This window comes from Melospiza melodia, chromosome 19 (genome assembly GCF_035770615.1).
Source record: "Melospiza melodia melodia isolate bMelMel2 chromosome 19, bMelMel2.pri, whole genome shotgun sequence".
NCBI lineage: Eukaryota > Metazoa > Chordata > Aves > Passeriformes > Passerellidae > Melospiza > Melospiza melodia.
The window spans coordinates 13,312,143-13,423,434 of NC_086212.1; the positions used below are offsets into that span (position 1 = coordinate 13,312,143).

Genomic DNA, 111,292 nt, shown 5'->3' on the forward strand with positions numbered 1-111,292 from the left:
GAGCTTCATGAGGAGCCCAATGGCAATGTACCAGGGAGGAAAATTGTCTGACAGTGTCACCTAAACTAAGAGATCCTTTATGCAATCATGCCCTGGTTCTTTTCTCTGCATCAGAGGCAGTTTCATATTGAGTATTATTTCCCCCCTTTATTTTTTCGTTCAGAAATCTTGGCTAAAAAAAAAAAAAGAAAAAGCCAACTTAGGTCATGCTTCATCCTTCAGATGCTGAGGATTAATCTTTAACATTGATTTTTCTAATTATAAGTGGGGAGGAACAGTTACATTAGGTTTTTTCTCTGTGGGGTAACCACACAGACAAATCAATTTTTTTTTATTTGGCAGTTTATTTTGTTTTTTTCAACCTTATATTCATGTAATTTCCTAGACCTGCCCATTATTAATATATATTGCTACATAGCTGTGTGAGCCACTTATATACCACAGAACATAGTGCAGTTTGATTTTTCCTGTGGCTACGGGAGCAATCCCTTCCAACAGCATTCTTCCACACAGATTTCTACTTTAGTTCTTAGCTTAAAGTTACAAAGATTAAAATTTTGAGTAGTTACCTAAATTAATCTTTGTCCTCCCTGAGAGACACAAGCACTTCTAATTAAATATATCATTGATTCTATTAATTCTGTTTTTCTTGCAAGGAACTGATTGTTGTATTCTTTACTCAAAAAATGGGAGAATGACACTACACTTCAGTCCATTGTGAATGCCTGTAAAATTCAGTTTAAAAATCCTCTTATAAAGCCTGGTACTTTTCTATTTTTCCCAATTTTAGCAAACATAAATTCCCCCCCATGTTGCCCTCTCCCTCCCCTGGGTAATGTTGCTTTATATCTGGGCAGAAGTAATTTGTGCAAGACACATTACTTATAGGACAGTGCCTAAAAATACATGCAAAGGTCAGCGCACAGCAGACAGAAGGCAGCACTTGTTCCAGCCCCTCACACTGGGATCCACAGCTCTTTGTTAATATTAGTTGTGCATATTTTAAACAGTGCCTGCTTTAAAAATGCATTGCACAAACAGGCAGCAGTGAGCACTTTGTGGGCCCTGGGACTGGGTAACGGGGGTCAGCTCTTCACTTTGGTGGTTTTAGACACAAGTGTCTGAAATTTACTGCTCTTATTGGCTCCCAGGTTTGTGAATTGTGCATCTGCTTCCAGGTTTGTGAACTGCGCATCTGCTTCCAGGAAAGTGGGGTGTATTTCCAAAAATACAAGTGAAATCGAGAATAGGAGCAAAGATATATTTGTGTCTGAGGAGGCAGGCAGCCTCAGTATAAAGTACCAAGACCTCAGTACAGATACCATGATACCTCCTCAGTTTAAAGTATGCATTAACCAGAATGATTTTACTAAAATTGCAGATTCTGAGTCTCTGGAGAAGAGGCTGCAGTGTTTGCAAGGCTCTGTCAACATCTAACACAGAAACCCTGGCACCTGGACACTGCTCCCATCAAGGCCTCTCACTCGAGCACCCTCGGTTTGTTTTGTAATTCATCCTTAATAAGAAAATGTTGAAAAGATCCAATTCTGGCTGGGCATCAAAGGCAGTGGAGCTGTACATGGACAGCCTTGTTTACAATGTGACTGTGCTGTGTGGCAATTTACAACCCAAATTTATGTTGCTATTGAGTATGGCCTTTTTTTTCTCTTGAAAACTGGTATATATGTGTGTTTACAATGGTAATTGTTCACACAGAGAAGCAAAAAAAGAATGCAAGTGTGGGGAAAGCAGCTCAAGGAAGGTGATGCTGTGCAGGTAAAGTAATTTCAGAACTTCCTCAAATGTTAAGCTGATGAAGAGGAACATTAATTCTCTTTTGGAAGGAAGATTGAGGTAGAACAGATGGGTTGGTTGCCAAGAAAATGGTTTGAAAGCAAGTAATGTGCATGTTGACATTTCCTGCTTTTACATAATTATTTTTTAAATAACTTATGTAATTGCCTTGAGTGGAATGATTTTGTTCATTAGTGGGATATGACAAGAAGCATTTCCAGCATCTCAGAAGGGCTGTACCTCTGTTCTGTGCATTTACCCATCCCAACACTTGCATTTAGTTTGTTTCTGACAAAGCAATGTGCCATGACTTGAACAAAAATCCAGCAGCGCCTTTTTCATGCTGTGTGTGCAACTTGTTCCCCCTGGAGGGGTAAATGTGAGCAGGATTTTGTTCACATTCCCATGGGTGCCCATTTGGGGTGGAAAATCATGGGCCTTGCCCACCCAGGGCACGAGGTTCATCTCCCTCTGAGCACAATTACAATTTGTTGGCCAATCCTGAGAATCGAATCCACGAGGCATCCCTGGAGCAGAGGATGGTGGTGGGTTGAAGGCCAAGGAATATTTTCCTTCAGGCCCCTCTCAGTATCTGTCCATGCCCTGTGTGCTGGGTATCTTCTCTCTGCTCCCAGATTTTCCCTGTGAAATCCCAGTTTCCTGCCTGAGCACACCCCATCCAAGCATCCTCTGTGAACAAGGTTCTGCTGCTTTGTTTTGGACTCCACCTGAACATTTGCTGAGTGTGGGCCTTGATTTAGGGGTTGGTTACTGCCAGCTGTGCCCTGTACACACTCTCTGCTCCTGTCAGGTCCTCACCTTCCCCACCTGCCCATTTGGGGGTGATAATTAAATCTCCCCTGCACCAGGCAGGTCTGGGCAGTGCAGAAGAGCCCTCCTTGTCCCTGGTAATGATGCTGTGATCACCTGCCAGCTCCACAACGCCTGGCACCACCTATTTGCTCCCTTTCAGCAGCTGTCAGATGCTAATGAAATGCTTCAGCTGCTGAAACAACCTGTGCCCTGTGCAAACCAGGGGGCACAGCCTGGAAATGGGCATAAATATTCACAACTATTCATAATGGCACTAAAAAACCCCAAAGTGTGAGCGTGGTTATCAGAGCTCCTGTGTGGATGTGCTGTGATGGGTTCAGAGTGAGGAATGCAGTGTGGATGTTTTGGAATAATGCTGTTATTTTTGCAGTTGTGAGGAAAAAACTCCACTAAAGGAAGCGGGATGGCAGGGGCAGGTGGGTAAGAGCAGGGTTTGGGTTTGCACCCCTGGATGATGTAGGCACTTTGGAACTGGGCAGAGCTGTCTCTTGTGGGTGATGCACTGAAACTTGTTCCTGACAGAAAGGAGTTGCTGCTTGCTCATTCTGTTTGCATCTCTGTTCTGAACCTGCTCGTGAAGAATTGAAAGTTTCTCTCCAGATCTCTGCTAGATGCTTATAGAACACAAATCCCACAGGCTGAGTTCAGTGTTCTACTTTCTAAAACAATTAATGTCAAGAATAGCAATATGTCTGATTTGGTCAGGAGTGGATAATTTCCCACCTTTCAGCACCCCAAAGCCCCAAATCTTTGACATCAGAATACAAATATGAGTCTATAGACAGAGTGCTTTGCAAATTAATTGTCAATGTGTCTGCATTGGGTTTTTTTAAAAAATAATTTTGTTTGTAATGTGCTTTTACTTTTTTCTTCAGAAATAGCCCTGCTGAGAGGGGACAAGGATGATGTTCCTCTTGGAACCCTTTGTTGTAAATCCCCTCAAGGTAATCAGAAGCCAGTGATCCCTCTTTGCTCATGTTTCTCTGACATATCAATAAGTTGCACTAACTTTCAAAATCTGTTGATTTTGGGGAGTCTAATGCTGTGTCTTTATACATCCCTTACCTCTTCTGCCCAGAGTGAAATTTACCATTAAAATTCACTGAAAAGCTGCTTTTTTAGGATTGCATAAACAGGTGCAGAGCTGGGCAGGGATGAAAAAAATCAGTCCTGAAAACTGTTGGAATGCAACTGATTTTCCTTATGAGAGCTTCAATGGGAAAAATTCTCACTGTGGTCTGGTTCTTATGTGCAGTGACTCTACTAAATACTGCTATAAACAGATAGGATTCAATCTTGAGTGAGTTTGGTCATTTGAGAAATATTTATTGGGTGTGTGGGAACAGGACAGGCATCCAGCTGATAAAGTTCATCTGAATCTGAAAACAATCATAAATTGGTTGTGGTACCTTCATTGCCTTGAACTATTATCCATATAGCCTGGGTTTATTTTTCTGGGGAAGAAGTCTTGTGAAAATTAAGGTAATTCATTGTCTCAGATAAAGACTGACATTTTAGTTGGAAATTGTTGTCATAATAGTTGCACAAAAGGATTCAAATATTCTGCAGCTTGGTACAAATACAATGTTCAAAGATACAGGTGTTGTTCCTGAGCCATCAAAGAGTTTTCCACTGGCACCACAGTGTTTTATTAAAATGAAAAGAAGAGAAAAGATAAAAACCAAAGCCCTGTGCTAATCTTTTGCTTTGTTGCTTAAGGGACATTTCAGTATAAAGTAGCAATTTCCATATCATTTGAATAGCAGTTGCAACCCATTGATGTTTAAAGTGAAATGTGCAGCTCCTGTAATCAGCAGAGCAGATGCAAATGTCCTGTCTGTCTGCAAGTGCAGCTCCCTGCTTGCTGCTTAGTTGGATTTGGAGTGGAAAGCACCATCAGATAATGAAAATTATGGGAGCTCCTCTTTCATCTCCTGGCTGCAATGGTTTGCAGCTCAAAAGCCAGCTGGAGTGAGCCTGGCTGGGGCTGTGAGGGGCCCTGCAGCATCCCCGCCCTGGGAGCTGCAGAAATCCCACAGAGGTGGGAAAGGGACACATCTCCCACCCTGTCCCTGCCCCCAGGGACAGGAATGGCCTTTGGGCTCTGTTAGTGCCCGGTGCCATCCCAGTGCAAGCCTCTGCACTCCTCTGTAAATCAGCAATCGCAAAAATAAATTACATTTGGTGTTCAGATCGCGCCCAGTGGTTTTGGCTGCGCAGGGCAGCAGGTTGGGTGTAAAACCCCACAGAGCTCCTGAGCTCTGCCAGGCCAGGCTTGAGGTGGCTGGAGCTGCTCCTCAGAGGGATTTTGAACTCTAAAAATAACCTGCAGTGGAATGAGGGAAGAGTTTACTTTATCCTGCACATTTCCAAATGTGACAGTGAACACTTCCATGGTGCTTTCTGTGCCTGCTGTGCCTGAGCTGCTGGCCCAGATCAGAGAGGGGTTCCATCAGAATGATTCCTGAGTGGAGCTGCCCTCCTAGGAAAGGGAAAACTTCCCAGGAAAACTTGGCTTTGATCAAATTAAAATCGATGAAGCCTCCAAAAGAAGTTGCTGGGGGGATGAGAATCCTCCTTTGCTTCCTCTAAAACATTTTCCTGGAAAGAGAAATTTCTCATTAGTACTTTTCCTAATCAGGAGACATCTTGTGGAAAAGGATTTCCATCTTGTGGTCAGCTGTGGTAGTAAAATGCTCCAGCTGGACTTTTTTTCATAGCACACCAAACTGGTTTCAATCAGAAATAATGCAAATCTGTTGTAGTTCCTTGTGAAGGGAAATGCTGGAGACCTCACAGAGTCTGTTTGTACAGAAGGTAAAACTATTTCAGGACTATCCCCCTTCATCTTTAGAACTAAAATACTCGGGAAAGGTATAATATAAATGATTAATGATGGAATATTTAATTTTGACACGTTATGCAGCATGCATGTTGGCCTCAGGAGCCATGCACGGGAGCCCAGGCAGAATTACTTGGAACTTTAACAGAAAGGAGGCGATTACTCCTGAACTTCTGGGAAAATTTCTATCCAGAGCCAAATATTGTTGCCTGGATTGTTTTCTATTCCAGGATGGCTCTGAGTCTCAGTGCAACGTCATCAGAACCTCATGCAGATATTTGTTGTACAGGACAAATTTTGAAACCCGTCCTCTAATCTTGAAATAGCAAAATGCTGCAGGGTTAAGTGCTGGAGTTCACTGGAAAATCCACCCACTTCAGTGGGAAAGACTTTTTAATGTATTTAAAACAAAACAGATTTGGAAAGGTCCTTCTAAATACTGAGGACTGTGGCTGAAGGGCAGGGCTGTGTGTGCTGGGGAGGTTTTGAGCTCACATCTTGTGGGGTGCTCTGTAAATGACCCCAGTTGTACAACCCTGCAAGGAAAGGTGAGGCTGGTAAAAGGAATAATTAATTTCTTAATTTTAATCACTACCTTATCCAGTTGTGTGCTGTGATGCTCATGCAGATGGCACTGAAAATCTTCTGACTTCAGCAAGAGCTGGGCCAGCCCTGAATATTTACAAGGAGAGTTAAATAACATCTCAGATAAAATTCTTAGAGATAAATGTAAGAACTTGATAAGTATTTTTTATTTTGAGGGCTTGTAGCTAAAGGAGATGTTCAGTGTGTTCCTTAGTGGGTGCCAAAAAGCTTATTTTCAGAAGTGTCTGAATTTCAGGGAAAGTCAATAACTGCTATATTTAATCTGAAGTCGCTGCAACTGCTGCTGAAATTCATCTATATTCTTTTTGTAGGAATAATAAGGAAAAAAATACAGCAAATTTTGGTTCCCACACCCTCAGCTCTTCAAACTGTGGGGAGGAAGGTGAGTACAGGTGCTTTGGGCAGAGCTGGGTGGGTTTTTTTTTCTTTTATTTTTATTACCAGTTGCTAAGAAATGTCTGCAGAAAGCTGCCAGGCACACTCTGGTGGGGTTGCTTTCCATACAAATGACTGCCAGGGTCACCCAGGTGTGGCCTCAGAGAGTGGAGAAGGTGAGGAGCAGCAGGGAGGAGTTTCAGTGGCAGGAGCCTCTCCTGGGCATGGCCTGTGCTGGGCACATCCTGGAGAATTTCCCTTGGAATGTCCCATGGAATGTCCCTTGTCCCATGGCCACCCCACCTGGTCCCACCTGGACGGGAGAGGTCCCAGGTTTTGCCATCCCAGTGGGTGGTGGAAGTGAGGGATGTGGATGAGAGATGGAGCTCAGGGTGCCTCAGAGCAGGCCCTGAAATCTGGCAGTTCCAGAGTTCCAAAAACTATGAAGTTTTGAAGTTCCAAAGTTCCAAACTATGGCCCACATCCAGTATGGTTTTATCTTTGGTTTTGTTTTTTCTTTGGTTTTGTTTTTTCTTTGGTTTTGTTTTTCCTTTGGTTTTGTTTTTTCCTTTGGTTTTGGTTTTTCCTTTGGTTTTGTTTTTTTTCTTTGGTTTTGGTTTTTCCTTTGGTTTTGTTTTTTTTTTCTTTGGTTTTGGTTTCTCTGCAGCTCCCAAGCCCTGGGCCAGTGCTGTGACACCAGGCTGCAGCCTTCAGCAGCAGCCCAGAAATGCTGGTTAATCACTGGTTTATTAGCTCGTGGCCTTAGGCAAACCTGAAATCATTAGCAGCCCATTTGTTGGGCTAATGACTCTTTTTTACTAGATGTATAATTTAATATATGGTAGCTTTCATGCTTAATTATGATCTTCAAAGTTTCTTTTGAAGGAATTAATTTTTCTGTGTGCATGTATGTGAGAGGGTTGGGAGCTGGCTGGCTTTGCTTGCTTGCTGCTGTGTTAAAATCTGGATAGTTTATGTAAGAAGATTTTAATTTAGATATGGGTATTTCCCCTGTTGCTTGCTCTTTCAATATTTTTGTCTTTGAGGTCTTGAAAAATAAATAATGATGAATTACCAACAGGTTTAAAATAGCATCATTTCATGCCCCACTGTAGGTTGCTGCATTGTTTTGGACAAGACCAAAACCCAAAGTCCTGATCAATAGGGCCATTGTGGCAGCAGCTTCCAAATGAATGCAAGTCTTGATCTCAGTGTCCTGGCTGGTTTCCAGCCTGGTTCACATTTTACTCAGCAGCAAGTCCCACTTGTGTTCCCTGTAACCCCAGTGGGAACAGAGGCAGAGTGCTGCTAATCCCACGTGCCATTTGCATGCGGCGCTTGTAAAGCACCCTGGGATCACTCGGGATGGAAAAGGCAGGGCATGTGAGATGCTTTTCACTGGCATCCCAAATCTGCTGCCCTGTCACTGAAGGGAGGTGATGACTTTGTCCATCAGGAATTTTTAAAATTTTTTTTAATTTTTTTTTTTTTAGCGAGGCAGCTGATTGAGAAGGATAATAAAGATGAATTTGATTTTCTTTCTGTGAGCTCTAGTGTCCCCTTCATGGAGATTAACAATTTCCCAGTGCTGTTTTCAGCTCCGCAGAGCAAGCAAAAGCTGACCTGGCTGTACCCACAGCCCTGCCACCCTCTGACAGGATCACCATACAGCTGTGACTTAGCAGGCACCCGGACAGCATAATCCTGTTTATTTGCCCTTCCAAAGCACCGATGAGCTGAGATAATCGGGGCTGGAGCAGGGGAGGAGTAGGGATGGGTTTGCTGTGCCCTGTGGTTGGTCTGGCAGTCACAGAGTGCCAGGGAAGGGCTCAGTCCTGTCACAGAGCAGGGAGGGACCAGAAACACCCCCAGTGCAGAGCCAGCCTGTGAAACAGCAGCCTTGGCAGGGTCTGATCCAGATGTCGTGCTCAACAATTCTAAATTGTTCCTTTTGTGGCTGATTTAATCTAGAAATCCTCAGTCTGGGTGGCCACGTGAGGCACTCTGTGCACCATGCTTTGGCTGCCAGGTGGCAGAGACTGTGAGTGAGTGCCTCACTCATCTCCCCATGCTCCCTCTCATTTGGAACCCTACACCTACCTTGTACTTGCATCTAAATTTGCTAAAATTACAACTATTATTGCAGTTTTGCTGGGCATGAGGCACAGCTTTTCATAGGATGCTGAACATTTGTAAGCAGCCCCTGGTCTGCGGGGATGTAGGAGCACATTCTGCAGAGCCCCTCCCAAAAATATAAATATACTCTGGGAGGATTTCCCCAGTGACCTAGAGCCCTGAGACTGGGCTGTACAAAATCTCTGGAGACAGCACAGTAGTGAGCATTCAAATGACTTTATTTTCTTGTTCTTGTGATCATTAGAGTTCTCACACTTCATATTCTATCCCATTAATGCATTGGCTGGGTTTCAGTGAAAGGCCCCATCTTCACTTGGATTTTATCTCAGTGTTTAGCAGTCAATACTTTCCTGTTCCAGTGTTTGTAACCTCAACTTTTACAGCTGGCATGAGCCATGGATTAACTTCAAACAGGGATGCTGATTTTGAAGCCTCATTTAATGTTCTCTGAGCTGTCCTAGTGCAGATGACAGTTTTGTAGCTTGGGAAGCCAGTAGCAATGGCTGAGCTCTTTATAACTACAGCACTGTGTTAGGTGCAGCTCCTCACCATGGTGACACTGCAAATATTGAACACAAAGTGATTCATAGGACCCAATATAATGCTCACTTTGATTAATATTTTACAATGTAACTGGCTTTATTTAACTTTTCAAACGTGAGTGGCTTGGGAAGGACAGAGTGTTGCTATGTATAATTTATGGGCGCTCATATTTGCGTGCTTGTTTTAAAAATTAAATTTAAAAAGTATTGTTTGTTTTCTCCTCTCCCTGCTGGCGGATGTTCAGGCCCTTGCAGGGCTCCAGGGGATTTTCTGAGTGTGAGTGTTGAATGATGGGCTCTGAAATGTGATGTTCTGGCTCTCCTCCCTTCGTATTCCATGCAGGGCTGTGTCCTTGCTGGAAGTGCTTTGGGATACCCTGAGCAGAGAGCCCATGGTGCACCCTGGCCATCAGACCCCTCAGACCTGAGGTTCAGCCTTATTTCCCTGCAGAAATGATGGTTTGGGTAAGTAACTCCAGATTCCTCGCTAGAGCTGGCAGGAAGTAAAGGAGCGTGGCAGTTGCAGAGCTCTGGGGCAATGCAGGAAATGAGTAATTAGGAAATTAGCCCCAGGGCTGTAACTTCTAAAGTGGAATGCTGTAATATGAGCATATTCCAGGTTTCCATGCATTTTGACTGGAATTTATTGCACCTAAAAATGAATCTATAGACTAAGACAGAGGATGCAGCAACCCATCTACTTAAGAGGTGGCCACACCACCCTCAGAAATGAAGATGTACAGGGTCCTTCCCTCTGGGTGTGTCCTAATAATCTGAGAAATCAGATTTTTGTGAGACAACTCTCTGAAAAGAAACTTTCTCAATGCTTAGGTTTTTCTATGAATTTCCCTCTTACAACTAAGAGTTCCTCTTGTCATTTTTACAACCATAACTGTAAATAAGCAAACATTATAAAATGTGTTAAATTCACCAGCATTCTTCTGCTAGCAGGGAAAAGAATGCCCATTATTAACTCCTGTTTGCCACATAGAAGTGCCCATTAGTGTGTGTCCAACCCCTTTATGTAGAACTGAGAGCAATGAAGTCACTGACAGGGCTTTTATTTGTCTATGTTGAGTCCTGCAGAGATGGCAGAGGAAAAAAAATCCTGCATTAATAAAAGAATAAATTCCTCTTCATGTTAACATAAAATGCTTCTGCAGTGATGAAAAGATTTGGGTTTGCTCCAGTGTGGTTTTCCCCGTGTGGTTGGGTTTTGCATTTCTTTCAACTTGATCTTTGGAATCCATTTCCAGTTGGGTTTTTTCCCCCCTTTCCAACCTGACATATAACATGATCTTACAAATTCTGACCTGTGGCAGCTTGAGGAATATTCATGTGTTTGGACAAAATATCTTCCCTTCCAAGTCAATTTTAAGTGCCATGGAAACGTTTTGCTCCTGAGGTTTTGTTTGTCATTGTTGGTTATTAAAATCCTCTGCCCGAGATCAGCAGTGACACACAATCCTTTGCAGGAGGCATTTTCAGGGATTTTGCATGGATAACTTCAGGAGGGCGTGATGGAGAAAAGAGGAACATTGAAATAGGAATTTTTTCTATACTATTTCAAAGGTTTTTTTTTCTTTGCAGCCAGAAGTAGCCATGAGCTGGATCTGGAGCTGCTCTCAAGCCTGGCCCAGCCTGATGTCAGGGCACAACCTCTGTGAGTTTGTTTTCCTTCCCTGTCCTCGCAGCTGGGAATATGCCATGATTTAAAACCAGTGTGCCATTAATGCCCCATTACACACAGCAGAAAGCTGGGGGACTGACCTCATCTGCCAGAACAAGTGTTTTAGTGCTGCCCCAAGTTCAAACCAATCAAAAGGTCAAACTTGTTTGAGGCAGGGAGTGATAAGAGGGGCAATGGGAGCTCATTCCCACTTGTTGGAATTAAGCCAGGCTGGCCTCAGGAAAATCTCCAGCTAGGATGGACCCTGGGGAACAGTGACAGATGGGAAATCAGGGCTGAGCCTCCCTTGCTGGAGACAGAGAACTGCCACTAAATGCAAGAGAAGAAAAGCAGATCCTGGAGAATGGGAGAGAATGGGACTTTGGGTCATTCTCCTGGTGAAGCCTGCTCAGAGACAGCTCCCAGTGCCTCGGTGTTGGTGGAGGTTTTGGTCAGCTGATGGAATGGACTGGGAGGGGAAAGGGGATTGTCAGCCTGGAAGGTTTGTCCCTGTGAAGGAGGAAAGACTGAGGTTATTTTGTAGTGCAGAGGGCTCAGAGCAGCTCTCTGGCCCTGGGGGCATCTCTGGGCAGGTGGATGTGCAAAACCTCTGGTCAACTTTGAGGGAAGTGGCATCTTCAGTTTATCCCCTTTGAGGAGGAAGATGGAGCTCACACCTGCTCAGCTGAGACTGGAACAGAACTTTTTCCCTTTCCAAAGGCAGAGCTTTTCCCTCTCAGTGTTTTTTTCAGTGCAGGGGAGAACATGGAAAACTTCTCAGTGGAAAACCCTCCTCTGGTTCTGTGGGGGGCTGCTCATCACCCTCAGTTGCTGTTTGGAAAACTCTTTCCACACTTTGTAATGGCTGCTTTTTCAAGGGTCTAATGGCTTTATTTAAAACCAACAAGAAAAAAAAAAAAAAAAGAGAGAGTGAGGAACTTTTTAGAGTCTGCTGCTGCCATTTGAATTATGGTGGGGGACATTGCTGGGGAGCCCATTAGCCTCTGTGGCCTCTGTGGCACATGGCCATGCTTTCATAAGCTTGCAAGAGATGGAGTTTTTCTATATAGTTTTCCTTTTTTTTTTTTTTTTTTGTCAAAGAAAGCATTCTCCAAGGGCTGACTACAGACAGAATCCCTGGTCTTTTTGGCAGAATTCCCTGGTGCTTACACAGCCAGATTTTCTGTGCTCCAGCTCTGGTGTGTGACCCATGCTTTCAACACATCCAGGGCCAAACGAGGATCTTTTGGCTCGGGGCTGAATCTGACCATTTTCCTTCTGCAGGAAAGATGTCAACAATTCTATGGGTGGCAGAAGAAAGGTGACATTCAGGGTGAGGAGAGGTGGCCAGGACTGCTGAGCTGGCTCTAGGAGGAAGGATGAGGAGCAAGGCACAGAAATCCAGCTCAGGAGGGCACTGCCCATCCTGCCCCTGGGTCAGGGCTCTGCTGCTTTTCACTGCTGCCCAAACCAGCAGCACTGACACTGACAATGGGGATTTTTCCGAGCTCTTGCTCATCACACCAGATGTGCCTTGTGCTTTTTTTTTTTCAAGCTCATTTGACTGTATGTAATGGACTTCTGGCTTTGAAAAAATCATCAGTTACCAGATGTCTTTTAAATTGTCTACCTTGCAAGATTGTCCGTTACCAGATGTCTTTTAAATTGTAAACCCCTGCAGTCAGAGGTTAAAGCTGTGTCAAAACAGTCACTGATATGAATTCATATTACATTTTAAATGCATGATGATTTCCTCCAGCTCTTTCCCCTTTAAAAGCCTCTCATGGAAATGTTATGGCTCACCCAAGATTTGTCACCCGCCCATCGCTAGAGATTCAGTGATAAATGCTTTTAATAATTAACAGTGGCAGGAGCTTTGTACCTCTGTCTCGTGGATATCTCACCTCTCAGACAGCAGAAATAAAAGCCTGTTGTAACAGGAAGAGTAATGATCTGGTGGAAGGCTCCTGCAGCTGCACCACCAGTGCAGATCTTCTACAAGTGGAGCTGTTTGCCAGCAGGATTTTGTCCTGGGCCCAGCTGGGAGCTCAAGGCAGCTGGAGAAGCAGAGATGCTTGCAGAGTTCTTGAGGTAAAGGAGGTTTGGGGTTGTGTGGGGCTGGGAAGGGCTGAGCAAGTCAAAAGGACAAGAGGGTTTGGTGTGGGTTTCCTTCTGAATCCGTCTCTCCAGGGTCTCATCCAGGCTTTGTGCTGGCTGCCAAGAACCCAGACTGAGAGGCTATTTTGGGATGCAGCAACACCAAGTGTTACTTCAGAGATGTTTGGAGAGAGATTTAATAAAATCAACTAATAAGGTTTGACGTGCTGAAGATTAGGAAAAGTCATCCCGAGCATCCGAGCTGAGCTCAGGGCTGGGAGGCTCGGGGAGTCATGTGTTATCCTGGGCATGGGAGCCCTCCTGGCATGGCTGGGGGACAGCAGCAGCTCCCCTCTTTGTGAGACCACCTCTGAGCTGTGGGGGCAAGCCTGGCACTGGATATTTGCCTTAAAATTAAAAAAAAAATTAAAATAAGGGAGGGAAGAGGCAGCTGGGAGCTGCAGTGTGCCCTGGGGCCAGGCAGCTGGGGTGAGTGCAGCAGCTGTCCCCCTGTAAATCACCCTGTCCCCCTGTAAATCACACTGTCCCCCTGTAAATCACCCTGTCCCCAGCCCAGGGCTGGGCACTGAGGTCCCTGCTCACAGCCAGGCACTGCCCTCACCCCGGTGCCAATGCTCGGGGCTGTCAGCTTCTGCTTTTGGTTTCATGGTTTTGGGTATTTTTCTCCCTTTTTTTGTCACAGGAGCAGCCCAGAATAGGATCACGAGGTCAGCGTTTGTGACTTCCCCAATAATCTATAGCCTGGTTTTGGTGCTGACACTGTTTGGAAGGCAGTGTCACTGCTGCCCTCATGTTTCCATGTGACACCACTGCTCGCTGGGTTTTCCCATTTCATAACTGATGAGTGAAGTGAGCTTGATAGCCTTGGTTTCAGCTTCAGCCTGTTGGTTCCCATGTCACAGACAGGCTCTGTTAGCAGCAAATTCTTGTCAGGAGAAGAGAATTACAGCTGGAGCTTGAAATGTGCTGGTGTTCAGTGCAAAGCTTTAAATTCTTGACCAAAGTTAGATAAAGGCAGCTGAAAGTGTGACGTTTGAAATGCACTATCTATTTGTCTTTTCATCCTCACCAAAAATACCTAGAGTGGAAGTATGTGTGTTTGCATCCAAGCTGAGAACAGTTGAGCTCCTCTAAAACAAAAAGGATAAACACAGCATTTAAAATATTCTGGGTTTTAAAATCTGTGCAATTTTCCCTTGCCCTAGATATGTGTAGATTATCTGTATTGAAAGAAAGAGGTATGTATGGACATGTCTTTAAAGAAAAAGGAATGGTTAGTTCTCAAGGTGTGGGAAGATTATTTAACTGGTAATAGGAAAAAAATGTTAGTTCTCCCCCAGCAGTCATTAATAGCTCTGAGCTCCAGCCTGAGTGCAGATGGAGCTTTGATATGATCACACTTTTGCAGGGAGAATGTGCTGTATATCCTGCTGCTAATCCTGGGCTGGAAATCAGCTCCTCCCCACACCTGCTGCCAGGACCTGACACAACTGATCTCAGCGCAGCATTTGCAGCCCCCTGGGCTGGAGTTTGGGTTTGGGCACATCCCAGCTGGGTCAGTCAGTGTGGGGCACTTTCTCTGCCTGCTATCGTCCTGTAAAACCTCCCTCAGAGCCACCATTCCCTGCTGCCCTCCTGGGTCCCTGCAGCCCACTTCTCCCTGGGGCTGGGGCTGCTCCTCCCTCTGGGCACTGCAGGGTTTGTGTTCACCCTCTGCTCTCAGTTCTGGCTCCCAGCAGGACGGGCCAGCCCTGATCCCAGCCTGGAACCGCTGGGAAATGCAGCAGCTCCTGGGCTCAGTGAGGAACAAGTGTCTGTGGAGCTGGGAGCCCTCGGGCAGCTCTGGGCTGCTTTGGGGAATGCCCTTCCAGAGCCCTCCTGGCTGCCACAAAAACTGGAGTCAAACGTGGACCCCGATGGTTTTGCCTTCTTTGTTAACATTTGGCAATCACATCTTGTTATTGAAAAGTTTTCCCAATGCTGAGTGGAAGACTGGAGGGGGTTTTGGAGGGGCTTTTTTGGTAATGTTTGCAGAATGTCTGGTTTGGATCTGAAGGGACCCTCAGCCTGACTTCTGGTGTAGAACAGAGAGCATTGAATTTCCTGCACTTAACTCTCAGAGTCTGTCCAAGAGCTGCCTAACCACAGTGCCTTCCTAGAGAAAAAAATGCTCTTAAATGCACTCATTTCAGCATGGTAGAAATGTTTCTTATTCCTGATAGGGAGGAATGGGATTTTCCAGAAGGGTCTGGGATGAGGAACTTCTGACCTGGGCTCTCCATGCCTTCCCCCGACCTCATCCCTGTCCCCAGACAGCACCCTGAGATCTGTTTGTGTCCTCTCCTGGTTGTGCTGGAGGCTGGAGAGACATTAAATCAGCTAAAGGGGCATGGAGGGAAAGAGGTATCCATTGGGGAATAAAGAGGGGGCAGGCATGTAACCCAACTCAGCAGGGATAGGGTTAATGTGACCCTGCCCCACATTTGGGTGGGATATTTTCATCTCAAACCAGGTATTTATTATTCCACACAGATGTTTGCAATGACATATGAGCCACCAGTGCTGCTCTTTTGCCCAAACCCTGCTGGGCCAGGCACAGAGCAGCAAGGTGTCCCTGTCCTGAAGAGGTCTCAGACTCACAAGGAAATTGCTTCTCTTTGTCCACTAATTTCCTCTCCCAGAGTTAAAGTGCAATGAAAAATAAATGATTTGAAGTGACCTCTTGAGATGGATTTGCTGCCAGCAGGCACTGACCTGCCTTGGGTAATGGAAGGCTGGGGGTTCGCAGATTTGGAAAGCTGCAGTGTAGCTTTGCTAAAATGACACAGATTAAGATATTCTAGAGATTATCTTCCAAAAACATGGTGGTCAAGGGCTTAATGACTTAAATTGTGGTCAAATGTCTGCTTGTTATCAATTGTCTATTGCCAGTTAAACTGCATTAATGAAAGTCTCTTGATAAAAGCTGCCTTATCACCCGGAACTGAGATACCCAGCCTAATGTGCTCCAGCAGGGCTGGAGGAAATTCTCTTTTCAGCAGCAGAGGAGACGAGGTGTCGCTTTCCTGAATTAGGCTGACTCAAATGGATGGTCAGGCCCTCTAGAAATAAGCCATTTCTTTCACCTTTTGTGCAAAGGGCTGCTTTATTCATGTGTCAGAAAGGGTTCTGGCTGTCTTGCAGGAGCTGGGGGGCCAAGCAAACACACCTTGCTGGCCATTTGCAGGGGCTGGAGGCAGCATCCCTGCACCCTGAGGGGATCCACAGCACAACCCTCTGCCCTAACCACTTACTTCCTTGGAGAAAATGGGCAGAAAATGGTATTTAACATTGTTGGTGACAATTTTTACAGATTTATTACCTGTTTTTTGTTCACTGTTTGGCTGCCTGCTCCCCTTCCATCTGCCAGCCCTGTAATCCACCTCCTCTTATCTCAGCACAGCTCTCTCCACCTCTTGCTCATTTTCATTTTATTGCCTAGCTAATCTCATCCTCCTGCTTTTCCTGACACTGCTCCCTCCTCCCCATCTGTGGAGATTAAATCACTGCTCCTTTTGTCTGGTGCCACTCAACATTCCCCCATTTCACTCGGGCTTTGGGACGCTTCCAGGCACTTTTGCTGTTGCTGCACACATCCGTTTTCCTGGCACAAAAAGGCCCAGCAGCATCTGATGGGAGTGTTAGGGAGTCCTCTTTCAACCAGTTCTCAGAGGCGTCCTGAATCTGAAATGGAGCCCAGCTCAGCCTGCCCAGCGCAGCACAGCCAGGTGAGTGTCTGCAGCACCAGGACCATCAGCAGGATGCTCAAGGCAGCTCTGCAGTGCTGACAGGGCTGGCACCTGAACATCTGAGAAAATTCTAGACCAAAGCTGTGGCTAGGAAATCTCCAAGCTCTCAAAATGTGAAGTTTTGGAAGTGGTTTCTTGTTTTGTTGGTGATGTATCAGTGTAGTCAACCATCTTCCCCTATCGACAGCCTGTCAGTGTTCATGGCCTCAACACTTTTATTCTAATAACTGCTGAGGGTTTTGAGTCAAGCTTGAACAGTTCAAGGGTGTTTAGTTCATCCTGGGATAACAACCCCAGGTAGGGACACTGGATTTTCATGCCACGTGTTTCTGGCACCCTTCCACCTTCCTGCAATGCTGGAGACTCTCAGCAGCACCTGCTCCACCTGTGGGATTGTGCAAGGCCTCTGAAGGCACTGCTGCTCATGTGGGCTCAGGACAAACCAGCAGGGCCTTTAACTCCCCAGAATATTCAAACTGTGTTTCAGGGACACATTCCCTCACAGGGCTCCTCACAGCTGCCCCTCGCTGTGCTGTGAGCACCTCAGTGTGTTTGCCGCCAGAACAGATCCTGAAGTCTTGGTTCAAATAGATTGGTTCAAATTTGGAGTGATTCCCACTCCGAATACATGGGAGATGGTCCCCTTAGCAAGGACTCCTGCTGTCTGACCCTAATCACTGAGTTTAGACGTTATTTTAATTCGGTTTAAGTTGTACCTTTTGCCTTAATCTCAAGTTACAGTACCAACCATGGTGCATTTGCTGTATCTCCCCTCACCACCTTTACTTGCCACCATGTTTTAAATTACTTTAAAGAGTATGGGAGCTAAAAAAAAAAAAAAAAAAAAAAAACAAAAAAAAAACCAACCAGAAAAACCCCAGCAGCTTCAGCTGAAAGGCAGCAGCATGCCTTTAAAAATAGAGCAGCCGCCCTGTGCGAGGTGCCGAGCGAGTGGGAGCGCGGCGGGGAGAGCAGAGGCTCTGTCTAAACAGAAGGTAAATAAGTGGCCGGGGGAGCTGCAGTTCATCTTGTTCCCTTACGTGGTGCCCAGATAATGCAGCAGATCCTCGGGCAGGCTGGTTCTAAAAACGGCCACAGCTCTTGGGTTTCAGGGGTGACACTGGGCCGCCCGTGGGAGCAGCGCCATGGGATCGTGCCAGGGAAATGGCATTTGGTGCTCCTCGGCCAGCAGCAGTGCTCGGCTCTTGCCACTCTTGTTGCTTTATGAGGAGGACTTCTGCAGTGAAGATTTTATGATTTCATACCCTGGTGCCTAATGCAAAACTTGCTGCTTGTAAATCCCTGGGGTCAGGCAGGGTTTTGTTAAAATTCCCTTTCCTGCTGTGGTTGACCTGTGAAAGCAGCAATCATCTGACAGTGACAGCAGCACTTAATTATTAATTCAGGATTAAAGTGGGCTGTCCAGTGAGTGATTTCACAGGAGCAGAGTTTAGGATTGAAGCTAGTTTAATATAACAATTGTCTTGAAAGCCTCCTTGGCATTTTAATGGTGTTTTTCTTTGGTCTAAATATATATGAGAAGTTGAGAGGATGTTTAAATCTGAGCAGGGTATAAAAGGGACCAAGAGAAAGACTGAAAGGTCCTGTCCAAGCTCCACCCAGTTGTGTGAGCCCCTGGCTTCCCCAGGACAGGGCATCATCCCAGGAGCTGCAGCAATCACCATTCCTCCCACTGCTCCAGATGAGCATTAATATCTTTACCTTCCTTGTCACCCTCCTCTCTCCTGCCTAGCTGAGCTCAGCTCAGTGCAAAGGACAATGTTTGTTACCCTTCAGTGGCTGCAGCAATGGCCACCCAGCCCTTCCCTGCTCCAAGGAGACTGTGTTTGCATTGAGCATATGTTGCTCACTGGAATGGAGAATTCTCCATTTTTTCTAAATGAGTTTTCTCAGGCTGTCCCCGTTCAGCAAATTCAGGAGAGAAAGGGCAGCAGTGCCCCTTGGCCAGACCATGGCAGCACTTCTGTTCTCCTGCAGGAGAAAGCAGAGTGCAGCCTCCCCATGGCAATAGAGTGATCCTCTGTTGGGTGAATTGTTGCTTACAAGGTTAATTAGCTGTAGAAAATGAGCTAGAATACTTGGGACTAATGAATCATAATGAGTCATTATATTTGAGGAGTGACAAATTAAATTCATGCATGTTTTGGACTACTTGTTTCAGTCAGAATGGAAAATAGTGCTATGCTTTCTTCTGCTGTTCTGCTGTTGTGTCAAGATGTCAGGAGATAAATCAATATGGCCAGAGCTTGTAAAGTCTGGCACTGCCTGATTTCATGGTGTTTAATCTCTCTCCTGGGTCCTTGAGCTGGGCTAGGAGCGGGAGCTCCTCTGGAATCAATACTTTTGCTTCCACCTTCAACAGGAGGGATTTTGATCTGTTACTGAGAAAACATGAAGCTTCTCCTAAGCTAAAAGAGAGAAAAAAAAAAATTGTGATGTCCTAATACCATGAGGGGTAGTGTCCTCTGGCAGCTCTGGTTGAGGTGTAGCACCCTCATCTAGGGAAGTACATGAAATTACAGCTCCACCTCAACACCAAGGTGAGTCAAGGGACCTCTTGGAACCAAGATTCGTGAGATCCTTCAGCTCCTGCTGCCCCCAGAGGAATCTCTGGAGTTTCTCTGTGGAATTAGACCAAGCAACATAGCCAGCCAAGGAGCAGTCAGACATTGTGACCTCTGAAATACGTGGGAAGCAAGGATAAGCAAGCTGCACCTACCTGGAAGATAACTGCTGGAATCTCAATGTGAGATGAAGGACACAGGGAAAAAGAGAAGCTTGATGAGAAGGATTCATTCTTAGCCCCCTTCAAGCATTATAATATGTCCCTGGTGAGCTGAAGCCTGGCACAAGCTGCTGTGCTTGGTTTGGGGTTTTTTTGGTGTTGGTACCAAGGTTCAGCTGGTTCAGGGGTGGAGGAGCTGAGAGCAGTGGGAGGGTTTGAATTCACAGCCTTCCTTTTAAATATATCAGCGGTTGCAGCAGGGCAAGTGGGACTGCTGCTGACTCAGTTCTTTGCTGGATTGATGCTTCTGGAAGTGTTTGGAGAGATTTGACAAATCTTTCTGTCTGTTGAAGGTTCTATGGCATTATTAGCTGTTTGTCACCACTGGGAGAAAATATCTTTCACACCATCTCAGAGCAAAGAGCACTTTGGGGCCCAAAGACAGAAGGTACCAACTGGCACTTAGTTTTGCTACTAATTATGTGCCAGAACCTAATCTGTTAGGCCCAAATTAGTGCATTTCTCCAGATGTTTTCACAGTTGCCCTGCCTGCAGCCCTGTGGGTTGTGTTCTGAGTTTTTAAGCACTCATTTTGGTCCTTTCCACTCCACTGTTGTGGTTGGTCCTGGCATGGTCAGGTGCAAACTCCCACTTACTCAACACTGTAAGGCATCAATGACACGAAGTGGAAAATTCTCCTTGGGGTGCAGAGCTCCTTCAGGAGGCAGCCAGTGGGGTGAGTGCTTACAGACCTGTCCCTGTGCTTGGACATGTGGGCTCATGTACAATATCTTCTGTGAAAGCAGCTATTCTTGCTCCTGCCAGGCTGCTCTGAAGACCCATACAATGATGTTAATTGTAAGCCACAAGCTGGCTCTTATCTTCAAATTGTTTTGCCCTGACAATTTTAAGAAGAGCTCAGCATGTTCTCAGTAGGAGCTGATAGATGCTAAGCACTTCTGAAATCCTGCCAGCTTCATTTAGGTTCCTAAACAGGAACTGAGTGCTCTTGAACATATGATCCTAAGGGTGCATTTCATAACTCTACAGCTCTGTCCATATAATTCCTTTCCTCTCTGCCTGTCCCCAGAATGCTCCTGGCAGCAGCAGCAACACCAGGAGCACCAGGCTAGTCAAGGCTTGAGTGATGTCTCAGTTAGGATGTCAGCTCAAGCCACACTGAGCAGAATTAAGTGACAGCAGTTAAAAGGTGCCTGTCTGCATCCTGTGTGCAGTGATGTCCTCATCATCACTGTCAGCACTGTGGATATATTAGAGATAGCTGTAATGGATTTTATTTATGGACATGAAAACAATAATCCAGAGCAAATCCTGCCTTGTTTTTCAGAGTATTTCATTCCATGTTTCAGGCCATGTATTCTGTACTTGACAATGCTCTGACTCTCAATTTAAGAATTCAAATTTTCTCCTCAGCAGATTCTTGGGGCAGATGTAATGAATATTTTGCAGTGTTCATGGGGCAGGGTAGGAGGGCAGACAGGCCTTTATCTGAAGCTTTTCCAGCAGAGTGAGTGCATGGACAGCATCTGTGTTGGAGCTGTGGGGCTGACATCCTCTCCAGCACACTTGGCAGCGAGCGCAAGGACCACATGTCAAAAATCTGGGGGGCCCAAAGGCTGCGGACAAAAGTACGGCAAAGAATTTAAACATCAGTGAGCGGAGAGCTGCTGGAGGGCTGGGGGGAGCGATTAGCGCAGTGCTCTGGAATGCGGCGCTTCAATAGCGCTCCAGAGGGCTCTGCCGCCCCATTGACTCGTGCAGCGTCAGGACGGGACCGTGCGGGGCTTCCCTTCCCTTCCCTTCCCTTCCCTTCCCTTCCCTTCCCTTCCCTTCCCTTCCCTTCCCTTCCCTTCCCTTCCCTTCCCTTCCCTTCCCTTCCCTTCCCTTCCCTTCCCTTCCCTTCCCTTCCCTTCCCTTCCCTTCCCTTCCCTTCCCTTCCCTTCCCTTCCCTTCCCTTCCCTTCCCTTCCCTTCCCTTCCCTTCCCTTCCCTTCCTTTCCTTTTCCCCTTTTTTTCCTTTTCCTTTTTTTTTTTTCCTTTTTTCCTCTTTCCTTTTCCCTTTTTTCCTCCCCATCAGCCAGGTGCACACAAGGTGCTCTGCCAGAACCCCCTTGGCAGCCTGCAGCAGTGTCAGCTGTTTCCTTACCCTAGGCTAATGTGCTAAAAGCCACCTGATCCAGCTGTTGCCAGCTGTGCACTGGGGTGAGGTTTGCATGTTTTTCTCACGTTTGTCAGTGTGGGGTTTTGGTTTATTCCACTGGTTTTGGTTTCTTTGGGAATGGACCCAGCAGGACTAAGCATGTGTCTGTGGTTGCATTCACTTGTTTTGTTTTGTTTTCTTTAAATTTTCCTTTCCCCCCTTCAGATTTCTAGGTAAATAAATCCAAGCGCGGAATGAATTAAAAACAAAGCTGGGTGGAAGCCTGGCTGATGTGAACACATGCTTTTTTGGTGGAGGTGGGAGAAGAGCACACTCATTCAAGCCCTCATGTAGGGCAGGGAATTCCCTGGCTTTTGTCTAAATATGGCATGAGAGCAGAGCACAGGCAGGGCAATGCTTCACTGAGGATTGTTTAAAAGGGAGCTTGGCACCAGCCAGCAAGTAGGATTCTTGTGAAAACATGGCACAAGGAGTTGTTTGACAGATTCTGACATAGCAAAGTATTTACAAGAGAAAAAAAAAAAAAAAAAAAAAAAAAAAAAGAAGAAGGAAAAGAAAAACTGCAGAATGCATGAATCCAAAAGCATATTGTCTGCCTAGGAAGATTGCAGAATAAAAGGTGCTTAGCACTGAGTCATACCCTGCATGCTCTGTGGGCCTGATCCTATCAGTGATTCATGGCACTGAGTTAAAAATCCACTCCTAAATGATTGCCTCTTTCATGCAGGAGAGGACATGAAGAGCAGTGAGAGCTGGGGAAGAGGCAGCCACTCAAGCACTGGCCAGAGTCTCTACCCAGACCTGCCAGGTTGGATGGATCCCTCCTCTGCCATCCACCCTGCAGGCTGTGGCGTTTCACCAGCACATCTCTGGGTGCAGCACTCAGGCCCCAGCAATCCTCTGCTCTGTGTAGGTGTCTCCTTTCTGCAGAGCTTATGCTGAGCTGTGGTTTTGAATCCCTGTTGCAGCAGCAGTCCCTGCCTGGAGGAAACCCTTCTCCCCCTCTCTCTGCTGCATCTGGAGACATTGTGAGAACCTTGGAGCATGCAGGCCTTTGGACATCTCAGCAATGGAGAATTTTGTCTCCAAAATTCCTGGTCTATTTTTGAAATATGGCCATGATGTGAGTGTGATTTGAGGGACGGAGAACTTATCCAGAACTCAGCACTTCTGGAGGTCTCAGATGAGAACACATCCCTCAATGAATCTGCTACAGACAACAGCTACTGGGCAATCTGTGAGCTCATCCAGAGCAAGACTTGGCTCAGCCTTCCCTACATTTGCCTTGAATGCAACATCCCAGCTTGATCATAGTTGAAGCTTCCCCTCATCAAAGGTAAGTCACTCTTGCTCTGCTTGGTTGGTGCCTTGCAATGTAAACTGCAATGATAGAGCAGTCTGTAATTAGCACATGCCCTCAGGCAGTTCTGTTGCTCCTGAAATGCAAGGCCTAAACTGTTCTGCTGCTACAGGATTGGTTTGGTGAGTGCTTTAAGTGCATTTGTACTTGGGTTAGTGAAAGCTGCTCCCCAAGAGTGGTCTGGTATGGATCAGAAACCAGGAGTCCAGATCCACTCCTTCATCCAAGTGGGCATCTCCCACTGAAAGCAGGGGTTAATCCATCACATGTGCTGCCCGTGAGGTGCACTCCGTGACAAAGCAACACAGCCCAGGGGTTTCTGTGCCATCTTAGCAAAGGCACAGGAGCACTCTCCCACCCTTTTTGAGCATTTCAGTTGATGTTGTTAATTGTTGTGGAGCTGCTCCAAATATTTCAGAAAGCAAATATTTGGTGTCCCCATCCAGCAGAAAATAAGCAGAAGAACCAACCACCTGCCACTCACTTGGTCACCTCAACAAAGCCAGGCTGGGGCTGAGAAACAACAGCAACGAAACTGAGCCTTTGTGGTGAGTTCTGTCTGAACTGGGAGAGCAAACAACACCTGGAGGAGCTGGGCATGGGCTGCAAGGGAGAGGGATGGTGGGCAGGGGCTGTTTGTGCTCCAGGGTGGGGCTCTGGCACGGCAGGAGCAGGAGGAAGAGGAGGATGGCTCCATCAGCCCTGGGGAGTGGGTGCCTGCCCTGCCCTGGATGGCAGCAGCTCCTCTGTGCCTGCAGGAGCAGAGCCTGGAGTGGAACTGCCCCAGCCCCTCTGCTCCTGCCTGGGCTGGGCTCAAACAGCACTGGGAAATCACTGGTCTGGCTTAATTTTTAAGATTTAATTTTTAAGATTTAATTTTTAAGATTCATTTTTAAGATTAACCACCACTCACACCTCTGCCCAAGCCGGATTCCCTAATTAAACCAGGGAATTTTGCCTTCACTAGAAAGCAGGAAGATGGCACGGTACCCGCTCTGGCTGGGCCCAAATTCCCAATGTCCAAGTGATCTGCATTTGGGTGCTGGATTTTTTTTAACTTTATCTTTTTTTGTTGTTGTTTTTAGCCTTCTAATAACAAACTTCAGATTCGTCAGCTGGAAGTGACCTCATCGCATTACAGATTTGCTTTCCTGGGAAACTGAACCCTTCTGGTGGAATGATGGGAAAGTCTCACCTTCCCTTCTTTAATATTCCTTTAACCAAGGTTCTATTGAAATTAGCTTGGCAGGGCAGCAGCTCAGAAAGAAAGACACAAAAGAAAATCCTTTGTTACTATTAGGTTTTTTATTCTATTTATTTTTTTACTCATCTCGTGATTTTGGGGAGATGGCAAATGATTTTTGAATCTTTATTGACACATATCCAAATCTCTAGAGAAGGATACATTTTACTAACACAGGAGTCTGTTTGTTTCACTGCCAGCAAAAAAACAGAGGCAAACCCCAATAATTAATTGTTGCCTTTGGTAGTTTTCTTTGAGCTGCAACACTGTCTGCTCACTCCTACTCCTTTTTCTGCCTCTTACAAATTCTTTGCACAAGTGGGAGCCCAGCTCAGCGCACCCAGTGCAGGATCCCTGTCCTCAGTGAGGATGGGCTTGGCTCCTCTTCAAAGGGATCTTTTATCGAGTGCTCAGTGTGATGTGACAAAGCAGGGAAGTGTGCCATGGATGTGGTGCTTCCTAATCCCCTCCTTCTACCTTGATTAAACTCGAGGGCAATTACCCTTGCCAGGGTGGTGAGGGCTGCCAATGTGCATCTTGTTTACAGCTGTGCTCATTTTTAACTTTGTTTTCCCATTTTGCACTAGGGCAAAACTCATCTGCTGTATGCCATGGATAAAATCCATTTTAAGCACCAAGTTTCTCCTGTTTTGCCACAGGAGCTGGGGGATTCAGGACGTTGTGTTTCAGGCTGGCACAGTTGCTGTCATGTGCAAAGTGATGCCCAGGCTCCCAGAGACCTGCAAGGTCTCACTGTCAGTGCAGGGAAGTTTTGGATGGGGCCAGTAGAAACTAAAAAGATTTATTATGGGACTATTTTATAGTGCTAGGAACAAGAATTTACTGTGGTGTGAGTGGGCTTTAGACGCTGCTGTAAATTCCAGATGAAAATTTCACAGCATTTGCCATTCAATTTTGCTCTATTTTATTTTCTGTGTTTTGCTTTCATTTCTAGAATCTGCCATATTCTGAATTCTGATAAATTTAGAAAGTCTTATTTTCAAAAACAAACAACCACACCATATTTTGGCAAAAAATACTAGGGTTAACATTTTTATTTTACCAATTTCCCAATTGCCTACAGCAGTCACTTCAAAAAAAGACTGCATCTAACTAATTTTACTTGAAAATATCCTGTTTCTTTTTTTCTCTCTGTTTTTTTATCCCTTCACAAGAAGCAGGCCAGATTTCAGAGAAACTTTACCAGGAAAAATGCACATCAGCACCCTGAGATATTTCCATGTTTGGCTTTGAATCTGTCAGTTTTACGTGGAGAAAAAAATACATTGTGAATTTTCTAGTTCAGAGATTTGTAGTTTGGTGGTTTGGGCAGAATGCACTGAGGGTGGGAGCTTTTCTCCATGGTCATTCCTGCCTCCATCCTGTGTTTCACGCTTACTCTGTGCCCTGGCAGCCTGCTGGCCTCCTCCTTTTTTCTCTGGATAATCTTCCTTCTTTTTTTTTTGGCTAAAACAACGTGACAGTCTGTTTCAGCTGATTATGACACGACGCTGAACTTTTCTTTGCCAGGGCTCTCTGGTTGCCCCTGCAGCCACCAAACGCTGGTGGGACACCATGCCCAGCCCCTGTTGCTCCTGTCTCTGTGCTGTGATGCCAGGGCCAGCCTGGCATTCCTCTTGGCACCATCCTGGCAGGGGTGGCCGGGCAGGCAGAGCCAGGGCCAGGCTCCCACAGGCTGTTCCCATTCCTGCAGCAGCCTGCCCACCTGTTCTCTGCTGTGCTGGAATACCAGCCAGAGCCCTGGCTCTGCTGCTGCAGGCTGTGAGGGGTGGTTTTTAATCCCTCTATTCAGTGTTTCCAGGAACAGGAGGAGAGGCATACGGCATATGCTCACCTCGGCTCCCAGGAGGGCTGGGGGGTGTCCCAGCAGCTGCTGGGGTGATCCTTGTCTGTCTGTCCTTCCACAGCCATGCCTGAAGGTGTGCTCAGGATGTCGGGCATCACGCCATGAGCAGGTGAGCTCCACGAGCAGGTGCTGTCCCTTCCTCCCCTCCCAGCCTGCAGCATGGACAGGGGTGTCGCAGGCAGAGGGGCTGGAGGAGGGACTCCATCCTCTCCTGCTTTTCCTTCAGCTGGATCAGCTCCACAGCAGGGCTGGGAGCACCTCAAGGGCACAGGCCCTCCCTTCATGGTCACAGTGGTCCTTGAGTGTTTGGAAGTTTGTTGGATTGAGGACTTAGATTTGACCAAAGCAGGTGAGATCTGGATGCAGCTTTGGGCTCAAAACACATGAGATATCTGCAGCAGCAGAGCAGGGGGAGTTTGGAAGTCTGGAAGTTTGGAAGTCTGTTGGATTAAGGACTCTGGTTTGGCCAAAGCAGGTGAGATCTGGTTCCAGCTTTGGGCTCAGAGCACACAAGATATCTGCAGCAGTAGAGCAGGGGGAGCAGGCTGAGTGCTGGGCTCCTGCATCCTGCACTGCCCACATCTGCCCTTGTCACCAAATCTCCAGCACACCCATCCCTGATGTCCTGCATTGCTCGTTGCCTGACCCTCAGCTGACCCTGCTGCAGCCAACAGGAACACTGGCATCACTGGCATCACTGGCACCTCATCTTCCCCCTCCTCCCGTTCCCTCCTGTGTGCCCTGCTGCCCACCCTGCTCTGGCTGCCCACCCTGCCCTGGGCACCATCTGCTGAGCTTGGGGCTGTCTCCTCTCACCAACTGTCGTCTGTCCTGCCTGGGGGGGCAATGTGCTCACGTTCTGCATCAAAGGACCCTCAGCCCCTCTCTTTGTGGGCCAGCCGGGCTGTCGGAGGGGAGCCAAGCACTTGGCACTCAGCAAGCAAGGAGCATTAATGAAAGCATTGCAGTGAGGTTAGAGCCTCATTAAAGCACTGCTAACGAACCGTCTGCCTTCCAGAAACATGAGATTTTCGCTAACACTTCCTCCTTCTAACTTTATGTATATTTAAATCTTTCTGGGCAGGCAATACCCATTTCTCCAGGCTGCTACAGCATAAACAAAGCCCATTTCAGAGGAGCTGCTCTGGAAGTGCCTTTGGGTGCTGTCTCCAGTCCTGCAGCCTGTCTGTGTGGCCATGGCAGTGTCCTGGAGCTCAGGGGACATAAACCCCATCACGGTCTGTGTGGCCATGGCAGTGTCCTGGGGGACATAAACCCCATCACGGTCTGTGTGGCCATGGCAGTGTCCTGGGTGACACAAACCCCATCACTCCCGGGTGCACAGCAGCACTGTGGGATGAAGGCAAGCTCTGAACACACCACTGCCCCTCTCCCAGCCCTGCCACTGCTGCTGGCAGCCTTTGCCAGGTGTGTTTTGGGGGACAGAGATGTACCCCGAGGTCTGTGAGCATCGCCTGAGCTCTGCTGGGCTGGGGTGGCACTGCTGGCTCAGCCAGGTGTCCCCAGGGGTTTGTACAGGGGGCTTTTCTCTGGGTGTCCCCAGGGTTTGTACAGGGGGGGTTCACTCTGGGGCCCCCCAGGCTCCCCAGCACCCTCGGGGCTGGCTGCAGGTGGTGCTCAGACCCCCGGCTGCCCTCGCAGCCCATTGTAAAGCAAATGAATTCTCCCAGGGCTCAGGAATAGCTTGGCAGGGAGCAGAGCAGCTGCTCCGGGACTCAGTGCCCCTGTTTGATTGCATTTGTCTGATTTCAGCAGCCTGTGAGGGGCAGGGGAGCCATGGGGACATCTCACTGCCGTGGGTGAGCTCACAGCTTCTCCTCCTGGACATCCTCCTCTCACCTCAGGATTTTATTCTCCTGCTCCCTTTGAAGCACACCCAGAGGTGTCACTGTCAAAGGACAGTGTTTGATGGATGAATCCATCTCTTTTACCTTACAGGGTAAACACGGTGTTTTTGACAATAAATGCCATTTTCTTGAATGGGAACAAGCAGTCCAAATGGCTTCTGCTGGGTTCCCAAATTGTCTGGAGGGTCTGCCCTGGGGAGAGGGCTGTCAGGAGAGCAAACCTGGTGTTAAACTGATGGTGTGTGTTGCAGAGACTCAGAGCTGGATGCAGCTGCAGGTTGGTGCTGAGTGAGGATGTTCCCTCACTGCTCCCGAATGTTGTGGGGCTGCCCTGGCACCCTTGGGTGTCCTGCCTGGTGCTGGGGGATGGCCACAGCCTGGGGAAGTTAGTGACTCACTGTGAAATTTCCTCTCCCTTTCGGGCATTGCAACACAGATTTTCCTCTTGCACAGGCCCCAGCTCTGCAGACAGGCACTGCCCTCGCTGCAGGGAAATTGGTAGGATGTCTTGGGGCAAAGGTAAAACTAAAGTACATCAGTAAATGCTAGCAGGATCAGGCCCTTATTCAGGCATAAATCAGGTAGCCCCAGCCAACAATAGAATTACCTAAGTATAAAATCCCATGTAAGCCAGTAAGATCAGCTCCAAACCTGCTATGAATTTGCTTTTTGTTTCCATGCCAAGAATATATCACTGCTAACTGCTGCAATCAGGGCTGGTCCTTTCAGGATTTTTTAAGTGCTTTTGAGCACGTTTATTTCCCATCCCCAACAGATCCACACAGAACCTGGCCTTCCTTCCCTGGGGCATGCCCCAGCCTGCTTCACCCACAATAAATTGTCCCTATCAGGGAATATTTTTTTTTTCTTTCCTGGCTGTTTTTGTTACTGCATTCGGTAAACAAAGGGACAGCAGCAGTGACGATCCAAACCCATTCTTTTTTATTTGCCTGGGAACAGAGTCAACTATTTGTTGGTCTTTTGTTGCTGCTTTTGTTCTCTTTTCAGCCAGAGCCCGTTGGAGCAGCTCGTGGTACCTGTGGGCAGCACGTACTGGAGCTGCAGGATTTGTCACCTGCTGCCACCAGCCCAGGGAGGGGCAGCGAGGAGGACAAGGTGGGGTAGGTACCAGGTGCCAGGTCAAGCCAAAGGTGCAGGGCACAATGGTCCCTTCTGTCCCTCCCAGGCAATATGGGAACAGCCTGCAGCAGTGTCCTGTGGCTGTATGTGCCTCAGTTTCCCCAGTTCTCAGTGCACTGTTTGGAGATGGTGCCCAAGATGAGAGGTCTGGCTGCACCTGGCTGAGCCAGGGTGATGCCAGCTCTTGGGGATGAACTTCTCAAAACTCTTGGCAGGAGAAGGGAAGGATGGGAGGGAGGGAAGCTGGAGGCTCTTTTAGCCTGAGGACAAGCTTCTCCTGGCCTCTCCATCTCTGGGGCCTGTGCAGCAGCTCAGGCAGCTCCAGGCTGGTCACTTCTTAGCAGAGACACCAAGAGAAGCACCCTGGCTGCCACTGCCACCCCACCTGTGCCTCCAACCCACACCAGGGCTCTCCAAAAACCCAGCAGAGCTTCCCCATTCCACTGGGACACAGCACAGCCAGGAGCAGGAATGCATTTTCCATGCTTTGGGCACTGGTGTGGGCTGGGGACACCCATCAGAGCCATTTGTCACCCCAGGCCACTCTGGAACAGGGTGGGGAAGCTGCTCTGCTGCCTGTGCCAGGCACAGCTCCTGTGCTGCAAACCAAACCTGCAGGGGAGCATCCCCGGGAGCCATCTGGTGCCTCTGAGGCTTTGATGGAGTGGAACAAACCCAGAGCAGCCCAGCAGGCGGGACTGTGAGCCATGCTGAGCCTGTCCTGCCCTGCTCAGGCTGCCTGCCCGGGTGCTCAGGAGTGTGTTGGTGTCTCCTGCCAGTGCTGCTGAGACTGGGGGGTTTGCAGGTAAAGGAGGATGGTTTGTGGTCAAGAGGTACAAGTGGAGGGAGCAGCATCTCAGAGCAGCATCCCAAACACCAGTCAGGCAGCAGGGGAGCTTGGGGACACGTGGTGTGTGCTCTGAGCCTGTGCCAGGACAGCCAGGACCCAAACCTGCTCCCAGGGCTGAGGGCAGCACAGCCAAAGCACCATGGATGGCTGGAGAGGCTGCCCTGAGCTCTGCTGCTCCTGGGGGTGTCAACAGAGCTGCAGCACACAGGAGGAGGGGTGCACATTTGGATCAAGTCCCAAACACACAGAGGCAAGAAAAATGACTCAGGAGAATTCCTCTGGGATTTTACCTCACACCTCACTTTGTGATGCTCTGAGTTTGCTGTGGAAAGGCACAGCCCAGCTTGGTTGAATCTCATTTCATTAAGCATTTGCTGCCTGGTTTCCAGGAGCTGTGAGCAGCATTTGCCGTGCTGGGAAACAGGCTGGAGGAGGGATGTGTGCCCTCCACCTGCAGCTGTGGGGGCTGCAGTGACTCACTGATATCAGGGGGCTGCCCAGAAGGGACCTGGGGATGTTTATGTTGCAAGGGCTTCTGGAGTTTTGCTCTGTAATTACAGTTACAGGCAGATTTCAGAGTTTACTCTAAATGAAAAAGGGAGGAATGATTGTTTCTGACTGGTCATGGATTCATTTTTTAATTGTGTACCCACAATGTGTTGTCATGCAAGAAAAATCTAACCCTTACAAAAACTCATTTCAAAATGAGTAACTGCAACATTTTTTCAGTCATTGTCTGAGGAGGCTGTTGCAGGACGGCTGGGACTTCCCTTCTCCCCAGAATGAGATTCTGGTGTAATTAATGGGGCGTTTGGACTCTGATAGCATTTGCTTCCATCCAGTTTCTCATGGAAACCCTCCTGATGCCTCTCAGATCTTCATGAAGGTATGTAAGCTTTACTCCTCCACTTTCTGCCTCCCAGAAGGAGAATGGGAACTGGAAAATTCCCCAGGTTCTTGGCAGAGACGCTGAGGTGGTGTGGTTCTGCACAAAGCAGCTCTGGCCATGGACCCTGGCAGCAGTTTTATCTTTTGCTGGGCTGGGAATCGTGACCTCAGCCATTGCAGCAGGTTCTCTGGAGCAGTCTGCAAGGAAATTGGTTTAAATAGCAATAGCATAATTTATCCATCTGAACTAGCAAAGTGTTAATGTGTCTCAGGGGTGAAACAAAAATTCTGTGAAACTTTCAGGGCTTTTCTTGGTTTTTCTGCACCCAAACAGGCTCTCAGAGCCGTGCCTTATGCTTGTCCATCACTGCCTGGAGAATGCCCAGCACAGAGAGGACATTTCTGCTGATAACAGGAAAGTCAGTGTTTGGTCCTGCTGTCAACAGGTTTTAGCTTGGAGACAAACCTCCACTAATCAGCTGCTTTGTGGCATTTTTACAGCAAGATAAAAGACGCCTGGAATTATTTGTTGGTCACCAAGCAAATGTTTTTACTGGTGAAATGTTCCAGAGGCTGTTTAGAGTCTGATTGACAAATGTGCCAAAACTCTGCAACCCTCCCTATGCCCTCCCCTCCTCAGATCCAGGGCTGAGATGGGAGATGGAGATGATGATGATGGAGCTGTAGATGAAGAAGGAGATGGAGCCACCTCAAGCAATTGCTGCAGGGGTAAGCCGGGGTTGAAGTGAGGGGAGAAGCTCATTTGTTATGCAAATATCTGCCTGAGCCTGGCGTAGACAGTGGAAAGCTCAAATTATTTTAAGCAGAGAAGCAAAGTTCTCTCCATCCCCCTATCCTCTTGGATCCTTGGAAAAATAAAACAAACCAGAAACCTCTGTGTGAACCATCTGACAATGATCAGCACTTGGCCTTTCTGGCAAGAGCTGGGTGAGCACAGGCGCATGGAAATAGAACAATTAGGGGGAAAAACAGTATTGGAAGCAGCCAGGCTTTGTGTTGTCGTGATGACAGCACCTAGTGATCATCCTGCAGCCTTATCTCTGGGGCCTGCCAGGCACAGCAGAGCTGCAGGGCTGGGGGTTCTCCCTGGGTGACATGCAGAGGAGCTGTGGCAGCTTCCCTGCTGCCTGCTCAGCTCTCGGGGCAAGGAGAGGAGCAAGGATGGCTGTTTTGGGTGCAGGAAACCCTTTTAGGCCCAAAATCGAGGTGGGAGGCTGGCCCATGCAGGGGAGGCACCCGTGCATGGCAGGGACCTTCCTGCACCGGCGACCAGCCACCCCCCCACAGCTTTGCATGAGCAGATGTGCATTTCATGCTGCTAAGAAAACCCTGTCAGGATTTACATAGCGTCCAGGGGCACCAAGGGGACAAAGCTGAGCCTTTCCCACACGGGCAGTGATGCCAGGCTGCCATTTCCATGGGGAGAGCCAGGCCTGTGCCACGTGCTCCTGCAGCACGGGCTGTGTGAGGCAGTGGTGCTGCCTGTGCTCTGCCCACAGGCAGCTGTGGTAAAACCCCATTTTCCAGGCAGGCTGCATCTCTCCAGAGTGGTTTTCCCCTGAGCTGAGCTCTCCCCTGTTCTCAGCATCCTTATGCCCCTGAGAAGGCCTAGGGGGATGCTGCACTCTGGTGTAGAGGGCTGGGTAGAGCTGGGGATGAATCAGCTTTTCAAAAGGGGCTTCAGACCAGCCCTAGATCTGCACCAGAAAGATTCCCACTGGTTCTGCAGCCCTATGGTCAAATGGAGGGGCAGCCTTTCTGCCTTACTGGGTGCTGGCACAGTCTGGGCCCTGCTGGGGGAACCCCCCTTTTTCCACGCAGTATTTGTCACACTTCCAATAATTCCTGCTGGGATTTCCTCACAGCCCTGCCCCAAACACATCAGGCTTTGAGCTGTGCTGCATGGCTGCTCCCCAGAGCACAGGGTCCCTGGGGCTTTGCTGGTGTCTCTGAGGGAGGGCAGCAAGGCCATGGGGCTGGGGAAAACCCTTAACAGGACTAAACAACCCCCCAAAAACTCCATCCAGCCGGCAGAGTCGAGTCCAAGCCATTGTGGGCTCTGCTGGCTCCTCAGCACCCCAGGATGCTGTGGGCACAGGTGACATCCCTGTGGGCCCAGGACACACCTGGTGGGCCACAACAGTCTGTGCTGTGACTGGCTGAGACAGGGTGGCACTGAGCTGGGTGGCACTGAGCTGGGTGACGCTGAGCTGGGTGACGCTGAGCTGGGTGACGCTGAGCTCGGTGACGCCGAGCTGGGGAGGCCCATGAGCCCCTCCCAGGCACAGGGCAGACAAAATGGAATGATTTTCCTTGGCAGGGCCAGGAGACGCTGGCATGACCTCCCCAGTAACCCCAACATGTCTCTGCAGGGCCACCTGCCCCCAGCCAGGTGTGAGCCAGGTGCAGTGGAAGGAGCTGTGGCTTGTGGTACAGTAGCACCTGGACTATTTCCCCTTTGTGTAAAATGCTTTGTTTCCTTAGAGCACTGCAAAGTCTCCACTGTCATTCTAAAACACTTAAAAGCAGTTGCTCTCATGGGCATTTTTTAAATTGTTTGAAAAATTTGTGTGGGCATTACAGTGTTTGCTTTCTCTGATAACTATTTTTAATCTTGTTTTTTTTCATTAAAAAAAAATAAACTGAGATAGATATGAATTGAAACTGCGCCTTTAAATATGACGTGATGTTGGCTGCCCAAAACTAAACACGGAATAAGGGAGAGCTGGAGCATGTGCCTAAGAGCTGAGAAAGGCTAAAGCTTTGTATGCCACTCGCTTGGCAGCGCTGTGAGGGCAGAGCCCAGGAACCACAGCCAGGGCACGGTGCTGGCCAGCTGGCACCAGAAGGGTTAAAGAAGCAGGTTCACCCTGCAAGGAGAGAGCTGGAAATGGCCTCTCCAGGAGGAGATGCTGGCACCCCACTCTTGCCCTTGGCACCCAGCCTGAGAGCCACCAGGGCCCCCTGAAGGACACAGGGCAGCACCAGGAGTGACAAAGGCAGAGAGGGGACGCTTCCCTTCCACGCCCCGCTGGTTCCCAGCTCTGCAGAGGAGCTGTGCAGGGAGCTGCAGCCTCCCCCAGCTCCCATCCTGGGCTCTCTGCTTTTGTTCCTGTGCTGGGGATTTGGCCAAGTGGGGTTTGGCCAGAGCCAAAGGCTGCGAGAGGGCACGGTGCTCCTGCAGCAGCCAAGGATGGGACGGGGGCCCTGCAGCGGGGCCTGTGCGAGAGGGGCACCCCAAAAGGGCAGAGCCTGCCCTGCAGAGCTGGCAGTGCCATGGCACACTCACTGCAATGTCACACTCACTGCCATGTCACACCCAGTGCCAGTGTGGACTCAGTGCCATGGCACAATGCCATGTCACACTCAGTGCCATGTCACACCCAGTGCCATGCCACACTCAGTGCCATGGCACAATGCCATGTCACACTCAGTGCAATGCCACATTCACTGCCATGTCACACTCAGTGCCATGTCACACTCAGTGCCATGTCACGCTCACTGCCATGTCACACCCAGTGCCATGTCACACTCAGTGCCATGTCACGCTCACTGCATGTCACACTCTGTGCCACGCTGCCTGTAGACCATCGTGCTCCAGGACAGGAGCAGCTCTGTTCTGCCTGTGCTGTTTGCATTTCAGACCCAGCCTTGCTGCAGGGATGGTCCCGGCTGAAGCCAGGCAGGGAGGACAGCAGCACGTGGGAAATGCAGTGGCACAGGCCCTGATGGATGTCATGGTGAGCTATTTTCAGACTTTATCTCGCTAGCCTCTGACAAAAATGTGCTGTGGAGCAGAGCTTATCATGTGCAATTTGGCACATGGGGCCGGTGAGGGGACAGCGGAGCTGGTCCCTGGAGCTGGGGCAGGTGACACTGAGCCAGCAGAGCAGCAGTGGTGGGTGCTGCTGGTGCAGATGTGAGTGTGTGCCACAGGGATGGGCATGGACAGGGTGAAAACAGGTACCTGAGCCTAAATCCCAGCCCAGGTCTGAATCAGGGGAGTGCCAGCTTTGCTGTGCTCCTGTGTTCCTGGTGTCACCCAGAGCACGAGGATGGAGCATGAAGTTGAGACCTTCCTTACCTCCAGTTTCTAAACTTTGGATTTTCTTAAACAGGGTTGATTGAAACCAACAGCAGCACCCTGCACTGCTGGGACCCAGGGGCTCTGGGAGTTATCACCCCCAGCCCTTCGGCTGCTGGGGCTGGAGATTAGGGAGCTGCTCCTTATCAGCCCCAGTCCTGCCCCTGTGGGGCTCCCCTTTCGCTCTTACTCACTGCAGAAATGAGTAAGCCTGTTGTAACCACCGTGCTGGGACCTGTGGGGCAGTGCTGATGGGGTGGAGGTTTGTAAAGCATCTCTGCACAGTGGCCTGCAGCAGCCAGGACACGCTGCAGACACCCACAGAGCTGGGGCTGGGCTGGAGCTCAGGACCCTGCACATCCAGGGCTCGCTGAGGCTGGTGAGGATGGCAAGAGTTAATTCTGTGTGTGTGCAAAGGAGGGAGGGGAACCCAAGGCCCTCACATGCCCACAGTATTCAGTGTCTCACTTGCACACAGACCCCCACACCTGCCCCCAAAACCACTGCCTGTGCACAAAGCTCTTGGCCCAGTCTCTGAATTTGTACCAACTCCTGTATGTGTGTGTGTATCCATCCATCCATCCATCCATCCATCCATCCATCCATCCATCATCCATCCATCCATCCATCCATCCATCCATCCATCCATCATCTATCCATCATCCATCCATCCATCCATCCATCCATCCATCCATCCATCATCCATCCATCCATCCATCCATCCATCCATCCATCCATCCATCCACCCACCCACCCATCCATCCATCCATCATCCATCCATCCATCATCCATCCATCCATCATCCATCCATCCATCCATCCATCCATCCATCCATCCATCCATCATCCATCCATCCATCCATCCATCCATCATCCATCCATCCATCATCCATCCATCCATCATCCATCCATCCATCCATCCATCCATCCATCCATCCATCCATCCATCCACCCACCCACCCATCCATCCATCCATCATCCATCCATCCATCATCCATCCATCCATCATCCATCCATCCATCCATCCATCCATCCATCCATCCATCCATCCATCCATCATCCATCCATCCATCCATCCATCCATCCATCCATCCATCCATCAATCCATCCATCATCCATCCATCCATCCATCATCCATCCATCCATCCATCCATCCATCCATCCATCCATCCATCATCCATCCATCCATCATCCATCCATCCATCCATCCATCCATCCATCCATCCATCCATCCATCCATCCATCCATCATCCGTCCATCATCCATCCATCATCCATCCATCCATCCATCCATCCATCCATCCATCCATCATCCATCCATCCATCCATCCATCCATCCATCATCCATCCATCCATCCATCCATCCATCCATCCATCCATCCATCATCCATCCATCCATCCATCATCCATCCATCCATCCATCCATCCATCCATCCATCATCCATCCATCCATCCATCCATCCATCCATCCATCCATCCATCCATCCATCATCCATCCATCCATCCATCCATCCATCCATCATCCATCCATCATCCATCCATCCATCCATCATCCATCCATCCATCCATCCATCCATCCATCCATCCATCCATCCATCCATCCATCCATCATCCATCCATCCATCCATCCATCCATCATCCATCCATCCATCATCCATCCATCCATCCATCCATCCATCCATCCATCCATCCATCCATCCATCATCCATCCATCCATCCATCATCCATCCATCCATCCATCCATCATCCATCCATCCACCATCCATCCATCCATCCATCCATCCATCCATCCATCCATCCATCCATCCATCATCCATCCATCCATCCATCCATCCATCCATCATCCATCCATCCATCCATCCATCCATCCATCATCCATCCATCATCCATCCATCCATCCATCCATCCATCCATCCATCCATCCATCCATCCATCCATCATCCATCCATCATCCATCCATCCATCCATCATCCATCCATCCATCCATCCATCATCCATCCATCCATCCATCATCCATCCATCCATCCATCCATCCATCCATCCATCCATCCATCCATCCATCCATCCATCCATCCATCCACCCACCCACCCATCCAAGCAGGTCTCAGCCCCTGCCTCCTCCAGGATCTCCACACAGCCACCATTTCCAGCAGTTTATTCGACAGCTACAAGAAAATATTCCTGCACTCTCCAGCCCCACGAGGCACATGACCCAGCCAGTGCCAATGGAATAAACATTTGGATTTAATTTATTGTCTCTCCTGCAGGCTGTGTCTCGGCTGGCGGCTGCAGAGGGGCTGGGGCTGCTCCTGCCTGCGGGACAGGGCCCGGGGCAGCCTGGCAGCCTTTGCCCAACTCCATGGGATATTTTTATTTTTTTTCCATTCAAGCCTGTGCAGGATTCCTGGCAGGACTGCAGCTTTCGTCCAGATTGCAGATGCCCAAAATATCTGTATTCTGGGCTGAGCAGACTGAGGCTGAAGTGCCCGGGGTTGGTCGATTGAAGAGGACATAGGGGAATGCAGAAAGACAGACAGACAGAAAGACAGACAGAGGAAAACTGCCTGAGAATGTATGGCAGCAGTGGGCAAAAGGATGGGGGATGCCCCTGGGGTCTGCCCGATCTCCAGCCGTGGCTCTCACACCAGCATGGGATATTTTTACTGTTTTTCTCAGTCTGCTGAAGCCTTGGCTCAGTCCAGGGCATGGTTTTGCCCCAGATTAGCTTGTGCTACCAGCCATTAAATTTGGTTGCATTGCTGTTATGTTATGCTTCTCATTTTAAATTATCTTCTAAACTGTGCTCACCTGGCATCTTCTGGAGCCAGGATTTGTGAAATAAAAGTTAAAATGCCAGTTGAAATAAGGGATTTATGTGTATTCTTTCACATACACACATGAATGCACACAGCTACTGATAAAAACCACGTGTTTGTTCATACATACATGTTTCTAATCAGATTTATAATGTATATAATATAAACGTTTTTCTACATATAAAACTCATTGGAAACAGGAAACCAAATTAGTTTACCTTACTAAAGTGGCATGAAATAAAGAGCAGTGTGCACTGTTGAAAAGAAGGTAGGATGTGGTTTTTGGAGGACTTTTCTTTCCCCAGGGCTCATTCTACCATGTTTATGTCTAAAACCTGCTAATTTTAAAGCCAGCTCACAGGAGACTAATGGCATGACTCATTTATTTCATTTCACTTTCATTTTGCAGAGCTCAAGGTCTGTTTAAGGTGCTCACATGTCAGCAGCTCGTGGATGCTACAGGAGACCAGGAATGGCCGTGAGTACCTGCACACACTGACCCCCCATTTACCCATGAACAGGAGCCACTCCAATGAGTTGAGTCTGATTTTAAAAGATCTTTTGAGTGTTAAACGTGTAATAAGATGCTCAGTGCTATTTTCAAACCAAGACATGTTCCTGGCTGATTTATAAAAGGCCACTGTCTCCACTTTTATGTGGGCAAATGCTTTTAAAAATTGGCTCCTGGGATTTGGGGTGCTCATTGATTCATCCTCTCACAAGCCTCCATCTCTGACCTTTCCATTACCAACTTTTCCATCTCCAACTGAACTGCTTCATCATGCTCCTGAGCATGGGCACACAGCTAATAAATCTGTCTTTAATTGCCCTCCCACACTGGGTGGCTTTATCTGAGCCATCATTCCGGTCGCTGTGCCTTGTTGCATCCCTCTGCTTCCAGATTTGTGCTGCTGGAGTCAGCAAGAGGATAAAACTGTTATTTGGGTTTTGGTTTAGGTACAAACCCCTCAGTAACACACCCCATGGCTGTGTGGCCCCACATGATGTGTCTGACATGGCTGAGTTGGCTCTGCCTGGGGTAGGTACAAACCCTCTGATTTTATCTCATGCAACGTCCCATTTTTGATTTTTTATGCACCTGAAATATTGCAAAAAACTTATGTAGGGAAAAAAACCCACCATAAATTCCCTTGCTAAAGACATCAGTAAGGACAGAGAGTCCTGCTGGCCCAGTGGTGCCAGCACCACTAGGATGGAAAAACCTCAAGAACACCCATTGCCTTTGGTACCCAAGGGAGATTTATTTATTTATTCCCCCCAGTTTATCACCCTGTCAGGAAGTTTCCCAAGCCCTGCAGGAGTGGGTGCAGCAGTATCAGCAGGCACAGGTCTATCAGGCGGAGCAGAAGCTTTTCCAGGAACTATCTAGTGCCACACGTGACCGTGCCCGGGCGATACGTGACAGGCATTCACCGGCCGGTCAGTTGACTTTGTTATTCAAACTATTTTAGTGATGGTTTTTAATCCCAGGCTTAAGTTTTTCTTTTTCTATTTTTTTTTTCTCCCTCTTCTTTTTTTACTCTCTGAACAAGGGAATCTCTATGCTGGCAGGATTCAGAGAGGCACAAAGGAGGGAAAAACAAGTTTCAGCCAGAAGAGAGAGAGAGAGAAAAAAAAAAGGATGCTGTTAGCATTCCCTGTATTTGAGGGGGTAAAAACATTTTGCTGTCAACTCTGTTTTAAAGGGTAAGTGCTAAAAGCAGCCCAGTTACTATGCAAATAAATGGTGTGCTCAGCCTTTCCCTCTCAGTGCAAACTTGTTAGCCAGGGGAGCTGGGCTGTGGGGATCGGCAGTGTCCCCATGTCCCCAGTGCTCCCATCCCATCCTGGGGACACCCACTGGCTGGGGGTGCCACAGCAAAGCTCTGGACTTTGACAGGAGCCCGTGGGGGTGCCCAAACAAGGTGGGACAGCGTGGGGAGCACTGCAGAGGTGTGGGCTGGGTACCCCCTGCTCCTTGTCAAAAGCAGATTCAGGCAGCTGGCAGCAGAGCCCTTGGCTGTGCCTCTGTGCCAGGGGACACCCAGGGAGAGGGAGTGCCCGGAAAGGGCAGAAATCTCACCCAAGACATGCCCTTTCATGGCAGGCAGGTGGGGAAGGTCTGGCAGCAGCCACCCTGGGGTACAGGGCTGTCTCTCACTCCTGCTGCCAGGTGGAACGGGAGGTGATGCCAGGACATGATGCCAGACTGTGGCTGGGTTCATCCACATGATGACCAGCACCCAGCACTGGTATTTATGGTGGCACTTCCCCATGACAGCAGAAGGGCTGCACATTCCCCAGCCCACACAAGCCAAAGCTCCCCCTGACAGCCCCAGTGTGATGGTTTCCTATAAAAAAGATTTGAATTTGTCATGCAAATGACTGGGCATGTGGGCACAGCTGCTGAGAGGTGGCCTGGGCTGCCAGCATGGCCACAGGGATGTGCCCAGGACAAGGTCTGGCCCCCCAAAGCTGGTCCCACCCCAGGAACTGCCAAGCAGATGGTGCTGCCAAAACCACCCAGCCCTTGCTGCTCCTCCTGGTCCCTTTGGCTCACTGAAGCTTTTAAAACCAGCATTGTGACCCCCCTGCTCGTCCCCTCCCTTGGCTTCTGGCTGGCTGCAGCAGAGCTGAGCTGCCCAGAATGAGCTTTCCTTGTGCTGGGACCACATAAGGAGGTGGAAGATGATGGTCCATCAAGCAATGCACTAAAAAAAAAAAAAAATTAAATTATACTGTTAAGCAATTTCAAAATTATTTAAGCACTTGTGCCACCCTGATCAGTCGGGAGCCAGGCAGCCTCTGCCTCTCACCCACACCCCAGTGCTGATACTCTGCAGTTTAGCTCTTGTCCTTCTAACACAGCAACCTTTGAGCTCTTCCCACTTTCCCAGCCCAGCACAGGACAGGGAAGTGCTTGGGCTCCTTCTGGAGGCTGCCAGCCCCACCTGGCAGCACCGCCCCGCTCCCACCGGGAAGGAGCATGGCAGAGCCCACAATTCTGCAACTTCACAGCCGGGTTTTTGCAAGCAGGAAGGAGGCAGGTCGGGCTGCTCCTGCTGCTGTTTTGATGTGGCTGTTTCTCGAAATGAGCCCGGAGCAAAACTGAGCAGGATCCAGGAATGGCACTCGGCACTGCGGGCGCTGGGAGCGCCACCTGCACCCTCGCTTCCTGGCAGTTTGGCCACCTTTCAGGAAATCAGATAGCTACATGGAAAATCATCACACTTTTTACTTCAGAGAGCACTGCACCCATGGGTTTTTCAACAACAGATCCATGTTCAGCAGCCTTGCTGTCCCCACGGAGCAGGGGAGATGTGTGTCCCCAGCAAAGGCAAAAGCCCAGCTCAGCAGTGCCAGGCACCGCTGCCTGGGGATTGGCACCTCAACGCTGCTCCCCAGCACCCCCATCCAAAAACCCTGCCCTCCCTTCTCCTCAGGAGCACTCCTGACAGGGAGAAAGAAGAATTGCTGAATAATCTCCAGCCCCGATAGCACTTCAAAGGCAGGGCCCGGGCCAGGCTGGATGCAGCGCTCGGCTCTTACTCCTTTGGCAGCCCCACAGCGGTTCCAGAAAGTAATTACTTAAAAAGGAAATAAATGTCACCCACATGGTTGTAAGCAAAAGCCCGGGCAGGATGAGCAGAGCCCCACCAGGATCTGCATTCTCACGCAACACAAGCAAGGCAGGAGAGAGCTGTTTCCATTCATCGAGATGGGCTCTTTACTCTGAGGGCTACTGGTGACATTTGACATGCCCACCGTGGGCATTTCAGCTCCCCAGGGCAGGCACAGTGCTGAACTGCCTCTGCTTTCATCCTACAGCATTCTCTTCCCCCAGGATGGCTTTAGGCATCACCACCTGAACCAGCAGCAGATGTTGGTGCCAAAAATGCAGCCCTTCCTAGCACCAGACCTGCTGTAATCTTTATGGAGATGAACCAGATAACCGGCATGATCAAACAGAGTCATTTTATTTACTTTTAAAGATTAATTCTTGAAGTTTGTAATTGTTAAAACCTGAACACCAAACTTCTAAAGCACGTTGGCTGGGGGAAGTCAAGTAGCACCGGAGCAGCAAATGAGGCTCAAGGGTGAAAGGCTCTCTGCTGCTGGCACCTGCCTGTTCTGCTGGATCTGAGACACCCTAAGCAAACCCCCTTAACCAGGACAGGGCTCTGGCAGACTACTCTCTTTCAGAGAAATTCCATTTTAGAAAAACAACCCCCAACTTATTTTAAGCAAATAACAGAAGGAAAGTGATGGCCCGAAAACCCCGGGACGAGATCCCATCTGCCCCTGCTGCCTCTGGAGCTGCACCAGCATGGCAGCACCTCCCACCCTCTGCAGCACGCAGTGTGAGGAAGCAGCTGGCAGCAGCCCACGGGGTTCTGTGAGCTCAGAACCCCCGAGGTGCCTCAGGACACGCAGAGCAGGGCAGTGTGGGACACGCTGCAGGATGGTGGCAGCCCCTGACGCCCGCCAGGGTGGCAGCAGGAGCTCCTGTCACCGCCCACCCTGGCACACTGGAGGAGGGTGAAGCCCAGCATGGGCAGCCAGTTGGGCTGGGAAATACCCCCTAAGGCAGCCAAGCAAACATGGTACCATACAGCATGGAATAATCTTAAAAGTTAAAATAGTTTATTGCTGTCTTTGTAGAAATGCACTTACATCGCCTGTTCTCTTCCTTTATTTGGCTGTTGGATTACAGGCATAAAAAGGTTACATTTACCCATTTGTTCAGTGACATAACACCTTTTTCTCTACTGCTCCACTCATGATATTCTCCCAAACCTTGCTGGCCAACAGCCCCAAATCTCTTTTACATAAATACTGTAAATGTCTCCATAGGTTGCAGCATTGTAACAAAAGATCTACCAAAGTAGACAAAATGTTCAGTATTCTTGGTTGGTTTTTTGCATTTAAAAATATACCTAAATTTGAGATAATCTTAACAGAGTAACAATTACAATAAGAAAATAGTACAGTGCGTTGACTAAAGGAATATTCTGCTCTCCTTCAAGGCAATATTCCCTTTTGCATGTTGAAGTGATTCAGCAATTACTTAAGAACTTTTACCTACATACAATAATTTAGTAAAATGAGAATTAAACAAGGCAGATACTTACTACTATTCTTCTGTCTGCAATTCACAGCTCATGCGAATAAAATCGCAATAAATATTAAAAAATAGTTTTTCTTTTGCTTTTTTTTTTTCTGTAAGGCATCTCTGAGTATTACAAAGTTTTTGTACAACCAAAAAATAAGATTGCTTTTTTTCCATGTTCTCCAAGTACCTCTGTACCTCACCAGTAAATAAGAGGATTGTAGGCTGGATGAGGAAGGAAGGGGGCAGAAAGAAGACCACAGGTGATGGAAGCAGACTGCCATGTGTGCAAGAATCTGTCGCTTTCCTGTGAAACATTTCAGCCGCTTTTAGAACATCTTCAAGACAGTATCTGTCCAGATTGAAGGGAAAAAAAAAAGGGGAAAAAAAACAAACTTACCAGAAGTCCACTTTCATAAGCACAATCAGACTGCAAGGATTCGGGGGTTCGCCCTCAATACTATAAATAGCTTAGGCATCAATACGCACCTACATACGGGGGAATAAAGGGACGGGGTGATTTTTTTTTTTTTTTTTGTGAGCATTTGTTTTGTCTCTTTTATAATTTTTTTTTTTTGTCGTTTTGCTGTCCTAGTGGTATCCTTGCAGGGCGGGAGATTGTCCGCGAGGCCGGGCGGGCCCTCACTGCATGCGGTCGGGCTGCAGCTGCTGCGGCTGGTACTGCACGAAGGCGGCGGCGGGCGCCGCGGGGGTGCCGGCGCTGAGGGGCGGCTGCACCGTGCCCGTGGTGTAGCCGTAGCCCACGAAGCCGGCGGCGGGGGAGGCAGCGTAGGGGTACTGGTCGTAGGCAGCTGTGGTGTACTGGGAGTAGGCTTGGCTGGCGGCCGTGTAGTCGATGTAGGGAGACGTGATGGACTGCACGGGGGTGGGGATCACCACGCTGGGCTGGATGATGGCTTGGGGGTAAACATAGTGAGGCGTGAGTCTGTGGAGGGAAAGGGAGAGAGTCAGCGAGGGGCTGGGGTGGGCACAGCCTGGCTTCCCCTCAGATTCACGTGCGCCAGCCATGGAAACGGTGCTGCCCAGCAGTGCTGCCCTCGAGCGAGGGGATGAGAAGCAAACACTCCCAGACCTGAGGGTAGTGCAAGGTGAAGCATGGGCTGCAATAATACACACACCCTGGTCCCCACAGCTTGTCATCCAGGCTGCTGAAATACAAAACAAGCTCGCTGGAAGGCCGTGACACAGCCACCGGCTCACCTCATTTCCTCGGCCTGTCCCTGCCAGCCTTTCTGCCTCCTGAATTGTCCATCCAAACTTGGGTGAGGGTCTTGAGCACCTCCAGCCCCTGGGGGACACCTCAGCAGCAGGGACAGCGTGTCACCCTCCACGTGTCCCACCAGGGATGGCCACTGACCCCAGGCCCTCCTGCCTGCCAGGTGTTATCAGTTACTACACACTTACACCATGTTTCCACAACACCGCGTGTTTAGGGAATGCTACAGGGTGTTTGTTGTAAAACACGAGATATTAATGCTGCTTTCCTCCTCCCAGTAGCTGGCAGGGCGGTGACACTCCTGAGTCCGTGAGCTGTCACATCTGCCCCTGGCATCTCCGCTGCCCTTTCCATGAGGGCCCAAAAGTGCAGCTTCTCCCAGGCTGCCCCTGCCCTGAGGAGCTGTGCTGCTGAGAGCAACCTAACAATGTCACACTCAATTAAAGTCCATAGATGGAGGGATCCTGGAGGTGATTAATGCAGGAGTGCCTACTAATTTGTTAGAAACTGCTAATGAGGAGGAAAGGGGAGGGGGGAAAAAAGCATAGAAATGAAAGGGCTGTATTTTCCAAAGGGCTCATGTCAAGTCAGGTCTCAAACAAGGCAAAAACTGTGCAAACCTGAAGGTTTAGGTACATCCACACAAACAGCCATGGGCCAGGAAAAAATGGGGAATTTATGTGGCCTGAAGAGTGTGGCAGGGTGACACATCTGGGGTTTGTTTAAGAAATAGGGGGTGCAGGCTATCACCAGCAAATGGACCAGTGCCAGTGGAAGATCAGAGCCACCTGGGGGAGAAGGTCCTGCCTGCTGACCCACATGAGGCAAAGCCATCCCCTAAAAGCTTGTGCCATCCTGTCTCCAAACCCAACTCATTTTGGCCAATAAAAAAATCCCCAAGGCAAAACTCTGCAGAGAGATTATGCAGATTCAAATATTTTGGGGATTTTTGTGTGGATGTGTGTGACAGCACATTTTCAAATACAACCACTTTTAAAAGCCTCCCACAGGCTCTTCACAAGGCACAGGGCTGTATGTGGTTAGCCTTATTCCATCTGAGCATCCTAAATCTCAGCCACCACCTGCAGTGTGCTGGGGTCCACCTGGGGCTGGTCCCTCCTACCCAGCACCTACAGGGCTGTTCCCACTTCCTTGACAACCAGCACTGGATGGTTTAATCTGCTCTTCAGGCAGGAGAGAGGCTTCCCACAAACAAGGGCTCATCTCAACGAGTTTTCTCTCCTTTTCCCACTCCCATATGCAGTTTGTTTTTGCTTGAGACAATTTGCATGACAAGACAATGACTGCTCTCCTCTCCTCTCCCCACACAGCAACACTGCCTCTGAAATCAGGCTCCTTCCATATGCCCAGGGAGGATGGATGGTGGTGAGCAGCACCTCAACCTTGCATTCAGTGCAAGACCTTCTTCTGAGGCCACCAGACACCCCTGGAGGACCTCACAGCCCTCCAGCCCATAAGCACACCATCCCCAGCATCATCACCCTGTGGGTAACAAGAATGACATGAGGCAGCAGAAATGCACAGAATCCCTTTTTGTTCAGCTCTGATCTAAACTGGGGCCAGCAGAGCTGAATCAGAGCTGGAGCTTAGGCACCAGCTCAGCCCAAGGGCACTCCATGTCACACACTCACACCAGGCAGTGGCAGCCCCCTCTTGGAGGAGCAGGGCTCAGTCCCACTCAGAGGTTCCTCTGGCTGTCACTGGGGGATTTTCTCTTTCATTTTAAGTAACTCAGAGGTGCAATGCTGCTCCTGGGCCTGCCCATGGTTATTGCTCCAGCCCTGTGGATCAGCCAACATCCTGCATCCCAGACTGGGATGGATGCTCTGGCTGCTCCTCACTTCTCCCTGCCACCAGGCTTCCTGGTACTCCAGGGCCCAACAAAGCTAAAATCACTCCACAAATGCAACAAAAAATGCACAATCCACTAAAAACCACCCGGTGGCAGGAGCAGAGAAGGGACCTGCACTTTTCCTGCCCACAGGAATTCCACCTGTGCTCACCAAACAGCCAGGACAGCCCTGGCAATCCAGCAGAGCATCACCCTGCCTGAGCAGCTCCTCCATGTCCCCTGCTGCCACCCAACTGCTCTCCTGAGCTGGCACAGCCCACGTGGGGGACGTGGTGCCATCGGGGTGAGTGGCCATCCCCAGCTCATCCCAACAAACTCTGCACTGTTGGCTTTGCTTTCACACACAGAGCTCCTCAGTGGGCTCAGAGACAGCAAATCTGCAACATCCTGCACTGCATTTCTCCTTCAGCAAGGAAAAACTCCAGCTTCTCAGTGCTACTTGCAATAAAAAGCACCATTAGCTTGGAAGGCAGAATGTGCTGCTGGACCCTCTCAGCTCTCAGAAATCCATCCCACCAGCCCAGGGCATGCACAAGCACACATCACTCACAATAGCTGGTACTGCACTAAAAAGCCACACTCAGCAACTCCAAGAGCTGCTTCTAAAAGGGGATGTCGATGTAAAAGGGAAGGTTCTCTTGGTCTGTAGGATTTCAATAATTCAGCTAGAAATTTCAATCAAGGTATGATGCAATTTGGTCTTCTGAATTAGGTGGACAGATGGCAATTCATCAATCAAAATAAACACACAACTCAAAGTAAGGTCACTTTGATGACTTGCAGCTACAAACAAAACAAACCAGTGCAGTAGGATGAAGTTCTCTGCTGGCTACATTTAGCATCCACAGAAAATCTTAAAAGTATTTCACCCTCTTCCATTATTCCAGAACATGATCTTTCAGGAGATAATTTTTTTTAAAAAGAAAGCTGTTCTGGAGTTCTCTTTCTAGAAAACAGCAAACTCTAATCTGAATTTCTACAGGATGAGTCACATCTGTGTTTTAAGATGCCTTTCCCTTCCTCCCTCCCTTGCAGTTCTCCTCCATCCCCCACGATGGGCCCTGCCAGCCAGGAGAGAACTTCATCAGAAACACACACGGTGTGATTATAAAACACCAACCAAGTGCTCAGCCGTGGCCACCACACACCAAAGTCACCCTGTGAACAGCAGATGGACGAGATGCTGCTGGCACCGCCACGGGCACGGGCACCCAGCACAAGGAGCAGGGTCAAACCTCAGAGGCAGGGTCAAAGCCCAGAGGCAGCAGTGGCACAGGAGGGACAGCAGGGACTTGGCAGGGCCCTGGTGGTGCCAGCCCACACTCCTGACCGTGTGGCACCACGCCCCAGCAGCCAGAATTGAACCAGAACAGGGATGGTTACAGAGCCACTGGCACAGGGGCACAGGCTCTGTCCTGCTTTGGTGGGGACACAACAAAAGGGACCCCGTTGAGGTGCAGGCCTGGGTGGAGATGTTCAAACATGTCAGGGAGGCACCCATGACCCCAGGCAGATGAAAAAGTCCCTTTCAAAACCTGCCATCACCCAGCAGCAGGGCAGGGCTGGCAGGGGGACAGCAAGGAAAAAAGGACAAGTCAGGAGGAAATGTGTCCCACTTCCCTAACCAAACACTGGGGAAGAGGAACAAGCTCTCATCAGCAGAGCTCATCTCAGAGACACTTCATGTATTTGACTATTTTGTATCAGATTTACACCTAAAATGTGCTTTAGCTGCACCTTCTCAGGACTTCCTACACATGAGCCATGAGCTGTTCTGCAAGCTGCTCCTGCACGCTGCATGAGTTTGAGAGCAACAAGGTGGGAGTTCCTGACCCCTTGATCTCTGCCAGCCCTGCTGGGAGCTGGTTTTGTCAGCTCTGAAGAGGTGGAGACAGCTGCACCCCTCTGTCAGGAGGGACACGGCATCACACAAACATTTGGGAAACAAGGAGGGGCACAGGGCTCTTGGCAGCCTCACAGAGATCAGCACACAAATGCCACCACCTCGACCAGCCTTTTATTCCTTGAAGAATAAAAGAAACAGAGCCCTTTGTGTCTGCCACTGAAGGCACAAATTCTGGCATTTGACCCCAGGAATTTGGCCTCCATTTCCACTAGAGCTGACCCATTGGCTGCCACAGGGACACCCACACTGCCACAGCACGTGATGGCAGGGGGTGCTGGGGGTGCTGCAGCGCCAGCTGAGCACAGCCCCTGCTGATGTGACACCTCCAGGCACTGCCTGCAGGGCACACCCACCCAAAGGTGCATTTTGAAGTGGGCTCCTGAGTTTCAAGCTGCTCTGGGAAGCACACCCCACACTTGCACTGGCAGTGCCAGAGCACCACGGCACAGCTGGGGATGCAGGCACACATCCTGTGTGATTCACACTCCAAGGAATGGTTCCTGAGGGACACTCCCAAGCCAGCAAGCACTCACCTCGAGGAGACACTCAGTAAACGTGTGTGGAGTGCAGGCAGGGCTGGCCACAGGTATCATACGGGCCCCAGCCACGGTGACAGGCTGTGGAAATGTGAGAAATTCAGGTGCTGTTCTCAGTGCAGACACGAGGAGGAGGCTGCAGGATGTCCCTGCCTGCCCACCAGGACTCCCACTCCAGGAGGGGATCACAGTTTATCCACTAACACCTGTACAGATCAGGACATGGGTTGTGCCCTGATCACTCCACCATCCCTCACCATTCCCTGACAGAGCTGGGCTCTAACCACAACACGACAAAGCTCCAACTCCTGAAATGTCCCCACTAAAGCTGATTTAAAAATGCCCTGAAATGTCAACAGCTTCTGCCTCATCAGCCAGCTATCCCAGCCAGCTCAAAGTCACACAGGGATGAACCCTGCAGCCCCATGGGATTTATCATCACCTGCTGCAATACGACACAAACACAAAACAGCCAAGCAGTCAAGGCAATTTCTGCTCCTCTTGTAACTGATTTGCCTGTCTGCCTTCTCCTCATCCTCCTCTGCCCCTCTGAGGAGATGCACACAGCAGCCTGTGCAGACAGGTACAGGACTGAGCTTCCTGCTTCCCTGCTGGGAGCAGATGTCACTGCATCAGTGGCAATCACCAAGGCATGACATGCCACACAGACTGTCCCAGACTGCATCAGTGGGGGGAAAAACAGAAAGAAGCAAAAAAAGGCTGCAGACCAAAGAGGGGAGTGCACCTCCCAAAGATCTAACACTTTTCCTCAGCTCGACCAAGAGTCTGAGATCAACATGCTGAGCTCTACCAGGAGTTACAGCCAGGCTCAACAGCTTTATCCTCTGCATCTTGCTTCCCCCACACCCAAAGGAAGAAGGAAAAAAAAAAAAAAAACCAACCTATGATCCTACACAAAAGCATGCTGGGCCAGACCAAAAATAGTTTTGGAGAGAAGCAGGCTGAAAAACACTCAGGTAGCAGGAGATAACATCTGCCTGAAACACGAGCCATCTGGCACCAAGGAAAAAGCCACATGGAAGTTTATCCACAACTGGTCAGCTCTCCAGAGAAGGAAAAACCCCTCCCCTTTCCAGTTATCAGCACAGCCAAACCAGAAATTAACTGTCAGAAGAAACAGGGACTGTTTCACACCAGTGCATGACAGGAACCTGAGTCCTTCAACATCCTTGTGTAGGATGGTAGGGAAAACCAGGGTCTCCAACAGATCAACCCAGGAAGCCCCAGAATTCTGCCTTTAACTGAGCTCTCCAATTTTCTTCTGCAATTTAGAGAAAATCAATGGCAGAAACATCTAGAGTCTTCTGAAATACCTGACAAGTTTTGGAATAATACACATTAGTGATTACTTTCAACTGGTTCCATTTTTAACAGACTTTCCTTCTTTACACATGATCCCTTCCACTGACCTTTAATTAAAACCATCCACTCATCTGAATTATCTAAACCCCTCTCTTGGAGATGAAGTGTTTTGAAGTAGACTGTTCAGCTACAGAAAAAGCAATGAAATCTCTCTTTTTGATAAAAGAAGGCCTGCACTTAATAAAACAAGTAATTAGGTAATTTCTCAGTCAAGAAAGAAATTCCATTTTAAGAGTTTGTGATCTCAGCTACCAGTTGTGCCTTTGTGGCAGTAGAACATTTAAGACATCTCAATCCAATCCATCCACACCTTCCTGCAAGCTGGAATCATGGGGGATGCCTGGATCCAGCACAGGTTTTCCAGCCTCTGCTGCTTTGGCCAGGGCAGCTCAACTCTGACAGAGGAGAGCTAAAAGCTGGTGACAGGGAAATTGCAGGGGACAGCACAACTCTGTTTACAGCACTTGGAGACTGAGAAACAGGAGACTGAGTTTTAACTCCGAGGTCCAGGACTTTTCATCTTTTGTGATCATGGAGTATATTTAGTTCTGGTATGTAGCTTGCTCCCATCCGTGGGGAACAAGTTCTTCATAAAAGTCGTATTTAGAAGTGACCCGGTGTCCTTGCTACCAAATTATCAGCACAACAACTGTCTGGTTCCCTGGCTGGTGCCCTCAGCGCCAGGGCAGGGTGCCCAGGGCTGCATTCATCATTCCAATTACTGGGCATGTGCTTAATACTACGAGTTGGGGCCCATATGCCAGCAGCTGCTCAAAGGAAACATGAGATCAAGCACAAGCTGAGCTGCTCTGGAAATTCAGACGTGTGCATCAATCTGCCACGTTGGGACTCTGTGGCACCAGCCACGGCAACACAGGTGGGTTTTGGATCTGCCTCTCCCCAGCTCCTGCACCAACGGGAAAGGACTCAGGTTGCTGCTGCTGAGGAGGATGAAGAGGAAATCCACCAGAGGCAATGGAATCACAGAGAAGACAGCACAACTCAAGCCATGTGCTGCAAAGACAAAGCCAGAGCCAGCTCAGGCTCTCTCCATCACACACAAGCCCATGCCATGGCTGCCCAGGAATGGCTCAGATCCTTCACCCAGAGCCTGTCCCTCGCAACAGGTCTGAGCTCACATCATTCACATAGCCAAGTGTGAGGTCACTATATCAGACCATGCTTTTGTATTGTTTTACAGGCAGAACATGAGCAAATTCTGCCCCAACCCCAAAAAACAGGCACACCAAACCCTTGGGCCTGACACCAGCATTTGCCATCTTGAAGTAGATGTTCAAGAAAATTCTCAAAGCTGTCTGAGTTGCTTATAAATACATGTTTATGCTTAAAAAAAACCTAGATAAAATAACTAAAAAAATAAGAAAGGGATTTCTTTCTGACTGGCAAGCATTTGGTCTGAACAGCAGTCACCATGCATGAGAACCAGCAGCTGAAGCCGTTTGGAAAATGGATTTGGACATTTCTTAGGAAATGCCCCCTTTCCCCCCCAGGCTTTCATGTTCCTGGCACAGGCTAACACCAGGTGCTGGGTGCTCCATCCCCCTGAGCCTGGCAGGGTGGGATGGGACTCTGCAGCCTCCAGCTCTGGGCAAGTGGGCAGTGGGAAGCTGGAGCAGGGGGATGCCAGCTGACACAGGCTGGGCACAGCACGTGCCCCTTTTATAAGCATAACCACAGAAAAGATGAAAGTTTGTTGCCTTTTATTTTTAACCCAATAGAGAAATTTTAAGGATAAACAGCTGCAAGGGAGGCTGGGCTGACACAAAGAGAGACTTTCTTCACTTCCTAACTGCAGCAGCATCAACGCGTGAAATTTTAAACTCAAAGGGATTTAACTCTTTCTGATGTTGCTGAGGCCAAATGTGGGCCAGAGGCAGGGGGCCACCAAAACAAGTAACTACACATGGATGGGGTCTCTGGAGCAATGACATCCAACGTGCAGCTATGGAAAAAGCTGGATCCTGCCACAAGAGACAGCTTTATGTGTGCAAGAGCTCAGTCACTTACTCAGCCACTGGTAGATCTCCCACACAGATAGCTCCTTCGCTGAGGCACAGCCGCAGGAATGCATCTGCCATATGCTGTGTCCAGAGCAGCAAGCACAGAGGAGAACCAGGGAATCCCCACTCCCTGCACAGACTCAAACCTGCCTCCCCCTCCAGAGTCCCAGAGGAGGGAGCCACGAGGTGGGACCAAGCAGCTCTGCCACATCACCTGATCACATGAAGCATGGCAGCTGCAGGGACACGCTGGCACTGCCAGGTGCCTCCAAGCAAAGCACAGTCTGCAAGCCCCAGGCTGAGCCCCAGGCCCAATGCTGCTTCCCTAAACTCAGCAGCCGGATCTCCAAGTCACAGACAGATCCTTTGCCTTGCATTACTGTTAAGATCTCTGGTTACAACAGGCTAGAAACTTCTTTTCCAAACAGGATTTACTACTGACTCCGTGCTGTCTGCTGCGCAAGTGCCTCCCCTGCCAGGACAGCAGGAGGAAGGAGAGAGGCTCCTCGTGGTTTCTCTTTCTGTTCCGCATAGCCCTGGCAATATTTACAGCTGCACTGAGGTGTCTGGGGCTGGGGGGGGAAGCCTTCAGTCTATAAATAAGCCTCTCTGGTGTTTGGGTAATTTTCATAGTTTCCATTCATTTCAGGTTTCACCAAAACCTGCGTTTTGTGGCTTGATAGCTGGGACATGAGTGGCTGCTTGCTCTTCGTTAACTGCCCAGAGTTAACGGTTCTTCATTCATTCCTGCCCTGCCAAGCCCAGCTCGCTCACCAAGCACCCTGTGCCCCATGACAATCATCTTTTGGAAACCACAATGCCAACCCCCGGGCACAAACACTTTGCAGAGGCAGGAACTGCAGGAGGGAGAGCCAGGCAACATCTCACACCAGGGGCAAAGCAGCCGAGCCACTGCGCTCCCTTTGGGAAAGGTCAGGATCCACCCGTCATGGTGCAAACAGACAGCAGCAATCCAGTGACAGACCCTGACAAACTCCTCATCCACCACTGAGGGCCAAGGAAATTGTGGGTCCAAGGGAATGCAGGAGTGGAGCTGGGCAGGCTCTTAGTTTTGTTGGTCTACTGAGGAGACAAAGAGGGAACTGGCAGCCAAGCTCTGCTGCTCGACTGAGCACCTGAGGCTTTGCTCAGAAGCCACAGAGCAGCACCAGTTGTGGTGCTCAGGTAAAGGTGGTGCTCAGGTAAACACATTCTGCAAAACCCACATTTCCAGTGATTCTGCTGCAGCAATGACTGAATTCAATTAAATTCCTGTTTACTGATGCTTGCAAATAATGATATATAATCCCCTGCCTCCAGCCCTCCATTCTCCTGGTTCCTGTCTCTTGGCAACTGATAAATAATTTATAATGTTCTCCACTGTATGTGCTAACTGCAGCTCTGCTGGTTTAATGATGAAACCAATGCCTAAGAACTGCAACAGGAACTGTCTAGATCACAAGGAACATGTAATCAGTCGATCCCACACTCCTCTGGATGTGAAACCAAAAGCAAACTGTTGGTAAAAAAAAATTGTTTTCAAGAGCTGCGGCTGCAGGGTAGGAAGGGCACCCAGAAAACTGCAGATAATCTGCGAGGTGCTCCTGCCAAAAAGAGGAGTTTTAACGGGCATCACCACTTTGTTCTTCTCTGCTCCCATGCACGGCAGGACTCGCCAGAGGCTGCTTTCATTGGCAACTTCTCTCCTGCACTGCCATGCAAAAGCCTCTGGGTTTGCATCTCAAGGTGCGGCTGCTTTGGGGGCTGTGAAAGCTCTTGCAGCCCCCATGCAAGGAGAACTATTAAAAAGCAGCATTTGGTCTATGCAGACTGATGTGGCTGTCGCCCCGAAGAAGGGGAGACTCTTCCTTTCATGGCAGATGTTTTTCAAGGCCTTCAGCAGTAAGTGCTTGCGAGAAGCAGCGTTTGAACCCCACACAGCACACGTACACGGGGCGTGCACTATTGTGGCAACGCAGCCTCTCACATCCAGAAACTCAGCGGAATGAGATTACCCAGGCAGTTGGCAACTGCGGCCATAAGGGCAGAGGAATGAAAGTTTTATTGTTAGCAGATTTCTTTTTTCTTAAAAAAAAAAAAAAAAAAAAAAAAAGGAAAAAGAAAAAAACACCCCAAAAAAAAAGGAGCGGGGAGCAGGGAAGGGATGAAGTATTGCTGTTGACAAAGGCCAAAATCCCATCTATTTATATTAGAGTCACACAAAAACCACACCAGGGCAGTGCTCAAAAGCACTCATTTAAAAAATGCACCTACTTTCTTAATGCTCTTAGAAAATAATAATAAAAAACCTTATCAATATTCACTTTCTGAAATGGTGTAAAAAAAGAGCTGCATCAATCATTAAACAGTTAAATGAGGGCAGTATGACAGTCACTATTGTTCTCGTGAAGCACACTTGTCTTTTGCCGAGCAGCTGCCAGATCCTATTAGATGTATAAAAAGAGGACTTTTCTAACCGAGTAGGGATGGTATAAGCTATTGAAAACAGCAGACAAAAGCCCACTTTTGCAGACTATTCAAGCCTTGTATAACATCTGTCCAAAATCAATTTTTGACCTAATGTTACTTTCATTAAGTAACAGACTTTGTTTCCAATGCAATTTGTTTTCTAGGATAAAACTGTATCCTAAGCGTTATTACGTGGGAAATGGCACAGAGGAAGCAGAGGATCTTATTTGAGAAACATGAGAACAGAATTTGCTTAATTGTTTTGACACCTTAAGTACTATAATAGAGAAACTATTTTCCATTTATTTGAATTCCTGTGAATTCTTGAAGTTGGCAAAACAGCGAGCAATGCACTGGGTTTATTATGACTAAGATTTACTGAGGATAAAGAAGGATCTTTGGGAATTACATTAAAGCTGACAAATGCACAAAACTTCTGAAATCTCCACCAGAAATAAAGTACTCTGAACATTAACAACAGCTGTTGAAATTGTCCACTCCTGATGGCGAAGGCTTTTTTCACACATTTTAAATAATGAGGAAGTTGATTTGTGAATCTGATCTCAAACAGACCGTTAGGAAACATCTCCACTTACCCAAAGGGTCTTTGAATGAAGGCTGGATGTAGCTGCTGCACACCTATGGTAAAACCTAAAAAAAAAGTTCAGAAAAAAAAAGAAATATTAATGAATGGCATCCATTGTACCATTCAACTGGTAACACACAGGCAGAATTACAGCACACGTCTTTGCATTTGATCTGCTATGCATGTGAGCAAATTCAGAGCCCCATTTAGAAACAAGTTAAATTTAACATGCATATGTGATATGCACGAGGAGCAGATGGGAATTCGTGATGAAAGCCCAGTGTGAACGTGCTGCTATGGAACAGACAATGGGGTATAAAGCCTTATTTTACACACTGGGTACTGTGGTCATTAAACCAAAGGCAGAAATGACAAAGTGGATCTTGCAGTTAATTCTCATGTAACAAAGAGGTTAACGGGCAAACAGATCTGCCGTGGAAGGAAACAGCTTTAACACAGTTATGTGAACTTTGCTGAGTAACATTAGTGCAGCAGGGCTGAATAAGAAGATACGGCAGAGAGGTAACTGGACCATGCAGTGTCCTCAGCCAACAATCAGAACTATGGTGGACAGATAAATGTGCATTGTCAGATCAGATGATTCCAGCGCGAGAAGCTTGTTTCCTTGTCTTACAAGTTATTCTAATACAGAGAGATGTGATCTCCTGCATGCCTCACCAGTTTGAATACTCCGTGGTTTTGCTCCCAAATACGCCAGGTTCACATTTGCTTTCCTGCCGTCAATGATGGGGTTTGGGTCTTTGCAAGCTCTTTCAGCAGCAGCTCTGTCTGCCATGGTCACCTGGAATCGAGCACAGCCTTGTTTGTAGCAACAGCGCTTTGTAAACACTCCAGCAACAGGCACTAAAGTGGAGTTTATTTATTGTTCTATTTTGAATCGGGAGCCGAACTCCCTTCGTGCAGCCTCGCTTGCACGGCGAGACGGGAAGGGCTGCTGGGACTCGATGGAAAAGCGGGCGCTCCCCCCGCCCGGTTTCCCCGCTGGGCCGGTGCCAGCTGCTTTCCCCTGCCCTTCCACCTCCTCCCGTGCCTTTTTTAAGGAGCTGGTGGAGCCCTTCCCGAAACCCCCAGCTCAGAGGAGCTCAGGGCAGCTGCGGCGGGATGCGGGGACCCGCACGGACAGCGGGAGGGGGGAGCAGGTGCTGAACGAACGGCACGGCCTCAGACAACACGGGGGGCTCCTCCCGGGCCCCAGCCCAGCCTTTGTCCCGACCCAGCCCCTCGCTCCCGCAGCGGCACAAGCTCCGCGGCAGCCACGGGACGGGCGGCGGCTCCGCAGCGTCCTGCACCGGGGGGTGCGCCCGGCCACACCGGGACTTTGTCCGGGAGTCTGTCCGGCCGCACCGGGACTTTGTCACCGCACCGGCGGGCTCGGCAGCCCGGGGCTCGCTGCCGGCCCTTCCCCGGGGCAGCGCCCGTCCCGCCGCGGAGCGGAGCAGAGCGGAGCGGCACTTACAAAGCCGTATCCTCGGGATTTGCCGGTCTGCCGGTCCGTGATCACCACCGCCTCCTCGATGTCCCCGAAGACCTCGAAGTACTTCCTGAGGGAGGAGTCGGTGGTGTGGTAGGGCAGCCCCCCGACGAAGATCTTGGTGAAGGTGGTGTCCTTCTGCACGGTGTGCATGGTGCCGGCAGCGGCCGGCCCCGGCCGGCATCCACCCCGAGCAGAGCCGCGCCCCGCCGAGCCCCCCGCGGCGGCCGAAGGCAGCGGAGCGGCGGCGGCTCCCGGGCCCTACAGCCGCCTCATGGCCGCGCCTGCAGCCGAGCGCGGCCCCGCCGAGCCCGCCGGTGCCGGTGAGTAGCGGCCGCCCCGCCGCCGCCGCCGCCTTTGTAGGGCCGCGCGGCCCCGCCCCGCCGGCGCGCAGGGGCGCTCGGGGCGCGTAGTCCGGCCCCGCCCGGGGGTCCCCGCGCCCCGCCCCGCCCCGAGCCCGGCAGCGCCGCGCACACCGCGGGTTCCCCCGGCCGGAGCCTCGGGCCGGGCCCCGCGCTCGCTGCAGCTCCCGGCGGGGCCGGGCAGCGCTCCCGCCAAAGATCCCGCCTGGGCAGCGCTGTCCCGCACCCCTGCCCGCTGCTGTTGCACAACCATCGCAACGGCGAGCGCTCGGTCCCCGGCGGGCTCGGGCACAGGACAAAGCCGTGGGCAGCTGGCAGCCCTTGTGGCACGCGGTGGAAGCAGGGCAGGAGGAAGGAATGGTGTTGGACGGAATCGCCAGGGAGAAACAGCCAGGGAGGGGTCGAAGAGTGAACAAAGGTTCAGAACTGTCTGTCTTTTCTCAAGCAGGTGCTTAAGCCTCCTGCTTCTCCACTGGGCACCTGGATACGCACCTGTGCAGCCTCTCTGGGGACAAGGATGCACCGTTCCCATTTCCACTGGTAGTCAGCAGTGGGGCTCTCCACCGTCCTCCTTTTGCATTTTGTTCCATGAAAGGACAGGCAGCTCCAGCCACTGACCTGACCTGCAGGTTTTCTGCCCTGACCTGCAATTTAAACCTGGGAGAATTGTTACTATAAGACAGCCCCATATTTGCTGCATGTAGCCCCTGGTCCATAACTGCAGGAAAACAAAAGCTGAAAACCCAACCCACCACTGGGGAACTCAATGGTGGGGTGCTTGCAATGCTTTAATTCCTCTTCTCCAGCATCAGTTGGAGTTTGAGGTGTGGGACAGGATCACAAAAATAATTATTTGTTTATACTTTCCATCACCCAGAATCTCAAGAACTGCCCCTCTGCCTTAGGTTTATCATTTCTCAGAGAAAGAGATTTTTTGCAACATGATAAATGCAGAGATAACATTTTAGGAAAAAAAAAAAAAAAAGCAAGCCAGTGAAGTTCTAAATCATCATCATCTACTTTGGCTTCTATACAGCAGGTTCAGACTCTGCAGACACTTTTTTTGTTACAGACCCCACCGAGAAAAGCCAGTTATTTCAAGAGAAAGGAATGCATTAATGTCTGCACTCCATAGTTATTCATTAATATTTTTCTTGCACTGCTTCCATAGTTCTAAACACCCTATGCTTCATAAAAGAGAGAGTGGGGGAAAAAAAGCCAAGGAAAGCCATTAAGCTTTCAGTCCTGAACCACCAGACTCCAAGACTAGGGTGCATTTCCTTTGATTACTGTGGAAGAAAGATGGAGCTGGGCCAGAGGCACCCAACATCACTGAAAAACTGACATCAAATGGATGGTCCATGGAGCCTTTGTGTCTTGTGAAGCTGTGCCTGGTCCATCCAAACAGCCTGGAACACACCGTTGGGGCCAGGCTGCAGCCAGGGGCTGGGGCCTCTCCACCCCCTGTCACCCCTTGTGTCTGCATGACTTCCACCACAAACTGCACATCAGCTGCTTCCTGGGCTGCCCGAGCTAATGACAGCCCCGCTGGCATCCAGGCACTGTCCTTTACAGAGCTTCATTCTGCTCCAAATGATGGCAGAGATTCAAACCATCCAACCAGACTCTGGCTCCTCTGCAGGGCAGGCAGGGCTGGCAGAGCTCTCCAGAGACACCAGCAGCATCTCTGTTCTCCATGCTTGTGCTTGTCGGGGGGGGGGAAACAGCACTGGCTTTTTCTTCTTCAAACATGAGCCCCACATCTCTCAAAGGAGAAATCCCAGCTCCTCTTCTTCCCTGGAGGCAGGAGCAGGAGTTTCCTACAAGAAAGGAGCTCAGGCTCAACCTGTGCTCAGTGAGCAGCACAAACCCCCGGTAGCAGCCTCGGTTCTGCCACATCCTGGAAAGCAGGAGGGGAAAGGAAATCTCCTGTCTCATGCTGCAGCTATTGCAAACACAGGCTCTAATGAGCTGTTACCACAAACACAGCAGGAAAGGGAAGAGAAAATGAGTGAGGATAACTTTATGGAAGTTAATGAGTTTGCTTTTATTTTTTTCTGCCTCGTTCTCGTGAAAAGCACTCATCCTCCTCAAAACACCTACAGATAAAATCCAGCCATCAGATTAAAGCTGCAGGAGTTTGGCAGAGCCAGTTTGCTGACATCTCCCATGCTTTTACTGCAACAATAGGAGTATCTGAGAAGAGAAGAATATATTTCAACTTTCTTTGAGTTATCTCAAAGATAACTCCTGTAAAAACAAACATATCTCAAAGTATGGAGCTGCCTTGGAGAAGGCAGGACATTGCTTAGCACAAATCCAAGAGCAGACTGCAAGCAAGGAGAACACAGACCTGATATAAGCTATTGTAGCGTGCATTTAGTCCTTTGTTGTTATTAAGAAATAAAACTACACAGGTCAGTCAATGAGGAGGCTGGGAGAAAAGTCATGTTTTGCTATGGGTGTACAACCATCCACATCCTTAATGTACAGGATTTGTATTGCAAATCCAGAGCATCCTATTCTCATTCAGATTGGGAAGATTAATTTTATGATAATTCAGCACAGTTAAGAGGACTCACTGGGTTTTTACTTACCTGATAATAACTGTACCTGTTAATACATTCCTCAAGGCTCAAGCAAAATTGATGCACAAAGGCTCCTTCTGGTGGATTTCAGCAGTGTTATCCAAGAGGTGGAATGGAAGAGCTGTACCAATGTGCTGGATTCCACTGACAATCCTAGAGAAGGTGGCGCTGCAAGGCCATCCAGGTACAGAACCATATAGAAGTCGTCCCTGCCTAAAGATGAAAAATAGATTATAGCAGGAAGTTGTACCTTTGGGAGCACAAGAACAGGACTGAGGTGGGGAAAGAGCAGCAGGAAAATGTTCCCTGTTCCTTGGCCTCTGCAAAGCCCCAGAGTCCCTTCTGTTCTTGTCCCTCCCTTGGCAGTGAAGCTCTGTGCTGCTCTCCTGTAGACTTGTCTGAGCATTTTCCTTCCTTCCCCCAGTGTCTTTGGGAAAATTGATTTGAGACACCCCAGGTCTGACCTGCAAGCCATTGAAGAACCTGCCTCGTTTCTTAGCAAGCTGATGGGCTTTATTTTTAAAATGGAGCAGGGCTGCTGTGGAGCTCTGACCTTTTCCAGTTCCTGCTGCTGTTTAGCCAAGACTTCATTGCTGTAGGGCAGTGCCCTCGGGTTTTGCCATGGATACCCGCTTATTGCAACAACAGCACATGAAACATCCCCCGGAGAAGCTCCACAGTTAAATAAGTTAACTGGAGAGCAAGGCACTTACTGTGGGAACTGTTTGGTTTGTTGGTTTTGCTAATGCTCAGTCTGGATGCTGGCCACCAGCGAGGCTGTGAGCAGGGAGATCTTGAGGGAGCTGCATCCAGTGGCATTTGCTTTAGGTTATCGCAGGGAATTCTGCATCTGGGCCCTCTGTCTCAGATTTTTTGGTTTGGTGCCCTGAGCACACCATAACAATTGCTTAGCCCAGAGCTGCTGCTGCAACAAGAATTGAAAAATAAAAATCATTCTTCTTTGGGCCACTTGTAACAAAATAGTTGAGCAGAGGGGGTTCCCAATCAGGGCTGCTCTTTGGCTTTGGTTTCTGTAGGAATCCTCCAGAGTATTTCCTCTTCTGAGTGTTCCAGAACTGGGCATGCTGAGTGAACTCTGTTTCCTCTTGCTGGCTGCAGTGGTTACACAGAAGCAGATCATCAGCTCTAGTGGGCATCTGGAGTGACCTGATTTATTATTCCAGTAACCTGCATTTAAAAAAAATATGGCTATGGGCATTGGTAACTCTGGGACTGAGAGAACACAAATGGACACCTCACTCAATTCTGCTGGACCACAAGCATGTGTTAGTGTGGCTAAAGGAAATGTTATTAAAAATCTTACTCTACTTCCTCAAACTTTCCTGCCCTCCCATTTGATGTCCCTTCAGAAAATGAAAATTGCATATCTGTGCCATGACAAAGGACAAACATAATCATGGTAATTGCAAACAAGATTCCTGAAAAAGAAGAAGGCTTGGAGGAATATTGCAGAGCTCATAACTGCTTGGAGGATCTTGCCACAGGAAGTGCACTGCAAGCCTTGGATATAAGTCTAGATGAAAATAAAGGCATAAAATATGGCCAAGGAAACTAAGAGGCTGTGCCATCACATTGCTCATACTCTGCACTGCCAGCAGGGAGAATGTCTGATATTCAGGAGTCTTGTGCTTTGCTCTTTGTGCCACCATCACCATTTCCCAGGAGTTTCTCAGAGCACAGCTTGGCCCTTTTCCTTCCCCGTGCCCTTGTGTGTCAGGGGAGGATGAAGCACCTGCTTGGAGCAGGAAGGACCAGGTCAGCAAGGAAAGGTGCTTCAGTGGAGCCTGTGGTGGGGCAGATGTGCTGCAGCCACCCTGAATGGGCACACCTGCATTTCTTGGTGCTTTTTACTCTGCCCTTGGGGCATTTCTCCTCCACCATCTGCAGTTCTCTGTTTGTGCAGGTCCAGCTCCTGGGAGCTGTGTGTACAGACTCTCCCCAGCCCTGGCAAACACTCTGGGGAGCTGGAATGACACTGGGCTGGGGATTGTCACAGTGTGACAGCAGGGAGCTGGGCTGGCTCTCTGAGCAATCAAAATACTGCCCTTGATTAGGATGGTGCCTTGTTTGCTGGCATTGCTGGCATCTCTGCCAAATAGTTTTGTCATCATCACTATTGTAATGTCTTGGCCTAGAGCAATGGTAACCCTTGCCTTTCCTGTGACTTGGGGATCATCTCTCTTTAACCTCTTAGAGAATGACTAAGGAAAAGTGCAGATGTTCATATTGCAGCTAAATTATGCAACAAATCCAGGAAACCCTTCACTAGCTGATCTTAGTTTCTTCTTTACTTCATAGAAGGCAGGAAGGGGATGATAAAGGGTTGGAAGCAGAAAAGGAACAGGGCAAAGCAAACAGCTCATGGTGGTTTCTGGGACAGAAGTTTCTCTCCAGATTTTCTACCACATCTCCATTGGCAGTAAGCAGTGGGGAGCAGGAGCTGTGAGATAGATGCAGGAAACATTTTCCTGCTTTGACAGCATCTAGATCTCAGCAGAACATTAAATATCTAGGCTAAAATACTGCCTATTTCTCCATGGTTTGGTGATGTCATGGAGGAAGAGTCTCTGTATTCCCAAATCTGCAAGGAAGGGCATTGAGAGAAGAGACAGAAGGATTAGGAGATGAAACCACTTGTTATCACCTGCTAAACACAACCTCCAATAAAGATTCTGTTCCTTCCCTGAACCCCTGCCCAGAAACTCTGTCTCTCTTTAATGGAAATATGGTCCCATCTCTCTCAGGCTGGGATTTAATCATCACAAGGGTTTTCCTCCCACAAAAAGTTTTTTAGAAAAAAACATTCCATTTGAGTCAAACATGCAAACTACATCTCAAAATAGTTAAACAAATATTTTTGCTATTTCAATTTTATGTTGTACTTGGGGAAAATATTAATTGTAACTTTATACTTCTGAAGTTTGAAAACCATAAAACTACATTTTAAAATGAACAAGAAATCATTTAATATTCTTTAAAGGAAGGGAGCAGAAAAAGTAAGGCCTTTTGAAACAGCATTAATAATTATATTTTTTGCAAATATTTGTGGAGTTATGTTAAACTAAGTGGTATTTTCTGATTTAAAAAAAGAAAATGCCAGAGAGCTTCTAACAATCTCTGCCAAAGCTGCCAGGGCCACATCCCATGACCTTTTCATGGGAGTGCATGTGACACTGGTAGCACAAACTGAGCAGGAACTGTCCACCCACTCCAACCAGGGAGCAGCCAGGACACAGAACAACATTAAACAAGATGTCTCAGCTCTGGCATGTAGAGCACAGCTGTATGGACACAACAGATATTCTCAACAGCAGAAGACTCTCACCCATGGATCCCCTCCTCAACCTCATGGTCCTTTTCCCCAGGTTGCTGTATTTTAGTCCTCACCAATCCAGACTCTTCTGTCACATCACATCCAATGAGATAAATAATCCGTCTACTCTGATATCACTTTTCCACTTGTGATACTTGTAGAAATTGTTTAATGCCCACAATGAACCTGGCCAGAAGAACATACACAAAAAGAAAAAGTGTTGGCATGGCAATTAACCTTCCTTAAAGGTTTTGTTTGAAACTCTTAGAGCCTTCTAGTTACCATGTCTACTCTATTTAAACACAAGGCTGCAAAGGTTCGTTGCAGTGGCTCTGAACAGGATATAAACACAATTGGAATGTCAAGACAACAAACCAACATATCAGATACAGAAGCTTTTTCCATGGAGCCTGGAAAGGTATTGAAAAAGAAAAACAGAGTTACCTGCACTGAAATCTGGGCAGGATGATTGCAGCTTCTGCTTGATCTCAAAAAGTCCAAAATGGGCCTTTGACAAAACAAAAAGAACCAGTTACAATGGTGCCACAGCAGGGCAGCACAGTCACTGACTGGAGGGGACAAAGCTCACCTGGGCAGTGCCACTGGCTCTGAGAGTCCAACATCCACATCCAGCCTGCTGGAGCAGTGATTCCTGGTGGAGAAAAGCCACCAACAGCTCAGCAGGCAGCAACACGATGTCCCCAACACTGCCACAGGACAATGGCATCGGCTGAACATGACAAGTGGAACAAAGGCAGGCCAGTCCTGCTAAATCACACAGCCCAGTGCCCATCATTCCTTTAGTTAGTGGGGAAGAACATGGAGAAAGGTGCAAGACAAGAAAGAGGGCAGGTTTTGCATCCTCAGGAGGACAAAAAGGCTGGCAGATGGGCTGATTGTATTTTGAAGTCCAGCTTGTGAATGAAGTGTGTGGATCAGTACTGAATGAGGAAATCCATTCTGCTGCTTGGAGTGTGGTTTTCCTTCTGCCAGCCCTGGGGTGCCAGGGCCAGTCTTACCTCAAAGAACATTTTCATCAGCCTACAAGGAGAAAAAGCCACTCCTCTATTTCCAGACCAGTGTGGCTGTGACAGCACCAGCCCTGTTAAGCAGCAAGTAGGTCACTAGTGGGAAATGTTACCCTGGGCCAAGCCACGTTCAGAACAGTTTGGAGAGTTAAATCATCCTCTCTGTTAAATCATCTCCCTGCTGCTGTTTGCAGGACCACCAAAGAAAGGTGCCCAGATGATGAAGTGGATGAGCTCAGGCATTGTGGCAGACACAGGTCAGCACTGCAGAGTGGCCCCAGCTGCATCACACAGCCAATGGCTGAACAAAAGCTGGAAGGGCTCAATGACAAGGTTTTGCTAAGCTGTTCTCTTTAAATAGACCATCTTTCTGTGGTTCTTTGAAAAGCTGTTTCAGCCCAGTTAAAGTGTTTCTGAAATGCTACATACTCATGTTTGAAGCCTGACAATGTTCCACAAATGCAGATGTTCTTCTTTACAATTATATAGATCCTGCTCTGTAAATTAAACATTAATGCCCAACCAGCCAACTGCTGTCTGCAAGCCTGCTGCTACAGACCAAGAATGGGCATTACTTAGGAAAGGGAGACCTCCAAGGAAAAGAGTCAGGTATCTGCAGAAAGCAATTACCTGTCAGTGAGTGATACCTGACTCCAAATAAATCCCACTGTTACAGCAGGAGCATGGCAGACAGCTGTCCTTCCAAAGAAAAACAGTTGTAAAAATTGTATTTGAGCTGCAGTTTAGTCAGTTGAGAATAGTTTGAGCTAGTGCATTATCTCTGCCCTTTACTGACTACAATAATCATGGCATATTCCAAACCAAATGGATTTCCCTGTGCTGTAGATCAGTAGTGAGCTGTGTTTTATAGGCAAGGGAAGGAAGGTGATTGAACCAGTTGGCAGGGGGTCAGAAAGGGACATTTGAGCTTACACCCTTCTGGGAGATGGCACAACTGTGAGCAAATACCTTGGGAAGGGTTGAAGAAAATCCATTACCTGAGTTTTATTTCACAGTGTTCCCAGGAAATGCACATTGCCCCTCTCCTTGTCTGTCCAGCAGCAAATCAACAATCTGCATTTAAGAAACATGAATGACAGAAAGCACTCCCTGTCAAACTATATTTGTTAATGCACCCCAAGGACAGGCTTAGCTGACCTGGCTGTTCAACATGCAGTTTGCAGCCTTCTCCCATTCCTGCAACAAACTCGTTGCTGGATCTCAGCCCATCCACACCTCACACTACAAAGCAATTACTGCCTGCAAAAGACACCCTGGGCAGCAAAGGGTAAACTTTCCCTACACCCAGGGAAGAGCATTACCCTAATCTCTTATCTAGGCTGCTTTTCAGTGGCACTTGATACAGGAGCTATACCAAACACTTCCTTGAAAACATAAAGCCAGGGATTGGGTTACACACGATTCCAGATCTGTGCCACCAGGAAGACAAAAGCTGCTGTATTACCTGGCACATGCTGCTAAATTATTGAAGTGTCCCTTCAAACTGAATATATTCACTGCATAATTAGTCAACAGAAGAAAACGGTCTCTCTTTACAAAGCTAATGCTGGCAGCTATTGTATCTTTTATGCACTGTAACAAAAAGCATTTGCAGAACTGATGCAACACAAACATTTGGAATTACTCTGTCCATGCACGAGTGTTCCCAAGGCACATGCTCCCCTTTGTGGTGCTGCCTCAGTCTCATGTACCTTGCAACCAAGACCTAAAAATGTGAATTACTTTTCCCAGCTGTAGCACCATCCCCATTCCAGGAGCAGGTAAATGGTGCAAACACCTGCAAGTTTGCTTTGCCCATGAGGAAGATGTGAGATTAATTTGGTCACTCAGGTCCCATTCTGCCTCAAGTGGGACCTACCTGGAGCTCTCAGCTCACACTGCTTGCAGCTGATGCCACTCCAGGGGCTCTGCTCTCGTGGGCTTGTCCCTGCTGCTGATTCCTGGGGGCACTGCTGCTCCAGGTGCACACAGAACCAGGGGCAGTCCCAGCAGTCTCCCACAGCCAGCTGCTGTTGCTCCATTTATTCTGACCTGGCAAAGGAAGAGCAGCAGCAGATTCCTCTCAGGGAATGGCTGTGCTGCTGCTGAGAGCAGGATGGGCCCTGCACTGCTGTGTATAAACCTAAGCTTACCTGGAAATGCAGAGATGGCTTCCAGCTGTTAGAACACCAGCTGCAGGATGAAATGCAGTTCTGCCAGCTCCAACCCACAGGCCAAGGTGTGCAAAGACAACATTCTGTCAGTGGAAATATTCCTGGGTTTTTCCCCTTTGAATTACATCTGTTGCACCTGGCACTAAGGGGACAGATGGGTTCTTTTAGGGGTTTTTGGCAGAAGACAGCACTAAATTGTAGTTACAACCAAGGTTTTCCCAGCAGGATATTCTGATTAGCACAGCACAGAATTTATGATTAGTATGGCACAGGATTTCTACAGGTAGCATCAATATGGTAAAAACTGTAAATAGCACAATACAGACTTTATAATTTCTTTTTAGTCTGGACCTTCTGCAAGTGTGAGGCTCCTAACACATGGTTTAGTAAATCAATGTAACAGCCACATACACTTGGAAATGATGTCCCAGAATGAGCCACTCAGCCCTGAGGAAGCAGAGGACAGTGGAGGGCTCACAGGTCACTGCCCAGCAGCAGTTTGGGTCCCAGCTCTCCCCTGAGCATTTCTAACTCCATAATTTCACAGACAGAGCCCTGGATGCTCAGCAGCAGCACTGGGCTGCCCAGGAGCCTGGGGCCTTCAAGGAAGGGAGGAATGGAGCCCAGGAATTGAGGCCAGCAGCCAGGGGAAGAAGAAACTGGTTTGGTTGGCTTGGTTCAGGGGACCTTCAGGGCCTGGTAGTGAGAGAAGGGGACAAATCCATGACCTGCCTGGTCAGATGTCTCACTGAGCAGCTGAAAGAGCATTGCATAGTTAGTTCTAAAGACTTGGTTTATGTGCATGGATACCAGGTACACTCCTGAAAACTCAAAAATGGAAATCATTTCCATCTTTTTCTGTTCCCTGAGTATTTTGGGAGAAGCTGTTTTTACAAATAACTGTACCTTGTATTCCAGCAGCACTCCAGCTCCGTGCAGAGCCCCGCCCCGGCTGAAGGAGAGCTGTGCTCAGGAGCCATCAGCACTGCCATCGCCTGGCACCACAGCAGCGTTACAGCCGCGGCTTCACTGCTGCATTCCGGGCACCCTGAGCTGCCGGCGTGGGGAAAGTTACCGGGGAATTGTTCCTGTCCTGAATCTGCTCCAGTCGTTATTGTGTGCTGCAGCTCCCGGTGATGATCATCACCTGGCTGTAAAGCTCAATAACCCAAGGAAATGCTTTACACAATGAATCTGCACCAGTTTTGTGAAATAAATCAGTCTTACCCAAATGACTGCCAATGGCACTTCATTAGCCAATCTGGAGACTTAAGAAATTAACAGCCATTTCATTTTGCTCAGGTTCATCTCTGCAGAAAGCAAACAAATTGGGAATCAGTAGTTTCTGTCATTTCAAAGGCTGGAGAGTGTAAAACCTCATGATAGTGATCTGACACAATTCCTTATCGTAGGCTGCTACCCAGACACCTCATCTGCAAACAGCACTTGCTCAGCACTCAACTGAGCCAGGCACAGCAACAGTTTTATTGAAATATCCCATGTACACCAATCCCACCTCAATCTCAAACCCACTCTCCTCTGCAGAAAACTCAGTGACCAATTTTTCTGGCCTAGGAGCTAAACTGGAGTACTTACCAATTCAGGATTGCATTTCCTGTGGCAGATGGTAAATCAATACTCTGCCTGCCTGCCATTGTGCAAACATGTCTTGTTTCATCTCTGAAAGGCTCTAGCAGACAAACTTTGCCAATTATTTCGTTTTCTGAAATACATTTCATTAAACCAATGTGCAAAACCACTGACATGTGAGAGCAGCAGCAGGAAACTCATCTGAGACTGTAAAATGTTCCCCTTTTGAGGGGTTTAACTGGGCTGCTCTTTATGCCAAAGATTATTTGCCTGCATAAAACACATTGACAGCAAACTTTCAGAAAATTAAAGAAGTTATTTTATACATCATGCATTCCTGTGTTAGCCTTGGGTACATGTTAGCATCTTACATTCTTCACTCAGTTTTTTTTGGACAGGTAACTGCCACAGAATAGCAAGTGAATACATTTCCAGAAATGCACTAACACTTTAAAGGGTGTGAATAAACTCCATTTTTGATGCTTGAAGGGATACAGCTGTGTGTACTTTACAACACAACCTCACAATAGTTCCAGGGAAGAGCAAATTGCCAATGTGCTCTCTTAACTTGGGTAATGGAAAACAATTCAGTTCAAAGCCTGACTCTCCTCCCAGCTGAACACATCTGATGTGCACAGCAACATAATGGAAACTATGTCCTTCTAAAATTAGTCTGAACAAGTAGCAAGTGATGATTAAATAATTCTGAAGCCTCAGTGACAAAGGAATTCAGGCCAGCAGAGTAAGCCCTCAACATCCTGACACACAATGTGTTATGAAAGCAGACTCACCAGTGCTGGCCCCAGTGGCCACTGAAGCAGGTGCAGCTCCACTGGATCCCAGAGAAATGTAACCTGCTCAACTCATCTATTTTCTCTCACTCATTCACATTGTTAGTATTTAAACAAAATGAGATTTTTTAAAGCAGGAAACAATGACACATTCCATTCCTCCCTGTTCACTCCAGTGGGAGTTGTGCACACTTCAGTGATCACTCACACCTGATCTCCAGCCTGCAGTTGCTTGGTGGCATTCAGTTGACTGGGAAGGCTGGAAAAATGTGCTAACAACCAAAGATTGCTGCATAACAATCACAACCTCAGGGAAAAAAAATCAACAGAAACCAAAGAAATGTTTGAGCAAATGATCAGCTACTGATTTAAGTGCTGGGAACTCTTCCCTACCTTAAAGAAAACAAACTGTGCATGAATGCAAAATCTAAAACTATGTAAAACAGAGGTAGCAGGGAAAAAAACAAACTATGTTTAGAAATAAAACAGAAAAAGATAATCCCTTAACAAAGCAGAGTTGGGTGTATTTAAAGGATTTTCCTCTATACCAAACAAGAAATACCCATCCAGCACAAACTGATGAACTCAGGGAAGAGTCTGCAGTGAAGCCAGTGGGCTGGAGGGAGTCTGAAGAGTCTGTGACTCATCTGTACTCACCATGTCAGGTGTTTGGCTGCTGAAATAGCAATGAACTTGATTCGTCTCAGAACAAAAGGCCTTTCACACCAGCTCTCCCAATTCTTTGAGGCAAACCCACAGGAATCATTTGTAGAGGAACAGAAGTTGGAAAATGCATTGGGTTCTCAGCTTAGGCAGCTGGAGGAAAAGGAGCTGACTTTCAGAAATGTCCCTGAGTTGCAGTGAAAGGCCAAGAAGCTGCTTTGAAACAGGAAGCACATTGCCTTGCCCACATTATTGGAACAGAACTTCTGAATATAAAAAAGCATTTAGTAGAAATTTTATTTGAAACTCAGCATGAATCCGTAACCACCAGCATTAAACCATAACAGTTTTACAGAGAATTTGTACAATATGCCATGAAATTCTATACATGCTCCCCCCATCCCCTTTTTATTCAGTCATTATCAAACAAACAATAGTTAGACAGGAATAATAAGCATTCACTTCCAAAAAGAAAACTTTGGCATGTATACAACTGGCTAGTTAAAAGTAAACAGTGGTAGATTCAAGTCAGAAAGAGACCCACTCATTTTGTTTCACAGCATTTTTGATCAGGATGAAGCTTCCCAGCACTACTTTCTAGTTAATATAAAAATGAATTTTTCAGTCCTGAACACCCTCTGACAGGACAAAACCATGTTAAAATGCTCAACTTACAGCTCTAAAAGGTGTCAGCTTCAAAGAAGCTTGGGTAAAAGAGATTTTGCACACATTGGTTTGGTCATGAATAAAACCTTTAAAGGTTTGCTCATGCTCCTGAACTCTGAGCTATTTCACCACTTGGCACCACTGCAACTTCTCCTTTGAACTAGAAACAGCAGTTTGCTCAGAAGTCATGTCCACTGCAGCAGTGCCAGAAAAATCTAAAGAAGTTTGCACTGGGCCCATCTTCTGCCTTGAGTTTCTGTCACTGCTCTTGGCCCCCTACATACCTTCCTAGTCATCTAAAACAGGAGGGAAAACTATTTGCAAGGCATTTCTTCCTGGCATACAGCAGACAATGCTTCCATTTCAAAAACCAGAAAGCAATGAAAGAACCTCTGAATTATTAATAAGAAAAAAAAAACAAGCCTCCTTTGAGAAGAATTACTGGTGATTCTCCAAGTACTTACAAAAAATACAGTATTTATACAACTTCTCCAGAACGATTATAATTAACATATTTTAATGTAATACTAACAAAATAAATCCAGAGATACAAATGGTTGCACTTCAAGGCAGGAATATCCACCCCAGATTCTGATTTTGCTGCAATTTCATTATTGCTGTGGAACAGAGAGTGGTTAAGTCACATCAATACGAGCCTCTCTTTCTTACACATATCAGAGTATCTAATTTGGAAACGTTCTCCAGCAAGTCAGAATGCATTTACTGTCATTTTTACAGTTCCTGCTAAATGTTTGTGATCCAAATTTGACTGAACCATGGTGCAACAGGGCACAAATGGCCAAAGAGCAGAGGCAGGAAGGGCAGAACAAGTAGAGGAGTTCAAGTCAGACTCACTACTTCTTATTCCTGGGCTTCAGCTCTTCTGCTGCATTTCGCAGAAAAATGTAATTTTTCTTCTGTGGATTATAGAATTCATGACCCTAAAGACAAAAATAATCTACATTTACTCTCTTCAAAGAAAAAATATCAGCATTACTTAAAATGTAAGAATATAAATATTCCATTAGTTTGGTTTATTAAGATTTAATCTTAAATTTAATCTTAAAGCCTTTAAGACCAGATATTGGACCACACTGGTGGATTAGGAACAGCTTACTTGAACAAGCAATTACAAGAATTATACATATAAAGTAAAATTTAAGAGACTTTTATCCATTTTTAAAGTATGAAATATTTTTAATTTAAAAAATAACCACATATCTCTAAGTTCTACTTTACAGATGCAGCCAAGGAACTCAGTATTATTTCTTTTAAATGTCACTTGAGGCAGAGAAAAAACCAAACCTTTAATGGCCACCCAGCTTCACTTTAGATTTTCTATCTTTTAAATGACATAAGGTCACATTTTCCCAAGTGAAGCCCAAGTTCTACAGACAACTGCAGAATTTTGTTCCCCAGCTGCAGATGCAAATATCCTGTTTTGCATCTCATTTTCATACACATTACCAAATGAATACCCAAGTATCCAAATCGGGGAGAGTAAACACTAATAAAGCTACTGAGGTCCAACAGGCAAGCTGGAAATTACCAACGCCATGGACAAGAAATGGCTCTGGGAAGGAAGGAGGGTTAACACTTGGCACCAACTGATTTTACTATTTAATACTGGTTTACAGATCTGAAAGTCTACCCAAGCAGCAGAACTGAGGAATTCATCTGCCCTGACACCAACAAATATTTTAATGTGGGCAGAGGACTAAATACAATGCAGTGAATTAAAATTTAGCTCTCTGTGGCATGCAGTTGAGTTAATCTTTGAGATTTCTGCATTCATTTCACTCAAAACCACAGGAGCATTATCCTCCAAGCACCATGAAAATTAGTTACATTCCAAGCTTGCTGCCCTCCCTCCTTAAACTATTAGGAAGTATTGATTTTCCACAGATCATGGTTTGCTGTGGTTCTGCTGCATCTGCATTGTTAAGTGTGGAAGAGAAATAAATAAATAAGCACTATCAAAAGCCTCACTAAGTGGCAGTGAAAATTTAATAGAGAGCATTCAAGCACTGGTGTAAGTGTTTATAATCACAGTGACAGCTTTTCTGCCTGCACCAGCAGCAGAGATGTGCATTTCACAAGCTCTGTGGGAAGCTGTCAGGGTGCCACACTGCCCTGTGACACTGCCCACGGCACAACCGTGCTGTGTGAGCAACCATAGCAACCTCTGAATCAGGGAATTTACAGTTTGCTCATCCACATTTGTCAACCAGCAGCATTTAGCAATCCTGTCCTGCTAGAGCTGAAACACCACAGATTCACAGCTTCAATCTTAAACTTCATCAAGTGGCCAAAATAGCCATTTGAAGCTCTCTTAGAAATCAGAAAGGTTCACTTACAACTTACTAAAAAAAACAGTAAAAACCTCACAAGGAGAAGAGTCTTAGGTGTCAACTGAAAGTATGAACATGAGTCTAAATCCTTCTTACCTTTGACCAATCATAGCTGGAAGCATAAGCAAATATATTGCCATTGTGGTTGAAACAGCAAGCAGATATTGGCTGGTCCAGCTGCTCTGAGGTTTTTAGCTTTGTCCGTGCATCTTTATCCCAGAAGCTGAATCTCCCATCAGAGCCCACTGTGGCCAGAGTACCATGCACAGGGTGGAATGCAATCCCATTAACCTGCAGAGCCACACAGAACACCATGAAAAACACCACACACAGCAACAGGTGATGGGCACACTCACACAAGGTGGGCTGAAGTCTACGAGAGTAAATACATTAAATTTCAACAAAATACACCTCTTATTTCTTTAAAATTTCTTTGGAGAAAGAAATCCCCAAAACGCACCAAAGCAACAAGAAAAACACCATCTTTTTGGCTGAGTACCTAATAATCCAATGCATATTGCCATTACACAACTATTGTTTCAGTATCTGCAAAATCAACAAGTGTCAATTCCACTTGTTGACAAGCAGATTCAATGAAAGGCTGATCTAGTGCTTGTTTTATGAGAGTACAAAAATTTGCCTTTCCTCTTAAGGAATGACTATGACAGGTTTTTAAATGTGTCTAAGAGCCTTAGGCAAGATAAAAGGTGAAGGAGAACAGTTCAGAGCCAACTTTACATTAGGAGTGTACAGTGTATATATGACACATGTTGGATACTCACAGCATAGATGTCCTGAGGTGCTGATGTGTTTGTTCCATTGGAGCGATGGCATTTAAAAGTGAAATTATCTTTTGCACTGGAAAGGAAATTAAAAAGGTAAAAATATTTTAAAAAAAGCTTTTTATTTCCATCCCTGTGACCTGAGCAATAAATAGTGGATGTTTTATTGAATACTTACGGGTTTGGGGGGTTGATATAATGAATAGCTACTCTGCCTTCAATGCTTCCAAGGGCAAATCCAGTTGGTTTGTTCACTTTGTCTTTGAAAATAGCAACACAGCGATGCTGAATTGGAGAAAGATACACAGGAGTTTTAGGCAGAGACATCTTTTTCACAGCAACACAAAACTTCAAAGTCATCAATGCAGGTAAGGCAAAACCACTAGCAAGGTCAAGAGATAGATCAAATTCTGTTGAGAATTTGAGCAACAGTTTAATTTTTTAAATCCTTGTAAATATCAGCAACAGATCACTGGCAAACCACGTCATTGCCATGCCAAGATAACTTGGTTTTGAGACACTGCCTGTTTTTACAAAAAAATGTCAAGCCCACAATGTCAATGATCTGTATAAATACAAATATTATTATTTACCTGGTGTTTCAGAGGAGATTCTATTCTTCTGAATTCAGAAGGTTGGTTCTCTAACTGATAAACTATCAAACCCCTTTCTGCAGTGGCCACAGCTGCCATAGGATGAACCTGGATAAGGTTGTAAAACAGGTTGGAAGAGAGACACTCGTGTTAATTGCATGGCAGAGCATCCTGAAGAACTTAAAGGAATGAGAGAGAGGGAAATAGGACGCAGATAAAGAAAAAGTTCATTTATTCACACATCTTTAAACACATTTCAAGTTTTTCCCTGTCACTGAGAAATTTAACACACCAAAAATCTTCTAATTATGAGCTAATTTTTCCAGTGTGAAGTGCAATAGTAGTTTACAAACTTGTCCAGAACTAAGGGTGGGTCAGTCCTCAATGCTGACTTTTGTGATGTTAAAAGGACACCAAGGGTGTTTTGTATGATGAAAATTCCAATTTTCCAGGGCCTGATCAAGAAGATCAGATAATGTTCTAGTACTACAATCACACAGACATCAAACACTAACAGTATCCAAATCCTGTCCTGCAGAAGCCCCCAAAAATCCTTCCTCCTCCCAGTTCTCCAGCTGGCACCAGTCTGCCACATCTCCTGACTTACCACATCTGCACAGTAACACCTTTCAGGGAGCTGCAGAGTCATCATGGGAGTTGGTGAGCGGGTATCCCAGAACTGATGGAACAGAGAAACAAACAAACTCACACCTGGAGCTCAGGATACATTCTCCTGTAGTGATGTTAAGTGTAACTGCTTCATTCTTGTTACAGTCAGAATAGTGCAACTCCCTCTGAAGTGAAGCTATTCCATTAATTATTAGAGATTAATAAAATATTTTCACTGCATGTAAATATTTTTATACACAAATTATTAGCACACTTTGTCCATGTGTTCAGGTAAAAATCATACCTTCAAAGTTTTATCCCAGCTTCCTGTCATCACACAGCTGTAATTTGGGGCTTTAATCCAGTGGATGGTCTTCACAGGAGCATCATGCTGAGGAAAGAAAGGACAAACACACATGCAGGAAGCAATCATTAAAGAGAACAACTCTGCTTAAATTACAACTGGTAACTCATTTTAGTCACCACAATTACATATTCTACAAACAGACATTAACTTCTCATTTGAAAATGTAAATTGTAATTCTGTTGTTGTTGCAATAAAAAGCTGGTATTTATGAAGTCAACAGAATGACTTCTTAAAAATATTTTTCCCCTCTAATGCATCAGGGTGATTTAGTGAGATCACTGCAGCAGTGGAAAGAGCTCCCTTAAGTAAAACACAAGAAACAGATGCACAGGGTTTTTAAATCATCTTGATCACCTGTTCAGGTGCACCTCACTATCACAAAAGTATAAAAATTAGAAAGATAGTTTTTAATAAAAACAGAAAAACACATTTAGTACTTTGGGCTTTACTTACTTGTGCAATCTGAATTGCTTGATTACTGTTGAGATCCCACATTTTGGCAGTTTTATCACATGAAGCAGTAAATACTTTACTCCCATCCTAAAAAAATAAGAATAAAACCAAGAGATTAGTGAACAGGAAAACTGTCAAGTGTTGTTCTCTTCTAGAAACAGTGTAACATCAATGTAACATGTAGAGAGATTGCAAGACAAAGAAGAAACATAAATTCAAATTTATTTATTCCTACGTCATAGAAGAACAAACAGTGCTATTTTTATCTAGCTTTTAACACATCCTAACTTTAAAACTGACTTTTACACCCATGCCAGCCCATCCCACTAGGACACACTGAGCACACATTTACAGCAATTTCAGTCTGTGCAACAACCATGGGCTGCAGCTACCTGTGGCACTCATCTGCCTGCAAACCACACACCAATTTATGTGGAATTTAGGTAAAAATGTACATTTGTTTTTAAAAAGCAACTTACATCACTCCAGCAGGCATCGAGTACAGGCCCCGTGTGCATCTGCTGAGCCTTTGGAATTGTCTGTCCGTTATCCTGAACCTCCCAGCAGCGAACCTGCAACAGGAGAAGCAAATGCAGATAAACCACATTAACAGGAGTTTAAAAAAACTTGTCCTGGAGATTCCAGCCCTAGTTTAGCCAACAAAATGCATGGTTATAAATAACAAAGTCTGTGTTTTTCAGAGCTAGTGAAACCTTGGTTTTTTTGCTTATATTCTTCTCAGCTGCAAACCAAAACTCAGCCCCACAACTCCAATTCCACCTCAAGAGTGCCTTGCAAACCTGTAACCCCTCACCACACTGTCCTGGAGAACCCTGAACCCTCAGCTGGGCAGAACATAACAGTAAGAAAACATGCCCACATTTGTCTTCCCTCCCTGCCTGAGCCAGCTGGAATTTCATCCTCCCAACAAACAAAAAAAACCTTGCTATGATAACTCAATTAATAACTTAAATAGTTTGGGTTTGTGATGATTTATCAACTATGTTAAACTTAGTGCCTTGACACCAGACATAAATCTTGCAGTACTTCAACAAGTTATGTTTTCAGGTGCCCTGCACAAGCTTTTAGGATCCCATTTTGCAGTTTAGGCACTTTATTCATCTTCATGTCTAACAGAGAGAATACTTACATCATTTGCCCACGATCCTGCAATGAGGAAATTACCCGGCAGGGTTGGTGGACTAAATGCTAAACAAGATATGCTGTCATCAGGTGGAGATGTTACTTCAATATCCTATGAAGGACAGGAGACAGAACAACTTTTGAAAACTGTGAACCGAGCCCTTATTACTTTTATAAAGTGAGTCAGTAGGTCCTGCTGTGACAAAGTAATACACACAGCAGCACAGGGGGCTGGCACACGCACCTTCATGGGGTTGTGGTTATCGGCTGTGGTGCTGCCGAACATGCTGGTACCGCCGGTACCGAACCCCGACGTGGATCCGAACAGACTCATCCTTGCCCTGCGAACGAGAGAAAGGTTGAGCCCCGCAAGGCCCTCCAGCGTGCCCGGGGCGTCTCAGCGCAGCCACCACAGCAGCACGCCCCTGGGAGGCACCCAGAGATATACAAATATATCAAACAAAATACAGTAAAATAAAATAAATAAATAACAAGACACTTCTCGTTGCTGTTGGACCCCCACACCTCCCACCTGCCCTCTCGGGCCGCGCCCTGGCAGAGCCAACTCCGCCGTGCCCCTCGCTGCACCCGGGGAGCCCAGACCCGAGCGCGGCCGGGGGTGCTGCCGCTCCGGCGCACACCCCAGCGGGGCTCTCCGCCCACCCACCAGGCCGCCGCTCCGCGGGGCTCCCTTTGCCCGTCCGCGGCACCGGAACGCCCCCCGGCCCGGGGCTCCCTCACGCACCGCTGCGGGCCCGCTCCGGGCCGGGGCTCCCTCACGCACCGCTGCGGGCCCGCTCCGGGCCGGGGCTCCCCTCACGCACCGCTGCGGGCCCGCTCCGGGCCGGGGCTCCCCTCACGCACCGCTGCGGGCCCGCTCCGGCCCGGGGCTCCCTCACGCACCGCTGCGGGCCCGCTCCGGGCCGGACCTGTGACGCGAGCGGCGGCGAGCGCGGGACGGGCCGCGCCTCCTGCGCAGGCGCCTTGGGGCGGGGCCGCGGCTGCGCCCTGAGCGGGCGGGGCGGGGCAGAGCCTGGGGCGGGGCCGGCCGGATGTTTAATTCAAGTTTAATAGTGATGTGACAGTAAAAAACCCCAACTAAATAAATCTAAATAAATCTGAAAATATCGTCTGCAAGATCTGTGCTGATGCCTGTGGAGATCAATGTTGGAGGCATTTTCTCTGCAGTCTGACTCCCTCACATAAAAATTAATGTACACTTCAATCACCACAGTTTTCTGCTTCTCTTTACTGTTTTACAGACAACAAAATAAATGAAATCAACGAAATGAATGAATGAAATGAAATAAATGATTCTGTTATGATGTGCATTATTAACAGGATTGTTTATTAAATTCTTAATCAGTAACATCCACTTTCTTATTTGTTCATTGAAAACAAATAGTAATATGATTGCTGGAAGTTTTATAGCTGCTTGAGATATGCAGTAATCAGGAATTATTTCTGGCTTTTAATAATTTACAGTAAACACAAAACCCCACAATGCAGTACCTAAAATAATTTCCAAAAAAGAGGCACATATAATTAATTCTTAAGCAAGCCTTTCACTCCCTTCAAATACAAAAAGCTTGGTACAACATCATGAAGTGCTTTAAGACAGAAGGCAAAACAATTCCTGGATACGTTTTTGACCTTCACATTTTTCTGGCCAGAAAGAACATATTTCATTATCTTTTCTATGTGTACTATTGCACATGGCACTGTTTCACAGCAGAAACCACAGAATGGACGTAGCAGCAGTCTGCAAAAATCATAATTACTCTTAGAGTTTGAACAAAGGAAGAGAAAAAATTATACTCTAGGTACAGAGATAAAGAAACTGAACAAGAAACTGACAGATACTCCTTTGTCTCTGCACTTTTTTTCCTTAAGTGCAGTCAAATTAAATCAATATATAGAAAAACATTTCATTTGCAGAGCAGCATTCACAGCCATCCACCAAACTGCAGTTTGTTTGGTAAATAGACTCTGGAGAGGTAATCTGCTGAGACAGTAGTTAAAACTTGAATTTCAGCCTTCAGTTTAGATGCTGCCATAATTTCCAGCTAAAAGGGGGGAAAAAGGAGGAAAAATTAATGTGTCTAGGAAGTTAAGTAAGAAAATTCCATCCACTCATTGTATGTGCATGTAGAGCTGTAAAGTGGTTCAGAGAGACATCCCAGGTTTTCTCAGTCTTGCCTTCTTTTAAGGCTACAAAACCTGGCTGGTTCTGCTGTCCTAAGAGCTTGTCAGATATAGGATCTGTCCTGTGGGGAGTATGAAATAGAAAACAGTAGGTTTATACAAACCTCTTTTTTCCACAGTGGCTGACAAGCAATGTAAGGTCTCTTCTGAATACTTGCTAACTTATTTTCATCTTGCTTTGTAAATGGAATCAAGGCATCTTTGCATATGTTTAATCTGCAAAGAAAATAAAATTCTTACATTTTCTCACACACTTAAAGATATATTTGTCCATCTTACTTCCTTATATTAAGCCAAAATAATGCATGGAAAGAGTAATGGATTTAAATGGATTTTTGTGTAGTAAAACTGCATTTGCTGGGTGTGAAGCAGAAGGATACTTCTGTTTCTCCTGAGGAAACAACTCACCTCTTGAGGTCAGATGGAAGGAGACCAAGCCACTTGATAGAGGGAACAGTGAGATGATGGGCCTCAAAGGACATGGACTAAAACAAGAAAGGTCACTGTAACATTCAGTGATCTGTAGTTTAACTTGGGATGTTGTTTTTCCATTTCTCTGCTGAACAGTTCCCCCATCCTGCCCTCTGCCTTCACCTCTATCTGCCTGCCTTCCCTGCAGTGTGCCCATACCTTGTCTGTAGCCATGTAACAGGATACTATTTCCTTGTTCCTCTTTCCTTCTTCCATAATGTTCCACATTACACAAGTATCCCTAAGCAAATTCTCAGGCCAGAATAAAATCTTTACCAATATAACATTATTTTGTGCAAATCACCCATCTCACAATTAGGTTCTCCTGCTGCCAAGGTCCCTCCAGCCTTCGTTCCTCTTCTAAGGCAGAAACAAATCTAAATGGAGAGCCCTTTTCTATTGGGACTGTCTGAAAACTGCCTGCGCAGCAGAGAAAAACTTGAAATATGGTTAAATCAAACACCTGGCATTTCTATCCACTTTCTTTTTGTTGCAGGAAGAAGCTGTTTCTGCAGACACAAGGCCTAAAAATCACCTCTTTGTGTTGAATCAAAATGGTAAAAGGCAGCACACATTCTGAAAAAGCTGTAGCATTTCATGCATTCCAGCTTCCAGGCTGGGCTATAAAACAAGGTATTTGAAGGGGAAAAATATACTCACCACAGATCCATATTTGTAGACACACATTATTTCTACACCTGGGTTGCAGAATAGCAAAAGTCAAGTGTCTGTCTGCACAGTGGGCATGCTTAAAGAGACTGTTTAAAAATCAGTTTCATGGCACAGCAGTTATGGCTTAGAGATTAGTGGTTTACATATATTTTTAGATTATGTCAAAACAATCAGAATCTCAGCATGTCACCTTCATGTAGTTAAATGTTTCACACTATCTGTGTACAGTCAATTCAAACCTAAGGATAATCAGCTATTTTACACATTGTCCAACATCTCTTCTAAAAGTGTATTTCTTTATCCTGTGTAATTCATATCTCTTAATACTATTTCTTTGAGCAGCTGCTTCTCACTTTGCAGTAATCTCCCTAATTTCAGGGGGATCAATGTAGATACATCACCTTCTGATTGTGTGGGATTTCTGAGCTCTCAGAACCTTCTCATAAGAGTGAGAAAGGACATTCTAAACAAATTTTGTTTTCCTTTTATGCCTTTGAGCCTCTACAGATTTACCATGTGGATCTGCATCCATAAGGGTGAAAATAGGAATTTGAAAAGAATCCCACAGCTTCCTGACCAAAAGTCGTGTATTAAGATCTGGTATGCCTCTTCCCTAAAGAAATAAAAGAAAAGCAGATGGTTTTATATTAACTGAAACAACATCTGGCTACATATGTGTTTATATTTGCCATTAAAAGCAAGCAAACAAACAAAATGCTGGCAGAACTATTTCTCCAGCAGCTGTTTTGCAGGGAAAGTTCTATGCTCCTATTTTGGCTTTGTGCAGAGGGAGGGCCAGGCTGGGAGCAGCTGGGCAGGTGTTCTGGATTATGGGCACTGCAGGAGCATCAGACATTCCTCTGTTCAAGGAGTTGATTTGTGACGTCTGGGAGTTCATACATAGATGTACCCTGGTGTCTGCATAAGCTGGGGTAAGAAGGTCACTTTTTTATCTTAAAAAATATTTATTTATTTATGGCACTAATGGAACAATATGAAATAAGTTCTTGCTATGACTGACTGAAGCTAGACCATTTGTGGCATAGCAGAATAGAAGTGCTTATCTCTCTTAGGAATGGCAAAATGTTTTTTCCTCATTGTATGCATATTTCATTTACACATTCCTGTTAATTCCCCTGGCTCCAGAGCTCTTTCAGTACAGTCCAAAATCAACCATTTCTGTTTCATTTGGGTTTGCAAAACCTCAGGTCCTGAAGGACAAAAGGTCGCTCAACAGCTGAGCCTTTCTGAGACTGAGCAGCAGCTTTGCAGCAGCACAGGAAGCTGATAAGCTACCAAGCTCTGAGGAGATGTTTGGAAGAAATAAGCCTTTAGAGCATGTATTTCATATTTCTATGAGGATAATTAAATTTTAACAATTATTGTTAAATATGTTTCATATTAATTTAATTATGGCCTTTTGCCCAAGTTTGAGCAGCTCTACAATGCTAAAGTATTCCTTAAATGAGGTGCAGCTGGAGGATATGAAATACAAGGTGCATACCGTGATCATGATACATGGGGACACTTTACTGAAGAAGTCATCATCCAGGAGTCTCTGGAAAGTTGCATCTTTTTCTACAATTAATATAAATTTGGCATGTGAGGTTAAATCTTTTGGTTAAGGCCAGCTGTGTGTAAAATGATCCATCACACCAATCAATTAAAACTAACTGCTCTAAAATACCTGTTCTGGGGCCAAGAGCAGTGATCATGACTCAATTTCAGAGCCAACAAGGAAAGCAAAAATTACCAGAACGTTGTTTTACTTGGAATATTTCTTGTTTTTACTTTCTTTTTTTCTGTCTATGATTAGAGTTCTTGCTCAAAGGATACTTTTAATTCCTTGAACATTAGATGGCACAGTGACTGCCTAAAACAACAAAAATGAGATTAATCATTTTAAATTGAGAAAATGATACATTTTAAAATAACAACATTAGGTAATGAAGGACACAATTTCATCCTGAAAGCACCATTCCTCCTCTATAAGCAAGATCAGTTCTGACATTTCCACCTCTTGACAAGTGTATTCAACCATTCATGTGCACTATTGTGTAGTGGTCTAGGAGTCCCCCTGTCACAAGATGCTTTTCAAAAGTATTTGTGCCACTGTTGCAGAAAATTGTTCATCCTATGGGCATGATGAAGATAGTAATACCTTGATTAATGTTTTATCTGTCTTAGCCAGGAAAAAGTCTGCTTGGTGAGAAGATTGCAAATTTAATACAGACTTAAAACATTTAAACTATATTTTTGTAAGACCATTAAATTAATACTTTTGCTGGCCTCTAACCTGATTTTATGAGTATTTTGGAGCAACAACTTGAAGACATGGTGATGTTTACTTTACATCTTCAGTTAGGATTGGCTGAATCTGGCAAGCATATGGATGGGAAAACAGGAACTGGGGGAAGAACTTGGTCAAAGATAATGTATATATGGAAGTGTGTGGTCTGTTTTAACTCCTCACTGTAAATCACCCCAGTGCCAGAGTGGAGCAACTCAGCAAATAAAAATATGGAGAACAGTAACAGGGGATTTAGTGCTTACAAACAAAGTGTAATGGGCAGCTAAGGTTACCCTTCAATTTTGAAATGACCAACTAAGGCTTACAATGAACACATTTTTCAGAAAATTGTGACATTAGTCAGCAAGTCTGAGTTTTATTTCTGCTTTCATTCTCTGCACTGCTGTAGAAAATCTTTCAGGACTAGGCCAGTTGAATCTCCTCCCCTTAAAGCAATTTTGACTTGTTTTCTCTCTCTGCCAGAATTCAATCTGCTGTGACAGAAATGCTGTATATTCAGAGTGCCCAGCATTCTTTCCTTCAAGAGCACTCATTTGACAGAACACTGTAACATAAAGCCTAAGATATGAAATATTATATAATGTAATACACCTTCCTCTGCAAGGATCTCATGGCAGAAGGTAGTGCTAAAAACCATATCCAAAGATTTATTCCTGGTGGGTCTAGCTCAGAATTACAATATAGAGTCTGAGCTCCAGAACTGTAATACAGTTCAGCAATATTTTCATGTCTTATTCACTCAGGTCATAATGCCTCAATTTGTCCCAAGCAGAGGTTTGTGTAATGAATGTACACTGTAACCTGAGCTACAAGGAGTGCAGGTTATCATGTACAGGCAGATGCTATGGATTGTGTTTGTGGTTTATAATACATACTGTTGCACTGCAGGTACAATTCACTTTTGTACCATCTTCCTCAGTGTAACTTAAATTACCAGCAACAAAACCTTTAGTTGTAGACAGCTGGGAAAAATAAAAGTTGTACAGAGTAAATGGGAAGCTACTATATTGCACAGACAAAGCAAGAAATCTCAAAAAATAATTCCCACTGGTACTAAGCAGTGGTTCACAGCCTTCAGCCTTTTAAACACTAAGAAATGTTTTGCCTTCATGGACATGAGGAATTACAAAAAATAACTTTAGGTATGAAGGAACCCTTGTAACATATGAGATATGAGTCAATTTGCAGGTAGTTACATTTCTGATGTACTTTAAATTTTCATTTAACCCCCAAATTATCAATTTATGTGAGTAGAAACTTGTAAACAGGTTGCCTTGCACTCTGAATTTTAAGCACTTCTCTATATGATAACCAAAGCTCCTGCGATTTTAACTAGCAGTTTGTCCCAAACCCTTTGGAAAAAGCAAACTCTGGATTTTGTGTGAAGAAAAAAACCTTTTGAATGCCACAATAAATCATAGGTTTCATTAGCGCCAATGAGACTTTTTATTTTAGCTGTTTAATTCTAGCTGACAACTTTTTGTGCTATTTCCCCTTGTAGTTGAATCAGTTTAATAATATTTGGAAATAATGACAGAAATACTGACAAGAAGCTGCTTACCACATGCAGACTTCTCCGGGGTATCTTAAGCATGCAAGAAATGTCATTGATTATTTGGTCCACAACACTTTGGCTACCAAACAGGAGAGTATCTGAATAATATATATCTCTATCAAGACAAAATATTGTATTTGCAATTATAACACTGAAACAGCTGCAGGCCCATGAGAATTTGATAAAGAACAAACCTAAAGCATTCTATGTGCAAGAATCCTGCAGGTTTGTATCCTGCAGGTTGATTTTCACAAAAAAATACTTAAAGCACAGCTTTATTTGAAATTGCAGAAATTGACTCCTTTACCTTTTAGTTGCATAAGTGTTGCTCTGCACCATCTTATAGATCATTGATAATATTTTGAGTGTCAGAGCTGAAAAAAAAAAAATTTTACAAAATATTCTATCTCTTTTCAGAAATGTGTATGCAATAATTAGTCTTTATATAAGACCATATTTGTGTCATATAAATAAAAGTTTGACATGTACTGTGAAAATACAGAGATTGTACTATTCAATAGACTCATTAATTTCTATCATAATGAGAAAAAATATGAGGGGGTTAAGTGAGGGAATGTATGCACTAATGTTCAGGCCAAGAAATGAAATGACTGAGTTAGAAAGAGAAATGAGCTTATTGTCTGTATTCCAAGATTCCTTTCTGGCCAGTTTTTGAAGAAGGGTGATGTTTTTACATTAAGACTTATTGAAAATGCCTTTAGTTGACATCCATTAAGGGAAGGGAGAAACTCTAGGAATATTCTATTAAGTTCACTGTCACTCACTATAATTTAATAGAGAAAAAAAGAGAAAAGCTGAAAGGCTGACCATAGTATCAGCTTATATCAGCCATACACTTCCAATTTGTAGTGTATAATATTTTAATTTTTTGATGTTCTTTAAGAACTTGGGAACTAAGAAAAAAAGAAAAAGGAAAACCCAAGAACTCCACTTAGGACTTTTTTTTAACTTACCAAATCTTCTTGCTGATTGAGGGCAGTCACTTCTTATTTGTTTTGTAGTACAACCTGGTATCATCTGTAGACCTACAGAATCTTTAAATCTGACATAATGTAAACAAACACAATAAACTGCAAACTCCCTGAGTACAGGTGAATTGTTGTCTGCAAGGTAACTCAGACTCAGAAATCTCTTTCCTATGATCAAGTGCAATTTTCAGAGTCAGCACAGAAACCATCAGCTTGGGTGGGCTTGGGGTGGCCAAAGGAAAAAGGCAGCAAAGACTTTCTCAGGAAGATGCTTCAATACCGAATTAAAGTATAAAGTAAATAAGTTTCCAGACAGAAATAGAAGAAAAGGATTTGATACATGTTTAGAACTGTTAATGTATCAACATCAGTAATTACTTACAGAATCACAGAATCACAGAATCACAGAATTTTCAAGACTGGAAGAGACCTATAAGATCATCTAGTCCAGCCGATGTTCTAACTGTTCAACTAGATCATGGCAGCAAGTGCCACATCCAGTCTTTTTTTAAATTCTACTTAGTATGAAAACAAAGAAGAAATCAGAAGAAAAACTCTGAATCATTATGAAAATAAAAATCATCTGACACAAGTGACTTCCTCAGGTAAATTATATGAAAAACTGTTACTATTTCAAAATAGAATAATATTATTTAAATTACGCCCTTAAATTATTATCAGGATAACTTAATTGTATTCTAAGTGTTGGGAACAAAAAGGGAGTGTATCCTTCTCTAAACAGTTGTTTAACCTAAATGAGCTGCAGTATTTCATGTTTCACCACTCCACATCTGAAGGTGCACATTTCACCAAAAGAATCAGTTATTTTCTTAAGGACACTTCATTATTTTACTCTAAAGTAATTTAGTGCCTTATGATCGTGCCTTTAAAGCATTCTATTTCATTTCGGAGTTTTGTAGGTACATTTAAAAGTGCTGGTGGTTTAACAGCTATAATTTGATCCCAAACCGCTTCGTGTTCCCAAATTCTCTTGTGCAAGGTTTTGCTCCGTGCGTCCTTTGGGTGGCAGAGCGCGCTCGCTGCACAAACCCACAGGGACAGCCCCTGCAGCATCTGCCCGACAGCTTTAAAGTAACTTTATTGCCTTTGTGTTGCAACATTTTAAAGTTATTTGTGCTTTTCGCTCGCCTGCTCCCGACATTGGAACTGAAAAGCAGGAAAACTGTAATCAAGACTTCCCTGAATTACTCTCAGGTTAAACCTGGATCATTCCCGTCCTTCCCAGGACTGTGCTTACTCCAGCAGGGCAGTTTCTGTAAGGCATATCTGAGATTACACTTCTCCACCAGAAATAATGGTTCTGCTCTTTTTGATGTGATTGATGACTCTTATTTTTAACATACTGTGATCTTAACTCTTTTTAATTTGAACATTTTCCCCCATATGTGTTCAGATGGTAACTAACAGCTCACATTTGTTTTTCTAGCATGGAATGCCATTTCCCCAAAGACTGCCAAAAATTGCAAAACTTTGTAAGAGTATTTTAATTTTACAGACATCTGAGTGAAACATTTTTGTCAAACTATCAAGACACAAACCATTAAATTCCCTGGAACCTACAAGCTTTTCAGTTAACTGATTGCCTTCAGGCCCCTCAGGTTTTTTGATTGGCAGAAGTTTATTGTTCTCGTTAAATGAGTTTTCCACCAGAGTGTTACCCTGGAAAGTTTGCTGTGCTTCCTCAACCTTAAGTGTTTGTAATGTGTCCATTTACAAGCACCTCTGCAATCTTATCAATCTGAATATCCTTTAACCCACTGATGTCCAAAGCTCTTACAAGGCCAGAGACAGATTTGTGTTTTCCTTTATTATTTTGCTAATGTATTGTAGAAATCAGCTAATCTCTCATATTTGATGATTTTCAGTTTAAATGAATTCCTTGGAAAAATACTGTTGCACAAGCAACTTCTACAAATCACAGAATGTGCTATAAAGGAGGACAGGTTTCTTTTTCTCTGATCCTGTCTAGGTCAGCTGGCAGAAGATCTGAAATTTAAATAAAGTACTGGAAGCATGGTTTGCTGTATTTTGCTGGTAATGAACTCAGAACAACAACAGACAGGTAAGAAACACAGCAGGGAGAGATGGGATGCATCTTCTCTGAAGAAAAAAAAGGATAAGTTTATCACTATCATTTTAAGAAATATGACACCACGAGGAAAAGCAGAGGAAAAGAAAGTAGGAAGCACTCAAAGGGTTTGAAGAACAGAATTGCCAGTAATTTCTTCCAGCCTAAACCAGGTTTTTTCACTCTAACACAACCTATCATTTCTGGCTTCTAGAGCTTCCAGAAAAGGATTGTTATAGGACCTCCCTTTCCTTTCCAACCCCTATTACAGTAGTTTTACATTTCCCTTTGTGCTGTGGTCTGCTATTACTTAACACATGATGATGCCTGTTCAGAGTGGTTACTAAGCATTGCTTTTTATTTGTCCATTACTTTAAAAAATTATTTCTTGATTCTAATGCTTATATAATGCTTATATATGGTTAAGTTTTCTGGAAGTTACATAATCAAATTCATATTCATGGCATTTGTATTAACAGAAGGCAGGACTTTAAAATATTTCCTACTTACTCTATGTTCCTCCAGTCTGCTCTGTTGGCCACTGTGAGAACAGGTGGTTTTTTTTGGGCCAGGCTTTGAACGACACCTTGGATAACATTTTCTATTGCTTCAAGAACCTCAGAACTGAAACAAAGAGAATTAACAACACATATTATTTGATAAAATCTAGTTCTACTTTGAGTTTTATCAACTATCTCCACTCTTGCAAAAATCATGTGAGCCAAAACTGCTTACAGCATACGTTGTGTTCAAAAATGTGGAGGAACACTTTCATTTTTTAATTTTGTTTTGCTCAGTTTCCCTGATACCTTTGCCTTTCCATTGCAAATGCATGAATAGGGGACAAAATTTAAAGTATATTTCTGTTCAATCCTGTAACCATCAAATTTTTCACCAGCTGAACTTCTAGACCAACTGGCTGGTTTGTGACTAATGATTAATGTTTTACTATAAATGAGGTAATATTGGCTTTGGCCATGATTTTGGCAAAGTTGTTTTTAAATGCTATAAATTTAAAAAGTGTTCAGGACTACAAATACTTCCTGTTGTAGCATTGCACATTAACCTTTTGATCTGCTGCCCTGAACTAACTGCTAAGGATCTTAATTACATGAAGGTTCAGTCTCAACAGACACACCATGGAAAGAATCAAATCTGTATCTTGCACCTAAAAAGACAAAGCAGCCTTGCAGCAGATCCCTTACAGTAAAACTCCAGGCTGGGTTGAGTGTTATGACAGATGCTTTTTATTTTCATAAGCAATCTGACTCCAGTGTTTCAGCTGTCCTTAAAATTACAAGCGTACTCTGCATTATCCTGAGTCTAGGTAGGAATTAAAGAATTCATGGAACTTATTTTAGCTCAAAGTTTTATCAGCAAAGTCCAATTCTGTCGTTAAGTAATGTACAGAGGAAAGATGAGCCAATACCAGTGAATGCTACACCAAATGAATTATCTCAAATCAGCAAGAATGACTTTTTAAATTAAGCAGAGTCTTCTTAAACAATAATGAGCTGTCTTCAAAGCTCCCTTCTATCAGCTGAATATGTTTCTTCCATTTTATAGCTCAGCTCCCACACTCTCCCTACATTGCTGAAACTAGATTATAATTTTTAGAGCAATTTAAAATTTCAGAAGAACAAAAAATAGTGTTGAAGACAAAAAAATCTGTATAGGCAGGTGGAGGAAAGAATAGATAGGTTGGAATTCTAAATCATGTCATGACTTTGATACTCCTAAATATTTTGTTTATTAATTTTATTCTGTCCAGTGTAACTATCTTAATATTCCAGATGTATTTCAGAGTTTGCTGAAGAATTTGCAAGCCCAGGTTTGTGTTCCAATCCCAAATTCCCCTTTTGCTAGCCAACAGAAATGGGAAAAGTAATATCTAAAATGCAAAATAGAAGGAAAAGGACAGGAAGTCTCCGTGTACCCCCTGCTGATATTCTGCCTCTTTTTGCAGAGATTATCTGAATTTTAATAAGCAAACATATCATACTGGCCAAGTATGCCTACTTAAAATTCACTGTGGTTTAGTTAACAATGACATCTGAGCAGAGAAAGGGAAGGTGCTGCACAGCTCACAGGGTTTGCTGATCATTTCTAATAGATTGCAGCAGAGTGGATACTTGTTTCTATACAGAAGGAGAACAGATCTTCGACATAAATGGCACAAAATATCAATATTATAGCACCTTAAGAAAGCTAACAAGATACACAAAAGAAACAGTTACAAATTAAAATCTGCAGTGTAAGAATCTAACACACTCCAAAACTCAGACCTGTATATTGCCGAAGTCATGAGCCAGAGACCAAGAAATCTCCAAATAATAATGTTAATAATATCCTTTTCTTCTTAAAATACCTTCATGATACTCCCAGACTGGTCTAGCTGCTGAGGCTGATTTCTGTTGTGCAGAAAGGCTCTTTAAAAATTGACAAGGGTTTTTTGTTGGTGTAATTCAGTAAGCTCATTTTGTCACAGTTTTCTGTATTTCTGTAGCCACAGACTTTTTGGAAAGGTCTGAGGGAATGAAGATGCTGTTTGCAATCCAAGACCCCATTTGTTTTTGTATTGGATTGTGTCTTTGCTTCAGCATGAGCCTGTTTGGTGCAATAGTGTCCTACCTACTTAAACATTATCATAGAGAGAGAAGGTGCTATTTTTTACATTTTTTACCTGGGGACGTGGCTCTCCTGAGCAGCCAGACTTGTTTCCCTGAAGCTGGCCTTGTTCCCAGCTGGAGTTTCAGTGGGACACAGGCTGTGCTCCTCCATGAAGGCTGCTGCAGGTCAGTCCAGCTTCTCTGGATAGGGAAGAAGCCCTGTTAAAAGGAGACAAAAAGAGGTTATCACAGAAATTGCAAATGGTTCTTCTGCTTGCTGGACATAAAACACATAACCTGAGCTCAAACCACAGGGTCACAGAGAAAAGGCAGAAATTTGCTGAAGAAACCAGTCAAGGTTTCCCCACCCCTCCTGACTGACCAACTTAGGGCTCCTCCCTCCCCTTATAAAGAGTGGGAGTTGGCACACCCCATCCTGGCCATCTGAGGGCTTTTTACACACGCCATGTCTGACTGAGGGCTTTTCCTGACCATCCTGATCTACTTGGAGCTTCTTCCACCCTTCCAGACCAACCAAGCTCTTTTCCTGCTCTTCCTGACCAACCAAGGGATTCTCCCACTCTTCTCAATTGACCAAGGACCTTTCCTGCCACTCCAGAATGACCAAGGGCCGTTTCTGGCCTTGCTGACCAGCTGAGGCTTTTCCCGCCCTTCCTGACCAGCTGAGGGCTTTTCCCATCCTGACTGACCAATGGAGAGATTTTCCCATCCTGAATGACCAACTGAGAGATTTTCCTACTCTCCTTAACCTACCAGTGGTTTTTCCCACCCTTCCTGACCTGCCAAGGCCTTGTCCCTGCTCTCCTGGCTGCCCAAGGGCCGCTCTGGCTGCTTTGGACACCTGAGGGCTTTTCCCGCCCTTTTCTGACTGACAGGTGCTGGCCCTGCCCACCCTTCAGGCCATGGACGCTGCTGGACGCTGGCCCTCAGGCCCGGCCATGGAGCCCATGTCTGACCACAAACTCCACAGCATCCCAATTTCTGGAATAAACCCAACCAGGCTGGCTTGGAAGTGGCCAAACAGCTGATCTTGATCAGTACCTTCCTCATCCAGCCATTTTCCTCTTCCCGTAATCTCAAATGTCTCTTCCTGGCTGGTGGGAAGCTGAGGGAGATAGAACTCCAGTGCAGCTCGAGCTGTTGAAAAATCCACGTCCTTCCCCAAAGTGGAATTCAAACTTCTACTGAAGCTGAATTAAAGATTTAGTGCTACTTTTTATCGTTTGCCTTCAGCATTCCGAAGGTTTACGACAGTCTTGCGATATGTTGTCAAATCTTTCTCAATGCGCTGTTAAAGTCTTGTATTCTGAAAAACAATAAATCCCAATTCTAAGAGTCGTGAATCACTGGCTTCCAGAGAAGCTGAAATTTAAGAAAAAAATGCTAAATTTTGTAAGGATTATGGCTGAACTGGGATTGTTGCTATTCGTGTGGCGTCCCCAGCCAGAGGGCAGCGCTGCACGATGGGTGACACAGGCAGCCATAGATGGTGAATTTGGGAAGAAGCCCCAAATATTATGAGTATTTTGGTGCATTTCGCCAGCTTTTCCTACAAAAAATCCTGTCTGTCACTTCGGAATGTTTAAATTCATGGTGATTGCAAAGAGAAAACGCAGCACTCCTGGGAATTCTGGTGAGGGCCAGGGGAGCAGCCCCTGGTATTCCTTGGCACTCCCTGGTTCTGCAGTGCTTTTGTGTGCAGAGATCAGGGCTCCTGCTCCATCAGCTCCATGGCAAAAAAACCCAAATAACACAAACTTTAACTGCTCTTACCTTAGCACTTATCATATGCCAAATTGCGTTTTCAACTCATAACTATGTCATCATAATTGATTCCTCATTAGACATCTCTCTGAGAGTGTTAGAAGTTACTTAGGAGATAAATATCACAAGGCTTGTCCTTTCTAGGGAAAAATTTTCAAAGCTCACTATTGATAACATCATGTTTAGTGCACAGCAGTCAGCAGTATTGGAAGCTGTGCTCAATCCAGCTCACAGCCAACAGCGTTTCAAACGTGGTGATGCTTGGACTTGTTAGCAAGTTAGATGATGTAGTTTTTAAGATGTTGCTCCATTAGCTACTGCCACTGAACCTTTTTTCTTTGGTACTCCTATGAGTGAGCAATCCAAGTCCAGCCGGGTAGGTAATTAAAAATTCATGCATTGATTTATTCAAGGAAAACCTCAGGCTACGATGATATGAGCACAAGGTGCTTCAATTAACAGAGGGAAGCCAAAGAAAAGGGAAATAATAAACTGAAATTTTCAGGGCTTTCATCTTAAGTCTTTGGCCTTTAGGTATCTTGAGATCATTCCGGAAATATTTACATAAAATCTCTGTAGCTCTTTCCAACAACTCTACATCAAAATCAACAGATTTTTTTTTATATAGAACTGCCAAAATTATACCATGCCCCCAGCAACAGACTGCAAACAAAACTAAATACACCAATTCATGAGAAGCCAATTCAACTACTTACTTCTTCTTCACAGCATCAAAGAGCAATCATAAAATACCCCAACTAGTTATACCTAGTGTTTATATCTGAGTCAACAAAAAAAGTAACAATAACAAAATTTTCAATGCTTCCAACTTAATACTGCACACATATATGTAAATATAAACATCTCTTAACCAGATATATTTGTATCCAGAATATGATAAGTAAATGAATTACAATCAAGAAGTGGACAAGCAGATTATTTTTCTAGAGTCCTCTTTATTTATTTTCTCTTTTAAAAATCTTCGTTTCAAAAACCCACCAAAATTAAATTCCAGATATCCACTGCTATGTTTAAAAAAATACAGAAATACGCATCTATACGTTTATAGGTAAATGTGCATAAATATATACTCTAATATGTATTTATATACATTTATATGTGTGCATAAGAAGGAAAATTACTAGGAAAGCAAATGAGGATCCAGTTTTAAATGTTCAGATGGGAAGGAAGATGCAAATGCAGCAGTGGAGGGTTGCAGTTCTCTTGTCCTGCCTCTACCAAGCTGTGCAGTAGATGGCACCACAGGTGCCAGAGAAAGTGTTACCAGTCAGAAACTGTTAAATTTAACACTGTGATGAAACAGGAACAACATCCATCACCTGCCAATTACATGAAAATTACTGATCTCTTTCTAATGAGCAAAGCCCAGAGAAACAGCAGATGAAATGTCATTCACTGCTAACAGCTCACAACTTCAAACTTCTCCTTCTAAATAATGTTGGTGGTTAAAAAGAACAACCCAAAAATAATGTATGTGTGCAGAGACACCTGGCTCCAGAGTGAGAAACACCTGAAAAATATTTATTCTGTGTTGAGTCAAGTCACTGTAAGAGGAAGTGGGGTTTTGTTACTGAAACTCCACAGACCATTCTTAAAAGGAAAAGTACCTTTCATCTAACCTCTGTCAATTCTGACATCCACATCTTCTAATGTTTTTAGGGATAGTAAAGTATTTTTGGTGGCAGGGCATAATAGGTATTTGAGACAAAGAAACACAAAGTAGATTAAATAAAAGATTACTTTTTGATAATTGAGCATAAATTCCATGTGCACTCATAGTAGTTAAGCTACAAACAGATAGCTCTGTGTGACTGAACATTTGAACACATAATTTTTACATGCTGGGAAGTTTGAGCTTGCCCAGTACTAACTTAGTCACTGTTCCTCCCTCTCTCCTGAATTGGTCTCACACTAAGATTGGACACTTCTCCAGCCTATTAGGAAAAATTCTGATTAAAAAAATATGTTAAAGGGGAAATATTTTGAAACAAACAAATGAAAGATATTTGTACTAAAATACAACTGGAAAGCAGGAATGGCTTCAATTCCATGCTCATATGACAGCTTGAAAATAGCAATCTTGAAAACAGCTGCACCATTTCTTCTGGCTTTCAAAAAGTAAACTGTCTTATTTTCTGTTTTCCTTTTGTTGGCAAAATCCTAGAAAGCATGAACACTCAGGTGTGGTTTTCCTCTTTAAATACAAAAATGCCACCTGCTGTACATTAAAACTGTTTGAACCTAAATCTGCTGCATTTATGGGAATGCTACACTAGTGGTGTCATGACCCCAAATTTCTGCCAACAGGTAAAACTTGGGGTGGACTTCAGACAGTTGTTATTAACTATTTAATAAACCCTGGGGAGAATGAAGTCAGAGGATGATGTAGGAGTTCTGACACTGAGTACTCTGGGCCATATAAATGGTGGGTGGGGCAGTTGATTAACATTCTACTTCATTTTTGGGAGTCTAGATTAAAATCAACCTTATGTCATTCTTTAAAACACATTTGGTGATTTTAATTGAGCTACTAATCTTAATTGGTCCACACCACAAAAATGCCAGGGGCACTGTGATGTAATTTTGGATAAAGGGCAACCTTTGCTTTTGAGGGTCTTAACACTCAGTATAAAGTATATCAAATAAAAAAAAATAGCATGGATGTCTTATCTTAGGTTTTTATTTTTCTTCTTTTTTTTCCCCTACTGGAGAAGAGAAAAACCATGATTCAAATATAAATAGGAATTCAGCCCAAAGCATGTCTTACCAAGCTGTTCACAAACAGTTCTGGCTGCAGTGACATTGCTGGTCAGCCTTCAGTGAAAATTCTGTGCTGCTTTTTCAGGATACAATTTTAACCCATTCACACATTTTTCAGGTCTTTCTGCGCAGACCACTCTTTTCTCAGTTCTCAGAGCAAACTCAAAAGTATCAGCTAGATATCACTGCTGTGACCCATCCCTGTACCTGGGCATGGAGGAAGGGATGACATTTTGCCCTGTTTTGCCTTGTCCAGCTGCTGCTGGACACCAAACACCTTGGGTTTGATTTGATGGCAACTTTCTGCCTGCTGCTTTAGGGATCCAGGAGGCTCTGGAACAGAAGAATCACCCAGATGTCCCACAGCCAAAGGTGTGTACAGCTCACAGCCACAGGAAGGTGTTAATGAAATGTGTAATAAAACCGTGGAGTCTGTGCAAATAAATACAAACTCCTATATTATAAAGTTCTCCCTCACTGATCTCACATATGGTTCCCAAAGGGAGCTGAGTGCAGAATTTGGGCCTTAAAGAATTGAATAGAACAGATTTATATTATTCTCTAAAGAGAAAAATCTTCTGGCAGAAAGAGGAGTTTGGAGCTGTTGACTAAGGACTTTTCTACACTGGGAAGCAGACTGGAATTGCTATTGCAGGATCAGCTGTTCTACAATGACTTATTTGACTCATGACTTTTCCAGACTAGAATATCCACACAGGGAGCTGTTATGGATAGGTTATTCAGAAATAACTATTTTGGTCACTATTCCCACATAGAGAAATGTACAGTGTCCATGCCTAGCTGTAGTAAGCTTGGTTTATTTTTTACAGAAAAATAGTTTTTGTCTGATATATAACGTATGGCAAAATGGGAAAGTAGAAAAGGAATTTTGAATAAAATCATGATGCAATTGATTAAGATGCTTTATTTAATTTCCTAATATAAGATATATTATTGTAATTTACTGTGATTACTTACATACTAAGAACATCTCTACATCTGCAAGGTTATGTCCATTACAGGATGTTGCATCAGTTTAACAAAATCATTTAAAAAACCCTCATTTCTAATTAAGTCAGTGCAAAAATATTAACAAAATTAATTTCTGTAGTCTCTGGTGGATTTCATATCTCAGTCGTCATCCCTGTGGTTACATCATATATGTTATTAGAAAGAAATATACAACAGTTCTGTGCTTCTGTAAAATTCAGGCTTTTTTGGTGTTAGCACATTCATTTTAATAAACAATAAATGAACAAGCCATTTGCTGCCAGCAGTACCTTTGCTAGGTAGGGAATTCCTGTTTATGCCTTGCACGACAAGTGGGTTTAGCACTTGTTAACAGAGTTGCTTTCTAAAAATCTGATGTAGTGTTAATTTATTATTTCAACATTTTCCTGCATGTCCTCTACTCTGTAATGTTACAGGGTCTCTCATGCATTGTACTGGAACGCTTCCATGTTTGGATCCACTCATGAGGAGTTTTGAATGCCAGGAATGCAAGATTGGGACCCTAGCATGTCAAGAAGAAATAAAAATATAGAAATTACATTGTTGAAGATACCTTCAACCATCCATTAGTCCTAAGAAAAGAATATCTAAAGCTTTCTTTATAAATTAAACTGAAGATTACCGTTCAGCTCTTTAGTGAAGTTTGATGCTTCTTCAGAAGGAAAATTAACATGCTCATCAACCAGTGCAGATTCTTAGGTGGTGTGGAGAGCTGGATGAGATCATATCCTCAGCAAAATTATGGAATGCGGGGAAGTAAATCAGGAGAGCCAATGCCTAACTCTCATTTTAACGATGGGGTGCCTCATGTTAGTCATGAAATGTAAGCAAATAATAGGTGTTGCTGAACAGCTGCTCTTACACTATATTGGCTCTTCCCTCTGAAAGATTCAAGCAGGAGAGAACCATTCCTTTAAGTTTTAAATACATTGATTTTCTACACATTTCAGCTGCTTTGTGATGGCCAATACATCAAAATCTTCATCAATATTTATGGAGATTCAAACTGATTTCCAATCCTAGTGGAAAACTTCTCTTTTCATAACCTCTATAGTTAGTGCCTGCTTTATGAGAAATGTTCTCGTAGGATATCCAGTCATTATCCTCATTCATGTTAATTTTCTGCTGTTATGGGGTAACAACAACAGTCTTGATTCTTTTCCTGTGTTGCAGATATTCTGTTTTCTATTTGAGAGCTAAACTGAAAGTGAACTCTTACACTGAAATTATACACTTCAGTGTTTTATATGACACTCTTGTAATAAACATATTAAATTATATACTGTGATGCTAAAGCACTGTAATAAAAGTACTTGCTGCTGAGTGCTTGAGAAATTATGAAACAATTGTTTTCAAGTTTTCATAACTGTAAAAACCCCAAATGGACTTGATGTTGGAGAGACATTTCTGTGCAGCACAAATGCATAATTTCCAAAAGAAAAACCTGTAAATTTTGCCAACTGACCTCCTAGGTAGAGCCTTGCCCATAAATGCAGCCAGGCAGATTGGTGCTAACGATATGTAAAGTTCATCTTTGTACTCCATTCATTCTCACTTCATTACTGGCAAGATTAGTAATAGCCAATTTGCATTGATTTATACCAGCTATTTACAGTCCCCAGGGCACAGAAGTTATTCATCCATGGAAAAACCTGTCATACTCTCCTTTTTTCTAGCCATGCCTCTATCTATGTGGTAATAGAGGGACGGAGTTTCTGCCTCTGGTGTGTCCTGCACAGAAGCCAGTGTCTCCAAAGCCAAGCACAACAGAAAAATATGGCTCTGCCAATAGCTGGGATGGTGACCTAAAGATTACAATGAGAAAAAGGCTGAAGTTCTCAAACCCTGTTTTACATTGATTTGAACAGGCACGAGCAGCTCTCAGACACCTCTGTGTAAAAATTGGCAAAGAAAGAGGCAGAGATGGAGCAGAGCAGGGTCCTGGCAGCGAGGCTGGGCAAACTCAGATAGATGGGGCTGGTTATGGTGTGCCCAGTGCTGGCTCCCCAATCCTAGAGCAGTGTGGAGAATCGACAGGAGGTGCTGGGATACTCTGGGTCAAGAGCACAGGGGTGAAATGGAGGAACTGAGGGTGCTGGGCTTGCTTGTCCTGGCCAAAAGAGGCCAGGGACTGCTCTCTGCCTGCACAGCACTTACAGAGATGACAGCCAAGTTCAGGGTAGGTACTGTCATAACACAGAACAGGGAGCAGTGGCCATAAACCACAGCGTGGGAGGTTCAGTCGAAAATTAGGAAAAAATGTTACTCATTTTTCAGGCATTCTTTGAAAAGCAAAAACAAACCCCCCTCACAAACTACAAAAACAACACCCAAGTATGAGTACAGCTGAAAAACCCAATAGAAAACAAAATAATTGCCATCTTCTGGTTTCTTATTGTTTCAGATATCTCCTACCTTTAATATTACACAAATTACAGTACTACACACATTTAATCTTACAGGCATGTTACATACATGTGCTACCTGGTTTTGTTTAAAATCCTTTGTATGCAATTAGTAGTTGACAGAATGCCATCTTTTGTTGGGGAACGAATTCTTTTTCTACAAGCAAACCCCAATAGTGCTTAATTTGCAATGCAATATTGACTATCATCTCTGAATCAAAAATTAGTTCTTCACAATGGATTAATTCAATTGTTTGGGCACTATTGCATCACCGTGTCCAATGGGATTAAAAAGAAAAGTTGAAAAAAAACTCAATTGAAAGGAAACTGCAAAACTCCATTGGCCCAAAATCCATGAGCATGCTAATTAACTAGAAGCAGTTACTTGAATAATCAAGACAGGTTTTTTCTTGTATTTATTACCTGCACTTTCAGGTATTTGTTACATCAGATGTGATATTTATCTAAGCATTGGTTTACCAGATGTGCACGAGTGTAAAGGGGTTAATTTTGATCACTCAAACTACAGATACTCCATTTAAGGCACTTTGTGACACCAGCAAGTTTTCACCTTTCCTTCAGGATTTTAAATCCACCAGCACTTTTCAGATGGCTTATAGCAATTTTAGTGCTTCCCAAACACAGTTCCAACCATTCAGCTGCTCAGCACCCACTGAGAAAATTGGTTTTCTTTCCTTTGCAACTTTTCAGTTTCCACAGACCAGTGGTTAATATTTTCAATACAGAATCTCTATTCAAGAAACACAAAAGGTTTACAACATGGTGACATAATTATCTCTACAGTGTTAAAACTCAAGACATGGATTTGCCTACAGGCAAACTAAGGCTTTCTCCACAGAAAATTTGTAATGGTAAAGATAATGTCTGGAGATATAGAAATATAGATTTATGCTTTATTACATTGATTAGTGTTTGAAACTTCTTTTTTTAAGTCACTCCTGAGACTTTACCCCTGTTGTACTGAGTCCATCAGTTTGGATCTGATTTAACAGCGTCTCTGTGCTTCAACATACTGCTGCAAGGATTCATGTGCCCACACATAAATTTTCTTGATGAGAGGAGCTTTTGTATGAACTTCTTAAAACAGTTGGCAACAAAATATAAGAAACATCTACCACACTTCACTGGATTGGATTAAGGGATGAAAAAGTAAGAGGAGAGCAAACACCACAACACTTTGTAGTCCTGTTTGACAACTAAGGGATAAATTGCATCCTGCCCTCTATTCTTAATAAAAAGCATAAGACCTATTATACTTGTTAATCCAAAGTCCACCTAGACTAATAATCTCCTTCTGACAGCAAGAAATACTGGACATCATGAGAAGAGTACAAAACCAGTGTTTAGTGATGTATTCCAACATATTTTCGACTCAAAGACTTCTGGAATAACTGGTGGGAGTTTGTATTCAAGGATTTCTCCTGGTGTCTTTGTATTCATCAGGATTTTTTAATGGGTTTCATGCACATTTTTAACATAACACATCCTGTGACAGGGAGTTCCACAGGTTAACTACTCATTCTCAAAGATGTGTGTTCTTGAACCTGCCATCTCCTAATTATTTATGATGCTCCTTACTCATGAACAAGACAGTGAGCAATCAGCCTTTTTCCACCTTTGCCATGCCACTAGGTTGAGATTTTGGTGGTTTTTTTTCTGAATTTAATGTATTTCCACACTGCTTCCCCTGATTCCTATTGTCATGGACTATGGAAGGAAGAAAAAAAGAGAAAAAAAAATAAAAGAGGGTGAAAATGGGATAAAAGACAGAACCACTTAGGAGCCTGAAGCAGAATGGAGGGAATGCAGTGCCCAAGATGTCAGCATCTCTGTCTGGGGCAGAGAGGGAGAGCAGGAAAATAGGCTGGGCCCAACACAGAGGAAGGAGAGTTGAAATCCCCACATGACAGGAACAGGTGACAACTTCAGGCAAAACCCTTTGTCTTGTTTTGATGATACAGATATTGAGATTCAGAAGGAATTTTAGCCATCAGAACTTGGTTGGAATCTACATATTCTCTCTATTCTTTCCTTTTCTCTGTATTTGTCAGGTCTGCAATCAAATTAAAAAAATCCAGTCCTAAATTCCTTAACATCTGGGTGTACACAGGAAGGTTTTACCTCCTTTATATCCCTGCAGTCCTGCTAATGTTTCATCCCATGAGAACCTGAGATCATCGTTTGTCTTGAAGGAAATTCAATGTACTGAAGTACCCTAAGGAGAGACACCATCCTCTTTCACCACTGGAGAGAACATTTTTGCCCTTGACAAAGAACTTGGGTGTCATTAAGATAAAATAGATTATGGAGAATTTGATATAGGTGTAAATGCTTTCAGATATTTAATCAATGGGGAAGCAGTGGAACAGGTTTAGGCAGCCCACAGGTTGATGACCTGTTCTGATAAAAGCTGGCTGGACTATTGAAGTCATTCAATATCCATCCCTGCTGCAGTTTCTCATGGCCAGCTACTTATATGGAGCACAGATTCCTGATTTTATTACCTTTTAACTTGCCACCCTCATACAGGTTATTGGAACAGGATGTAAGAAGGTAATCTGAAAGCAACACTGAAGTTTTACCTATCCAAAAAGACCCCCAAAAAACCTCAACAATAAACAGCCCCCCAAAAAATGCTCAAAAAAACCCCAAGGACATAACCAAACTACTATATATATATATCCATATATATGGAGAGGAGGAAACTGTAGGAAATATTGGCTATGAGTCCTACCATATGCATAGACATGAAATCTTGGCTGCCCACTCTATGAGCTAAAAGGCTGGATAGTAACAGTGCTCTAGAAAAGATTGAACCCTGGGGCTTACTGTGAGACAGTGATGGATTTAATGAGCTGGGTGTGACTGGAGGGAATGAAGGAGATTCTTCTCAGGACGTGCCTGCACTTGAAACTCTGTGGATTTTGTGCATTTGTGTTAAATGATGTGAAAAAACTATTGTGTGATCAATGGCACACACACACCTCCTCACAACAGTGCCCTGCACACATGATATTCTTATTTCTGTCATTACAATTCCTCCTGCCATCACAACAGGCTTTTTAGGAGCTTTGTTTAATTTCTCATCTTGTTTAAACTCCTTTAGTGTTTTGTGTTATTTACCACATGTTCAGATGCGAACCATTTCACCCTTTTCCTCTTACAAATAGAAAGAAACCTGGCAGATTAACATGCAACTAAAACAAAACTGCCAAGTGAAAAGGCTAATGCTATGGTTTTGCCTCTGAGCAGCAGGCAGCATTAAAAAGCACATTTCCATTTACGCAACAGAAGATTTTGTTAGTCAATAAATCCCTGCAATCTCAGAGGAAAGAATTAATCTTACATAATTGGAGTTTTGTTTCAGGAAATGAATTTATACTAAGAGATTCAATCTCTTAATTAAAAAGATTTAGTGTGTTTGTGTTCCACTTAGCAGTTTTATTTGTTCTTTAATTTGCAGGAGTCCATACTGGGAAATAATTGAATGAAAATGCCAGGAGGAATGGGATGTGCATACCAGGTCTGTGTGCAGACAAGAACCAGGATCTCTTGAGCTCTGCTACTAGTTTTGACTTTCAAAGACCTCAGAAAATCCCCACACATGTCAGTTCTCTGTCTGTAAAATGAAATTCAGCAGTGGGTTATCTCACAAGGCTGCTGTTACTGAGGGAATTCAAAGAAGGAGCAGTTGGTAAATGCACTACTGGTATTACCAATGTAACAAAATCAAAGAGAGCAGGATAAGATTTCATGGATGGGAAACACTGCCTTAACAAGAGCCTTTTTCAAATGTCTTCCTCTCCTGACAAAAGATGAGGAAATTACTTGTAAATGCATTAAATTGTATTATATGAGGGGAAAAAAACCAAGCAGCCACCTTTATATGCTGCCAGAGGAGAAAACAACCATGGAGCTGTACTAGGTACAAAAATGTTTGTATATTGAGAGTGATCCTGTGCAGAGTTTGTGTCTCAGTGTGGGAATTTTGTTTGCAGAGCTGCTGGGATTGTTCTGCAAAGAGCATCCAAGCCTCCAGACACGCCTGCCCTTCCCGGGAACTCTGGCTGCTTGGCTTACTCTTTGTGGCTGGGAAGCCTGAAAAGAGTTCACACAGGAGCAACAGGATCAGGATTGCCCTCTCACCTTTTGTTGCAGAAAAAGAAAAGGGTTTGATCCAGGCCTCTAAAAACTGAACCGAATCACAACAAACTGGTTACATTCACAATACCATTGCATTCCTAACTACCAGAATAAAAACTGTTAAACCTACTGCTTTCAACCAAATATAGCCAAATGTCTTTTTGACCTGATTAAAGATTACTCTGGAACTATCATTTGCTATGACTTAGGTAAGTATTCCACAGCTTCCATTGAAAACTGATGTAAGGAACCCTCACCCATGGACACAGGCACATATTTCATCCAACCCACCACTACCGGTTCCAAGTCAGGCTGATTAATGCTTTTCACATAAACACACGTCTTATTTCAAATGTTAATGCCTTCTTAGTGCAAGGTGAAAGTCTATCCAATGATAGAATCCCTTAAGAGTGTTAATTAAACAGGACAATAATAATCCACTTGTGATTTATAGTGTGGTGGATTACTAGAGCATAGTGGTTGGTCTGATAGGCATTTATTGCCTACTTAACCATTTAAGTATAACAAAAAAAAATCATCGTGGGACAAAAGGTGATGAATGTTTCTGCTAAAACAGTCCATTAAGATGATTCATTAACATTACAAAGAGGTCTGCAGCCTGTGTGCCACTCGGAGCCTTTAAAAGTCTGGGAAAGTGAGAGGCATTACCATAGGAAATGCTTTATGCTAAATGTGCGCTGATAGAATCTAAAGTCCACTTTCTGCAGATAACATCACTTTTTACATTTTGCACTACAAGGTCTGAGGACGCTTTGTACTTCTCAATTCCTCGAGAATGTATCTTCCCAACAGAGGAGAGGAGCAATAAAAGTCCCAATGCTCTGGCATACATTGGCGTCCCTCACACTTCCCTTTGAACTGATGGGCCTGGAATGCTGAATCGCTGGTTGCACCACTGCGGAATGACATGGGAGCCATGAGTTATAGTCACAACAGCTACAGCTTTATTAAATGCACAGCAAATAAAGCTCCTATAATGATCTTTTCAGGTCAAATAACAGCAGATGCCTGCTGTGCAACAGCAAGGTGGTGTACCAGCCCTGGCTGCTACAGGAATTATAGGAGGGTTAAATCAGCGTGTAAATGCATCCAAAACAGCAAAATAAAGTCTTCAGTATTTTCCTAACAAATTATTCTCTGAAAGTGGAGCAAATGAAGCTTGGTTATTCATGGATTTATGTTGCAGTTCTTACATCTCCCTATTGGAATAACCCCAGGTGTCCTGTCCTCCACCATATCCCACTCCAACCCTCCAGCCCCCTTCATCCCTCACCTCCCCGCTGTAAGAACATATGCAGGCTCCCTTATTCCTTGGGGAATACCCTAGCTAGCATGCCTTGGCATCTTCTCTCAGCCATTCCTTGACTTTTGTTTTTGATTTGGCAGCTGAATGAAGCAGTGTTTTCACCAAGGAATATCAGAGCAATGTGCAAATCAGTCGAGAGCCTCGCTGCTGTCAAACACAATGAACAATTGCTGAACTCTCCCTTCTCCCTCAGTGGGAGAATTAATAAGGATTCCTTCCTCTCCTTAGATGTTAATTCTTGCAAAACTGGTAAGGACAACTGGTAAGTGTCTCCAAATCATCTACATAACCTGTGACAAATGTGTCAGCATCCTGGAAACTGGGTCAGACAAATAATTAGATTGTGTAAGTGATTTCCCTAGGGAACCAGACTGAGAGGTGTGATAGGATCTGCACTGACCAGAAGTCAGTAGCATCTTGTTTATAGAGTGTGCAGCACCTGTCCAGACTACCTGCATGGTCTCAAAAACAAGCTGGACCAGGTTCTAGGAGCACAACAAGACACTTGCATCAGACCTAATAAATTCTGCCTCTCAGTGGATAATTACCCTGGTTTATTTCTCAGTCAGCAAATTAGCACAGCTACACCAAATCCTGGGCTGGAGATGACTGAGATAGATTTGTTGTCCCTGCATGGCATGAATTGTCACTTCTAGATGCTTCAGTTAAAAGTGAAACACTACAGATACTGAGTCTGGACAAGAGAATGGAGCTGAGGGACAATGTGACATCAAACACAGCTCCCCCCAGTACTGTTCAATATCTTCTAACTCTCTGGGGAGTTGGGCAAGCAACATTTAATGTCTGGTGCCAAATATTGATTCCTCTAGGAAACAAGGCACCCACTGCATTCACGATCTGTGACCAGGCTTTATCACAAAGTGCCCTGCACCAACCCCAGCTACAGAAATGGGATAACTGTTTCCCAGCAGGGCCATTAACCCAGGAATCCAAAAACCAGCCTCAGACAAGGTGAACATCTTTCAGATGATCTCTGCTGAATAATGAACGAAGAGTGCTGAGGTGTGGAGCTGTGTCTGGTGAAACACATGCTCCCCACTTCTGCAAACTCCTTCAGATCCCCTGGGACACTTGCAAGTCTCAGTTCTTGGTCAAGAATGCCCAAGGGTGCCCAGCAGTGGGGAAGAGCCTTTGTGGGAGGATCAGGCCTGGGTGTCAGACAGAAGGAAGGAACACAAACCAGTGGGAGGCTGCCAGGAGCACAGGCTAAACCAGAAAGAGAAGCTGAACACGTGTGTCCAGTGGCTTGATGAGATTCAGAGTGGGAACAAGGATGAAAGGATCGGATTGAGAGATCTGTGTTTGCAAAGCAAAGGAGAAGGGTTGAAATTTCCACCTTTCAATGTATTTTCTGATTTTTCCCCCCACATACTCAATTTAACCTAATTTCAGTAAGAGCTGAGAGACAGTCACCAACATCTTCTTGTATTTTGCTCTAGATATTCCTTACAAAGTTTCCACAAATTTACCCACCAGATTTCATCACCCCAGAGCACACTTCACTTATGATCTCTTCTTCAACCCACAAAAATACTGAAGGTAAACACCTCACATTTGTCAAATACAGAGAAAGATCTCACCTCAGAAAACCTGGTTGAGAATTTTTTGACAAAGTGCTTTTTTTCTATTAGAAAATGCTAACTTGCAAAAAAAATGATATTTTTGCTGATTTCCATGGAAATACAGTTAGGCAGGTTCAGATATTTCCATGAGAAAAATCTGTTCTGAATGAGAATGGAGTAGAAATGTGAAGGGTGATTTATGAGACTCCCAAAGCCAGAAGTATACCCAAATATATGCTAGCACCCTACCAAACACAACAGAATAACTGTCTGTTCTCCGTGCAGCTATTTCATTTTATTTTTTAAAATAAATAAATAAAATTCCCCAGGCTGAAGAGAAGCTGCCTGATGAAACAGCTGGTGACTAAGTCTCACCTACCAAGCACAGGACTCCAAGCAAGCTCTTTTTCAACCCACTACAGAGCCCAGATTTCAGTCTGACAAAAATAATGTTGAAAACATTATGTCAAATGTCTGCTCCAAATCCCATAAAGCACTCCTTGGACAGGGCCCAAGTAAATACCCTAGCCACTGGATGTTGGCTATTCTGGGATGTCTCATTCTTTCTATTCATGTTTTGTTTTTTAAATCATTCTGTGACAAATCTAAAACAAATGTCAAAACCATTAATTTTTTTATACGCTAGATTTTTTTTCTGTTTCTGGTCAACTCTAATTCTCAGTGCACCACCCTTAACTCTTCAATTCATTTCTTCTCTTCTAACTTGGTCCAACTTGCTGGCCTTTAAAAGAGTGAGAGATACTTAGCTCTTGCATGGGGAAAATTAATTTGATTTGCGCATTCTGTATTGTCCTATATCACTGATTTTTAAAATTACTTCACAGGCCTTTGGGGCCCATAATCTGCTTTTACAGGGATCCAAAAAGGTAAATAAGACACATTGTTTCGGCATGACATAAAGAATTGGCTGCCACCAAAGTCGGCAAATTAGAAAACATTAAAGATCACTGCTTTATACAGATATATCTGTGTCCTGCTGCTGTTGGTATAGGTTGAAAGCTTGCAATAAGCTTTTATTTGCACTGGGATAAAAAAACTATTAACATTATTAAAAACTAAGTGAATCACAACATTTTTTGGAAGAGAGTAAGAAGAATACTTTGGCTCAGGAGATGCATGTATAACCAGATCCATCACTTTCAAGAGAAAGCAATTTTACAACAGTCAAAGTTAATATAAAGTTCATGCTGTTACTTTAGCTTCATGCAGCCATATGAAAACTGGACAAAATTATCATTTTGACACATTTGTTTTTCATGATTAAAAGTTATCCCATCTCTAATGTGATCCCCAAGCATGTGAGTGGCTAATCAAATGCTAAATAAAACCTGTTTTACATGGCATTAAATTGTTAAAAATCCATTTAAATTTTTTTCTTGTTGGTCAATTAATTCCCATAAACTTATTTCGATAGATTAAAAAAATATGTTTTTTCTTTTGTCTATCCCCTTCAATTTCTCTGAGGCAGCAAATTTTAGTCAGATACAGTTAATACCTTGTTCCCAGAAATTTTCAGTAAAAACTGTCTTCAAATGAGTATTTTTGAGAAAAGATGTGACAAAATGAATACTGTACTTTCATGCTATCACTTTACAATAATAATGTTTAATCCTGAAAACTAGAGCTACCACACTCTGCATCATGCCTACATGCATACAAACAAGAAAAATAAAATCAGATTCATGGAAACACGGGAATATGCTCATGGATCTCGGCCGTGCTGCTGAGAAAACAGCATTTTCACAAAAGGCAAGGTCAATCTCAGCTGCTGCTCCTCAGCGCTGTCCTTTAACAGCAGCATTTTCTCTACCCCCAGCACAACAACCAGCCAGCAGACAATGGGGCTCTGCAGTTTATGAGCTCCCTTGATGGCCAAAGTGCTCTTCCATACCTACCAAATATAGTAAACAGTCAATGCTCGGCTTTTTGTTCTTGCCTCAAGGCTTAGAAACAACTTGCAAATCCTCTCAATTCGCTTTTTCGTCCCCATTCCTTCCATTAGACTTGCTAACAGTATCTTTCACAAAGATTCTTTTGTTTCTCCTGAAAATCTCTTCGAGATTTCTTTGACATTTCTCTTTCTCTCAGTATCCTGTCACAGGGCACTGGACCTTCATCCTGGACTTACCCAAATCCTTCCTTTTTCCAGGACACACTAAAACCTTCCATCCCACACTTTACAAAGGAAGAGTGAAGGCACTATCTCTAACAAAAAGCCAAAACCTTAGAGCTATGAACTGCTGAACTCCTCCCAAAGATGGCAGAGAGCCCTCAGACCCCCATCACACCATGGAATTTTTAAGATTTTCTGAATATTCTTACTTTTCTCCATGATTTAGCCTTTATTCAATGTGTACTTTCTGTCTTAATGGATGTTCTCTCTTCTCCTTCCTCAATTTCTCCCTGCTTCCAAATAAAGCAGTAGCCTATGCTTTAAGTTAGAAATACCCTTATTAAATCTGATATTAAAACAAACCCCAACTTCTTTCAAAAGAAACTGGCATTTCTACTTGCAAATGCAGCCAGTGTAAATTCCCCAGCCGTCCGCATTAGGGATGTTTGCTGTCTGACTTGTCATCATTTCCCAATTACAGACAGTAAGATGCTCTGTAAACAGGTTTTTGTTGAAATGGAAGGTCTCCTGTGCTGTTCTCCTCATGTATTCAGGACATGGAAATAGGGACAGGAATAATCAGGAAGTGATTCAAAATCTCCACAGCCCTCATCTGTGTGAGGACGCTGCCTGTGCCGCACGTATCCTGCAGTTACTCAGCTGGAAGAACAGGAGGTTGGTCCTGTGTGGTTTCAGTTTATCTTCATAACTTCAATTTCTGTACACATTAAACAACCGAAACCTTTCCCCTGCTCATGATAAACATGCTATTCACAAAGATGGTTTTTACCCCCAAAACAAATGTGGGGATCTGTCTGGAATGTACAAATCTTAACTTCTCTGGATTGTACATTTTCAGGAGCTTAACAGACAGCAACTTATCCCAAGGAAATAAGTTAAATTTTTATATGCAACTGTAAATAGTCTATTTTATAGCTCCTTGATTTAAATAAACAAAACAACAAACATACAAACTGCTTCCTTCTGCTCTTTTCCCGACAATCCAAATATTTAGTACCCTTTATAGGATGCTAACTGTGGAAATCCATGCTTTTGAATTATGCTTTTTGGGTGCCTCGAACAACAAAAACAACAGATTCTCTCTTGCGGTCGGACCACCAGAGCGGAGTGAAGTGCAGTAACTCGCAGAGTTTCTGCCCCATGTTCTGCTCTGCTTGTCCTTTTCAAAGGGGGCTCAATGAAGAGCCTTGTTGAGACCTCCGCTGGTGCCACTGTTTATAGAGGGGGTCGTTAGGAACAGTTTAGTCAGAACAAAAGGGGTTTTGTTTCTATTGTCCCGCTTGCAGTTTGACGATGTCTTAACTGAAAAATTATCTTAATAGTCTAACAGTATATATTCGCCTATGGGGCTCAGACAGCTGCAGAAAGGGCTTTGGATGAATGCTGAAAAGATGCACTTGACAAAGCCAACTCAGTGCACGCTGAGCACCATTTAGGAAGCGCATTTGTTCTGACTGAAAACTTAGAAGAGCCAGTCTCGGGAAGATAAACTCCTGCAGCCCTGCACTCACAGCTAAAGCCCCCTCCACAAAAAGCGGTGACACCGAGAGCTCCACACCCAGCCCTGGATGGGGGCAAACACGGACACCTCCATCCGCTCACACAGCGCTGCACCAACACACACGGGCAGAGGAAATGATCTCTTCAGATTATTCTAAAATCCTCCCGATTCATGATTTTGTGCTGCTGAAGGTCTGGGAGATTGCTTCACGCAGGCACTGGTAATGTGGCAAACCTCCTCCCCAAGCCCTGCTCTGCTCGGGAGGGGATTTTTGTGGCCAGGGCTTTGGAGAATCAAATGGCTCTCCAGCTTCCATCTTCCTTCAGCTGGTTCAGAAACGCTGCTATAAATCACCACAAATATAAAGAAAGTTATTTTAGAGGCAGAACCAGGAACAAAAAAAATGCACATTGTGTCTCTGCAGCCCCATGCAGCTTGGAATTGGCAGCTCAAAACTTCCAATTGGAGTGGCTCTAATGTGTATTCAAAATAAACTGTGAAAATAATTGTTCCTATGGAAATGAAATATAAATAAAAAGTAGGAGCTGAGACCATATAAGATAATGTTGGACCAAATTCTGTTTCCTGCTTATTGAAATGCACAAGATAAGCCTCAACAGGAGAGAAGCTGCGGGGTGCAGCTGTTGTATATAATCCTGCTTCCTTCAGACCTGTAAAACCAGCAGTCTCCAAAGATCTCTCTGCTCCAGCAACACGAGTTTTATGATTCAGGGGCATGGTACATATGGTTTAGCATACACACCCCAATTTTCCATGCAACCTCCCCTGTTAGGATTACTAATACTTGTGGCATGAGTAGTTTGTACAGCAGCTGTGCAAGGGTTATGCAAGCATTTATGTACACATTGGAATAAAGGCACAAAATAATGGTTCTTTTGAGGTATTACTCTGCACCTGCCTGGAGAGGAAAAGTAAAGCCATCCAAATTCATCCCCAGGTCGGGATCAGTTATTTTGTTCCCTTTGAAAAAAATGAATGTGTTTTATATGCTTTTTGTTCAGTATAAAAAATAGCAAACATCCCTGCCTTTAGTGAATGCAAACAGCAGAAAACTGAAAAAGACATAAATATATGTTAATAAGAAGAATCCTGAATGTCTGTAGGAGCAAAGATCACCATGTATTGTAAGGAAATGTGACAACTAAGCAGATTTTCAGAGGCACATTTCCAAGGTGCTGCAGCACGACTCAAATCCGCTCCCAACAGTGACGTCCGAGCTCGTGCCCAGCTTAGCTTTTCACAAATACAAGCCTGAGATCTCAGACGTTCAGATTACAACGTTACCAACAAAGGAAATACCTGGGCTTGGGCCAAAAGCGTCAACCAAATCAAGTGTGCACACAATAATTTAATAGTTCAAAATTAAATTCAGTTTTCTTCGAGCTGCTTTGGCAATATTGGAGTCTACACTAAATAATACTCCCATGCCTGTTTCTGTGCTGCAGAAATGGATTAGTTACATAAAGTTTAAAGAGATGATTGAAGTACACTGGTGTATTTATGCCTGCTCATACCAGAATATAAACATATATAGAAAATACAGCCCATGCCGATATTCAAATTGTAGATAAATGTATAATAAATGTAACATTACAAAAGTTTCAGTAACATGAGCTCATTTCTAATGTTCTCTGAAGTAAATAGCAATAAAAGGATCCCTGTGGTGATCCAGTTTTAGGAAATGAAGTGCTGAACTGTGAAGGACTGAACTCTGTCCACCTTCCCCAGCTGATGGACATTAAATTCAGTGCCATACCCCCATTTCATAAATCCCCAAATTCTATTTTAGCTTTCACTGGTATCTTCAGAAGTAATAATGCCTTTTTCACCATCCAAAACACAGATTTCATTTCTGACTCTCCTCTGATTGGTAGCATTGAGAATCAAAATTTAATTTTTATAACGTGATCAGTATTGTCCAAAAGAGCACAGCTCAACCCAAATCTGTTCAAATTCCTGGATTAAAGCTAATATAATGTCTTTATCCATAATGTGATTAACTCCATGTTGGTGAATGTGTTCTCAGTAATAATGCTGGAATGATGACTAGAATCTTTTGATAAGAATAATCCAATACAGTGTAAAAAAATACGTGAGCTAATTATCCATTCTTATACAAATAATAATGCTATTATTTTTGCTGTACTAATGTTTTTCATGCAAAGAGCATAGACAAACAGTTCAAAATTCCCCAAACACATGTTAGTTTAGTGGGACTATTTGGAAGGAGAAAAAAGTTTGCTGTAATTTAGGAGTTGCACTTTGTTCAAGACAAATGAGAGAAGATGCAAAACAGAATGGAAAAGAACCATGGTTAAAGTTAAAAAGAGGACATCAAAGTAGGAAGACAAGGAGCTTGAAACTGAATCAGCAAAAAAGAGGACAAAATGCTTTGTGTCTAATTTTTGAAAAGTCATTAAATGAGTTTCTGAGCAGAACCCACACTTTTTACTGCCTGTTTGGTAAAACTGAATGCAAATGTCCAAATTCTGCCCCTGGCATATGCCTCACATGGCTTCATGAGGATGACAAATTCACCAAGCACAAACCTGCACATTTTTGTGAATTTCTTGTTTTTAAATCAGCCCCTTTGTTTATCTCCTAAATACACACTTCCAAATATTCTGTCTGTTTCCACACAAACAAAAAAATGGCAGCAGTTGGTACTAAACTTGGGTAAGAGCATGCACACAAAGCTCACAGAGATCAAAAAGTTACTCAATTGGTAATGTGGCTTGTGCAGAACCCCAGAAACATTGGCAGTCTGTTTTTATAGAAATTATCTGAAGCAGCAAGTGCCAACAAACAGGGATTACTTCATCACAAGCATTAAGTTTTCCTTCTCAAGAAGAGGAGGCTACACAAAAGAAGTAGAGAAGACTGAGAGGAAAAACTGGTTTCTTAATTGATCCAGGAAGGAGGAGGAGGAAAAAGACAGTGACATGAAGGTGCCAATATTTCAGCAAGCTGTGTGGAACTGATCCTACAGGAAGCAGGATAGGGTTTACACAGCAGGCAGGAAAGGAGGGAAGAGAAAGAGGTTGTCCATGAAAAAAGGTACAAACTGGATTGCCTTTCTGTTTGAAAGGAATTTGAAATTCAAGCTCAGATCTGAGGGCTGCACCACTGCAGTTGGAGCTGCATCATCCCTTATTGTACCCAGCAGAATAAATGCTGCCCTTTGTTGTGTCCCAAAGCAGGATGAAGGCAAGAGCTGGGGACTTCACATCAAAAAGTTATTCTTTAACAAACTCACTTTCTCATCCCATGCTGCTGGCATGGTTTTGTTGTGCTGTTTTAAGTACCCCACTGCCAGCTATCATTAAAAGGAGTACAGGTGCAGCAAGATCATAGAAAATACTGTATGAAAGAGAAAAATTCCCAACTGTTCCTATAAAACACAGGTTACTGTTGCAACATTGCCCCCTCTTTTAAGAGCATATCCTGCACTAAATCAGAATATAGCTAAATGTGGCCTAACCCAAACCACTTAGACAAAACAAGAAGGAAATAGTTTCAAACATCACTTTTTCAGGAAATTTGTCAAATCAAGAGTTTCAAGGTTTAGTTTTGTTCTCTGTTCTTTCTCCATTGACACCTACAACACCAAGAGCAGTTACCTAAGGTGTTAATGAGTGAGCAGAGAAACCTCCCACACTTTTCCTTTTCTTTCTTTCAGAGCACAACACTGACCTGAAGTTTAGTCAGCTTTTAAATGGGAGCTACAAGCAATGCCAGTACCAGTAATTTAGGCAGCAGAGACACCTGTTCTCCAGCCCACTGTC

General features: G+C 45.1%; 3 protein-coding genes and 2 long non-coding RNA genes across 9 annotated transcripts; 1 reads left to right on the plus strand and 4 right to left on the minus strand.

Moving 5' to 3' along the window:
• The first annotated feature begins 6,385 nt into the window (after positions 1–6,385).
• On the plus strand, positions 6,386–42,227 carry LOC134427082 (uncharacterized). 2 transcript variants are annotated; one of them, XR_010030090.1, is made up of 8 exons: positions 6,386–6,458; positions 9,473–9,594; positions 10,720–10,792; positions 22,359–22,967; positions 23,438–29,090; positions 30,689–34,608; positions 38,176–39,206; positions 39,320–42,227. It is a non-coding gene; the product is annotated as an uncharacterized LOC134427082 (long non-coding RNA). The 2 variants fall into 2 exon arrangements; XR_010030091.1 differs by lacking the exons at positions 6,386–6,458; positions 9,473–9,594; positions 10,720–10,792 and adding an exon at positions 12,681–12,889 and having other exon boundaries at positions 22,600–22,967; positions 38,176–42,227.
• Positions 42,228–42,388: 161 nt separating this feature from the next.
• On the minus strand, positions 42,389–56,596 carry RBM38 (RNA binding motif protein 38). 2 transcript variants are annotated; one of them, XM_063172604.1, is made up of 4 exons: positions 56,365–56,596; positions 55,566–55,689; positions 54,898–54,952; positions 42,389–43,228 (listed from the first exon to the last, which is right to left on the minus strand). In XM_063172604.1, exons 1-4 carry the CDS (start codon positions 56,530–56,532, stop codon positions 42,901–42,903), a joined length of 675 nt encoding a protein of 224 aa, XP_063028674.1. In that variant the 5' UTR covers positions 56,533–56,596; the 3' UTR covers positions 42,389–42,900. The 2 variants fall into 2 exon arrangements, with proteins under 2 accessions (XP_063028674.1, XP_063028675.1); XM_063172605.1 differs by having other exon boundaries at positions 42,389–43,822; positions 56,365–56,593.
• A 1,139-nt stretch (positions 56,597–57,735) lies between these two features.
• Positions 57,736–66,851, minus strand: LOC134427083 (uncharacterized). Its single transcript, XR_010030092.1, has 10 exons — positions 66,772–66,851; positions 65,845–66,007; positions 65,571–65,743; positions 64,690–64,765; positions 63,253–63,315; positions 63,108–63,171; positions 62,676–62,849; positions 60,043–60,517; positions 59,355–59,542; positions 57,736–58,561 (listed from the first exon to the last, which is right to left on the minus strand). It is a non-coding gene; the product is annotated as an uncharacterized LOC134427083 (long non-coding RNA).
• Positions 66,852–69,182: 2,331 nt separating this feature from the next.
• On the minus strand, positions 69,183–76,756 carry RAE1 (ribonucleic acid export 1). 3 transcript variants are annotated; one of them, XM_063172601.1, is made up of 12 exons: positions 76,738–76,756; positions 76,118–76,214; positions 75,881–75,985; positions 75,210–75,302; positions 74,731–74,817; positions 74,215–74,301; positions 73,909–73,980; positions 73,302–73,409; positions 72,887–72,993; positions 72,709–72,784; positions 72,023–72,217; positions 69,183–70,516 (listed from the first exon to the last, which is right to left on the minus strand). In XM_063172601.1, the coding sequence occupies exons 2-12, from the start codon at positions 76,205–76,207 to the stop codon at positions 70,430–70,432; spliced, it is 1,107 nt and encodes a 368-aa protein (XP_063028671.1). In that variant the 5' UTR covers positions 76,208–76,214; positions 76,738–76,756; the 3' UTR covers positions 69,183–70,429. The 3 variants fall into 3 exon arrangements, with proteins under 3 accessions (XP_063028671.1, XP_063028670.1, XP_063028672.1); XM_063172600.1 differs by lacking the exon at positions 76,738–76,756 and adding an exon at positions 76,619–76,687; XM_063172602.1 differs by lacking the exon at positions 76,738–76,756 and adding an exon at positions 76,658–76,676.
• Positions 76,757–77,819: 1,063 nt separating this feature from the next.
• On the minus strand, positions 77,820–89,948 carry SPO11 (SPO11 initiator of meiotic double strand breaks). The gene is made up of 14 exons (XM_063172013.1): positions 89,837–89,948; positions 88,849–88,993; positions 86,676–86,789; positions 84,062–84,150; positions 83,395–83,461; positions 83,094–83,202; positions 82,408–82,494; positions 81,058–81,094; positions 80,726–80,835; positions 79,735–79,834; positions 79,210–79,247; positions 78,487–78,563; positions 78,183–78,294; positions 77,820–77,939 (listed from the first exon to the last, which is right to left on the minus strand). Exons 2-14 carry the CDS (start codon positions 88,944–88,946, stop codon positions 77,820–77,822), a joined length of 1,158 nt encoding a protein of 385 aa, XP_063028083.1. The 5' UTR covers positions 88,947–88,993; positions 89,837–89,948.
• Positions 89,949–111,292: the final 21,344 nt, after the last annotated feature.

Bases quoted from the DNA above. Each gene is read 5' to 3' on its own strand.
- RBM38 (XM_063172604.1), bottom strand. From the start codon at position 56,532: ATGCACACCGTGCAGAAGGACACCACCTTCACCAAGATCTTCGTCGGG. The intron at 55,690-56,364 runs GTAAGTGCCGCT...GCTCGATTCCAG, and splicing joins AATCCCGAGGATACGGCTTT to GTGACCATGGCAGACAGAGC. The intron at 54,953-55,565 runs GTGAGGCATGCA...CTTTTTTTTTAG, and splicing joins ACCACGGAGTATTCAAACTG to GTTTTACCATAGGTGTGCAG.
- RAE1 (XM_063172601.1), bottom strand. From the start codon at position 76,207: ATGAGTCTGTTCGGATCCACGTCGGGGTTCGGTACCGGCGGTACCAGC. The intron at 74,302-74,730 runs GTAAGTAAAGCC...TTCTTTCCTCAG, and splicing joins AAGCAATTCAGATTGCACAA to CATGATGCTCCTGTGAAGAC. The intron at 72,785-72,886 runs GTAAGTATTCAA...TTTCCTTTCCAG, and splicing joins TATATCAACCCCCCAAACCC to TGCAAAAGATAATTTCACTT.
- SPO11 (XM_063172013.1), bottom strand. From the start codon at position 88,946: ATGGAGGAGCACAGCCTGTGTCCCACTGAAACTCCAGCTGGGAACAAG. The intron at 79,835-80,725 runs GTATGCACCTTG...TTATTTCTTTAG, and splicing joins CCCCATGTATCATGATCACG to GGAAGAGGCATACCAGATCT. The intron at 78,295-78,486 runs GTGAGTTGTTTC...TTTTCTTTGCAG, and splicing joins CTTCCATCTGACCTCAAGAG to ATTAAACATATGCAAAGATG.